Source organism: Toxotes jaculatrix, chromosome 21 (genome assembly GCF_017976425.1).
Source record: "Toxotes jaculatrix isolate fToxJac2 chromosome 21, fToxJac2.pri, whole genome shotgun sequence".
Lineage (NCBI taxonomy): Eukaryota > Metazoa > Chordata > Actinopteri > Toxotidae > Toxotes > Toxotes jaculatrix.
Window position 1 is genome coordinate 1,658,255 of NC_054414.1, and position 139,829 is coordinate 1,798,083.

Below are 139,829 nucleotides of genomic sequence, written 5' to 3' on the forward strand. Positions count from 1 at the left end.
TGCATAAACAGGTGAATCTCCTTAAAGAAAAAAAAAACAAGATAATTAATCAAAATTAATCATCCACAAAAACAGGTCCCTGTTGTTGTTGTTGAGATGATGGTATCTGACAAAGATGTTCATTTTTTAATGAATTTCGGAATTTCAGCATTAAAGTTATTATTCATCCAAAACATAAAATAAAATTAAAATTACTAAAATTAATAATAATAATAATAATAATAATAATAATAATAATAATAATAATAATAATAATAATAATAATAATAAATAATCTGACACGTGTCAACAGAAGGAACTGTGATTATCTTTTACGCTGAAGGGCTGTTGTCAAGGCAACGACAAGAGCGTCAACATGTCCGGGGGAGCGACACGTCGCGAAAACAAAGAGCAACGTAAAGTAAAAGACAGTAAAGTCCAGGTAATAACTGACTGAATAACACGTATCAGAAGAGTTTGCTGTGTTTGAGGTTGGTTTATTTGACAGTAGTGGACTGTGTATGTGTGTTTATATGTTTTTTTCTCTCGTCAGGATACGGACATTGTGTTTCTCCAGTGGGAAGCGCTGCCTCAACAGCTAACCTCAGAGCTGCTGCAGCGCAGCGGAGACGAGCTTCAGTTGTGAGTCTCACTAATAACCCGATTAGTTCAATGTTACACTGCGGCCGAGCTGTAGGCAAGGCTAGCAACAGGCACCCTGTGCTGGTTGGTAGAAGTCAAGCTAACAAAGGTTTAAACCTTGCTGCTTTAGTTGAGGCTATGGTTACACTTCAGCTGCCTTGCAGTGATGGAGTGGGATGTGAAGCCAGTCCTGGGGCGTGTGCCAAGAAGCGGGTTTAGTGAAAACTCATTTTGTGTCTGAGTGAGTTAACTGTGGTAGTTTAGCCTGGCTCCTGTACCACAACCCAAGCTCAACTCAGTCCGGCTCTGTTGGGGGTATCTGGCTTCACTGGTCCTAATATCATACTCCTTGTGGACTGTTTGGACTTTTGATTGAACTCTTTATGGACCTTGTGGGGGACTCTTGTGTTGTTCGGTACTGTTGGGTATTTTGTTGAGATTTGTCCTGCAGTATTTCCTGTTTTATTTTGAAGTCCTGTGGCTTGTGTACCGGTCTCTGTTTCCCGCCTTGTTGATTGTCTGCCCCGCCCTAATGTGTATCACCTGTTGTTGAATAGCCCCAGTGTAGCTGCTCCCCTGTCTCTTTGTCAGTTCCTCTGTTTGTCCTACAGTTTGGTTCGTATGGTCTTGTGTCTGTTTTCACCTGTGGTCCTGCTTGTATTTGTCTCATGGTTTTGTCTCCTGTGTTTGATCCTTGTGTTCCTGTGGACTAACCTCCGTTGTCTTGCTCACCCCAAGTAAGTTTGCTGTTGAGTTTTATTCCCAGTGTTTTACTCCTTTGTGGGTAATTTTTTTTTTTTGTTTCCTCGACATGGACTTTCATGCCAGTAATTCTGAGTCAAATAAAGGACATCGTCAATCACCAGTCCGTCTAGTGCTGTCTGCATTTGGGTCCTTCCCTCGTGTTCCTGAGGCTGTCATTATGACAGAAACAGTGATACCGGCAGCAGAATGTGATGATCACATCACTAGAACAAAATAAGAAGCTGCAGAAACACTAAAGATAATAAAATTCAAGTGATAAGTAAGACTAAGGCTGTACTGTAAGTAAGTACAACACCTATTATAAAGGACTTTAGAATAGAGTGTGGATTTTGGGTTTTTTTTAATGTGTTAATGAGCAAGCTTTTATGTGATACACATAAAAAAAAGTAATGTCAGACTGTTTCTGCTGCTAAAGCAGAGATCGAGAGGATAGAAGAGGAGAAAGTCTTTATTCATCTGACAAGGTCAGTCTGACTGAAATGTTGCCTTCATAATCCTGAGGAATATTTAACTTTGTGAGGATTATTTTTCTAAAAAAATAAAAGACCTATCAGAGGGCCTTTGGTTTTTTTAGTTCCAGATATGATCACAGAGTCTCCTCATGTTGTTCTGAGCTGCAGTGTTGGAATAAGAGTGTTAAAAAGCACTGACACTGTCAGGAATCCTGCTGTGAACGCTATGATTGTGTTGTGATTTGGTGACGAGCTCTCCCTTTGTTTGTTAGCTTGCTTGTTTATTAGCTTGTTAAGCTGTGGTTTAAAATCAGAGTGGACACATTTAACGCCTGCAACAACAAAGTGATTCGACTGATCTATGAAACATCCGTTGCTCTTTAGTAGTTTTCACAGCATGAAGCTGTTGGACAGGTGAAGGTAGAGATGCTTGGTATTACTCACACAGACATAGACACTTATTAGTATTAATGCCAGCAGCTGCTGACATGAAGCCTGGGCCCAGGTTGACTGGTTTAATTCATTTAAGTACTGCTTGCTGGAAGTTTTATTTCCCAACATGAACGTCTGAATTGTGTTTCAAGTGCTTTTCCATGCTGCCAGGAAGAAAACTCTAAGAGAGAATGGCTGAATTCTTTCATTATTTATCATTGTGTGGGCCCAGACGTAGTCACATTTAAACATAGTGAGTCTAAAAGTACTGGAATTAGTTTTTAAAATACTCACTGTGTAAGTTTTTATTGTAGAGTCTTAACCCACCCTAACAGCTCACCCTCAGTTCTAAAAGCCACATATTCACCAAAAAGCAAAAAAAGAAATGATGGCGTGACCTCAGTGTCCTCTTTCTTTCTTTCTCTTCTCTGTAGGGAACTGAAGGAGATCCTGGGCTTTAGCAACCATCAGACCTGTATGAAGGAAGCTGCGCTGCTGGATTACTATGTCTGTGGTTTCTGGTGGGCTAAAGAGGCCAGCTTCAGCCCCACACAGACCTCCTTCACCATGGCTGTACTACACCTGCTGCTGAACAACATAGGAGGTGAGTAGGATAAACAGAGTGAGGTGGAAGAATTGGAAGTAGCTGTCTGTGTAACGATGATTATCTTAAACCTGCTCAAATACATCTAAATATCAGGCTGTCCATTATAAAACTACAACTAACTACATGGTCAACAGAACATTGTAGTTTTCACACAGAGAGAACTCACTCAGAACTCATGATTGTGTTGAATTGCAGCAGATTGAGCAGGTTTCCTTTTTCTGATATATCAGTAAATGTAAAATGAGAGAATATACAAAATACGAATTTACTGTCATCATAAATGAGCACTTGATCTGTAAAATGTGTTGCCGTGATGTAGAAAATAGGACAAGTAAACTGCTGTATTTACCCTATGAGATATATTTGTGTTTCCTTATCATATTCCAGAGAAACAGATGAGTTTAGTGGAGAACATGATGGAGTTTGCTAAGGCCTTAGCTGCTGCCTGTCAGTGCTCGACTTCAGAGGAAGACACCACTTCACTTCTGGACAGAGAACAAGCCACAGAGCTCATAAGTTACATCACAAACAGGTAACAAGAAAATCACTTAAAATGATTCTATTAGTATTAGACAGAAATATCTATACACAGAGTTTTCCGGGCTTTGATTTAAAGATGGCTGAAAGGTTACAAATGCACACCTGGTATAAATCCCTGCCAACATGTCCATGTGGGACCCAGAATGGGTTAGTTATATACTGGCATAAAAATTTGCCCCGCCAGCACCCCTGAGGTCAGTTTCCATCGAATGGTGTTCTTGCAGTGGTGTAGTTGAATTTCGTTGTTTCGCCACAAAGCAGGAAGTTGTTGTAATTCAAAGATATGTTGTGATATCTGCATCAAATGAATGCACATGCATCAAAGGGGGCATAACTTGATATCTGTAACCATGGGTTACAGAACTGCGAGTCTGAAATGCTCAAGTTATTAAGGGACAACTTCCTGTGGGGTTGAATCCTGTTAATATCTCCCTGCAGGTCTAGTGTTCATTTTGTTTCTGAGTAACACTTACCACCGATTCAGCGTAGCACCATCACATTAATGTGCTGAGCAGAAAAATACTTCAAATTACAGTGACTGTGATTTTACTGTATCATGTGTGTTGTGTTGGATTCAGTTTGTTTCAGAAGTACAGACTCTATGAGACTCTCCTCACCGCCCCCAGAGAAGAGTTACTGACAGGCACGGAGGTGAGGCAGCTCGCGACTCTTTGGTCGGTGTGTTACTGTGTTTATGTTCCTTTCAGTAATACTTTCAACATGCTGTGTTTCAGAGGAACATTGAGGTGTTCAGCAGTCAGGAAGCTCTCGCTCCGTTGGAGGAAGGAATTTCCATCCATCTCTACTCCCACTGAACGTGAAGACGAGACGGATGGACGGACAGTGTGTGTGAGCTATGAGACAGAAACTTGGTTTTACATGGGAATTTTTATATTTTATGTAGAAACACTTATAACACAATGAAATCATTACAAAACATAGCCAGACAATTTAAGAACCTTATAATTAATAAAACATTTTAAATGTGATTAAGACGAGACATCATTTTCCAGCTTTGGGCATTTCCAATAATACAACAGGTGAGCGGATCAACACAGATTTCATAGTTTCTACAGTGAAATCATTGGGAACAATGCAGACGTATTCCCAGGTGAAGTCCAAACGTCGTACCTCCTGAAGTATGAAGAATGTTCTGGCTTCTTTACAGACACATTTTAACTGGTACCACTACAGTACCGAGGTTTGATACCCAGCCCCACTGTCCCAAACTGGTGACACACTTCCTGAACTATCTATGGCTCAGCATGTGACAGTCTAAAGACGACTTCTGGCCAAATCTACACCCGCACTCTCGGCACTGATACGGTTTCTCTCCCGTGTGTTTCCTCATGTGGACCACCAGGTTGCCTTTCTGTGCGAAGGACTTGTTACATTCGTGGCACTGATAGGGTCTCTCTCCGGTGTGTATCCTCGTGTGATTGACCAGATCTGACTTCTGACAGAAGTTTCGCCCACAAAACTGGCACTGATACAGTTTGTCCTTTGTGTGGATCCTTACATGTCGGATTAAAGTCTTAGTCAAGGAGAAGCATTTGTTGCAACATGGACACTTGTAGGGTTTCCGTGCTGTTCCGTCTTCAACGTGCACCATGAGCTCGGCGGGTTTTCCTGAAGGTCTCCTTACGCTGAGATGGTTGGGTTCTGTCTCACCTGGGTTCACTGAGCGGAGCAGCGGATCATCAGCGCTGGTGTCTGATGCTCCACCATCAGCTCCGTTCGGCTCAGTTTTAACGTGATCCACTGTAAGCGTAATTGAGGAGTCTTGATCTATGTCAGCGACAGTCTGGATTTGGTACAGACACAGGGGCTGCAGGGATTCCTGATCAAACTCACTTCTGTCATAGGGAGTGAAAGTCAGTGGAAATGTCTTAACGCCAGAGTCGTCCTGTCTTGGGTCCAGCTCTTCTGACATCTTACTGGCAGGTGTCATTGGTCTGAGATGAGTTTCTGAATCCACCTTTTCATTAAAACACTGATATGGTTTCTCCTCAGTATGTTTCAGCCTGTGAATAAACAGACTGTCCCTCTGGTCGAAGCTGTTGTCACAGTCTTGGCACTTGTATGGTTTGGAGCCTTTGTGTATCCTGGTGTGAATGATGAATTCAGACTTGTAGCAGAAGTCGCGGTCACAGAACTGGCATTGGTAAGAAGAGGGTTTATCCTCTGGATGCTTCTTGATGTGTCGCACCATCATCTTTTTGGAAGAAAACCCCCTGAAACAAACGGGACATTTAAAGACTTGCTTCACTTTGAGGATTTTCAAAGGCAGGTTCAGGTCACGCTCCTGCTTCACACCCTCATCCTCAGCAGTATCAGTCTGTATTTCCAGATCACCTGGATCATTTTCACGAGCAGGAGAGGGGTGTGGGTGAGTGTTGGTGTTGCAGCAGTCCTCTGCGGGCTCTGACGTGGCGTCGTCTGGTTCCTCCCGGCTCACACTGATACGGGCAGGAGGCTGCTGCTGGCCACACTGCAGCTTCATATCAGTGGCAGAGAACTGGCGACAGTCTGAAGCAAAGAAGACGACGAAATTAATTTTACAGAAGTTAATGTGAGGAACATTAGGAGATATTTTAAAGGCAAGAAATGTCAAACTGGTGTTAAAGGTAGTGTGCCAACAACCTTTTCTATGAAGATTATACTATACAGTATATATAATGTGTGCCTGAATATCTGACGCAATGATCTGTGAACCTGTGATAAACCGACCTTCACTATGGGCCTTGGCGACATCCAGCAGTCTGCGGTGGCTGTCCACTACCCACTTTGAACAGGACATTTCCTCTTCATACTCTATCATGGTTCTCTCTGCTATCCTGAAGATCTCCTCTGCGGCTGCAGACAGACACTCACTGATGAGCGCTCTCAGAAGTTCCATCTTCGCCATCTTCACCATGCTGAGGCGTTATCTCCAGTGAGAATATGTGGATGAAAGCGTCTGCGAAGCAGACATGGGGCCCTGATGCTCAGTTGTTAGTCCTGACCGCTCCACAGCTCCACCCGTGCTTTGTGTGCCCTGAGATCCTCCCTCACTGTGGACACGTGAGGAGACGGCATCTGATGCAGCAGGCAGGACAATGATCTCCAGAGCTGGAAGACATTTAAGGGAAATATTATAGTAAACTGAGGACAGGTGAAAACTCAAGATGGCTTCTTACACATCCAAAGCAGATGATTGTCATAGTGTGGTGTAAAGCGGACATGTGGACTAATCAATAAAACTGTAAAGAGTACAGTCTAGGCCTGCTCAGTACCCTGAGATCACCTCTGTGATGATTTGATACTATATAAATATAACTAACTAATGTTAATTAATGTTTGAATGATTAATTGAGTGAGTGGATGGTAGGCTAAAGGCCTTTAATTTGAAAAGCCTAACATACAGGATCTACAATCCTGTATGCTGGTGGAGTCTAAGTTAGTTTTCAAAGCTAAAAGCCAACAGTGAATGAAGTTATATGTATGGCTGCAACCTGCTGTCACTCCCTAACACATCCAAGGTGCTTTAGTACACTGAGGACTGGACTGAGTGCTGTGTTGAGCCTTTTTTTATTTCTTGAACTCGCTGTCTGATAAATTCAGAGATGACCGCTTTTCTCGGTGTCAAGTCTCAGGACGAAGTAACTGCTGCTTACCTTAACGTGTGTGTGTGTGTGTGTACATTTACTTTGACCTTCCTCCAAACATCCACCGAACAGACACGGAGCAGTTTCCGTCCTCTACCAGCCTTACAGGTACATTTAAACGCTTACCGTGCTGGTACAGTCCCTCCTCTCTGCTGTCCTCTCTGTCCTTCTAGTCCAGCCACTGCTCAGCTAAGACAGGCTAGCTTGCTGAGCTCCTGAGGTGAGACACGCGCAGACCACGACCAACAAGCTCACACCCTGTGGGGACCTGTGCGTGGGACACGGCGCAGCTAAGTGGACAGGTTAGCATGACCTGTCCTCATGCTAAAAACATAGCTGTTCAGTCATTAGCAGCGGCGCTACCGCCACCTACCGTTCAAACTCCGGTACTGTTCGCTGTGCGCTGACTCCAAGGGTTGCCAGGTCTGTGAGAAAAACAGCCCAAAACCACAGCTCAAACTGGGCCCCTGCCAAACCACAGTGTTTTGAAAGTCCCACAGCACTGCCATCACCACCAAATGCACTGTGATATATCTACAAAGTAACACCATAAATGTTCAGCGTGCCAATACTCTTCTTTCACAGAGGTCCTAATATGGCCTTGTGTCATTTATTCAAAGGTATATTATCATAAATAAAATACATGCTCCTAGGTCAGCATTACAGCGCGTTGTGTGCGTGTGTGTGTGTGTGTATACATGGGTGGCATGTTGGCATGTGTGTACATGCTGATTCTGAGTCAGTTTCATAGATTTTAGTGTGTGTGTAAACACACTTTCTAAACTGTATTTTGAAGTGAATTTGGAAGCATTTATCCCATATCAGAAAAACAAATTAATTGGTTTGTGCCAGTAATTCTCACAAAGTAGGAAAAAAAAAGTTGATTTCTAAAGTCTGTTCTCTGATCAGTTTGTTGTCTGTTCAGTAGGTTCAAGGAATCTTTGCATGTTCAGGTCCATGCACATAAATTGTGCACCAGATGGCACCATTCACCTTCCACAGTTTCTGACCTGTGGATCTATTTCACACCTTATCTCAAGCATCTTAGATTTTACTGTGTTCCACCTCACAAATGCACTGATAAACTCACAGGTGATTTAAATGGACCCCAGATACACGGAGTAATGTAAGTGTTCCCTGTTAAAGGTAAGGATGTGTTAAGAGCTACAGTGCCCAGCAGCAATAATTCAGCAGAAAAATAATCAGTATAAAAGTCATTCATCAGTAAGTAATGTGTCGTGGATGCCGATTTTCCAGACCATGTGGCTGTGACGCTGCTGTTCAGACTGTAAGTGACTGCTGTGGTCGGCCATCCTGCGCGTTCCTGTTGTTGTGAGTTGTGAGTTTCCAGCTATACAGGCCAGGGGAAGCACCACAGGATGTCCTTTTCCTCATTCCTCAAGGTAGAATGACTTTGTGTTTGTGTATGTGTGTGTGTGTTACTGTGTTTCTACCCTGTCTATTAACTATTAAAAAAATACAATTCAAAGTCAGGTCCAGTCCATTCAGTATGGGCTACTGCTTCTATAATACTGTCAGTTATTGTGCAGCTGTTCACTGCTGCAATTGCACTTTATTACAAATATATGCAATGCAAGAAAAAAAAGCAAGTAAATTTGTATGCAGGAATTTCAGTGCACATCAAGTCTGAGCTGAGATTGTACAGTTCTTTGTCTGAATCTAGCCTCCAAGTGTGACTGTGACCTCATTTTCTTTTCATTCTTTTTAACCCCCCCAAAAAAAGCATGAGTTCACCAAGTCTTGGCGAGACAAAAAGATGATGATGTGTTTACTGACTGTTCACTGTCTGAAAAGACTCTTTCCTGTTCTCACTCTGATCACCCGTCTTTGTCTGACAGCTTTTGTTGTTACAGCTGACCTCAGTCTGTGGAGGATGGCACCTAAAATTCACATAATAAGATGTGGAAGAACGTAAAACTCAGTGTCAGTTTCATTGATGGCACTTAATAAATGCAGATTTAATTGTTCAGATACCAGTTTCTCCATTAAATTAAAAGAACCATGCAACCTTCCAAAGATTTTTTTTTTCCAAAATGAAGTATAAAGTTCATTAACTTAACTCTCTGCTTGGGTTTATTTATTTTGATAGTTTCAGCCATACAATTAAAGAAGCTGTAATAGTTTTTGGCCACTAGGGGGTGACAAAACAATTCAACAGCATTTTAACTGCCTTATCAATGTGTTGTGGCAAACTTTAAAACCAAACTTCTCTTTCGTATTAGCTCTTCACTGACTCCTGCTGCACAGAACTGGCTCCTCAGCTGCTAAATGCTCCTCTGTGTTTGGCAGCTGCTGCCTGACTGCGTCTGTGTGTTTGCTGTTCAGGGGCTTTTACTTTGGAAAACCACCTGCAGAGCTGGTAATTATTCCCCTTACATGTTCATCATGGGCCATCACTGTAACTTACACAGTTTACAGTGGCAGTGTGTGTAAATCTCTAACACAATGGATGGATGTAACTGTTAAACCCACAGTGAGTTATAATAAATGCTGCTCAGAGCTTCTCTTTGCAGAAGCTGCTCCGCTGACAGTTCACCAACACTGCTCCTCACAGCGAAGCTCTACGAAGGAATGAGTGTGACAGCTGCTGGGGGGAATCCTACTACACTATCAGGTCACATGGTGCACACACACACACACACACGCTCTATCCCTCTGATCCCTCCACCCCTCCTCTTCTCTCTGTTTCCTACTAATGCTGTGTACAGTGAGGGAGGGAAAAAAGCGGGAGGGTTTTAGAGGAGGGGAGGAAGGAAGGGGAGGAGGGGGGAGGGACAGCAGCTGAGAGAGAGAGAGAGAGAGAACAGAGCAAGCGAGGAGAGGAGGAAAAGGAGAGGCAGGAGTAGAATGAGCCCAGATTACAGCCAACCAGATAATGAAGCGGTGAAGAGAGGAGCAGGAATAAAGGGATCCAGGTTCCTATGATATGTTCTCTCCTTCTGTGTTAGTTGAAAAGAAAGAGGATTACACACAGGCTGAGAAGAAGGCGAAGAAAGAGAGTGTTTTTCTAAGAGCAAGCGTTTGAGGGGACGGTGCTGTCACACAGGAGGAGGAGGAAGAGGAAGAGGAAGAGGAGGTGATGTGTGTGTGAAGTGTGTGAAGTGAACCCTCACCATCAGAGTCCCACCATCAGCTACACACAGAGCCAGTCTGAGGTTTAACAAGCCATGCTGAGGACCAGGAGCCAGTCGAAGTCCTGCTGAACACCATGGCACAGGTGAGAAGAGGCTCACACACACACACACACACACACACACACACACACACACACACACACACAGACACACAAACCTCACATGAGGTTGCATATGTGTTCACGCTGCTGCTGAAGTTTTCCTCAACCAAAACACTCCTCCGTCTCTCACTTTATCAGCACGCATTTCTTTTGCAAATGTCTTCCCAGCCTTCTCAGTTTTCCTGCTTCAACACTTGTGCAGAACAAAGTGAGTGCGACAGGAGCAGAACGCTGAATCGTTGGACATATTAACAGTAGTGAGGCAGTTTCATTTGATCCTACCGTGATGATGTAAGAACGGCCGGCTTGAAAATGTAATTGCAACTTTGATCTTTAGTAACGTGGTGTGGAGGACAAGTCTGTGAGTTTCTGAGAGTGTGACATACATCATTACTCAGAAATGATGTAATATTACTTGTGCGGACCTAAGGTTTGGATCATCAGCTGGACAAAGGGGCCAACAGCCCCTGGGTGCCAGACTTCCAGGGGGCCCCAGGTTGTTTGTGTGGCTGAACCCCTGAAGCTGAACTTTTTGTGTTCCAATAAATTCTGATTGTACAGCAATTTTTTTTTTTTCCATTTTTTTCAGTAGAGTTTTTGGACACTTTTGTGGAAACGGTGTCTAAAACTCTGAGTGGGTGTGTCCCATGGCAACAGTTGATTGACATGATTAACTTTACTCAGAACGTGGATGCTAGTTAGCTTAGGTTGCAAACATTAGCACAGGTTTCCTCTACATGTTAACTTTTCTATCATGGTACTCCGACGCATGCTGAGTCAGCTCCTGTACAGTCAGTGCTGGGTTGGTCTTGCATTCTAGATGGAGTGGCTGTGAGTCCTGTGACCACAGCCAGTACAGGATTTCAGTGGGACACTTTGGTGTCTCAGCCCAGAGAACTGAAGTGGAGGGGGGGGGCTTGTCTGTCTGAGGGAGGGGGGGGACATCTCTTTGAGAGAAAGGAAGGTTGTGTATTTTTAGCCAATCGGCTCAAGTGATACAGTTTTTTTCTGTCTTATGCATGTGTGTATGTGAAGACTGTGACAGACAGTGTGTGGTCTGTTTATAGTGTGCGACAGAGACAGAAAGAGAGAACATAGGGGGTCTTTATGGTTTGTGAATATAGAGGACAGTGTATCCTTTAAGATAGAGTGGACATTGAGTGCGTTAGGGTGGAACAGCTCATTCTCCCTGGCAGCATAATGGAGAAAAACTTTACTCCGCCTGAGTGTTAGAGAGAGAGAGAGAGAGAGCATTGTGTTTTTGGGGCTTGTGTGTTTGTATGTGTGTGTGTGTGTGTGTGTGTGTGTGTGTGTGGAAACGTCAGGATATCCTGCTCTTGCTCCTGTGGACAGACAAACACATTTACAGCAAGTAAAACGGGGACCGAGGAGAACTGATGAACTTTCCAGCAAGATCAGAAACACTCCAGCACCGTCACCATGGGCTGGACTAATATACAGTTTTTATAGATCACATGAGATCAAGTCGCTGGTTTAATGCCTGATTTGTCTGCAGAGAGACTTTAGCTTCAACTCAACCTTTATTGACATATATTGATCTGTGACATGTGATCATTATTACCCAGACGCTTCAGATGGACATCAGTCTGATGTCTGTGTGTTACGTACAGAGCTGGAGTCAGGATGTTGTTAGCCAAGCTGAGCATATAACTTGCCTCAGAGTGAGCATAGTGCTGAAGAATAAGAATAAGATAAAACTAAAACCAGGAAAATTCTAATAAAAAATAAGAATACAAGCTTCAGGGGACCCGGCCCTGTACTTAACTCAGACATCAGACTGATATCCATCTTATCACCTCACGCTGGGAAAGAAAGCAAATAATCATTTCTATTAATCTAATCTAACAATCTATTCCTAACTAATCTCGCCTATCTGATAAGTAACTATTCCTACAATGTCAAGGCTTTTTCACAGGTAATGCATTTTATTTAATATGAGGACGAGTACATGGCAAAGACAGTATTATCAGCAGATGCCAAAGACGTGTTTAAGGCCATTTAGAAATGTATTAAAAATTCATGTTCACAATACAGGCTTACCCATCTAAATGTATCTGTGTATTTAATGTATCTTGTGTTCAGTGTAGTTTAGTTCAGATTATTTTTAACCCTTCCAAATTTTGCAACAAAAAAAAATTGCATATCTCATGCTCATCCATACATAAAACAGGAAGACGAGCAACCTCATTAGCAGAAGCTAATGAGCATCCTCATAATAATAAACAATAAACAAAACTTATTGGAGTAAATACGACTTACTCTATAAAAAGATGTGGATTAAAAATTGTGTAATTTTACACAGTATATTGAGTCTTATCTTTCATTATGTCAACTTCACAGTGTTGTATAGTTGTTTGCAATTTTAAATTTTAATGAGCTTATGATGGGCTGGGAAATATTGAACGCTGACCCTTTTATTGAAGTCTTTAAAACAAATTGAATCCTCCTCAAAAATATGTTATCAGTTCTCAAGATGGCAAGTCCCATTCACTGTTCCACTTCACTCTGTATAAAGTAAACAGTGTTGGACTGTTCTACATGTTTTCAGTATGGACATGCAATAGCTGTAACTAAAATACAGGCAGGCGTCTTCAGTGTCTTCTGAAAGTGCTATGTGTCAAACTGTGAACATGCACACTTACACAAAAACTCTCTCTAGATTAGGGTTTAAAAATATATATCCTGTATTCACTGTGAAACAGCGGAAAGGACTTTGTGAGCTGTGGTCAACATACATGAGCTTTACTGTGTGACTCACTGAAGTGACTCACACTGAGCTGACATGTCCTCTGCAGTGAGTCCACTTCAGCAGCTCTGCTGTCTGAAGCCGCCGGGGCCTCTCCTAGGACGTCTCTCAGTTGCACTGCACTGGCCGCTTGTGCTCTGATGGGCTGTATGTGTGTGTGTGTTTCCGTGTAGATTTCATTGAGTGCACTGCCCTTACAGAGGCTTTGCACTTAGCCAGCTGACGGATGGGCAGAACCACAAAGGAAAGAAAGATGATAAGAAAGAAGTTGACCAGAGGGGCAGTAAATGTGTTTGGATGGAGGCTTTTCCTTAGTTGCAACCAGTAAGAATTCATTATTAATAAGTGCAGAGAGTTAATTATGTTAGGATTTAAATATTCTGTGTGTGTAAAAGGTGTATGAATCTAAAGGCAGAACACTCAGAAAAGCATTTAGCCATTACGTAACTGAAAGAAACTGCTTCGGTCTCTCTCTCTTTGGGAAGCACTGCTGTGTGGTCACCTGTGTTTAGGCACAGTCTGATGCACAGCTTGTTATGAGCGTAACGTCTTCGGCTGATGCCACAAGTCTTTGTCCCGTTTGAGTCCCGGTAGAGTTTGGAAATCATTTCAAAACATTTTCCTCCATTTTGTTTCCAACTTCTTTACATGATGGAGCCAAGTAGAACCTAAACATGAGCAGTTTTGAGAACTGTACGTATGAACTGTTGTATTGTTAGTTTGTGTTTTCTGAGAATAGAAGCACAACTGTGCAGGTCTTTGCTGAATGGTTGTCAGTATAACACACTCTTTCAATATACAATAATCATACAATAATATCCTGTACTGTGGTCGCTTGTTTTCAAATGTGGCAAAGTTTGTTACTGAGTCTAAACCATAGAGGCACCAACATACTCCAGACACGCTCCAGACATTATGAATAGATTCACAAAAGCATTGTGGGTTGTTTTTCATAGCCAGGCCTGTGATGGACATCCTAGCGGCACTCAGCGGAGGAGAGAGGAGGGGGACAAAAGGATAGGGAGACGCAAGGGGGAGAAGAGAGGACAAAAGAGAGACAAACGCGGGATGGGAGTGACAAATTCGAAAGACAGTTCTCTGTTACTACTTACTACTGCTTCAGTGTCTCACACAGATGTGTTTGATCACATTTCAGCTGCTGTAGTTTTAGTCTTCGTGCAGCTGTCTGTCCGCCTGTCCGTCTGTCTGTCTGTCAGGACATACCATGTATGAGTACAGCACTCATTCTTACACGTGCTCTGATTTGGTAAAATTCCACTGCAGTGAATTGAAATTATTTCTATTTTTCCCAAATACCACAGACTGTTTGACTGTTACCAGCAAATGTTAGCATGCTAAGCTAAACTAAAACGGCGATTATGGTGAACAACACCTGCTTAAACACCAGCATTGTTGTTATTATTAGCAGGTGTGCACAGACACTATTGCTCCTCTGTGTCCATACTTTAACTGTAATGCACAATGTGACATTGGAGTCCTATTGTTATAACCTTATGACAGAAGGAGACTGTTTTCTAATATTCCCCATGACTCCACCTCTTACCTCTAGTCTTTTTCACTGGACTGTCCTACACATCTGTCCTCATTCAGCCAGAAAAAAAAAAAAAAAAACTCTTGAGGGGATCCACCCATCAAAGTTTCCTCAATACAGAGGACTGTGTGAAACAGCTTTTAAATGTTTTCAGTGGGTCTTTCATTAGATCCTTTAGTGTAACTTCAGTTACAAAGGGAGAACAGCAGTATTAGTGGTGGTTAGTATTTCAGTGTTCTTTCAGGAACCTCAGGTAACATAAAGAAACAAAAGACCCATGGCGGTGCGACATATGTTGGCTACATGCCTGCAACTGTTGTCAGGAACTTTTACCTTGGTAGAACACAGTGGCTTATTAGCAACTTAATAGCTTTGGGAACACACACACACACACATCTTTGTCTTTTTGTGGAGATTGGGCGTGTGTGTGAGGACATGTGGCTGGTCCTCACTTTCTGACACACTGTCAAAGGGCTGTTTGAAGGTCCAGACTTGGTTTTAGGGTTCAGTTTGGAATCAGATTTAGATTAAGGTTTGAATAAAGAGCTCTGTAATGTATATTGTCAGTGAGGGTCCTCACAGAGATAGAAGTATAGAGTCACTAACAGAATGAGAATTACGTAATGAAACCAACCACAATCCCCTTCAACGCTCACTGACAGAAGACTGTGGTATACACACACACACACACACACAGCAGCTGCTCTTCATTGTTTGCCTATGAATTCACACGTTTAGACACTTCACCAAACAATGTAGTGAAATCTGTGCTGCTGATTTAATGAGCGAGGAATGTGGTGGGGAAATGAAAACAGCCCCTGAGCCTTGTGACTATTGTTTCTAACGCACTCAGATTGTGTCTGTGAAGACTCTCAGTCATCCAGGCGAAAGGCTTTTCAGTTCTGAAAGTAAAAAAAAACAAAACAAAAAACCTGCTCACATACACTCGCAGGTGTTTCTGCTAACATCAGGAGGTCTGACATCATCTTTATGCTACGGCCCCTGCTGGGCACATGTGTGACATCATCAGTGTGCTGCTGCAGCAGCGCGGCTCACACCTCCAGCAGCTGATGGTGCCATCTGTGCGGTTACACGCACGCACACAACTCCACTGGGATGGGCTGTGTGTGATGTTGTGTAATGATTCATGTGTATTTGAGAGTTTGTAAGTGTGTGTGTGTGTGTTTGCCTGTTTTCTGCTCTACTTCATTCAGCTACATCAGAGCTTTAAATAGAACGATGAAAGCCTTATTTCTGTGGTGTGTATGTGTTTGCTTCTGACCTGATAATAGGTTTCCTCCAGAGTGCACCTGCCCGAGGGTCCTCCAAAGAGAACATGCGACGGCTGTGTGTGTGTGTGTGTGTGTGTGCCTGGAGATATGTACACAGATTTATAATGACTGTACAAACTGTTAATGGGTTATGGCTGTTTCCCCTTGTGAAATTCATTTGTCAGTATCTTGAAGACTAAGTAAGATATCAACAAGTTCCATGCAGCTTTTGATAAGCGATGTGATGAACTACAGGAAATTTGGTTTCAATCAGACCTGTTGGTTTTGGAGGAGACATCAAAAATGTGTTATTCAATCAGCTGTTTGTTTTTTGTGTCTGTGTGTGTTTTTCAGAAAGTTCAAAATGGTGGAAAATCCATCATAACAGACTTTTATGTGAAATGTGTAGAGCACACTGAGCTGGACTTCTGTGTGAAGTCCGTGGGATTCATGGTGTGAGGGGCGTGGCCTTTCCAAAATGCCATTTTTGGGCTTTAATTACGGATCCACCATGTCGCCGACTGGTCTCATGTTTCCTGGGAAGTATTTTCACATCATTTCCAGTTACTGGGCCAAGTTTCATGATTCCAGCTTATGACAATTTGAGCTGTGACGACAAATGATAACTATAATAATTATAATTATAATAATAATTATAACAATAATAGTAATAGGGTGACACAGAAACAATAGGGTTCTGCCCCTTCAGGGCTTGTACCCTATTTGTATATATTTATATATACACATATGCACAGCAAGGACATATGTCTTGTCTCTTAGGTAATACAAGACATCCATCCATTATCTATACTACTTAACCTCTCAAGGGTCACAGGGTGGGGTGGGGGTGTGGGATAGAGCCAATCCCAGCTGACACTGAGCGAGAGATGGGGTACACCCAAAACAGGTCTCCAGTCTATCACAGGGCTGACATATAGAAACATACAACCGTTACTGCTCACATTCATTTTACATGTTGACCATATGCGATCTTGTTTTATTCCATTCAAAGTTTTGGTTTTCTGTGCAGTAAAGTTAGGGAATGTTCTGTAAACCCTCTCAGAGATTGTAAGTTTGACAGGATGCAGTGTGTGTGTGTGTGTGTGTGTGTGTGTGTGTGTGTGTGTGTGTGTGTGTGTGTGTGTGTGTGTGTGTGTGTGTGTGTGTGTGTGTGTGTGTGTGCGTGCGTGAAGCGAGGGGCGTGTGCATGTGAGTGTGAGCTGGCGAGCACGCTGAGTGGTGGTGGGGGTTTAAATCCAGCAAAGGCTGTTGTGTAATGGTATGTGGAGCGGTGCTCTGTGAGACTGACATGTGTTCTCTGTGGGGATTAAATATATTCCTCCCATGGATGAACTGGACAGAGGGGACTTCACTGCTCATCTTACGTTCAGGATGAGACTTAAACCATCGTCGTTCTTAACCACGTTTTCTTTTGAAACACACTGGAAATGACCAAAAGAGACAATTTGCCAAGAGCATTTCGTTTTTTGCGTGTGTGTGTGTGTGTGTGTGTGTGTGTGTGTGTGTGTGTGTTTGCATAATGAGTATGCAGAACACAAAGGTCACTCCTGTTTCAGGATATTTTTAGTGCACTTTTCTTACTAACATGCTTTCATTGCTGTATTTATGGTGCTTTCCACTCGCAAACCAAGTTGTTTGAGAGCTAGATTTCAGGGTAGATTTAGGGGGACACAGTTACGTCATGGTAGGTGTATTACTCAGTAGCTAAGAAACTGTTTTGGATGATGCTGCAAGGTGGAGTAACACAGGCCAAGCAGTCAGCCCCGACTGACTGCAGAGTTGACAGTGTTTCTCTGTGGGTTTGTCTCTATAAGTGCCTCCTTTCACATTACACATTCATCGTGATCCGTTGTTATTATACAAATATTGAGTAATACAGACATCTTTCCATTATAAACAACCCAGCTGTCCGTGGGATGTTTTGTGTACTGAAGAGACAAGACGTGCAAAAGTTTGAATATGATGAGTCCATGGCTGAGAGAGCAGAAAGCTCCCTTACTGCTGTTTAGAGGAGAGATTGGATTTCTCTCCTAATGTGTAATGTGTTACCTCCCGTGGCTGAAGACGTGACAGGAGTGTCCTATGAAGGAGATGGGAGGCTTCTTTGAGTCCCCCCCCCCCCCCCCCCCCCCACACTTTGTAATTTAGAGTATTATGACAAATACTGTCACCTCGTGTAACTTCAGTGAACTTTGGCGAAAACTTGTCATTTGCTTCCAACTCGTCTGAGTACATGAAGTCCAGAGATGGAAGTGAGCGGTCGTGCTGTGACGCTGATGTGAGGCGATCATGGAGTCTCTCTCTGAAGCCACAGAGCTCTAATTCAATCAGCAATTTCCGTGTGATAGGGCCAGGACAGCCCATCCGTGGAGAAGAGCTCAGACACGACTGGACCACTGATGCTGCAGGGGTCACATACCATCACACACACTCACACACACACAGCGTCATATTCTGTGTGTTTGTTTAAAGTGTGTGTGTGTATATGTATATCTATGATATCTGAGCACTGTCTGTTCTTCCACCACTTGTATACAAACTCTTCCTTATATCTTTACCCCAGTTTATCCCTCTTAGTGAGTCAAAACAAATCCCGTTCATCATCAGCTAAAGGTCAGCTCACCCCCTGCTGGCCATCATGCATCACTGCACGGTCTATCGATAGCTTCACTGAGGATTATATGGATTAGATATTTAGCGAAATCTCCCAGTGCTGCTGTAAATAGACAGATGGGTGTGTCCCCCACCCTCCCCCAACAAACACACACACACACACAAACTCAGTCACACCACATTCACCAGCCTCTCTGTTGCCATGCCAGGCCACAGCATAGCACAACACAACAGAATGCAGACAGATGTTCTGATTATTGAAGGTTTTAATTCTAAAATAAAAAAAATATCCACAATGTGAAAGATTCCTCAGTATTTTAATATAGACTCCATTGACAAAACATTTCCAATAAGCAACACATTTACATTTACACTTACATTTTGTCCAAAGAGACTTACAAGTGAGGGACAACACTAAAGCTTCAGTGGTAGGAGACATGGGAGTAAATACTAAGTACTAAATCTGTTCAATAAGACAAAGTGCAAGGAGATCAGGTAAAGAAGTGCACTGAAAGTGCACAGTAAGCACTAGTTAGACATGTTAGGGCGTTAGAGGTGTTAGGGGAGGAGGTGCTCTCATTCCACCATCAGGGAACCACAAATGAGAACAGTCTGGAGTGTGACTGTGTGCAGGAACGGCACAGCCAGACAACGTTCCTTGGAGGAATGCAGTGCAGGAGCACAAGCCTGTGCGGCTCAGTTCACGTAGACGGGCACAAAGTTACAAAGTTCAAATAAAATCGAAATAGATAGTTTATTTATCCTACAAGTGTTTTCTATAAAATATAAGCTATATTTCCATATATAGTTGGGGTAACCATCTTGAAGTAATGTATGCACATCCAACAAGAGTTGAATCGGGGGCAACTGGACTTGGTTACAGATACTTGAAGATGTTTCACCTCTCATCCAGGTTTCTTCAGGTCTGAACTGAGTCCAGCTGCCCTCGATTCAACTCTCTTTGTATAACCATGACCTGGGTGACTGAGAATCTACACAAAGTACAAGAACCACTGAAACCTACCTTAACAAATCTATATAACATGGTTGTGGAGAGATTTATGACCTCAAAGTCTGTGCAGCATGAGGTGCATGGAATATGGGGAGTAAGGACAGAGGGTTAACTGAGGGGGGAGGGGTATGGGGGGAGGTCACAATAAACATGTGGACAGCGGGTGGGGGGTTGATGGGAGGACATGGAGGTTGCGTCCCCACAGGCCCCCTGCAGTGAGGATGAAACTCTTTTTCAGAACAAGGCCAGATTAGTGGCTCCACATATTGCGCACACACACACAGGTCACCCTCCTCCTCCTACATTTCAACAATCATCACTTTCTAACACAGAGTCTGGATTAAATCCTTGCCCCCTTGTTTTTACTGGAGCACAGGGGTGTTAGGCTAAAGACCAGAGGACCTCTGTGTCCTCAGCTGTGATTTTTGGTGTAAGAAAATGTAGGAAACCCTTTGTTTAGGGATGTTTGGGGATCCACCAAGCCGCTAATCTCTTCTGATGGAAGATCAGATAAAGTAATTCCAATAAATCCCCAATCCTTGTATCCACATTCGAATGTAAACAAAGACAAACATGGCACCAACAAAGCAGGAATTCCCAAACAAATGCGGTATATATTTTATGCCACAAGCTTCACAGTAAGCCTGTTGGTGGGATGATAGACACAAGTTCAAATTCCCTGAAAAGACTTTGTATGTGATTTATTATTACTATTATTATTGTTGTTGTTATTATTACAGGAAACTCAGGTGAACTCTGGTGGAACAGGTGGATGATCAGTGTTTGAGAATGTGTGTGTCTGTGAGAGCAGTGGAAGGCCAGTAGAGGGTGTATGAGTGTGTGTATCTACAGTTTCAGCTTCTCTTCTTTCTCCCCCATGATTTCATGCCCTGCACTTACACAGTGACACAGTGGAGATACTGTGTGTGTGTGTGTGTGTGTGTGTGTGTGTGTGTGTGTGTGTGTGTGTGTGTGTGTGTGTGTGTGTGTGTGTGTGTGTGTGTGTGCATTTATGTATATGTTTATGCATACTTTTTCTTCTGGCCCCAGGGCATTGCTGGCCAATCCGCATTGGACTTTGTCTTGCTCCATTGACCATCAACACACACACACACACGCAACCCAACATTCAGTCAGAAAGAGAGACAAACTGACAAAATGTGATAACATGCATGAACATGAACACCCAACAAAATAAGAGTCAAACTCAGCTTTTAGCTTTTAACTGCTTTGTCACCAAAGTTACTAAAGTCATCTGATGGACAGGTTTTTGCTCATGTGTCTCAAAAGCTGGACTCTGCTCACCACCTAGATTCTACTAATTTATAACAAATGGGTTTAAGCATAATAAGGAATTAATTAAAATACTAATTCCCTGAATAATCATATTGAAAATATCTGCATATGTTCTGGATAAAACCATTTCATTTGTTTGTCATCCCAAGTTTGATCAGCATATTTCTAAATGATGTTTAGGCAACTGTAACCTGCAATCAATGATGTTTTGACCACCTGGGAGCAGCAGAAACAAGTGGTGTTCTGTAGGTTCATCACTACGTGTTTCCATCAATATATTCTAATGCTGCTCCCATGATCCAGGGTGGTAGGATGATATTTTCTGGCTCACCAGAAGCTTTGTCAGACTGGAATTGATGGGACACGGCATCAGACCTGGTGCTCTTTGACCCTGGATGATAGGAGAGGACAAAGTTAAACCAGGGGGACGAACAGGGCCCGTCTAGCCTGTCAGGAGTTGAAGCATTTAGTAATGAATTGTGTCAAAAATCCCAATTCCTAGTGGCATAATTTCTCTCAGAGAAGGAGGGGTTGTGAGAAAAGAAAGCACAGGGATGGAGTTTCTGGTGTGGGGTGTTGTGGGAGAACTCCCCCCACCCCCTGGATGGTCCTGGATGGCCCTGGATAGTTAGAATGGGAGCTGAGGTCAATTGATATTTGAACTCTTAAAAAACTGATGTTGGAGGGTGAGAGAGAGTTGTATGGGGGTTGGGGGGGCACAGTTTTGTACAGTAGCTCCAGGTAAACCACCTGTAAAAGTTAACAAAGCAGAGGACGTGCTGAGGCTGTTTGCAGGATCCTGGAACAAGCCAGTCAACCGCTGCTATATCCTTGGGAAGATCCCTTTGAATGTTGCCTTCAGAGACCAGGTTGCATGATGTCTGTCTGAAGTGCATGACCAAATCTTTATAGTGAACACTGTGGCCCCTGTCACATGTCCCCATGTCATTCAGATCATGGAGGTCGATGCAGGGTTGTGGAGTCTTATTGTTCTTCACCATGAAGACGAATCCAGCCCCAGCTGAGGAAGAGGACAGGCAGGTGAAGCCAGCTGCCAAGGATTCAAACTGGTCCACCAGTCCCTTGTTGATGAAATTGGCATCTGTGAACAGTCAGTGAACAGTGGTACCCCATGCACGTAGTCTGTAAAGATGAGACATAAGTCTATATCAAGAAAGGGATAGAGGTATAGATGGATAGAGGCTTTTTAAATGTGAGTGGTCAGGAGGGTGAGTGTGAGCTGCCATTCTCAGTGTGACAACCATTTCATTTCACTTTTGTAACTGGTGGCTTCCTCCTTTTTATTAAAAAAAAAAAATAATAATAATTACAACTTTGGTTGTGAGGGAATATTTTTCATTCATGTGTCCCACATTTCTAAAGCCTGCATGAAACAACACGATGGGGATTCGTGGGTACAGGTGCTATATAAGTTGTGCTTTTTGTGGTCCGGCCGACGTCAATAACATCCGCTGTGTTATATAATTTCATTGCCCCGTATTAAGAGCAGTCTGAGTTTCTTGGTACCGCCATTGTCTTTTCCTGAGTCCTTCTGAAATCTCCTTCGCATCTTTCCTTGACCTTATGACGTTTTCCATCAGAGTCAAGGAGAAGTATTTAGGGAAGGAAACAGGAAGTACTTTTTTTTTTCAACTATTCGATCGCAGCCTTGGCGTCTCCTTTTGCTTTGTTTTGTTTGTGCGCGAGCTCACCCGTCGCTCGCGCCCAGCTGGTGATGTTGCACTATCAAGACCTTTGTCAAGCCCCGCGAGGACAAAAATGTGCCCGCCGCCCGCAACTTTCGAAATTAAAGTTTTATTAACAAAAAAAAAAAAAAAACTACACTTCATAAGTCAGACATATCTGGAATTACAAGGAATAAATTGTATGGATATAGTAACGTATGATAAATGAATATACGGTCTCAGCTTTTGTTCATTCCTTTTGTTATCTTATTATTCCGCTGTAGAGGAGACATGCAGGCTACGTTACAATAAAGCACGCCTATATACATATATATACAGCAGTGTAGTGATTCAATAATGCTTTGTTGGTTTTGTTTTTTATTTTAAGAAAATGCCAATTTAGAAATGTGCTTCAATTCTTTTAATCAAACGCCAAGCCTTTTATTTTGAAGTCCGACCTGCCACGTTTCCGTATGGCATCGTGTGTGTGTGAATGTGGGCGCAGCTCGTAGCAGGACAGACAGACAGAGAGAGGGAGAGTAGGACCGTCCGGTCTCCGGTCTGCACTGGAGCCGCATCCAACGACAGGACTTGGGAGACAATGGTGACAGGAGAGCGGCTTTAAACCCTTTCTTTAGCCGGCGGACACACACACACACGCTGGGAAACCAATGAATGGCGTTGCTTTTTGTCTTGTTGGGATCCCACCTCACTCAGACGGTGAAGTAAGTTCAAAGTGAACAGAAGCTGTGAAGTGTTTCTCTGTCATGTCTCATCAAACTGTGTCTTTATTCTGCTGCAGCAAAAACGTTTCCTCTTATAAACCGCTTCTTTTCTGTGTAGCCAACAGTCCTGCAGTAGAGCTGAACTTGGAGATGGTACTCTGTGATTTAGCCCTCCTGCACTGTTTCAGTCTGTAAGAAAGGAGCATACACTTTCTTATGACAGTTTCCATAACGCAACTAACCTAAACGGCTTTTACAAATCACTTTAGCGAACTATTTTAGTGGGACAGTCTTTTGTTTTGTATTTTCCAGAGTCAGGTAACATAAGTTTTCACTCAAAGGTCCAGTAAATCAGTAATAGATCAGTAGTAGTATGTTTTGGGTCTGTGTGTATGTTTTTGGAGATGTTCTCGTGCATTTATCAGTGTTTCAGTAGAGCTGGCGCAAATTCACATAGGATACTTCCAGGGTGCATGAAGGAGGGAAAAGTCTTAAAAGGCAGAAACTCCAGCAACACTCATGAGCATAAAGATTTGCCCGTGTCTTATGCAACTGGCTGTTAAACCACATAATCCATGAAGAAGTGATGACAGAAAACAAAGCCATCCAGTAACCTGCATTTAGTTAAACAAATTCACAGTTATGTCTTTATCACATCCCCTTTTTTTTTTCCTTCAGCAGCAGATCTGCGAATAACTGAATCATTCCTCCGCGGTCTTTCTCCGTGAATCACAGAGATGCGATATGGGTGGGTGAGCAGAGAGACAACAAGAAATTGGGCTGGAATGCATGTATTTCCATATGGCAGCCCACATATGCACAGTCAGTGACAGAAGGCACATTGTAGTCGTTAGTCTTCTCTCACTGCAGAACTATTCCTTCATTAATCACAGTACTGTATCACCACCAGCGTGGAAGTAGTTAGTTTAATCACCCCCCATCACACATCACATTTTTTTTTTTGCTCCGACCTTATGAGTTATATTCTCAGATCACTGTGTGACTTTCATATTATCACAGCTTATTACTGTGGGCTTGTGTCATGGCCCAGTTAGCATCAGGATCATGGGTCATACACCACTAATGGCAGCCATCAGTGGTGGAATTTTTAAATTCAAGTTATGATCTTTGATATTTTCATATAGGCCTGAATAAAGTAAATGTCACAGACAGGGAGAAAGTGAGTCAGCCAGATCAAACATGCTAATCAGTGAGCTTTAAAGGAGTTGGTGGGTGTGTTTTTTTTTTTTTTTTTTTAATTTGGAAGGAGCCAGGCTATCTGTTTCCCCCCTGTTCCCAGTCTGTATGCAAAGCTAGGCTAACCACGTCCTGACTCCAGCTCTGTACCTGACTCACAGACATGAGACTGAAACTTTTAGAAACATGTTAAAGCACGAGCAGCAGTAACAAGTGTGACTGCAGCATGGACAATGAATGAATCGTTCTTAAGTTGTAGAAGAGGCGTCGCTCCTTTCATTCTCTGTGTCTCTGGCAGCCTGGCTTCAGCATCGAGCTAATAGGTGACATCAGATTTGTTGTTGTTGTAATGTTATTATGAAGCAGTATCTTTTCACAAAGCTGGCAAACTTTGTTTTATACGCATGGTTATCATCTCTCACATGGGTTTGTAGCATGGTCTACTAGTTTCCTTCATTTTACAACAGTCTAGTGCACTGGCAGGGTAAAAAGGCATGCAGTAGTTGAAGTTGAGTGTAGTACAGAAATAACACTATAACTGAGCGCTGAATTTCTACATTGCTGTCATTTATTCAAAAGACATATACTGTAAGAATGACTGTTTTCATAATATTATGTATGAACTTTTAATATGCCACTTCCAGCTTGCCACTATTTTCAAATGTGTGGGTTATCTATGTCCCCCCCACCCCCACCCCCCATCAGATTCTGTGTGCTCAGTCGAGCAGGCTCCTCTTGCCTTATATGTCTTGTATCAGGCCTCTAAATTTTGCCCTCAGATCAGCCGCTTGCGGGGTAATGAGTTTCACTTCATCACATTAGCAGAACAGTTTCTCTCTCATAGCAGATAGTAGGCTGAGGAAAAGCCTGTTTTTGTCTGTAAAGACTTGTTTAAATAAGGCAGAGCACGCTGAGAGGCTCAGACCAGACATTAATTTACAGATCACACGAGGACAGCTCTGAGTTGAGGTGTGAACACACCCAAAATGCATTGAGGACACATTCGCCACATCCAGAGGTGGTCTGGGCTGTGTACGGCCACATTTGTTTTTAGGGGTGTGAGCGCAAATGTGACCTGGGTCACACCGAAGGACCACCTACTCAACTAACAATCCTCTATGTGAGCAAATACAACCGTTACATTAGAACTGTGTGCACTGATGCAGTTGGCTAATGCTAACGATCGCTAAGTTAGCTCACATATTGGGATATGAAAGTTTAATGAACATGCAGTACAAACTAGAATCAATATAGTTTCCGTTGTGCTTACTGATATCCTGTATATGTACTCGTTCATTTTATATTGATATATCAACATCGCTTGTTTGTGTTGTTACTGTATCACCAGCATTTTCCTAATAACAGTCAGTGGCATGAAAGCATAGCTTATTGTGGTTTGTGTATCTCCAGGTTTACCTTTGACTCACGGCGCTGAACAGTGACACAGCTTGACGGGTGCTGTGCAGCCTGTGCCCGTCATGCACCGGAATAAGCAGATACAGAGATTGGATGGTGGGAGTGCATTGGTTCTAATGGGAGAAGCTGAGTACTATCAGCAGTAAAGAAATGTGCTCTATCTGCAAAAGCAATTTCACTAAGTGACTTCACTAATTACAATGATGAAGTGTCCCAGTACTAACAAGCACAGTGTGTGTGTGTGTGTTTTTCAGACTTGGGAATGAGAGGCTTGGTTCTGTACTGTATGGCAGAGGGGGGATGGTCGGAGGGCGGGTATGTGTGGTGGTGGTGGTGGTGGTGGGGAGGTTACACAGGCTGAAACTTGCTGTGAAATTAGTGACAATGGAGCTCTGTTAAGCTGTGTGTACTTCATGTGTGTGTGTGTGTGTGAAAGAGGAATGATGTGGGTAGATGCTGTGTGGGTCAAGGTTGAAAGGTCAGCCATGAGGCCAGTACAGCCCTGTTTAATGACTGGGATAGTTGATGGTTCCACACCTAAACACATGGATGTGTGTGTACATATTTTTGTTAGTTCTTTGGGACCTTTTTTTTTCGGTTTAGAACACCGACCTTGTTGGGACCAGGGGGGGCAAAGCCTGATCCTGATCCTGATAAGGCTAAACATCATTTCTGAGGTCCTGGTTCAGGTTAGGGTTAAGGTGTGAATTAAGGTTAGCTAAAGGTAAAAGTTAGGCTGTCTATAATGAATGCACGTCGATGCAATGTCCTAACAAGGACAGCTGCGTAAACTAGTGTGAGTGTCTGAGAGGCAGTGGGTGGAGTTACTTTGAACACACTGGACCATTCTTTAACAGGTGGGCTGCTCAGGAATGTGTCAATGAATGAGTGTTGGTAATTACACCACAACAATGGAGTGTGTGTGTGTGTGTGTGTGTGTGTGTGACAGAGAAAGTAGAAAGAGTTGGAGAAGAGTAGAAGGAAGAGAAGAAAAAGCAGAGGAAAGTCTGTGGGATCAGTGAAAGAGACTTTTCACTACTTTTTCAGAATAAAAGCAGAAAAAAAGCGAACAGACGACTCGCTGTGCTCGGTAGGCATCAGGTGCAGTCAGTTGCAGTCTGTTCTTGGACTTGTGTGTTCATGTGTGCATGTGCTTGGCTGTACCCCCCACCCCTTTCACCTTCTCAATCCAGAAAGCTCCAGCTGGATCTCTTTGGTGAAGGATCTGGCCTCATGTGGTCACCCAGCTGCTGTCCTGTGCTGCTGGGACCCGGTACACACTGAGCCCTGCTACACCCTCCCAGAGACGCTTCCTGTCTTCTGATTGTATAGAGAAAAAAGTGTGTTTATGTAGAGCACATGATGTGCATCCTTAGCTCTGATTGGGCAGTTAATTTCTCACCTTCCCACAATATGGGAGCCTGACAAAGACTCTCATTCCCTGAGCAGTGTGTGTCCATGCACAGGTGATGTTGTGGTTTTATTTCTGTGTTTGCCACCTCAGGCTTGGAGTCATCAAATAACACAGTGAGGGAAATGATTCATTTCAAATGCAGAGCAACAAGTTTAAAATGAAATGAATTCCGTTGCAGAGACGCTAAAAATTGTAACTTGGAGTGATTGAAGGCCAAATAACTTCCTCAGGGTGGTAATCTACACCTCTAACCGGTGTGAAAACAGGAGAGGATACTGTTAACAAACCTACTAACAAATGGAAAACACTAAGATGAAAGCACGTAGAGGCATGAAATGCCTGTGTTGAATCCAAACGGTGTTGAAGGGATGGACGACATCAAAGTACAAGAGCTCCGTCTGCCTCTCACTGATTTCATCATTTCCACATGTTTCTGAGCAGAGCACAGATCCTAAAATAGACTGAGTGCTTGTCAGACTTAACAGGTCAGGGGAAGGCGGAGCAGCTAATTCATCTAACCACGTTCATTCCATTTCTTAGCCGTACAAGCTTTCAGACCTTTCAGCTGGAAAGTGTGTGGAGGGAGGTGGTAACCCTTGTCTGCTCAGAGACGGTCTCTGGTGTCAGATGTGAATGTCCTCCTTGATGTTTCTCCAGTCGTCCACTGACTCCTGCTCGATGACCTTTGACCTCTTCTCAGCGGATGGTAGTGTGGAGACAGTTTCTGTTCATTTAGCCTCATGTCCTGGGTCCTTGCTGATTCACAGATGTCGTGTGAGGTCTGATAAATATATAGTATATATATAACTAGTGTATGGTGTCAAACAGTAATCCTACTGAGCCCTTGTTATCAGTGTGTCTGTCAGTGTGGCATCCTCTGCTGTTATTTCCTTCCTTTCTTTTTTTTTTATAGTGCTGCGTTCTTTGAAACACAAACACCCAAACTGTTTTGAGTCCCATTGCCTTTTCAGACGCACAAAGCAACTGTCTAACGGGGAACAATGGTCTTATACATCTACCCAGGCTGGTCTGGGGTCAGTGCTGGCGAACAGTAAAGATACAGTGTCTGCTGAGGACCAAGTTGACCGGGCTGATCTCAGTGCAGGTCAGTCCTTTAGAGCACAACAATGAAGAGACCTCTTTGGAGGTCTGTGGTTATAGAACGTCCCAGACCAGGGAACTGACTGGGTTCTTTGATCCCGGAGTCCAACAGCCTGTGATGTAAAAAAATCAAAGTTTGACATTTTGAGTTCAAATGTGTTTTCATTAAACACGTTTTTTTTTCTGTTTTTTTTAAGATAGCAGTGATAGATGGAAATTCTGGCTTCATCTGTTGTGGCACTCTGTTTATCTCAGTCATCTCCACGGTGGACAGACAACCTTTTTCTGAGTTGTCTTAAGCAACAGACCATGACCACTACAGTGCGCTGTGGGATACAGTGGGTTATAGTATTGAACTTATTGAATTTAGGGCCGACACAGTTAGTTGATTAATCCATTAGTCGACTGACAGAGAAGTAATGGTCAATAGCAGCTCTAAGTGAATCCTTTCATCGAATGTAATGAGATCTCAGGAAGCCACTGGATCACCTGCAGTGTTGGAAATCACACGCTGTGTCTGTGTGTGTGTATGTGGCTGAATGGCAGTTACTCAGACCAGCCTACTGACAGCAATTGTGTCTGAAAATGAAAACAAAAGACAAAGACATGCATGAAAATGAATTTGCAGTTATTTATAGCTCACCACGATTTTCACAGCTGAGTAAAAATAGGTCAGTTAATGAGCGTTGCTGCGTTCGCATGCGTCCTCCTTTTCTACTCATTGGTGCGTCTGATCTGTTGAACTCTGATCCTCCTCCTGTTCACAGACTTGCAGTCCGGGGCCTGTGTGTGTAGATCTCACTCTCGCTCACCGCTCTTATCAAACGTGACCGAGATGGGCATCATGCTCAAGGGCACATCAGCAGAACAAAAGTGTGAGAGACTGAGGGAGATCTTTACAAATAACTGACATAAGCTTGTATGTTGTACTGTTTATCTGTATAAAGGGTTTAAATTTAGCTTTAGTTTGTGAGAGGAGGCATTGCAGCCAAAACAGTGACAGTTAAAAACAGTGTGAAGCCTGATTATTTGAAATGTGCTTGTACTGCTGTGACTGCAGCTGTTCTGAATGCAGTTCATCACTGGACACTGCGTTACATGAATGGCTCTTTGTAATGCAGTGCTGCCCACGTGTGGCTGAAAGGTGAAATCAGTCCAACTCATTCACGTGAAGCTGATTTTTAGACATTAACTCGTCTCATCATTCAGCACTTTTTACTCTCGGCATCCTACCTGAACATATCACAACAACTTGAGCTGAAAGCTGTGTCTAATGGTGGGAACATGCACCACAAGGTCAGGCTGTGGCAGATAAGATTTACATTCATCAGGTGGACATAAATAGGGCATCAGAGGCATCAGAGGACCTGTTTGTTCCGATGATGTAATTGTACGAAGCCTCTCTCATATATTGCAGTATAGATTAAAAGCAGGATCTGTGCACAGGTGGTTAATTAAAAATTAAAAAAAAAGGTAGAAATGAGCGTGAATTAGCTGGGAAAATGGAAGTGCTGAAATTTGAAGTTGTGATTCTTCTGTCAGTTCAGTCTCTTCCTGCTTTTCTCTGTTGACTTTCACCTTTAATGGTATTTAAATCACGTTTAGCTGTTTTCACTTCACTGTGCTTCAGTGACATGGTTTAGTCTTGACTTTTTTGTCCTGCAGGGATTATTTCTTCCTCTGTGTTCCTCTCTCTCATCTCACTTGGTGTCTCGTTGAGTCCCCCAATCCCCCGCCCTTTGTGCCTTTTCCTTTCAGACTGAGATTCTGGCTGACAGCTCTTTATTTACCTTACTCTCTGCTTTGTTCTTCTTCCCATTTATTCGTTTGTTCACTCCCTCTCTCCTCTCATATACTTGTGTACTGACTTGATCCCATATAAGTTTACAACTTCTATAATTGAAAGGAGGGAGGTGAACCTACCTTAGTAGGTTTAAGGCTTGATATATTCTCTTTGCCACAAGCCCAAGACTTCCTCAGGCCAAACTGCACAGATATTAATTAGATCCCTCAGCTTAAATTGTTTATTCAAAAAGCTTTATTGTGAATTCAGTTGAATTAAATGACTCTATGTGTGAGCACAGAGAGGAGGAGAGAGGCAAACGGATAAAAGGCTGAAATGAATTATGTAATCTAGTGACATTTATACAGCAAGCTTTCGCTACTTTCCATTGAAAGTAGTTCTCAACTAAGTCCTCAGTTTCACCCATTGACCATACGCAGTCCGGATGTACACAAGGTTTTGACCTGGTCTTGTCTGAGGGGAGAGGCCAGTAGAACAGTGGATTAGCATGGAGAGCTGATGTCAGGATTTTCGGCTGCTCATATTGCTAATGGCACAGGCGACATGCAGTCTCATCATCCACACTCGTCAATTTAGAAACAAAGGCAGTTCCTTTACTGTTAAGCTAGCACTGTTACACAGAGCAGAAGGCATGATGTCACCTCCAGGCTGATAACAGTGGGAAAACCTTCACGTTTTGGTTGACCTGCTATTAGCTAATAATAATCGCAGAGATTATTTAAGGAAGTGTGGAAATTCTTTTGTGCTTTGGTAGTAGGTTCCTTTCATTTCCCATGAAGCATTCCCCCTCACAGCCCTCATGTGGTTGGTCGCCCTCATACTTGAGGCATAAAGAATCAGGGCAGAACAGATGCATACTCTCCTCTGACTCACACATCACATTATGTTATTTTTGTTCTGGCTTGAGTCCTCTCTGTTAAGACAACACTGTTACAAGTGCACGGATTGGTCACAGTGCTTTTCCCAAACCAACGCTCGTCAGATGGAGAGTCACGCACAGTCATGCCAGAGTCATGTTCACAGTAGTTTGTTTGGTTTTAACGTTTTCAGGCAGAGTAACTTTGGGTGTGTAGGTTTTGTTTGACGGCTGTGATATAGGGAAAGGAAAGGTGAACAATGTAAAGGAAATGAGCAAGACAAGAGAAAAGGGGTCAGGAGAGAAGAGGAAAGGAAAGTGAAGGCCAGAGGATGACGGGAGATGAGAGATGCAGAGGCTTGTGGATGATGCTTTCATGGATGTCAGCCTCTTTTAGTGTCTCTACATCTCACTTCTCCCTCTTTATCTTCATTCTCCCTTTCTCTCATTGTCTGTCCTTGTAGCTGCTCTCAGGTGTTAATGAAAAAGAGGAATGAGGGGCTGACAGCACTGCTAGGGCTGTCGTGAGGAACCAGAGGAGGGTGGCCTGGGAGACTTTTCGCACTTTAGCTATTTTCCACTGAAAGTATTAGCCCCTGCTTTCTCTTTATATTAGACCTATAAATCAAACAGGCTGATAAATCATACAACCCTTTTAAGAAAATAAAGGAATGAAGATTGTTTACATTATTACTATCAGGAGATAACTTTGCTTTGCATCAGTGCTTCATACCTAAATACAACAGAAGTAAAATCTCATGAATAACATGTCACCTTGTTGCGTAAATAAGAAATGACCTGACCTCTTGTTTTTGTCAACTGCATATTTAATGGACGACTGCTCCTCAGTACGACACCAGTATGACAAAAAACAGCCTCTGGCTACATTATTCATCTATGGCACCATACGTGAACGCACACTGCTCTTGGTCATACAAGCATGTTGAGTGCACACAGAAAAAAAAAATCAAAAATCATCAAAGCTGGACAAATTAAGGATGATGGAAGATTTCACTTTTCTGTGATATTAAACATTTCAGAAACTGGAACCAGAGCTAGCTTTACCGTTTCTTGTTAATGAATTTTCTGTTGGTCTTAAAATCAGTTCATTTTCCACAAAGTTTATAGTACATTCACATCAGCTACCAGGTTGTGAGTCTAAATGGAGGAGACAGGGAGACCCAGCACAGGCAGAGAGAGAGAGAGAGAGTAACATTGCTGTGTGCTCCACCAATGGGCTGGACTGTGTAGCTAAAGTAGAGGAGGAACGTGAGTGAGAGAGAGGGAGAGAGAGAGAGAGAGAGAGTGAGAGCGAGTGCAGGGATGTCAGCAAATAGACCCGAGGGCGAGAGGGAGGCTGAAAAGAGAGAGATTCATGGCAGGGTTGAGAGGAGCGAAGGCTCTACTTAGACAGCAATAAAGATAGCCAGCCACAGCCAGCGCTGCACCATAGTGCCAGTATGGAGGGGGCACACTCTGGATCTCTTAGCAGCAGCAGTGTGGGATTATTTCCAATTCTAAAATCTGGTCTGACTACAAACTGCTTTCTCAGCTCGACTGGTCCAGGGGAGAGAATTCAGTTGGTCCAGGATGGATTTGTTTCAGAAATCCAGAGACAAGCCCTAAATTGAAGCCGAACTGCACGGAAGCAACAAACCGCTACCTAAGTGAGATGAGCGCGATTTTTCTGGACGTGGGGACGTTTCCGTTTTGAAAGCTGTGAAGAGAAGTAGTTGAAATTAAGTAGAGCTGTCAGCTAATGCTGCCACAGTAGGTACCCTGGGACCAGTGCTGAAGTAGTTTCACATTCAAAACAAAAGGATGCTGTCAACACTGAGGAACTCATCTATAACTGTGAAATGCACTAAATGAAAGGTGAGGAAAGGCATGAAGAGGTCAAGATTGATCACAGAAATTTGCCTTAAAAAAGATGAGGACCAAAGGCAAACCCAGATTGGTAAAAAATGAGGACTAGCTTGAGACTACATGGTAGAAAGCTGGACAAATTAATGACAGGTTAAGTGTAATCATATCAGAAATTGTATACATTGCTTGGCTTCGGACAGGATCGTCATGACTTGGGCATCTATCTTTGAGACTACGAAACACAATCCAGTGAGATATCTATAGGAAAATATCCACCAAGGATGAAGCTCTGACCAAATCCAACTCAAGGACTACAAATTCCTACATTAAAGACCTGGTGTTCTGCATCCATAGTGCTGATTGTGACACTTGACTTACTCTCTGTTGTCGCTTCAGGCTAAGATGCATCAAGCAGAGATTGTGCAAAGGTGACTGGATATCTCACTTGTGGGGTCCGAACCTTGTGAGCCCTAGTGTGTGTTTGTGCGTGTTCGCGGCACAGACAGTACATGTGGTTACAAATGTGGAGGTGCTATGCTTAGGGTGTCGGGTGTCGCACCAGCTCCATCAGGCCACGAGTGGCGATTTCAGTGTTCTGTCGGGGTGGACTGTAGCGACGCCGAACCTCGCTGTATCTGGCTGGCAGTGTTAAGGGGTATTTCGCCTCGCGCCTCACCCCAGCACACACCCATTGTGTCTCCAAGAAGACGGGGCCCCCGGCGGGTCATACAGCGCCATCGATTGTCCTGGGTAAGAAGCAGACAGTAGTTTGGGGCTGAAACTGCCAAAAAAGGACTTCTTTATTACAGATAGATGGTAATGTTCTTGTCCGACTCGAAAAAGAATCAGGAACATGATTTAGATCATCATCAGTCACTAATTCTCAAACTACTGAATGTACTAAATCACCAAACCAGTAGCTTAAAGGGAATTCCTTCCAAATGGCTTTAAATGGATTTTTAGGTTCACCTGCTAGAACCAATGGTTTACAGCTTTTTGTGGATAGCTCACTTGAATCATCAGCAGGTTAGCGTAGCCTGCAGCTAATAGGTTGCTTTTGCAAAATATTCTTTCAAGCATTATTTTGAATGATGAATAACAGTATATACCATGTATGTTTCCACGAACACCACAACAAACAGAATATCACACACATTTGACATATTGTGCCCTTATGAAATTGACATGGCTAACATGTTAGCATCAGTTGCCTATTTAACAATCCAGCATACCCAGAGCAAGGTTAGATTTAGAAGACCAAAACAATGAGCTGAAAGATGGTAAAACGTTCCATAGAACTGAGGGGGAATACAGAGTTTAACTGATTGTTTGACACTATGAGTGACTGTTTTCACATTACACAGTCATTTGACCCACTGTTGATGATGGAAACAAGTGAAACTATGGATCCCATTTGATGCTTATGTTCTGCTGGGTCTGCGGTGCTGTGTACTGGAGTGTCTCTGGATGCTGCCATTGGTCCATCCTTGTACGTAGTAGATTGACTGCAGGTCTAAAAGCAGCCATGACTGTCATCATCATCATACAGCTCCTTGTGTCCTGCCTGATCTGATGAATGTGGACAGGTGTATTTCCTCTGGGATGATTCGTCTGCCATCTTGCTTTAACCTTTCCTGTCTGCTCTGATCAGTGCACGGGAAGGACGCCATTATTGACTGTCCCTGTCCTTTCCCACCATGTGGGTGTCCTGGCGTGACTTTAACACCTGTGTCGGGACAGGGGCTGCAAAGTAGAGCCGAAACAGAACATCTACAATTTGGAGGAAGATTCAGCACATGGTGTTTGATTCATTCGAGTGTGTGTGTGTGTGTGTGTTACGCCATGTCTGTGTGCCTCCTTTAGGTGTTATGTAATGTAGCACTGAGGGGGCCTGTTGACTAGCAGAGGGGACGGGAGATGAGGCTGATGCCCTCGCTAAGCACAGAGACTCATGTAGCTTTATATAAAGTCTTGTGTGTGGACAGTATGCAGACGTGGGTGAGTGTGTGTGTGTGTGTGTGTGTGTGTGTGTGTGTGTGTGTGTGTGTGTGTGTGTGTGGTTGTGCTTTTACGTCATCTGTTCAAAAATGCATTGAGGATCCAAACGCTTCAACACACACAGCTTGTAGCATGTTGTTTGCTGTTAGAGTGAGTGTTTTAGTTATCCAGCTTCTAGTATACACTTGGTGTGTGTGTTATCCGACAAACTATGTGTCAGTTCGTATTATGTGATCTGTTCACGCGGGGCTGGATGTGTGTCTTTTTGCATCGTGTCACTCTTTCTCTCTCAGTTCAGCTCATTCTGCTGTGGTCTGAATGTCAGACAAGCAGAATTACTGTATCGTTTCAGCACACAACAATAAGTGTGTGATGTTCACACACCAAATCCAAGGGAGCAAAATGAAATGATTAGTGCAGCAGACAGAAAAATTATCCCTTGTTGTTCTGAAAACAGCTCCACAATCAGGTCGAGTGTTCAGGATCGTGCCATCTGAGGTAGAATGTACAGACTTCAGTAAGTTTACAGAAGCAAAGGGGTTTGCTATGGGGTTTTGTATAAGGGAGAGAAAGTTCTGGATTAGGATTCAGGAAGGTTTGGATGACCTCTCTTCATTCCCAGCATGAACGTGAAAACACTAAAGTTCAAGTGCAGTTTTTAACCAACCACAGTAACAAATCCAGGAGTCCACTGACCACAGGCCTCTCGCTGAGCAGCTGTTCACACGCCTGTCAGGGTGGTGAATCAGCACTGAGCCAAAATTATTGTAAGGTTGGTGAAAATGTGAGTGTTAATGTGACATACTGAGCGCACTGATAAACTGAGGAAAAAGTAGATTATGCTGCAGTGGAGCGTAAGCCCCTTCTGCTCTGGAAACCATATTAATAAGGACATTTTTCTGATGTTAATTTATCTCACAATACAGCATAGGAAATAAACAAACTGATTTATAGTGTAGAGAAATGTGAGTTTTTCACATGTAAAAGAAAAACCTTCCTCCTGTTTATACTCAACATGAACAGATCCTTTTATAATGACCTTTCGGTGGAAGTGACGGAGGCGGTGCCGTGCTGTCAGAACAAGCACGGCAAGCAGTGCTTGACCAGCTAAAGCTAAAAATAGACATCAGTTAGAGCGATATCGAAGTGGAGGCGATTTCTCTCCTTATGCCTCAGAACAGCGTTCTGTCCCGTAGTTCTGTCCCCTCTGATGTCGCCTTTTTGCATTCATCTTGTAATTTACTGCCCTCTTGTGGCTGCGGGAGACTGTTGTCTCTAGAAGCTAGGTTGACTGGCAGCCGCTACATCATTTCCATTGTGGGTGTGGCCATGTCCTGCTGACAAAAGGCTTCCACTGTTCTGAGATCAGTTATGTTATTGGATAATCAGTTGGGATGATATACACGTACAGATGCTTTTAATAACTTTCACAGACACATTTATTGAGATTACATATTTACAGTGAACCATTGGAACATAAAACCCAAACCTTTTAATTCTGGAGGGATTCTGTATTGTTACTGCAGTGGGTCATTGTCAGTTAATGGTAAATATAATAGAGATTTTTTTTTTCAGGGAGCATTCACAGGAATGCTGGCAGCAGTGCATAGCAATGTAAGGGGGTGGCAGCCAAATTTAAATCAGGTGCGGTTTTGTTACAGGCGCAGTCTCTGAACTTTTTGATCGCACCTCGTTGAGCTGGCAAAAAAAAAAAAAAAACCCACATTCTGACATGTTGGCATTTCACACTCTTTGTGGGTAGACGGGTGAGGTGAGTGAGAGAGTAAGAGATGGGAGGGAGAGGTAAACATGTACAATGTCTCACTACTGTGTTTCCATTCACTCATGTGTGAAACGTCACCTGCAGAGATGTCAGATGATGAGGAATGCAACACAACAGTGTACCCAACTATCTCACACACACACACAGACACACACAGACACTTAGATATGATGACCTCATGCTTTGGGGCTTCGCACAAACACATCTCTCTAACACACCCACAGCCACAACCACACACTCGCATACACAGAAATGTCAGTGGGCAGGAATCCTCTGAGGTTATATCACTGTGTTTGTGAAGGCTGGTGCTGAGGATAATAAACGTTACATAATGCTCTGAGAGTGACTCTTTTAAAAAGTTTGAAAAGAGTCAGTGTGAACTAACTGGACAGCGTTGGGAAAATCAGGTCCATTAACATTGCCTGTCAGTGATAAGAGTGCATAGAAGTTTTTGTTATTTGTTTGAACATATAATAGGAAAAAAAAAAAATCTGATTGGCTTCCCTCTGTGGAAAGTGTGTGTCTCCTCCCTGCTCTCCTTGGAACTATTCTTAGAGGCGAAGATTTCCCCAATTCATGCCTCCCAAGGGCTCGACCATCCACTTCCTGTCTCAAGAAACAGACTTCCTCTTGTTTTTCTAACTGCCTTAGTCGGGTTTGCGCGGTGTTTTTTTTTTTTTTGTATATAATGATGTGATGTGTGTGCCAGTGTATAGATGATGTTTTCACTCTCCCGTATAATAGCTTGTTGGATTATTAAATCATAACACAGCAGTGAGATGTCAGTCAAACATGGTTGACTGTATTTCTGTCCATTCTTCAGTTCTGGTTTGAAGTATTTCCCCATCTTTGAAGCTCCACTCATCAATATATGTTATGATAATGTATAAAACTACTTCCTGTAATGTGAAAAGGAGTGAAGTGATGAATTATCAAGCCTGCAGATGTTTTTAGCTCCTTCTAGCTCGTTGTTTTGAACTGCACATTTACCATCAGCTCGACACGGTATCAAGCTTTTAAGGCACAAACGTGATCTGCACAGTCTTTGTTAAACTAAATACCAGAATGAAAGCAGCTGTTTGATCATGGTTTCATATTGAAGGTGTTGCTATTTTGACCATATTCAACACAGTTCCTTTATAGTGATTCAGTGCTTCTGAAAACTTGGTTTCCCCCATCGCTCCTGTCTGATTCGGTCTCACTGCTCAACAACATTGTTTCCAGCGGCAGCAGTAGACAGCTACTGCTAAGCCTTTTTATGCCTTTAAGACAAGAACTTTTTGGTTTCGTTCAGGCACAACCATGACGTTACGCTGCTGTGTGCTTGTATTCGTTGGACCTCTTGTACCAAATACAGATATTAGTGGATGTTTTAATCCCACTCTGTGAAGTGTGGTTTCTCCCTTTGTCTATTGTTCATCTGATTTTCCAGATCTGTGTTTATGAGCCCTAAAAAGTTCCTGTTGTTCCATGAGCATTATTCATAGATGGTATATATTTTTAACTCTTCCATTGTTGGCTGGAGGTAATAAATGTGATTATAGGTGTGGCTGTTGGTGAAAATAGAGCTTCCTCTTTGGAGAGAGGAAGCCACTGAGAAATTCCTGGCATTGGTGGAATTCTGCTCGGGTCGGATCTGGGCAGAGTCCTCAGTGAATGGACCGTATACTCCCACATCCACCCACTCATACTTCCTTTAAATCTATCCAGCCATACATGGATACACAGTCATATACACCAGTTAAGTGGAGACACCCGAAAATGATGCTTGAGACCAATACTTAAAAACTCACATGGTAAAGTTTTGTCTGTGTTCTAAGAGGGAAAGGAAAGCTAAGTGTTGTTGATAGAAACATTTTCTCCGTCTTCTCTTCTCAATAGGCTAAAGGGCGGAGGGATGGCATGGTGTCATCCAATGAGAACAGGCGCCGGCCGCTGTCATCGGGTGAGGTGGAGGGCGTGTCGTGGCGGGGCCCCCGGACCATTTCCCTCCAGAAGAACTCGCAGGGATTCGGCTTCACCCTGCGACACTTCATCGTCTACCCACCAGAGTCCTCCCTCCACAGCTTCAAGGTAAGCTGGATTCTCTTTGGTTCAGGACTTTGGCCTGTAGCCTCGTTTTTATAGCTGTCAGTCAATTTGGGAAAATCAGCCTGTTGAGTGTAGCTTTGATGGGACCAGACTTAAGCCTGTACTATTGTTACTTACTCCAGACTTGTTACTTGTAACCTGTGTATATCAGCGTGATTTGGCAGCATGTTGTTAGAGGCATTGATTTCCTGAAGATTTATTTCATTCATGCCTCTGGTCATCGAAGAAAACTATGGTTTATTGAAAAAGGTGCAATGAGGCAACAAATGCGAGCGGGCAGATAATCAGACTGGTTGTGTAAATAAACCAAAAGGTTCATCAAACTCATTTGGAATAGAAGAGAAAGGTGAGCTGTAAAATTACAATCCAGAGTTTTAACTTTTAAGATGAACTCACTGACCTTCCATTCTTCCACAGCTGATTGGCTGTAGAATGAGGAATCATTAGGGACATTACATTCAGTTTGAGCTCCATTGGTTTACGGTGGTGTGAACCAGCGTGCTTGTGGGCCCGTTGGACCTATTTTGAGGTCTCCGCAGTTATTTTGGTTTTCCTCTCGGGGGGCAGCAAACGTTGATGGTGTCTCGGAGACGTGTCAGGATAAGCTATCCTGTTTCCCAGAGTCAATGAAGCGTCAGTGACCCTCGTCCCTGTGGACTGAAGGGATCATTGCAGCAGGAAACATTGCATTAGAGTCACACACACACAGAGTACATAACATACACAGTCTACAGGTTCAGTATTGTTTATTGTTTCATGGTGTTATGTAAGAGTAGGCAGTGACATTTAAACATGCAGTGTAAATACAACCTTAATACACAATTTAGAAACTACAGGCAGAGCAGGAGGGATCACACAGACAACACATGGTGATGTAATCGATAGCAGAGCGGCTAACTCTCTACACTAATCTCATGTAATGGGCCTTTAAGAGCTGATCTGCTAAACGAACCTCCTCCTGCTAATGGGTTGAACCCACACCACATGACAGGGGCATGCTGGTTTCAAAGTCTTTCAAAACTCTGTTATAATTAATTCATTATATTCTTTTAAGCCTTAATCAGCAGCATGTTACTGACCGGTTCAACACAACATCCGGTAGCTAGTAGATTTGGAGTTGGCTGGCCCTGTGTCGCAAACAAGAAGAGATGTCCAACCAATGCTGCTAAAGTAATATCAGCACCCCCTGTAGTCTTCTCCTCTAACATCTGCTCTGTGTTTCTCCACAGGATGAGGAGAATGGAAATGCCACTGGAACAGGTGAGTGTTTCATTGTTTCTGGGGAACTAAGTAGGATGTGTTGTATTTATGGTGTTCTGTTTTATAAAGCACAAATGCTGGGAATGTGTGTGTAGGGGATCTTTTTGTTTACTCGTTCATGTGGAGCTGATCCAGCTCTGTGTGTGTTTGGGTGATATTCTCAGCGGTTTTCTGAGTTTTTCCGTGTTTAAGCAGGTTGTCAGCGGTCTCGTTTGGAGCCAATGGACACCATCTTTGTGAAGAGTGTCAAAGAAAATGGCCCTGCCCAACAAGCTGGACTGTGTACAGGTAGAAGACACACACATCACATGGGCCATCATGCTTTCACTGTGTCCTCTGACTGTCCAGCTGCCTAAATTAAAAGGAGAGAAGAGACAAGCTGATCAAAATGTTAATATATAGTCTCTCTGGCTTCATACAGGCAGCCCCAGCAGCCGAACACTAGCCCATTCCTACCTGTTTTCTTAGCTGATTTCTATGAATGAGCAGATACTGCTACTGGCTACTTGGACCTTCTGTTCGTGCCAAAACATGTAGCATTTTCATTTTTGTTTTAATATTTTGCCCCAAATTCTGTACATTTTCAAAATGAAATGTTAAAATAACGTTAAAATTCTGTGTCACCTCCCAAAACACACACCCTCATGTATAAGTCATGGTAATAATGGTTTAAAACAATCTTTTATCCTCAAGGTGAAAGAAGAAGGGGGAAGCTATTGTCAGTGTGGGACTTACAGTGTGTCACTGTGTTGAACCTTTCTCAACTTCCTGTGTGTGTGTGTGTGTGTGTGTGTGTGTGTGTGTGTGTGTGTGTGTGTGTGTGTGTGTGTGTGTGTGTGTGTGTGTGTACTCCAGGAGACAGGCTGGTGAAGGTGAATGGGGAGAGTGTTCTTGGGAAAACCTACTCTCAGGTGATCGCACTTATCCAAAACAGGTGGGAAACTGTTGTTTGTAAATCCTGTTTTATGGTCACATTTGACCTCTTATTTATTTTGTTCATATATATATTTTTTTTTTTCTTACAGTGAAAACATTCTGGAGCTCTCTATTATGCCAAAAGATGAGGATGTGTTGCAGTTGGTAAGTGTGAGTATGATCTTTCTTCTCTTTTCTCTTCTTTCCTTCTTTTCACCTTGATACTACCGATTTAAAGCAGTTAGCTAGGCTTTTTAAATAAAAGCAAATGTCTGTTATAATTCATCTGTTCACTTACTGAAGTTTAATTTTAAGTGTGCATGGGCAAAAAAACTGTACTATCATCAATGGGAAAACAGTACAATTAGTTTGCACACATGAGTTCAAAGGAATGTGGAAAGGGAGGCGATGTAACAACCAACACAGAGCTGTTTTAATAAAGTTATTTAACTTATAAACATGCTTTTCATTTTTAATTTTTTCAGCTGTTTTAGGAAATTACTGAGCCTTTAAAAAGAAATAAAACTATAGATTTTTCAGGTGTCTTGGGTAACTCCAACATTGTTTTGGGATGTTTTGATGACAATGACAAAAATAGAATGTAATGCCAGCCTTATCATTGATACTGTTTGAAGTGAAATTTATGATGCAGCACTTTTTGATTGGCAAGTTTATAGCACTATTTAAAAAAATATATTTTATCAGTGGTAATGAAGTTCCAGTGTTGGTTGTACAATAAAGATAAAGCTTCTATAGGATAAGAAGAAGTATTGATGCATGGTGCTCGCTGTACCTGCCTCACTCTGCCCTTCAGCTGTTCCTGCCATCTTTTTTCTTTCATCCTTTCTGTGATGTTTTATATTATGACCTCAGCCCTCCTATCCTCAGGCATACTCCCAGGATGCCTACCTGAAAGGGAATGAGCCATATTCAGGAGAGGCCCAGAACCTCCCTGAGCCTCCGCCTCTCTGTTACCCACCCACCAAACCTGCCTCCGCAGCTCCCCAGCCCAGCAACAACCTCCAAAACCTCCTGGACAACTGGCAGTGCCGACCTGGCCCCACCTCCTCGCCGCTGGATAACCACCCCCCTGCTGCTTCTACCCCCTCCTCCGGCTGGCCCAAGGGTCCCGAGGATTCCAGTGTCCATGTTTCCCCGTCGGGGCGGCACCATGGCCGCTGCTCTTCAGCCATCAGCGCGCTGGACTTTCACTTTGCTAACCACAATGCTGCCATTGCCTCTGCCACACTGCCAGCGCCAAGGAAGAGCAGCCTGCCAGCCTCTGCCCGTGCCCATACCGATGCCCTTTGCCACCAGGCTCTTTCGGAGTGGTACTACAGCCAGGCTGAGGCTGCAGAGCGCATGTCCCCCCGCCACCGCAGTATTTCTCAGGACCGTTTAGTGGAGCTGGGGCTGGGGTTGGCTCTCGGCCCCGGACCTACGTCTGCCCCCACAGCGTCTTCAGAGCAACGCAGAAGAGAAACCCACCTGTACCACCACCAGGCAGCTGCTGCTTCCCATGATTCCTATTGGCTAGGTGGCTGGGGTGGCGTATCAGGACCAGGAAGCAGGTCGTGCTCAGAGAGCCTGCTGGCAGCCTATGCAGAATACGAGCACAACTATGGGCGTTCAGTGGAAACACTAGCACAAGCCTCTGCGCTGGTCTTACCATGCAATGAACACACTTCACAAAGCTCCCAGACGAAAAAATTCAGTGAGCAGGCAGACCAGAAAGCCTCAGGAGGGTATCAGCACCAAAACACAGTGGCATCCCCCGTCAAAACCTCCTCCACAGTGCCTCCCAGTGGCAGGCAGTCGGGTCAGCAGGTAGCTGAACCCCAGACAAGGCGAGTAAAAGAGGAGGAGGTGGTGGGTTACAAAAGCTACAGTCCTTCTTTCTCCCACAAAGCTGGCCACCTGCTCCAGCAGGCCCATTCCTTCAGAGAGCCCAGCTACAGCGGCCCCCACCTCAACTGGAGCCCCAGCAGCAGAGGCAGCCCTTCGGACAGTGAGGTGGGGGTGGTACCCAGGCCTCAGTCCACACCTGCCGTGTCTGCGTCAGAGGAGGAGAGAGTCCAGCTGGGTGAAGACAGGGAGGTCATCTCTCCCATCTCCCTGAATCAAGAGGTGGTCCTTAGGCAGAAGCCTCCTACAGGCCGCCGGACCCCCGTTCAGACTCTTCGGCATCCCCACTACACAACACATGTGGAGTCACCGGAGCCCCCTGCATTGATGCCTTTACCGGGGACCCCGTCTCCTGTCTCTGTGGGGTCTGGCCCCCACCACAGGGCCAACGGTAGCCCGGCACAGCATGCATACGATTCCCTGTCCTCTATTCCCTTCATAGGTTAGTGAGCTTTCCACTGTAGCAACTGACTTTGTACAGCTAGCCCAAAAATGTTGTGATAATATGCTACTAATTAACACAGTTTGTGGCATTTGCAGTCATTAACAGGCATCTTTCTGGAGAGTTTTATTTTTTATGTATTATTATGTTTGCTGTCTGTTGCTACAGTGCTCTAAAACATTTTAATTCATTTATGTGAGCATTTAGAAACGTACCTCTTCTTTCTGTGTGTTTCTGTCCTTTTAAACATTTGTGTTTATACCTGTCTGTGTATGTCATGTACACGTCAACTTAATACTTCCACCCTCAGCACATTTAGTTTTCCATATGTGTGCTGATTGATCTGGTTGGTCTTTGAACCATCACCGGTCTGATATGAATATACTGTTTTTTAGCAAACTGAGCTGCTCTGGAGGCAGAAATGATCTCATTGGCTCAGTCCACAGGCCAAATGAAGCAGGCTGGGTTTTGCAGGCTAGATCAAACGTGGAATTTTCATTAATTAATGAAATAGAAAAATACATTGGGTCAGAATGGGAGAGCAGGGAGAGCAGACGCTACGTCACTAAACATAGCATATCATATATTTAAAGCTAGACAGTAATGGCCTGAGATTAGATTAGATTTGCTGTCATTTAGGATGGGAGAAATGTGTTCATATTTATACAGGCCGAGCTTTATAGCACGGTGCATGAAAGTTAATGTACAGGGCCCGAAACTAACTTTTTCACCACTTTCCCAAAACTGTCCCAAAACTGTCCCAAAAGCCTAATTCTGTGGGTTTGTTAATGTTTGTTGACAGACTCAGATACAAGCCAAGTATCCAATCTAAACGATCAGTCACATCCACTGCGACCAAGTTAGCTTGGTGTACTGAAGCACAAACACACACACACACACAAATGTGTGTACGCAGAGGGAGAGAGACGCGAGAGACGAGATAGATAAATTACACAGATGGACAGACATGGATTGTTCAGTTGATAGATTGACTGAACATGTACATTGTCTCGCTTCAAAAACATGCTTGTGTTTTCTATGTAGATTCATTAGTTGGCTCATTTTCCCTGTGAAAACCTGTCATTCTCCTTCATCAGAGGTGTATCTGCCTCCAGAGTAACTCTGCTTTTTTTTAAAAACAATCAAATCTCCACATGTGGAAACTCTTGTTTTGTCTTGTCAGTGTTTAATCCCTCATCTCTCACCCCCCCCCTTTTTGCTCACCTGTGATGATGACCTCGCAGATGAACCCACCAGTCCTAGTACTGACCTACAGGCCTGCTATGTACCAGCCTGCTCTGTGGTGTTCAGTTCCCAGGCCTCCACTATGGCCACCCTCACTTCCACCTCTGTCTCCCCCACCCTCTCCTCCATCTCCTCCTTTGTCCGACTTCATTCTCAGGACTGCAGTGAGTCTCACTCACCCACTCTAAATACTGAAAGGGGGCTAGACCGATATACAGTATGCTCTCCAGTGTGTTTGAATCAGTGCTCCCAAACCGCACTGCCACAGTTTTTGAATCAACATGACAAGCAGTTATGTAATGCCTTTATTTTGGCACACTGATATATTTGTCTAGTCTCAGCCTCAGACTCATCTTAAAGAGGTACACTGACATTAACAGTTTACTACAATACCCACAAGCCTTAGCTGCCATTGCTATGTGCATGAAGCTAGTCACTGATGCATGCAGCTTTTGCTGCAGTTACCATATCTTGGCCTTGGGAGACGATGTTTCCCCATTTTTCTACAATTTCATTTAAAACGCTTCACAGCAGAGTGACACTGCATGCTGTTAGCCATCTCAGCTAATCTGTATCCAAAGCTCCACATGAAAATGTCAAGGTATTCTTTGAATGTGCAAAGCACATAGGTTTAATCCTGGCTAATGTCACATGAGTCACTCACAGTCTGAAACAGCAAATGTGTCACTCGTCTTCTTGTCACGTCACATGACATGTTTTTTTAACCCTCTGTGTCGCCCTCTCCTTCCCGCTTTTCTTCTCTGACGTGTCTCTCGTCTCTTCAGGCAGCATTAAAGGCCGTCGCTCCTCTTACCTTCTGGCCATCACCACCGAGAGATCCAAGTCCTGCGACGAGGGGCTCAACACCTTCAGGGAAGAAGGCCGTGTCTTCTCGTAAGTCAGGAACTCAGATGACACAAGCCGCTTTCTTTACTAAGAAGTCTACGTCTATAATATACAGCATCAGAAATGTACAGGTGTACAGTAGATACCCCAACACTGGATTTACCTCACTGTAGATGAAGCTTCATTAAGATTATTTGTTTAAAGTCTCTGTTCTGCTTTTTCAAATTTTCACTTTATGGCTTTTGTTAATTTTTCTAACTTAGGTTTCCTGTGTATAATATAAATATTTCTCCAGTCAATTTGAGTAGTGACGCAGAAATTATTACATTTCTGCAAAACACAGACACTGTCTGAACTTTAGATGTGCTGTTGTTGTAACTTGTGCTTTCTGTCCCAAAGCAAACTACCAAAAAGAGTCAAGAGCTTCTTCACTGACGGGGTGAGTTGTTAGATTTGACCACATGCACAGTGTAGCAGCAAACATGAGTACAGACCTTGTCAGTATAACTGAAATGTTCACTGATTCAAAATCGTACCATTTTAAAATAATTTTATTAGGTTGAATAATTTGAAAAACAGACTCATTAAACTATAAAGAATTCCATATTAAAAATACAACAATATCAGTACATCCTTCATTAGTGAGATTCCACTCTCTTATTTTGTATGTCCACCTTTAGTTTTGCTGACAGTCAGTCCTCCTGGGCAAATCTGTGGAGAGATGTTCTGCTTTTTCACACCTGATTATTTTCAGCTGCTCTTTGCTGGAGGGGTTTGTTGCTCTACGTTCTGCTTTAAAATACTCCAAAGGTGTTCGGTTGGATTCAGGTCAGGCACTTGGTCGTAGCTTTCACTTTGTTCTTTAAATTTTTTATTTTGTTTGTTTGCTATGTCTTGGATCCGTCCTTTCGTTCAGTATTTGGGTACAAACCTGATTTCATAGATTTCATAGTGGTGGTCCTGGCCTGGTCCGCGTTAGACATACTGGACTCCATCTGATCCATGTATTTTGGTTTAATGAGACCGAAGCATGTGCTGCCAACATTCATCGGGATTCTTTTCATGTTCTTTGGCAAAGCGGTTTTGTGATCAGTGCTTTTTCTTCTTGGACTCCGTCCGTAGAGGTTGACTTCATGCAGTGTCCTCCTCACTGTCTGATCAGTCACTCAAACACAGAGTGACACTGATGATCATGTTGCCAAGTCAGAAGCACTTACCCGTCTGTTTTTCCGTGCAAAGTTGTGTAGATGGTAAATTGTGCATGACTCCTGTTATTGTTAGTGTGGTCAGAACTGAGGAAGCTGAGTTCACAGGTTCTTTTATAACCTTGTTCACGCAGTCAGCCTTAATTGGAAATCACAGGGTGTGATCACCTTTGTTGCAGTGATCACAGGTAACCTGACTTTGGGGCTGTATTTTCACTGTCGTCTATCTAACCTGGTTGTTTTTTTTATTATTTACATGGGATCAAATACCCCCGCACTTCAACATAGAAAACAACACAACTATTGTGAGATGGTACAGTTTAGAATCAGCGAACTTTTTAGTGATATTGCACAGAGCTGTGCTCAGTTTTGTTGTGTCCACAGTGAATCACTTCTATATCCCTACTTTGTGTTTCAGTCTCTGGAGACCCTGCGAGCTCAGGAGGAGGCCCGGTCCAAGCGCCACTCCACCTCTGAACTGGGGACCATCACTTTCAGTGATGTTCGCAAGGAGGGCTGGCTACACTACAAACAGATCCTCACAGAGAAGGGAAAGGTACAACACACACACGCACGCACACACAATAAATAGGGGTTTGATACATACATGAAGGAGAATCCAAACTTTGGCAGACCTGACAAGTCAAGGTACATTTGCTACCATTGCTATTACTGGGTGAGGGTAAGAGTTAGAAACAGTAGGAAAGTTCATTTAAACAGTTGTGTTCCTGTTTCCGTGTCCTCTCGGTGTAGAAAGTCGGCGGTGGCATGCGGCCTTGGAAACGCGTCTTCTCCGTGCTCCGTTCCAATTTGCTCTTCCTCTACAAGGACAAGCGAGAGGCGGTGCTTCATGGGGCGGGGGCGGGGCCCAGCCAGGATGAGCATCCCCCCGTCAGCATCCGCGGCTGCCTGATCGACATCGCCTACAGCGAAACCAAGCGCAAGCACACCCTGAGGCTCACCACGCAAGACTTCTGTGAGTACCTGCTGCAGGCCGAGGACAGGGATGACATGCTGGCCTGGATCAGGGTCATCAGGGAGAACAGCAAGACCGACAACGAGGTTAGATATTCGTGCATAGTTAGTCTTGTACGGTTTACACAAACACACACAGCCTGAACTAATTCATACCTTTCATTCATTCCAGGAGATTGGTTTCTCAAGACAGGCTCTCATCAATAAGAAGCTGAATGATTACAGGAAACACAGGTGAGCACGGTGGATTATATTTAGTTACCCTTTGTATAATGAGGTGTGATCAGGAGCTGCTGTAGCTCTGAATAATAAGGCAGCCATCTTTCTTTCTTTTTTTTTTCTTTTTTTTTATACATGAAACTGATCATCATACAGAGACTTTTAAAAACATTTGGACCTTAAATAGAGAAATACACAGTAGTGTCACTACTTTCATTTTCAGCCGTCTTTGTTTTTCTCTCTCTCGGTGCAGTCTGACAGGTAACAAGCCGGATTCCTCTCCCAGAGTCCACCGCATGATGCCTCCCTTCCTCCTGGCTAAGACTGACAACACCTCAGTGAACCGCGCCTCCAGAACCGGTGGGTACAAACACGATTCTGCTCAGTGTTCACCACAATAATGACAAACTGGTGAACAGCAGCAAAGTTGACACACTTAGACTGGTGTTGCTTTTTTTGGCCAGGCTAGCAAAATCTCAACATGCTCATACTAAGTAATTTTTCCAGTTGAATATTAATATTAACTTATATGTCTCCATGTCTGTGTGTGTGTGTGTCTGCACTCAGATGATAACAAGGCACTGTGGGGCATCAACATCATGAAGAAAGCCAAGAAAACAGGCAGTCCGAAGGCTTTTGGCGTGCGACTGGAGGACTGTCAGCCTGCTGTCAACCATAAAGTAAACCCTCAGTGTTTACAACTCTTCTTCAGCATGATAACTCCAGCTGTCCCAGTCTAATCCCACTGCAGTCACCTGTAGATGAAATGATAAGACTATTAACATAGTTGATAGGGTTCAAAGTTTCCTCTTCATCCTTCTCTTATATTGTGTGTGTGTTTTTGCTTATGTAGGCAGACAGTGAACGTAACAAAGGGGCAGAACAGCTTTATTGAAATTATTAAAGACACAGTATAATGACAATATGAGAAAAGTTCTTAAAGCAGCACAGCGTCACTTCTATTAACTATATTGATTTCAACATTTGATAGAATTGTTTCATTTCCAAGTAGAACATTTGCAAAGAAGTTATGTACTTTCTCTTTGCTTGTCTTTCTTTCTGTCTGACCTTCAGCCTCAGCTTCCTGCTATTGTTGCTTACTCCCCCTTACCCCCTTCTTCATCTCTTCCTCTCTACTTCTGTCTGCATCCGTCTGCTTCCTTCTCTTCCGAATTATCGACCTCACCCCTGACCTTGTTTCGCCCTCTCTCCGCAGTTTGTCCCTCTGATCGTGGAGATGTGCTGCGGCGTGGTGGAGGCGACCGGCCTGGAGTACACGGGCATCTACCGTGTGCCTGGGAACAACGCCATGGTGTCCAACCTTCAGGAGCATCTCAACAAGGGCATGGACATCAACACTGCAGAGGAGGTGCAGAGGACACGTTGTTTAGATGACGGAAACATGTTCAGCTTAATTAATGAATTCTCTCTTATGTCTTATGCTGAGTTAAACTAACTAAGGGCTGTAGTTTTACTGATAATTCCACACCAGAGATACTAAACCCTCCCGTCTGTGTCCACAGAGGTGGCAGGACCTGAACGTAATCAGCAGCCTGCTGAAGTCATTCTTCCGAAAACTGCCTGAGCCTCTGTTTACCGATGGTGAGGCCGGACCTTTGGTTATTTTAAAGTGTAGCATGATCATGATGAATGTACAATACAGTGTATAATATGTAAAAACAGTGGATTATTTCCTCCGTTTGGATAAAATAAGGAGACTGCATGTTGTTTGCAAGTGGAAAATCATCTTTAAGTTAGTCACAGACACCTTCTCTGCCCACAGACAAATACAATGACTTCATTGATGCCAACCGGATAGAAGACGGAGAGGACAGACTGAAGACCATGAAGAAACTGGTATGTGTGAGACAGCATCACGGTGAATATGTTTGGAATAGACTCTCTCTTCTTCATTATTAAACTCTTCTTCTTCGCTGCACCTATTTCATGCTTTCCCTCCTTCTTCTTCCAGATTCACGACCTCCCAGATCACTATTACCACACCCTCAAGTTCCTGGTGGGCCACCTCAAGAGGGTGGCAGATCACTCTGAAAAGAATAAGGTGAGCGAACCCCCTCTAATTAGCACTCTGGTTTTTGTGTGGGCAGTAATGCCAAAGCCAAACCTGACATGGTTCTGAAACTATTTTCAGATGGAGCCAAGAAACTTAGCTCTGGTGTTTGGTCCCACTCTGGTGAGGACGTCAGAGGACAACATGACCGACATGGTCACTCACATGCCTGACCGCTACAAAATAGTGGAGACGCTTATCCTGCACGTAAGAACCAGAATCCATTTTAAGAAGCTGGTTTCAATGACTATGGGTCTATGGCCCTATGGGTGGGGGGCATTCTGTTTCTCCACTCATTTTTCAGACTTTTCCAGTAAAGACATCTGGTCACGATGGATGGATGGTGGTCACTGAATCCATTTTGTGTGATGGAATGAAAAATGATTCTCAGCTTGGTCCATAGATCCCTGTTTCACTGACAGTGTGACTTTCAGTGAGTGGTGACAGATTGTGGTTTTTTTTGTACTTCAACAGTATGACTGGTTCTTCAGTGATGGAGAGCTGGATAAGGAAGAGAAGGTATGTTGTCAAAGTATGTCATTAATACACTTTTTACAACTGTTGGTACTCAGATAACTTCATCTGTACTTCTATTTTGGATTTTTCTGGATGTGTGTGTGTGTGTGTGTGTGTGTGTGAAGGCCCCGGAGGATAAGCCGGACATGCTGCCTGTGCCCAACATCGACCATCTGCTGTCCAACATCGGCAGGCCTGGCATGCCAGGAGAGGCATCAGGTGAGGAGGAGCCATAATCCAGCTCTGAAGTCATAATCTAATCTGTGTCTAATCAGTCTAATCTGATAGAGATACACTGGGGTTGGGGGGGGGGGGGGGGGGGGTTGTCCAAAAGCCTGAGTTATAACAGCTGAGGGTGATACACTAAAGGTTTGCTTTTAAAGATGCTTTTTGTCCATAACTATGAGCCACTTCTAAAAACTGTTTCCATTAATATGTTAATATGTTTTTATGGTGTCCCTGTGTGTTTGGATTAACCCACTAGAGCCCAGCAAAAATGATCCTTGGGCCTTTATTGACACTGTTTGCCCCTCTGTGTGAGTGTGTGTTAGTAAGTAATTGGGGCTGAAACTAGTGATTACTTTTCTATTTGATTTTCTATTTGATTTGTGCCGATCTCAGAGTGGTCAGTCAGGTATGGCAAGCCATCGGGGACAGTCTTGTGTGGGTTGTGGCATTTCCGTGCCATTTGAAGATGGGTTTTTATAAGCATGTGTTGTGTTTGGGACATCAGCACACAATATTGTTGAGAGAAAACCCACAGTCACATGTGATTCATCATTGTTTCATTGTTTTTTTTTTGAAGAAAGAAAGAAACTGAGGAAATTGCGGAAGCCACAAGTAAAATAGGGAAGTGTTTAGGATATTGGCTCCCTCCCTCCCCCACTAGGGCTGCCCACTCTGACCGCTGTGGGTGTTCTTCACATAGCGTGAGGGTGCAGGATCTGTTGCCCTGTGAGGCATGGTCTGTAGAACAGCTCAGTAAAAACTTGCTTGGCATGAGGATGACTGATGCTAATTAAAACCCCTAATTCTTAATTTCTTATAAAGCTAACCTACCCTCCACAATCCGTATTCCTAATGCTACAACAGTGCTACAGTGGCTTTGATGAGGTAGACTCAGCCCCTGTAGATCTCTGTACTGTTTGTCCAGCTGTTATCTTTCTGCCTGTGGATGCTCACGATGTTTCCCACTGTTTCTCAATTTCTCTTTTTGTCCGGACCTTTCTGCACTCGTTTCCTCTAGCTGAGACAGTGGATCAGCTTCTTCGGTAGGAACAGGTCTTCTCCTTGTGTGTTTGTGTTTGGTGTTTCCATTACCCTGGGATTTACTTAAACCATTCATTTTCTTTCCACCTGTCTTGGTCTCCCTCCTGTGTACCCTAACCTTCTCTGCCTTGCTGATGTTTAAGGCAAATTCTAGCCATTCTTGCTCCTTAAAGTCGAAAAGAGAGAAAACAGTTACAGATCTTTGCCTGATTTTAAAGATGAAGCCTCAGATAATGGCTAGAGTTCTCCTGAAAGGCTAAAGTACTGGTAGTGTGTGCTGTGATTAGCCAGATGTGACACCTTTGTCCCACTCCTAACTCTTCTACTACCACTTGTTCAATGATTCTAATTCACATCTTATTCTTTTCCAATAGATTCCACCACCAGTGATTCATTTAAGCCAAAGGTAAGTGTGAAACACCTCACTTGTACTTGGATCATGGATCATGAAACAGGAAGTATACAGTTACCATTATTTGACTGGGATTTCAATCTTTCAGCATTCTTTGGGCCCCAAGAAAGACCTGAACGCCAGGGACTTCCTGCCCAAGTCCATCATCTCTGCTGTGACCCGCAAACGTAAGAAAAGTCTCAGTACCCACTTGCTGGGCAGCAGCGCCGACGAGGACTCCGAGCACGAGCCAGTCAAAGCCAGCAACTATGGGGAAGGAGGGGGAGGGGAAGAGGAAGAGGCCAGAGGAGAGGAGGAGGAGGAGGCAATCAAGGGAGAACAGGTAATTCTTAAAAAAGACAAATGGGATGAAAAGGGAAAGGATGTGAAGGATGGTGAGAGCACAGAGGTGGGAGAGGAAGAGGCTGAAAAGGACAAAGAGAAGGGAGCAGGCAATGGCACAAAAAATGTTGAAAGGGAGACACTGCAGCTTCGACCAAACAGTTTTCTATACTCACACCATCAAATCCATGCCACATACCCAAGACCCTCACCTGTTATTAAACCTCCTTCCCACTTGAGACCTGACAGTCTGGCAAAACAGCGCCCCACGGTCCCTTTCTGGATCTCGCCCACCAGGCCTCCCAGCCTCTGCCAGGCTTCCAGCTTTCATGGGATCCAGCAGTCAGACTGGAACCAACCAGCTCCAGTCCGCTACAGGAAGACCAGGGGTGGGAGGACGAGGACTATGTCCATGAATCTGGATCTTGAGCTGGGTAGGAATGAGGACAGAGTCAGAGGACGGAGAGCAGAGAGGGTGGAGGTTATCAGAGTCATTGAGGGAGCATCAGGTGTTGGGGTTCCTCAGGGATCAATTGTAGGCCCCAAGCAAGTTCAGAAAATAGATCCCCTCCCTCATCTTTCCCAGAGGGCTCTGCCTCTCTCCTCCTCTTCCTCAGGATGGATAGATCAGTGCTCCCCAGGATCTTCCACTGTGGTCCTGAGGAGATCGGCCCGGGACACACGGGACAAAATGAGAGCATGGCGTCGTCATACAGTGGTAGTTTAACCCGACTGTTTCTGTCTACTAATGCAGTACCGAGTTCTTGCCGTTTACTCGCAAACCCCCGGATCACCTCTGTCACTGTCTAAAGCCAAGTGTCCGTCGTGCTACTGAGGGATCTCTACTGTCTGAAGACTCTTCCCTCTTGGATTTTTATTAGCAGTAAAGTTGCAGATGTGATCCCACGGTAAAGGATTTATTTGATGCTGTGAGCAGCTGTTGAGTTTCATTCCAAAGTGAGATCACCAGCATTCGAAACACACGAATCTTACTCTGAAATCCATACCGATGATATTCACTTTGAATCCTTTACTTATGAAATGACTGAAAAAGTGAAAATCAAATGAAGGCACAGTCACACCAGAAAGCGGAACAGTGAAGTTCATCCACGAGTGTTTGTCAAATACTGTAGTTGGTTCTAGAAACATTCTGATGTAGGGTAGATCTGCAAGACCTAGCTGGTGAGCGGACTGCTAACAGGCTAGCATTAGTCAGTCGCAATAGTTCTCTGGGCAGCATTTTAGTCGATTGTTAGCTGGTTTGCTAACAGGACAATATGTTCACAGTTTATAACCAGAACTATCAAGGTCATTTGCTATTGGTCGGTGATACCAATGAAAATATTTGGGAGTAGTCCTAAAGTAATGTGCAGATTTACTTGACGAGTAAATCTACTTTGATCCAACAGGGATTTGCAGCAACATTCCGTTGAAATAAGTTCAGATAAATTGATTTTGCTGCAGAATTAGTTTTACATTCTGGTGTGTCTGGGCCTTTACGACAATACATGCTCACAGGACAGTTTAAACAAAGCTGCATTCAGATACGCAGAGCTGCAAATCAAAAACAGAGCAGTGTGTTTGATTGCAGATCATTGTTCAAAAGAGGGAACAGAGATCATCCTTGTAAACAGCTGTCCAAGAACAGTGCTCCTGTTCCTCGAACCACCGTTGAAGTAACCCTTCTGAAATGACAAGAAGACCTTCAACCAATTAAAGCCTCCGTGTGATCTTCAAATGGTATTTGTTTGAAGAAAACTGAAGGAATCCCAGTGAGAATTGGTGCAGTCTGTGTCCGACAGTGTCAGAGTGAGGAACTGGAAAGTCCTGAACACAGCTGCTGCTGCTGCTGTTGTTCCAGACAAACCTCCACCAGCAAACGGTTCAGCAGGATCATCGGCCATGTTTTTCACTACTAACTGACTGTGCTGTACAAACGCTGGTGTTGCCCCCTAATGTTTTGTTTTTTTTTCCTTTTTTACTAATGATGCCTTTGATGGTATCCACATGGGCAAATATATGCAGTTTCAGTTTACTCCTCAGCCCTTTACAAGCTCTTCCAACTCCTCCTGTGGATCTACATGGACCTTCAGTAATCCACCGGAGAATTAAAAAAAAAAAAAACAACTCACACTCTCTGGACCATGTGACTGGGGCATTACGCCAAAGCTTCCACGGACTAAAGCAATGCATGCATTGGGTCAAGTGACATATACAGATACTGTATGGAAAGCCTAAGTGTTTAACACAAGCTTGTTGTACTTCCCTTTATGTGTGTGTGTGTGTGTGTGTGTTTTTGGAGAGACAGGCCAGAGTTCGGAGAATACTGTCACCTGTTTTATCAGAGGAACAAAGTGTTTGAGGCAGCTATGCGAAGTCATGCCAAAAGTTGTTTTTTTTTTTTGTTTTTTTTAATTATTTTTTTATTTGGGTAACTGTACAGTTTGCAGCAGTGTGGAGGCGTGGTGAGCCAAGAGAGAACATCAGTGTTTCTCCAGTTGATGCATGATATCAGTATTATACAGCAGATGAAAGTGGGCGAATAACCTCTTTAAATCCAAAACCACTGAGTCTTACCTGAGCGATATGTTGTTGTTTTTTGCATTTTTCATTTTCACATTTTCAGTGTTTTGCTCTCTTCTCAGAATTTTAGAGTGTGAAGACAACAAAAGCAGGAGCAAGAACCAAACTGTAATGCCAACCACTGTCGTCCTACCAGACTCCATGTCCAGGTCTTAATCATATCTAGATGCAGTCTGTCCGTCTCTCTATTTGTACCCTTGTGCATGTACTTTATTTACGTGGGTGACTGTGCGTGGACCAATTTTGTAACAGTTGTACAAAGCCTTGTTAAGTTAACCTGTGTATATAAATATTATACATAATATATTAAATTATTGTTTTGGAAATGGGTTTGTCTGTCTTTATTTTTTATTAAAAGGATATAAATGAATTCAAAAAGTAATTTGTTTCCCACAGCATAACAATACTAATAAAACTGATAGAAGGATACGCTCAGTTGTTCCTCTGCATCCGCACAAACTATTCTACATTCTAATTTCTCTCTTTCTGTATCTGTCTCATAAACCTAAAGGTTTTGTTGTGTTCTCCCACGGATGTATTTGATGTATAAGTAATGATTTGCAGCAGTATAGCTTATGATGCTTGATGTAAATTGAATACAAAAGAAAAATAAAAATGTATTTCTCAAAATTTCATCAGGTGAGTTGTAGCCAGTCCCTGTACCTGAAAAATACCTGGGACAGGGCCTCATCCTGTTCTGGGACATTAACTATAATTGTTGTCTGCATTATTTGCTGGTCACAGCTGTCACAGTTAGATGTTTGGATGATCAGCATTGAAAGCCATGTGATCTGTGAAGGCGTCCAATCATATTTGCTACAGTTTTTGCCACCTACTATGTGTTCAACTTACAACGCCGAGACACTTCCCAGTACCAAGACCTGAAAACACTCTGCACAGAACCATCCCATAGTGAAGCTGCCTTAGGCTGAGACTGCTGGGGGGGGGACTTCCCATGATGCACCGAGCTCCTCTCTGTTCCTCATCCTCTCCATCTCTATGCATTCATATCATAACCCTACTATTGTCTCATTATTATTTTTAGTCTTGCTGTTGTCATGATTATTTGGAACCAGCACTGAGCTATGTTTTCCTTCCTCCTGCCTCCTGACCCACCCACCATGAGCCAGGGTCTGCTCAAGGGTCTGCTCAAGGGTCTGCTCAAGGTCTTTCATTGATGTTATAAGCAGAGTCTTTACAGACTGTCCTGTAGGTACAATAACATTCAACGGCCACCAGGTGCCGCCATTGCGCCATTTTTCAACCGGCTCTTGTAGAAGCTGCTGGTACCCACAGTACCCCCTCCCACCCTCCTGCTCCCTGACTGTAGAGGCTACTGGTCTGCTACGATGGTATGAGATGGAAGAACAGGTCGGAACGTAAAAAGGTGAGTTTACAGTGTATTCAGTCGTTTTAAACCACGTGCTGTGTCAAGTGACTTCTTCCTACCAATCAGAGCCTCACAACAATCTACGTGTCCACGACACCAGGAAGCAAACTATCACGAGACATGTCCAAGTATTCCTGCAGGGTTTCTACATGATTGAACACTTCCACTTTCAGTGAGTTAGTATTTTATTTACAGTTATATAGTTGTATAGTTAGTGTTTTAACCCGCGTGTTGAAGTTAGCTTCTGCTCAATGGCCAGTTCCTTTCCGAGTGCGACCGAGCTGGTTGCGCGGGCTCGCGGTTTGTATGGACAGGTGTTCGGGGGAGAGGATCCTCAGGTGGCGGTGTGTGCTCCTGGAAGAGTCAACCTGATAGGAGAGCACACTGACTACAACCAGGGATTTGTACTTCCAATGGTAAACAAAACAACACAAAACAAAATCATTACCACCAAATGTTCACCCACTGGAAATCTGGGTTCGGTTGTGTTGAACACACCAAACGTCATTCAGAAATCTGACAGTTTAATGTTTCCAGTACTTGTGCAAAAAAAGCATCGTTTATCACTGACTTTCTTGTTCTTGCATGAACAGTGTTGCAGTTTAAAATATCAAGATGTCATGTAATGTTTGGTGGCTCACTCTTGAGCAGAGCCTACGGACTGCCACATGGGCTGAGGTTCCATGTATCAGTAATAAGCAAGAAATGTTATATTACATGATTTTTTCAATGGAGTTTGGCAAAACATAACCACCCAGCTGCATGTGTTTGTTTGTGTTCGGTGATCCAGGCGCTGCCCCTGGTCACTGTGGTGGTTGGCAGTCAAACCTCTGGCCGAGATGTTACCGTGGTAACAGCCACTGAGGATGCTGATAAGCCTTGGAGAGTGGACTTCAGCCTGCCCAGTGATGGATCACCGCTGTGTCCAGGGATACCCAGCTGGGCAAACTATGTGAAGGGTGTGATACAGCACTACAGGGGTAAACAAATGAACTGTGATGCTCATTGGTCTCGGTGTTATACTGCCTTGTTTTCCCATTACAGAATATTTATTTATTGTGTATTATCTCTGTGTCTCGCATGTTTCAGCTCCACCTGTCCCAGGTTTCAGGGCGGTGATAGCCAGCAGTGTCCCTCTGGGAGGAGGTCTGTCCAGCTCTGCGTCTCTGGAGGTGGCTTTCTACACATTCCTGCAGCAACTCAAGCCAGGTCAGACCCTCCTTACAGACTACAACAGTCACACCAGTGTGGTTGACAGACATTTTGGGTATTTTACAGTGTTAATTACTAGTCTTATCACCAGGGCCAATGCTTGTGTGTGTGCTTCTACTATAAGGGAAAAAAACACAAGCTTGGATTTTTGGTATCTGCTCTACATCATTCTTTTTCCTGTTTCCACAGATGATGGAGATAAAGTGTCCAAGGCTCTGGCCTGTCAGCAGGCAGAACACACTCATGCTGGTGTACCCTGTGGCATAATGGATCAGTTTGTGTCTGTCCTCGGCACAGAGGGACATGCTTTGCTCACTGATTGCAGGTATTGTAAAGATCCAGTGTCTCGTCTTGGTTACCATTGGCAAACTTCTGGCAAAACAGCAGAGGAAACTCTCTCTGTTTGCATCCATCATTATTAATCATGCATTTCTTTGTTGTTTGACTTAGGTCCCTGGAAGCCACCTCTGTCCCCCTGGCAGATCCAGACCTGGTCATTCTCATCACCAACTCCAATGTGAAGCACTCTCTGACTGGCAGTGAGTACCCCATGAGACGCAGACAGTGTGAGGAGGCTGCCTCCATCCTGGGAAAGGCCAGTCTCAGAGATGCTACCATGAAGGACCTGGAGGGTATGAAGCATATTTTTTTTCACATATCAACCTGTGCTTATCCATTTTGTTCCACTCTGTCTTTTATTCCTAACTGTCCTCCTCTGTCCTGGGCCAGGTAGCTGTCCTGATTCCTGTCCCGTCCTATCCTCCTATCCTCTTCATTCATTGATGTGATTCTCTCTTGTCTCCTATCTTACTGCCCTGTCTTCTTGTTGTCTCATACTGCACTTTCTGTTCCAGGGACAGTTCGACAATTTTGGAGTGTGTAGTGTATTTGTGTGCTAGTCCGGACGGAGCTGGAGCCAGGATGTGATTAGCCTAGCTTAGCATTAGCATTAGTCTCACAGGCTATGGAGTTATGTTGATTTTTGATTGATAGCTGAGTTGCATGGACATGGAGACAAAATGAAACCAGACTTATTCTTGTAAGTGTAGCCTAGTTCAGTTGAACTCTAGACGAGTTCAGTAGCTTTGTGTAGCATGCAGAATTATGGGAGGGAGGGCACTCGCTATTGAAGGATGTTTGTTTTGTTTCTGCAAGCCAAGGTACAAGATAAGATCCATGTCCATACCTACAGACAGAAATTCCTCAAAACAACCACAAAACCAAGAGGCAGAGCTCCATCCTCCTGGTTTTTTTTTTCTTTTTAAAAAGTTGGAACATAAAAAACCTGAATAAAAAAACTAAAAAACCTGAGCTGAGAGGTTTAAGAGAGAGATTTAAAAAAATAAAAAAGCCAAAATAATGCAAAAACGTTCTCACACTTGGCTGAGGTGGAGCGTTGGCATAAATAAAGTAAGACAAATGATGAACAGATTTTATTTAACAGACCCTGATATCACAATAACTGATAATACATTCATCCTGCACCGATCATGCTGCAACTTGCTGCTACAGGCCTCCTCCACTTAACCAAAGAAAGGCCGAATAAGAAAGAAAAAGAAAACAGTGGTGACGCCTCAGCTTCATTCAGAAAAGACTTTCTGTGGTTTCAGTGAGAGTGTAAACATCCTGTTCAGTTCCACTGAACTAACTCCCTTTTCTCCTTCCCTGTATTTCCAGAGGCGAGGTACAAACTGAGCGACGTCACCTATCGAAGAGCTCGTCACGTGATCGAGGAGATAGAAAGAACTGTCCGAGCTGCTGAATCCCTGAAGAGAGGAGCTTACAAAGAGTTTGGCAAGCTGATGGTGGAGAGCCACAGCTCCCTGAGGTACGGTTAAAGCAGCTGTATCACATCTGAGACACGGTTTAGGACAGACTGTGGGACGTGTACAGTAACCCCCCCCCCCCCCCCCCCCCCCCCTCCTCCCTACCCACCTTTATCAGAGACCTGTATGAGGTGAGCTGCAAGGAGCTGGACGAGCTGGTGTCTGCAGCCATGGAGGTGGAGGGGGTGTACGGCAGCCGGATGACAGGCGGAGGATTCGGTGGATGCACCGTGACTTTGACGGAGGCCCGTGCTGTTGACAGGACTATACTCCACATAAAGGTTAGCGCACACACACACTCACACACACACACACACACACATCTGCACATGAGAAACTGGTAGGTCCATATCCAAACATTTTGGCAAATAGCTTGTTGTAATTGGAGCTGTCATTGGGGAAAATAGGAAATGCAATGTGCTCTGAAAGGGCTTTGGCTTTTTAAGAAGCGGTATGGTGCAGGCAGCCGGTAAACTGTCCATTAAATACACTAAAGTGACGTGGTGGACCTAGGTTATTGACGTAGGTTATCGTAAGTTCCTCTTATCAACCAAACTTGCTTGGGATTAAATCTTACGTGGAATAAAAGAAGTCACAAAATACAAATATACATACAGACACATAGCTGACCCTGATCACCTCGATACCGAGAAGTTCTCCAGTGCTGGCAGCTCTGTGTTCGCAGATGCTCTATCTGTGCTCTTCTGTGTCAGATGTTGGAAAGTTATTCCTTTTCTCTCATGTGACCCCAAATGCTGCAGCTGACGGCAGCAAAATGTTTTAGGTCTCTGATTTAAACGCTAAACATGTCCAGTTTTATGTGGATGTAGCATCAGGTGATATCATCCCGAGCCTTTCTGTTTCTTTCTCTCTTTCTACTGAAATTACAAATATATATATATGCTTTAGAAGATGTTTTAGTAATAGTAGTTGTAGTATTGGACTGAAATATTGAGCTTAATTATTCTCATCTTGCAATGTAAATCTGTTCTATAACAGATGCAAGTCAGTTTTCCTGTTGTTGAGTTGGGAGATTTATTTTTTTTTTCCCAGTTCTTAGGAAAGAAAAACGTTCCATTCCAAAGCTTATTTGAAATGAAAAGTGTCTGAGGACATTGTTCATTTGTTCACACGGGATAAAAAGCACTTCTCAGTGCTCTGGCTGTCACTTTAAGGGGGGGGCATTTCAGACAAATTGCCCAGTCCCCCCTGTGTCTTGCTCAGACAGCTCCACTGTGTGTGTGTGTGTGTGTGTGTGTGTGTGTGTGTGTGTGTGTGTGTGTGTGTGTGTGTGTGTGTGTGAGTGAGAGAGATCAGGGGGTAAGAGCTGAGAATAAAAGCAAGCTTCGCAGAGACGGAGCCAGTGTCCCGTTATTAGCATGCTGGTCTGGTCACTGTGGTGCTGCTGCCTTTCTGCTCTAATACAGTCAGACTTCAGGCCTGCTGCTGTTGGCTGAATCCTTCAGGAGATACATCAACAAAGATGTCAATTCAACCACAGGAGATGACGGGAAACACCTGCATCTAAACCTGAAAGGACGACACGTTTGCTTTGAAGCAGCAGCGAGCAGGGACAGGTCAGCAACCTTTTTCTCGGTTTGAAACTCTGGTTTTATAAATCTCAAGCTTTGGAAACTAACTTGGCAGATGTCCCTGCGGTTCTCCTCACTTGGCCGTATCCTGGTTACTACTGTGGCTTGTTGACTGTTAAAAGAAACAAGTCTTTCTTGGATTTAAAAGAAACACTCCAACACTTCCACATCCCCCAGTGTGCAGCGTTCCTGAGCAGAGCAGAGGGATCCTTATCCTCCCAACAACTACAACAACAACAACACTGCTTCACCTCCGAGATGCTGAACCTCAACTCGCCTGACAACAACAGCAACAGGAACTCTCTCCAGGACCCGGTGTCGCTGAACGTCGGTGGAGAAATTTACACGACAACCCTGGACACTCTGACGCGCTGCCGTGACTCCATGCTGGGCGCCATGTTCACGGGGCAAATGCCTGTGCTCAGGGATAACAGAGGAAACATTTTCATAGACCGCGACGGCAAGGTCTTCAGGTACATTCTGAATTACCTGCGCTCCAGCTCCCTGGACCTGCCGGACAGCTTTTCAGAGCTGGCGCTGCTGCAGAGAGAGGCTGATTTCTTCCAGATACACCCCCTGCTGGAGGAGATCCGCCGATACGAGGCATCAGTTCCTCGCAGCCTCAGAGGAGGGCCGCTCGGAGCTATGATTATGGTCAACGTTGAGTCCAAGGTGCGTGGAGTCAAGTCGACAAGTCAAGTCAGTCTTTGATGATTTTTGGAGCAGGAGATAAAAGCGATGAGAGATTAATCTGATTGTTTTATATGTGACGTTTCTCTATTAAATTTTGTTTAGAATTGTTGTGATATAAAGTCAGTCTAATACAGGCATGTTAAACTAAGGAAGGCCAGCTAACAGCCAATCAAACGAATGATCATCAACAATGCTGCACCTGTCCATTAGAGGGCGACACCTGGTACATATTTCTTAAATGGGGTTTCATCAAATTACCACAATAGTGGCCCAGCAGCAGGTGTAAGCCCAGGGACAGGTTCACCCAGTTGTTCTTATGACACAGTGAGCCTCAGTGGAGAGATTTTCTTCTTGGTAGGTTCAGAATTGTGAAAGCCTAAAACGCCTGTCCTTCACAAACCCTCTGAGCTGATGTCTACTGTGTACACAGTGTGCGAGCGGAGGTTGTGTTTGTGCACCTGGTCGTGGAAAGACCGGTTCTTTGTTTGTGTTCACTTTAGAGAATGTCTAGTCAGCATATCCTGCCCTCTCCTTCCAGGTCCGCGTTCTCCACTTTAACTTACGCCACGGGCCAGAAAACTATGAGCTTCGTACGTGCTCCGTTCGAGCCTTTACAGCCGACCTCTTTTGTACCTGGAGAGCTTTCCTGGGTCTGCTTTGCGAGCGCTTCTCCTACAGAACATCCCAGGGTCTCACAAGCCCCCATCCGTGCAACTCCAGGCAGAACAGGCTGAAGCTGGAGTGGGTGCCGAGGCCCGACGAACTCCCGCAGGACCAATATGACAAACAGCGCTACCAGGGACTAACCGTCTGTAACCCTGAGGCCGCGCAGTCAGACGACATCATCAACATGCACCCGAGCCCCTGTGAAATCGCTGACATGCAGAGCTTTGTGGAGGAGCTGCTGAAAGTGTCTCTGGCTGAAGGCTTCAGGGTTGATCTGGTGACCCCTGACCCAGCGGAGATTCTCAACTGCACCTCGCTTCGGCTTGTCAAGGGCTGAGCTCTGGGTGGAGCATTAAGCTAGCTAAAAAAACACAAGGACACGCCAAGCTGGTGATCTATGGATGGTTCTGTTTAGTCACATCTGAACCAGTTACACTTAGTTTAATCAATAGGATTAACTTAGTAATGTGGAAGTTAAAAGGATACACATTATAACTGGGAGCTAACTTTTTTTCTATGTGGCCTCTATGCCTGTGCTCCTGTCATAGAATTAACCAAATGAATAAATAACAGGGTATGTTAATTTGAATATTGTTTTACATGTCACACTGTCAGCATTTAATGTAACATTTAGATATAACAGCCTTTTTCAGACACTGTGTCCGAAGCATTGCTAGCTTCATCTGTCTGTTACGGTGAGGGCACCGGGGCGGCTTTCACATACATACAGTATAACATGACTGTGAGCTGTAATGCAGTGGCAGCACTGCTGGAGAACAGAAGAAGAATATTCCTAAGTGAGAGCACAGGATGCACGACTGACTTCATGTTGATCTCCACAGCAGAGATGCAGCCTCCAGCAGCTCTGGGCTGGGCTGTGATTCCACACTCACCAAGATGCATTGTGGGTATCTAACAAATGTATTGAGTGCATTACCAAATGCAGAAACCTATACACTGTGCACATCTACAGTTGGCTGTTTCCTGCTCTGCCTCTATTTGTGCATCGCAACATATCAAGCTATGTTACCATGTTAGCTCTGCCAGCTGTTGGTCACCGTGTGTGTGTGCACAGAAAACTAAGGCCACATTCAGACAGACATTTGCCCTGTGTTAAAACAACATTAAGTCCAGTTAGAGGAATTGCCTTGTTGCATTGATGTTGCCATGTTGTGTCGCACCAAAGCAGAAACACTGAATCAGGTTCATCTTTTCTGCCACACGATGCAGTGTTGTTTCGAACAACAGCCATCACAGCCTCCCTACTGCGTCAGCGCACTTCCCACATTCAGATGAATGAGAAGGAGAGTGTTTTTACACATGGCATAACAAAGTAGAGACCCACTCTCGGAGCATAGCTCCATAGCAAGAGTAAAGGTCAGATCCACAGGGTTCCTCTGACCGTGGAGCTAGAACCCTGAGTCGATTAGCTGACTTTAGCATAGACTGGAATCAGACAGTAGGTCAGATGCTGAAATAGTAAGGCTTTCTCAGTGTGAGGAGCCCACTGCTATTTAACTCAGAAGTCCAAACTCCAGAGGAAGGGAGGATGGAGTACAATCAGTTTGCAGTTGGAACAGCAGAATTCCTGCCACTGGCTCAGCTTGGCTCTGGTGATTCATCTTCAACACAGCTGTACCTCACTGTGACAAACTCAACTCTAATTTCTTCCAACAGACTTTTTAATAGAAAAGTCTCATTGATAGTGTGATGGAGTCAAAGGATATCTCTGTTATTCAATCTGTGACAAAAAAATAAAATATAATATAACATGGACTGCAGCACCTCTGTTCATTTTCTTCATGTACATTTATAAATTCCACAGAGGCAGCACTGTTAGTGTCCAATAAAAACATGAGCATAACTTTACCTTCAGTGTGACGGCAACAGATATTATATTTAATATCTGAGACTAGAGTTTATCTGTCACAAGAAATTGCATCAAATATATGAACACTACGGAGACATCAGAGCCAGCAGGAAATGACCAAAGACAAGACTATTCTCCTCTTAGGAGCTGGACCGCTAAACTGCCCACCCAGCTGACGGGTCCTCACTGCCTCAGAAAACACTGGAGATACACTGATCCATACTCAAATTGAGAAAGTGGTTACTTTAATTGCCTGAGAAAATTCAAAATTTAATAAAGTGACATAATAGCAGGCCTAGCCATCACAGCGGGCCAGCACAAAGTGCATTCTGGGATACATGACTCCCCCAGGCCCACACAAGTCAGAAGTGTCCTACCAGGTGGAGCATCAACACTTGCTTGCATTGAGTTGGAACGGAGCTGTGACGTTTCACAAGAACACGAGTATAGACACGAACGCTGACCGAGAAAGGCCTTGTTTACTTCCTGGATTCCCACAATCCTCTTGAGGTGGATGAGTTCCAGTTAATGCGCAGAGAGTACCGATCTCATCTCCCTCTGAAGCATGAAAGTGAGTAAGCATGTTTCCAAAAATTCAAACTGGGTATATAGTTGCCTCAAGGGAACAGCACTGTTGAGAAAACACGAGCAACAAGTATAAACACAGGAACTCTGCGGGCTGAAGTCCCATTCTCTGCACGCTCTACACCCGGGACTGTGTGACCTCCCAGTACGACACCAATATTATAAAATTTGCTGATGATACCACAGTCATTGGACTGATACCTGCGGTTGATGGTTCAGCATACAGGAGGGAGGTGGCTGCCTCGTGACATGGTGTCAGGACAACAATCTACCTGAATGCCAATAAAACAAAGGAGACGATTGTTGACCCACGGAGGAAGAGTGAACGGCACCCACCACTGCACACTGGGGAGACTGAGGAAGTCCTGACTGCCTCTGTATTTCTTGAGAAGGGTTAGAAAATCTGGAATCAAACAAAGTCCTCCGCAGATTCTATAGTTCTATGCACAATCAAGATCATCCTCAGCACCTCCATCACAGTCTGGTTTGGAGATTTCACAGCACAGGAGAGCATCTCCCAGTGTCACAGACCAGGGTCATCATTAAGGACAGGAGCCACCCACCACACAACACTCCCAACGCTCCAGAGGTGCAGGGATTCACCCCATCCTGCAAACACTTTTGATCTGCATACACTATTCATTTTTACATGTCCTCATATATATATTTTGACTCTTTTGTTGCATGTTTGTTATTTAGATCTTGTGTTTTTGTTGATGTCTGATGTTACTGGAAGCTGACAGACTGTTTCCTGTACATATCACAATAAAGTCAGTTTACTGTCAGTTTTAATTATGAAGGTAAAGGGTTTTTTTTTTCTACATGATTTGCATAAATGGAACAATGAAAATAGAATGAGGTATCAAAACGAGCTCATTCACAGTATTTAATCACTAATGAAACTGACTGTATTTCCTTGTGGGAGGGCTGTATTCATATGACCTTTAAATGACTTACAGGGGGAGTCAGATGAGTCACAGTGTGTGTAATTTTAGTCTGGCAGAAGAGGTAGTAGAGGAAATTCAGAGGAGGTGAAGATGTGTCTTGCCTGAAGAGGAAAGGTGTCTAGTTGTGAAAACAAACCCAGCGGTTGCTTTCCTCTCGCTCCCTCTCTGAACTTCCTTCCGTGGACTGTGAGAGATGTGATGAGCACGAACTGAAAGCTTTATGGTTAGACACAGACACATGCACATCACATAAACCTTTATAGCTTGACTCTTAGATTTAGTGATTTGCTTCAGATTCATTATTGGCTGACGTTTGAGGATCTCATTGTGTGTGTGTGTTTGTGTGTGTGCATGTTTTCCCCTCTCCAACAGGAGCGATACAGTGGAACCCCGACTTTCTATGTCACAACTCCTTCAGAGGGAGCTCGGGTCCTCAGCCTGTCCTGACCTTTGTCAACACCTCTCTGCCATATGAGCACTACACATTCATTTCTTTCTACAGGCTTTGCCACTTGATTTTTTTTTTTTTTTTCAGTTCTGGCCATTGAAATGATGTGCTGTTATACGCACTGGAGATGACTGAAATGAGGGAAAAGTGCCTTCACAGTGAAACAATGCTTCCTGAGACCATTTTTATTTGCAGTGCTTTATCTTCTTGGTAACAGTTTGTAATATGATGATTGATGTAATTATGGAAATGTTGGCTAAATTGGCTAAATGTGAAATGACATTTTTCTTAAATGAGGTAGCTACAGCTACGCCTCTACCTGCTCAGCACCAACCAGCTGACAGACAGAGTTAGAGACTAACTGCAGATTATCGTGGAGCCATGAGTGGAGAGTGTAGCTTGCTGTCTGTTGTTGTCTTCAGATAAAGTTAGTAATTGCTTTGCCTTTGCACTTTTCTTTCAAAGATTATACTGGAAGTCTTATTTTTTCACTCTCTCTGGTTATCTTAACCTGACCTGTTCAAAATCAAATAATCGAGGAACACTGTATTTTAGATTTGTGAGAATAAAGGAGATTTCAAATCGTATATTTCTTTTGGTGTCATTATTTTAATTAAAGAATCTATAAATAATACCCTTATTTAAAATTTATGATATAGATACAGAAAACAATTGATAGGAAATTGTACAAACTTTGCTTTAAACAAATGTGTCCCTCTTGTCAAGACATTTAATGCATGCAATAATACAGGGCCTTCATTGGCATTTTCTATTCGTATTCTGTGTCAAATTCAGTGTCTACTTTGTAATGGATGCCACAATGCAACTCATAATACTAACAAACATAATACATTTGTTAGTACCTCCATTCACATATACCAGCAGACAGGATGTCTGATTAGATTTTATAAGTCAGAACAGTGGTAAATAATAATTTGGCTAAAAATGCCATGTTTTCAGAGAGAATGATAAAGCCCTTAAAGGACAATTACACAGGACTGTGAAGGCTTTCAGAGCATATCCGGGGCTGGACGTGTCGGTTTAGATGTCTACGAGGTGCACATGAACGCATCATAAGGGCGGAGTTAGCAAGTTTAGCCTTAGCAGGAAGCGGCGACGCTACAACCACCGCCGCGGTGGAAAAAGGAAGAGCGGCAGAGGCAGTCTTAGTTGTTCATCGTTTCCAGACGTGATATTTCTTCGGCAAATACGCAGTCGCCTGGATCCTGGGATTACTCGTGTTCGATCTGGTAACATTTTCCCTGACTTTGTAAGGAGGCGAGAGCTCCTAGCCAACAAGACGCTGGCCGGAGGTGGAATCTTACCCAGCGGCTCTAAACGGTGGACATCGACTGTGCATCGGCCGTTTTGAATCAGGTGGGTTAGGAGGTGGGCCCGCACGGTTACACAGAGCTGATGCCTACAGGTGTTTGCTTGCCAGCCGGTTAAACAACAGGTTAACTTGTCTGCTCAGCACACCCAACCGTTTTCTGTTCCACACCTTGAACTGATCTAACTCAGGCTAGTTGAAGTTGCTTGTTTAGCCCGACACGAGTCTACCAGTTGCCCCTTGGCTAGCTGGCTAATCTTTACTCTTAATATTCCACTCAGAAATCGGGCAGCTTAGCACCGTTGCCTTGTTCAGAGCTAACTTGAACGTTTCGTGGAAGTAGAGCGACATTGTTCTCCACAAACTCTTTTATTCCTCATACAAACATAAGTTTAGCTTTACGTTCAACTTTCAGCAATTATTTTGAGTTACCTTTATTACAGACGTATTCTTTCACTTAAACACATTAGTGGAGGGTCACTTACACTGCTAATTTATGTTTTGCTGTTTGTATTGTGCTGGTTGCTATCGCTTTGGTAGATATTACCAGTTGAAATAGGTGGGTTTGTCTATAACGACGTCAAACGGACACATTAAACCGACTTTATTTTGTACAGAGAGTGGTGGGGATGTGTTTTAGTCAGATCCGGTTGACTGTGCCTGTGTGGCTAGGTTGTTGTTAACTGGAAACCTACAGTAAACAATACGTCCAGGCAAAAATAACTAGCTTAAGTGGGCGTTAGCGCGCACCTGGGCACAGTGATTGCAGCCTGAAGTCGTTCATTCAGCAAAGCATGGAGTCCCGAACAGAAAATTAGCAAGAAATTGATTAGTGGTTCAGCATATGATGTCAGTGGTACCGAAGAAAACCCTGTCGGGGTTCTTGCTAACTTCATTGTGTTGCCAAGTGAGTAGTAGCTGCAGCTAGTATTGCATAATTACGGAAACGTGTAACGTTAGCCACCCTCAGCAAGGTGTGTCTCCTCAGCAGGTATGTGTGTAAGCCCTTGGAGTCAACGGTCTGGTTTCGAGCATGAGTAACTGGTGTGTTTGGGCAGGGGGTGTGTGTGGGTGTGTGTGTGTGTGTGTTTTAGAGGACGAAGTGTTTCACCGGTTTGGCTAGTTTCAGGAAAATTCAGTGCAAAATATACGGAGAATAGAACAAGATTCAAGTTGTAGCCATTCAGTCAAGGCTAGCTCAGTTTGTGTTACCTGTATGCTCTTCAGCTAACCTCTGCAAATACAGCTTGGTGTCTCTGTCTCTTTGAATCTTAGTATGATTAACTTTGTGAGACAAAAGTTGTACAGCGCTCAGACCGACAGGACACAGAAGGACACAAGGGCAGTGTCCTTTAGCTCCACCTGCACCAGCTAAAGACTAGTCAAACAAAGCGCCTTTGTACTATCCCACCTGCAGGTAAAGTCCACCTGAAACTATTATGGAGGCAAAATAAATGGCCCCTCCCAGATGTAGGGCAAGCCAGAGAAGAGCTTTCACCTGCTGAGTTTACCGTATATTTTAGAGAAGTGGCTGTGAACAAAAGCAGGAATTTCGGAGCTGTCTTAGCTGTACAAACAATGTGAATATACAGGCACAGTGTCACAGTGTTGTCTTCAAAGGCTTCCTTTTTTAAAAACTTTGAACAGGAAAGTCGATTTATCTAAACCTGCGCGGGCGAGGAGATGTCCAAGAGGCTTGCCTTACTTGTAAACAGAGCACTTGGCTCATTCCTTTGGTAAACTGTACAGCAGATGCCCCAGGACATCAGATTGTGAGAATGCTTCTAAAATGACAGGAGCATGTATTGAAGTGAGGTACTGTTAGAAAACATGCACATGACGTCTTAATGAAGAGGATGATAGAGATCGTCGTGGTGAAGGTCCAGGGGTTACCCTCCTCAAAATGAGCTGGTACCTTAATGGTCTTTAGATCTCTATCAGAGCAAATATTTGATGAAAGGGAATATCACCTGCTGCTCTATGCTTTTTGATACACTGACATATGGAAAGTACAGTTCACAGTTGTAGTTGTAGTGTCCCATGTCTGGGTTTTGAACTGCTGGTGGAATGAAACACAATTTGAATACATCAGCTTTAGCTTAGGAAAATGATAAAGGGACCTTTTTTTCATATAAATGTTTTCCTACATATTTATAGACCAAACAATTAATTGATTATTTGAGAAAATAATCTGCAGCTAAATCAATAATGAAATGAATTGTTAGTTACAGCTACAGGCTCATATTTCAGGTGCCAATCATACAAACTTACTTTTTTATTTTTAATATTAATTCCATATCTGACACTATTCAGTATTCACATGTAATCATAACATTTAAAAAAAAATGTAGCATATTTATTCATACCAGCTGCAAAGTTGACTCATGGTAAAACTGGCAAGCTGTTAGTCATGTCTGGAAATGTTTTAGTGTCTGATGAAACTGTAAACAGTTTTTATTCTAGAACTGCTTCAGCTAAAGTTAAATGACAGTGATTTCAAACTAGCCAGAAATTTTTTTTAGGATTATATTTTTTTTTTACCAACCTCCTTATCTGTTAAAATATTTATTTCAATATTTTTGCTTAACATCTAATTAATGGAATCTATGTGATTAATGCTACTGTCTGTTTCAACCACGCTTTAGTAAATTCTTTCTGTATTTGTGTAATTGCTGCAAACAGTCACACCACTGTTCTTCTAGCTCTTTATTACTGTGTGTGCTGTGAGAGCAGTGTTATCGCGTTGGGCCATTTGTAGTTCGTTTGTCTTGGCTCATTGTTGTCTTTGCTGTTCATTATTATTGTGTGATTTCTGCACACTGCAGCAGTCGTGCAATCCAATCACACAGTTACTCTTTGTGTGATTAGTTCTCGCTTTTTATTTGTATACACACACTCCTATAAATTCAGTTTATAGGAACTGAAGACAACTTTGAACATTAGAAACCTTGTGATTGTTTTAAAGTTCCAGTAGGGTTTGTAGGTGCACGTAAGTTCGAGCAGGTGAGATTCAAAGTAACAAACATTTCTGCTGAGTTCGATCTTGTAGGAAGCCTTTATAAAATCTGATTTGTCCTACCTTGTGTACTTGTGGAGAAATTGAAGTCTGACGTCAGTGTTTTCATACCTCATTGTGTCATGTGATCAGGACGAGATCACGTGACACAACAGGAAAAGAATTCAAAATATCTCTGTCACATTCTTTTAGTTGTTCAAGCATACCTATCATACCCCCCCTCCCTCCCTCCCCCACCCACTCACCTCAGTAGTACAGTTTGTAGAGTCTCTCTCCCTTCAAACACTGTGTGGATATGATAGATATCCTCACGCTAAGCTACTCCTGCTGCTAATAATGTTCAAATCTTGGAGATAGAAGCTGTATTTCACACAACTGTTATTATTATTATTATTATTAGCATCAGTTACATGGAATGAAAACTGGAGAGTTTTCTGGTTGAACACTTTATTACAGTTGGAGCTTGAACCGTTTTTTAATGGAAGTATGTGTAGAAAGTTTCCAGTTAAAAAATAAATTGAAAAAAAAAAAATAAGACTGACAGTCAGACTGATCCTGTCAGTGCCTTTAACTCACACACAACAACTCACTTATGTCAACCTCCGCGGGCCAGGCCAAGTTTGTGTGTGTTTCTTTATGGGGTCAGGTCTGTGTCAGTGTGTGTCTGTCTGTAAGCCAGAGGCTACTGAACGGACCAACAACACAGATGTAGGCAGGAGCCAGGATGTGAAAATTTATTTTGATCGATAAATGTTCACACGTTTTTTTTTAAATAGGGCCAGGATGAGATGCACGTACATACGCTTATATGATTATTCACTACAACTCCTACATGTGTGTATTTTTGTGTCAGTGTGTGATTAGTACGACTCAGCCACGCAGACCTACGTGCATGCACACTCTCCAACCAACAAGAACCAAGATAAACAGCTGTTTACTGATGGTGAGCCACATTAATGGCCTAGTAGGAACCATCATTGTTGTTTTCATCTGTTTTCATCATTTATGTGACTTTACATTTTTATGAATGTAGGTCATGTATGATTTTTGCATCAGGTGGTTACTGTAACACTGATTTGGTGAAACAGGGGATGTGATTATTTTAGCAATAATTCTACTGTGTTTCACCTTCATTAAAAAAAAAAAAGCCTATGGAGTTATAAATGACTAGTCTTATGTGTGCGGAGGTCCGTGCGGTTAGACCACGGCTGACACTGCTCCTGCAGCAGTTTTCCTGTAATCTCTCAGAGTGTACAAACATACCACATTTGTGCGTTTTTTTTCTGCTGTTCTATCTATAGTTTGCTTTGATGCGTTTAACACAGCGCTCTGGAAATAGGCTCATCTTTAAATTGAGGATCATGCGACTGAAGTGCAGTTAGGCTCGGGACAGGCACAACCTCATTACCCTGCTGTCGGTGAGAATTTGAGCTTGCCTAGTGTAAACGTTTGGGTGGTTCTGATTACAGGAAGGAGAGGGTGAGCTGATATCCTGAGAACCACACCCAAAACTGACAAGATCTCATTTCTGTTGTGTTAGGACAGTGGTAGGGTTGTCCCCAAATGAGGATTACATTGGTTGGTACGTGTCGTGTTTTGTCATGTTTTACCAAAAAAGCTCCCATTTTTATGTCTTTGTTCATCACGTAGGTTGTGGAAATGTGATTTACACACAGAGAATGTTAAATATTTGCATCGTGGTCACAGCTCAGTTACGAAATCCTACCGCGCCGTCAGCCAGAGCTGTGAGCGTCAGAGCGGCCAACAGAAACGAGGCGCGCTGTCCGGCTTCACGTCTGTTTCAATCACACATCAAGGTTCCTGTGGTTCAGTCATTTTAAGAGAAGACTCGGTTTGCAAAGTTTACAGGCTGCCACACTATTGCTCCTGTGCTGAAGAAGTGTGTACTGTGTGGCAGCTTTAAGAGAAAGAAAAAAGAGCCGTCAGCTCACAATTTCCAGTCTTGTCCACTGATGCGTCGACTCATGGACTTTAGGGGACGGCCATAGACAGTGGGAAGGAAGCACCTCTGTATTGTTTGCTGTAGAGGGTATAACAGACCCCTGCTACTTCTCTGTCTCATCAGAAGGTTGTTGAACTAACTTGAACTAATGGTTGTTTGAACTAAATTCACAGGGCATCACCTTCTGTTTAATATGTATTCACGAGTGTCAGCACAACACACCTGATGGTTTCTCTCCCTGCCCTCTCCCTGTGCCGACGTGACACCAGTCACACCCTAACCCGCAGAACATCGTTCAGCGCTGACTTGAGAGAACTTCTTTCCATCGCCACAACCAGGAATAGCTCAGTGATGCCCAGCTGCAGGTCGCAGGGAGCTGCCGGGCCGTGCACGCACAGTTTGATTTGCTGCCTTATCAGCAGCCCCCACCCCCTCTGTGAATAGAGCAGAAGGTGTAGTCACAAGTAGGTGGACCACGTGTGCAAGCCCGTTCTCTCAGACCGTGGAGTCTTTAAAAGCAGCTGTCTAACAGGTTCTGCTCTACCCGTGTGAATGTTTTTTTTTTTTTTTCTACCTTCATTTTTTGGCACAATGAATGTGTGTCTGGACTTAAAAGCTTATGACTTGATCAGACGTTACTCAGGGAGGAGCTGATTTAGCTTTCCACCTTTTTTTTTCCCCCTTGTCTAGCAGCAAGTGCTGGCATAGCTGCAGATTGCATAAGTCCATAAGTACGAGTGTTTGGGATTCCAGGCATTTCCTGGCCACGCATTCTTTTTCTCATATCTCATTGTTGAGCGCTACCCCCTTTGAGAGACGCGGGCCGCGCAGCAGCTCTGCCGGTCGAGCCGCTTTCCCTTTGCGTTGTGGTGGTGGTGGTGGTGGTTGTTGTTGTTGTCATGTCCAGGCAAGTTTAAACACATTATTTTTCCTCCATTGACTCCCCTCTTTCCCAGCATATCTCGGTGGATATGCTGGGAATTTGATGACATCACTGAACCGTGGCATGAAAGATAGCGAACAGCCTCTTGACAAATCACTCTTAGGATGGCCGTGTTGGACAGAGTCTTGCTCAGAGGTGAGCTCGCTGTAGATCAAACAGTGTGACTCAAGAGCCAGCGTTTATTGTCATTTACTGCAGCTTGTTTCACAAGTTCATCACCCTGCTGCTGCTGGTCCTGTGAAATTCTTGGGAAAAATCTATATCTGTGCGTAGAACAGGGGCACATCAGAGCACGGCGCTGGGCTGAAACTGGCCTGATCTGGTCTGCTTCTGTGTCGCCATTGTTCTTCTGATTAACCTGAAACTAGCAGGTACTTCCCTGTCACAATAACAGCTTTATCCACACCACTCAATGGACCTTTGTGTATGTAGATACTGATTCTCATTGTTTTATGCCAAACGAGTTATTTAGCAGGAAACATCGTGTTAAAAGAGGTGTTAAATAAACAGTTTTTTCCCCCTCACAGTGTGGCAGTCACCAAAAATTCCACCATTCCTCGTAGTAATAATATCACTGAGTGATAATACCCATGAATCACTGCCATATTTTGGGGAATTTTTTTTTTTTTCTTTGTCCCAGATGAGCTTAGGTGGAACGTATCAGAACCACAGAGCACGGGGTTGTTTATTTTCATTTCCAATTAATCTGCTGATCATTATCTTGATTCATAGCTTTGAGCCAAGGTGATGTATTTCAGAAGCAACGCTCCACAACCCAGAGCTGTTCAGGTAGTATCATATATGACAAAGAAAATCCTCCTCATTTCACAACCTGAAACCAGACATGATGATGAAACTATACATACTAAGAGATACGCTATTTTTGATGCCCTGGTGTGAGAAAATGACGGGTTGTGGTTTTTACGGGGGTGTTATGTACAGGACTGTTTCTTGGCTGGTCTTGGCATCACAGGGTGACAGCCAGTGGAGAGGCAACAAGGCGACCTGCTGACAGAATATCATTTGATTCTGGGATAGTTAAATCGATGTTTAGTTGTTGCTTTTTGGTCTTTTTTTTTGTGGGATTTGTTTCCAATAAGGAGAAACAACAGCGTTATCAATTAAGTGCGTGTCCTGCTGCAGAAGCACCACTCCAGGCTACTGATTTCCTGTGACCTGTCCTCTCAAGAAGTCATACGTGTCTTGTAGTGGTTTACAGAGACAGCTACTCCATACTAGCTGCTCTAAGGTGATCAACCACTCCAGGTTCCATCATTTAAAAGTGCTAAATTCTTGCACCGTTAGCTCAGCTAACCGTTAAATATGCAGTTGTTGCTTCTTCTTGGCTGCAAGCAGACTGTATTGATCTAACAGCCTGAATAGATGGCCTTAAACAGCACTGCAGTCCACATAATTGTAATGTTTATTCCCAGACTTGGCCTCTGATAAGCAGCTGGTGTAGAATAACACTAGGGTGTGTTTAGTGACTGGGGTAATTTGTGCTCCGATGTCCGTCAAGTTACTTGAAAAGCTCTGTTTTCTTTTACAAAGGAAGGACAATAAGATGCATAACACCAACACTTAACAATGACAGTGGAGAGTGCTGCTATTTACACACACATACAAAGTAAGAAAGAAACAAGGAAATTATAAAAAAAAAAAAAAAAAAAGCTTCCATATTTTCCAAAACATATGAAGTGTTTTTTTAGTGAAATAACTTATCTTTTCAATAGCAAAGTGAAAAGTCATTTCCTTCAGCCACTGAGAAATTCCACGGGTTGTTTGTTTCCTCCATGAGTAGGCTGTGTACCGTTTAGCTTCTGAAAAACAAGTTCAAACCATGTAAGTTCAAACTTACATGGTTTGAACTTAGAAATAAAAATATTTCTGTCTAAATGTTCAGAAAACATCTTTTAGGACTGTGATGCACCTTTTACCAATAATCTGACTGATCAGATCCACACAATGGAACAGAGACACCTTCTACATGTGTCGGGTTATTAGGATTAAAGGGATTAAAGTGATGGAACCTAGTTATTAGCCATTAGCCTTTTATATTGTAGTAATTTGGAGTGTGTGTTTACTGTTTGGGTTGAACTAAGCCTCTGACCATCCCTCCTCTATTATATTCTCTTTCAAAACTGTTTTCCATGGCTGCTGGAGAATAATTCACGATTCTATGCACCTGTTTACAGACTGATTGTATAGTAAAGTCACAAACAGGACCTGTCTGGCTTCTAAACCCTGTAGAATGATAGACAGAGGGGGAAGCTGTATGTCAAATGACATTAATTCATTTCCATTGTAAAGGAGCTGAGCTGATCTTTATTGTTAAAGGTTTTCTTAAAAACTACTGTGGCCGATTTTTAAGAGAAACAAGAATTTAGGTCAAATTGATGCATCCAGTCAAGGATATGGGGAATTTTGTCCATCTGTTTATAAGCTGTGTGACTGCGTCTGCGAGGGGGCTTGTCGCTGGCAAGCTGAAAAGCCACAATTAGTCAGGTTGGAGAGAAACGTGGGTTTAAGATGTCTGATGACTGCAGAGAGAAAGTCACACACAACCCTCATGCCTTCCACACACTGGTTGCTGGCTTCACTGTTTACATCTGTGCATATGTATGGGGTTGTAATCCTACTCTGGTTTTCCATCAGCAGATTCCTCCTGTAGTCCTCAGAAGCCGGCGCGTTAGCACAGCTTATGGCTTTGAGCGCCGGCTTGTTGCTCCGCTGATTCTGCTGCTCTCTCTCTCATACACACACAACAGTGACCACATAACACGTTGATCAACCTTTGTGTTTATTTTACCAGTGACTGTGGTCATTGTCAGTTTACATTATTGACTGACTCTTTCGTTCACTCGGAGCTAGTGTTGTGTGCACATGTTGAATCTTGGTTCAGTTTTCTCGGGGGCTTGCAGTTTGATGTTCCTCCGTCAGTGGAAGTTGACCACAGACGTTGACAGCGGGTTTCCTGTGGCATCTCGGCTGACACTCGTCTAATGACATGGCAAGCACCCACTCACAGGATGGGGAAAAATATGGGCAACAGCTGTGATATCTCTATCTGTCCTTACATAAAATGAGAATAGAATAATACGTTTTTTACTCGCTTTGTAGGTAAGTATGTTAAAGCATTGGGTATTATTGCAGTTGAGCGTGATGCCAAAAATATAATAATGTACCCACAGAATCCAGTCGGCCTGCTGTACCCGTTCTCGGTGTGCAGAGCGGTGTTGGCTCTTTGCTGGAGGAAGCTGGAGCTGGAAGTTTGTGACGCAGCCCAGCCAGTGAGTCAAGGCAGCACCAGCCCCGCTGATATGAGTGTATAATTTGGACTGAGGCAAATGAGCTGGTTCAGACGGAAAACTGTGACTCACGGTCCAGGCCTTTGTCACAGACTTGTGACTCCGTGGATCATATGTCTGACTGCAGTTATGAGTTTTCCTGCCCGCCCCCCCCCCCCCCTGCTCTGAGCTACTTTTCTGTTTTAGCGTCACCTGACTCTCCACTCTGAGCGGAGAAAGCCAGGGAGCTGAGGGCCTGTCCTCTCAGAGCAGACACACAGCACAGACAGTAAGGCTTAGAAGCCTGTGTGCTGCTCTGTGACTGAGCCTTTCCTTCACGTGATGGAGATTAGTATGATGTGGAGCCTTTAGCCTCCAGTTTCCCACTGATGACATGTCGTCTTTTCAGTGCTCCTTCATTCTTGTTAGTAATTTCCTGTTTAGACTTCCTTTGTGTTACTAAAAGAAAGAATCCAAGGATGATATTTCCTATCATTGTCTCCCTCTTCCCCCCCTTTGCTGTTCCTTCTCTCTCTCTCTCTCTCTCTCTCTCTCTCTCTCTCTCTCTCTCTCTCTCTCTCTCTCTGAAGTGGCCTCTATGGAAACCGTGTGGTGTTTAATTGCTCTCTAAACCCTTCGCACATAAAAACAATGCACGTGACACAAGCTCACAGAACAGCATCCACGAGCAGTGGCCTTTATACTTGTGCTCTGGTGTGTCTGTGTTGTTCTGCTCTTACATCACTAAAACGTCAGCTGGTGGTGGTGTTTCTTTGTGTAAATCGTGGTGACTGAAACTGGGCGGATCCTGTTGGATTTGAAGCCAATAAATATTGATGATTTCGAGATGCTGAAACTTTGTGTTGAGATCTTGGTGTATGGAGCGTGACTGTGCTCAAGATGTTAACCTCGTGCTGCTGCAGCCCTCAAATGAATCTGACAGCATTTAGACCAGACTTGTGGAAATATGAACTGGAGGATTTATCTTTTAACCCAGTGCCCCTCTTTTTTTTGCCCGTGTCCTCTCCCTCTGTCTCCCTCTCTTTCCTTCGTGCAGCGTGCGTCGGTGAGCCTGCAGGCTCCACGCTGGTGCTGAGGCAGGATGAAGAGGTTTAGGCGACACGGCCAGGAGTCCCAGCGAGATCGACTCAAACAGGAACTCTTCCAGTTCAACAAGGCAAGTGAACCGCGGCACGACACACAGTTCTGAGCTGAGGCAAAAATCACATCGACAGATTTACCCGATGTAGTGTGTTTACATGCAATTAAGTCGTTTACTTAGTTTACTCAGGAAACCAGGTTACGATGGTAATAGGAGAAGGCACGGTAGTAACGCACATACAGCAGGAGCCTGGTTTGCTTAATTGAAGTGTATTGGAGGGTGCTGGGCCCAGACTGAGGTCCAGACTGTAGTGGGAGGCAGAGAATAACACCAGAAGCTTGTTCATGCATTGACTGACAGCTCTGAGCTCCTGCCCTTAACTTTGGCCTTCTCTGATTGGTTAGAAGGGCGAGGCTTTCTCAAAAACTTTAGAAGGGTGTGTCTTCTGCAGGGCTGTTTAATAAGTCTGGGTCACTGAAGCCACTGACGGCACCTCTCCACATTATGGTAAACAACAATAACAGCTTGAGCTGTTTCAGTGTCGAAACAGGATTTGCCAAATGTTCCACAAGCTTGTTTAGCCACCCTTTATTGTTTTGTGTTTACACCTACACACCCAGGTGTGAATAAACAGATAGGAGACTGTGGTCACATGAGCTAAGTTCCTCCTGTCTGAAATATGTTCATATGAATGATTCACAGAAAATGTGTGCTCTATGGTCACATGTTAAAAAGAGAGAAGAGAGAACGTGTACATACAAAAAAAAAAAAAAAACATGCAGACATATGGCACACATACATGTGGGGATGTGATGTGGTGCAGATGCAGACATCATTATTTTAGGTTGTTAACAGATTTCACTGGTTGTTCATGGATTAGTTTCAGCTTCCACAGAGGCCTGAGCTTTATAAACCAAACTCTAGATTCATGACTCACCTGTGCACTCGTGTGGGAAACAGGAAACTGCGCTGCTTGTTTGCTGTTCCCCTCACTGAAAGGCCTGGTGGCACAGACAGGTACTGATACATAAACAGGTGATTAAGGACATGTCTACACAAATATTAACAGCACTATAGGAATAAGTATATTGGTATTACTGATAGAGGAGGTCAGCAGTCAGAGATTAGGATTCACGTTTCTGTGTGTTCTGTGCTCCTGTCCACTCTCTCACCCTCCTCAGACCGTGGAGCATGGTTTCCCCCACCAGCCCAGCGCTTTGGGTTACAGTCCCTCCCTGCAGCTGCTAGCCATCGGCAACCGCTCCGGGGCCATCAAACTGTATCCTTTCCCTCTACCCGTGTGTGTGTGTGTGTGCGTTTAGTCGCCGGGGAGGAATCTGAGCGTCGTGTTTGAACTTGAGGCAGGCACCCGCTAATGAGCGGCTGTGACGCAGCTAATTCCTCATCTGCGGTTCTCACTGGCACCTGCTCCAGGTATTTCATTTTCCCACGCGTCGCTCAACGCCACCTGGCATTCTCAGACAGTGGAGCATGTGTTGCCCGTAGCCTTTTTGCACAATTATGCTCATTGACTGTGCAGCGGAGCCAGTCGGTACACTCTCCCCATTGACACAGAGACACACACTGGTTTGGATAATCACGGTACCTTCTCTCATTGGGGTAATCCATTCATCCAGTACAATAGATTGTTCATGGATAAAAGAACATCTGTGAATGAATATGAGTCAACAGAGCAGCTTCTGTCCTTTTCATCCAGCACTCAGATCATTTGATAATGTGACGCTCAATCGATCTCCACAGGGGCGTCGTTGTTCCTCTGCGGTGAGGTCAGGATCAGCCCCCCCCCCCCCCCCCCCCGGAGAGATTGACTCTCATACCTCATGTTGATAGACAGACTCCCCGTCCACAAGGTTTTTCTGTTTTATGACGGTGGATCACTTTTAACGGAGGTTACCTGCCACGTTAACCCAAAGAGAGCCGTACTGAACCAAACTTCCTTCGTTATACAGACGCCTGGCGTCTTTATCGCTTTGTTGTGAGTGTGACTGAGTCTAATCACAAATAACAGTCTCTCCTTGACCAGTAGTCAGGTATGGATCTCCAGGTGTGGAGTTCATGGGCCTGCATGATGAGAACGCGGCCGTCACACAGGTGCATTTCCTCCCCCACCAGGTACAGCAAAAGAATCAACACAACAACACACTGCCAACACACTTCTAACTACTTTATATATGTGACTACTTTGGACTGTGTTGATAAAATCTTCGGCTCATGTTTAGGTTGAACTGGTGACGTTGCTGGATGACAACAGTTTGCACATGTGGACTTTAAGAGCCCACAAGGGACTGTCAGAGCTTCTGGAGATAGGACGCTTCATGCTCACGGGACCTCCTGGGTAAAATACAGACTCTCTTAGACATTTCCTTCTTTTTTTTTTTTTCTTTTTTAACCTTTTTCCAGTGCAGAAACTATTTTTTTTTTTAAGAATTGGGGAATTTGACCTATATTCCACCAAAGGATACTAGTTCCGGTTTTGATTTCTGTGCGTGGTCTCACCTCCATCCTCATCTCCTCGTCCTCCTCAGTGCTCCTCCAAGTGTGACCCGAGTGACAGCGGTGCTGGCCCACTCCTCAGGGGAGCTGCTGCTGCTGGGTACGGAGGGAGGACACGTCTTCATAGTCGAAGTCCCTGGGTTCAGAGAGCTGGAAGAGAGGAACATCAGTCTCGACCAAGTCGCCAGCAGGTTGGCAACCACAGCGCATCAACACACTGCACATCATTTAAAGTCTTTATTCATTCCTAATTTATCACAGCTAATTATTTTGAAATTACGCTAGAGTTAGGGACACACGGGAGCAAGGCCATAATCGCTGCTAAGGACACATCAATAGCCAATAAATAACCATTACACCCTCTTACATGCTGCCAGTATAACAGCTGTAGTTCCTGGACAGTGTCAGAGACTGCTGTGTGGAGCAGATCAGTGCATCAGGCTGCAGCTTGTCTCTCTGTGCTGGACCAGGATGTTGTGATGTTTAGGCTTATTCCCAACGTAAATGTGTATTGATCCTTGAGACTAAACACACACACACACCCTAATAAAACACATCACTGTGTCATGAACACACTAGCTCTGCTTCTCAGTTCCTACAGATCAATGATGATGCTGATGTTCTCTCTATAGCCTGTCACTCATTCTTCCCCCTCTCTCCTGTGTTATCTCCCGTCTCCTCCAGCGTACCAGACGACTACATCGGCCGGAGGAATCTGGAACACGTAGAGGCCTTACAGGAGAACCCAGTCAACCCAAACCAGGTCGTTATCGGCTACGGACGAGGTCTCATGGTCATATGGGATCTGGAGAAACACTGTGCCACCCAGCACATCCCTGCCACACAGGTGAGCGTTATATAGAATAGAATAGAACAGAATGCCTGTGAGCTGAATGCAGTCCCAGGCAGCCATGTATAAACTCTGCTTATAACCAGCAACCAGCACGCTTATACTCGATATTATTTCCCATGTCACCCACTGTAACCGTAGCAACTCGAGAGCGTGTGGTGGACAGAGGATGGGAAATACATTCTCAGTTCACACAGCGACGGAAGCTACTGTCGATGGATGGTGGGCGGAGAGGACGTGAACGAGGAGGAGGAGAAATCAGACATTCCGTACGGTGAGGAGAAAAGCTGTCCACCGCACAGTCGTCTTCACTGTCCGGCGTGAAATCTTTTCTAGAGGCTGATGATGATGATGATTTGTCTTGTTGCAGGACATTTCCCCTGCAAGGCCATTTCCAAAATAGTTCAGCTCCCCACAGAAGAAGGGTAAGTTGACTCTGTTTATCGCGGAGGTTAATTTGTGACACGTTCCCTTCCTCTGAAAGTGGCTCTATTGTCCTCACTTTATAACACTGAACTTTATTTCCCACGTGTTACACGACCCACTGTTACACATTAATCTCAGAGCAAACTGAACTCAACTTGAACCTTGAATGTATGTGTTTGCTTGTTTGTGTTCGTGTGTGTGTGTGTGTGTGTGTGTGTGTGTGTGTAGACCTCCATTCCTGCTGTTCAGCGGTGGCATGCCAAGGGCCAGCTATGGGGACAGACACTGTATCACAGTGATCCACGGTAAAACACACGTGGCTCTGGACTTTACCTCCAGGATCATAGACTTCTTCGCCATCAGAGACGGACCACAGCACACAGGCAGGCAACACACACACACACACCAACAGCTGACATGTGGCAAAACACACTCGTTTATAAACACAGATCGTTTATAAATCGGAAACAATGTGTAAAGTATATGTAACTACCGTTGTCATTCTGTTGTGCTCATTTGCAGGAGACCCCAGTGCGCTGGTGGTCCTGGTGGAGGAGGAGCTGGTCGTGATTGACCTGCAGACAGAAGGCTGGCCGGTCATTCAGACGCCGTACCTGGTTCCCCTCCACAGCTCAGCCATCACCTGCTCCCACCACATCTCTGCCATCCCCCTCAAACTGTGGGAAAGGATCATCGCTGCTGGAGACCTGCAGAACACACACTACTCTAAAAAGGTAACGCCTCAGGCAAGAGTTTCAAACAAATCCACTGACGATTAACAATGGATGAATTGTTATTCATCACTTCTATCATATTATAAAGTGTTTCAAAATAAATGCTGCTGTTTATCATATATATGGTATGCAGTATTCTGAATGAACCGATGGCTTTAAGTTGGTATTATGGTTAAACTTTCATTTCCCCTCTCTCCATGCAGCCATGGCCAATAACTGGAGGCCAGAACCTGGCCCCAGACCCTCCACAGAGAGACCTGCTGCTCACAGGGTCAGTACAGCTGAACGTCACCCCTCTTTGTCTCCCCCTGCCTGTCCTGTCTGTTTCCCCACTGTCACTGACAATAAAGGCAAAATGGAGAGAAAAAAAAAAAAGAAGAATCTTTGAAACTGTGTTCTGTTTATTTTTTTATGTGTAGGCACGAGGATGGAACGGTGTGTTTCTGGGATGCATCAGGAGTCTGTCTGTATCCCATGTACAAGTTAAGCACAGCTGGAGTGTTCCACACAGACGCCGACCCCAATGACAACATGAACCAAGGCACTGAAGGAGAGTGGCCACCATTCAGAAAGGTGTGTATCTAATACAGTCTACAGAAAAGTGTGGTTTAATATTGGAAAGTCACTGAGAATCCGCGTCACACAAAGCTACCATGTAGCCTGTGAATGAAAGGTCAAACCAAGAGCCACGATCAAATTGCATTATGGGAAGTTTAGAATAGAATAGAATAGAATAGAATAGAATAGAAATACTTTATTCATCCCAAGTTGGGAAATTTCACTATCACAGCAGCAATACACAGGCACTCAGCCTCCAAATATAAACCTCTAGTGGTAAAAATAAACAATATAGACATTATTTACAGAAATAGGAATTTAAAATAAGAGTAGAAAAGGAAGTGTGCCATTTGAATAGAAATATAAAATATAAAAAAATATAAATATAAAATCTAAGTAGAATCCAAAAGTCAGGATATAACAGTCTCTGATGACTTCCATCTGTCTTTGCCAGCTTACCAACTTTTAACAGATGTAAATGAGTTTTTTTTTTTTTCCCCGCCGTGTTGGTCCAGGTTGGCTGTTTTGACCCCTACAGTGACGACCCGAGGCTCGGCATTCAGAAGATCCATCTGTGTAAATACAGTGGCTATCTGACTGTGGCGGGCACTGCTGGACAGGTGAGATGACTGTACAAGACTTTTCAACATGAAATAACAACAATAATTAAATAACTAAGTAACAAAAAAAAATGCTTCTGCACTATCAGTATCAGAGTGTCACCCTGCATACATGGGGCCGCAGCCGTGAATGACTCTCCACTTAAAGGGCGAGTGTACAAATAGTATGATAATTAAATTATGTTCTGTTAGCTTATAAAGATATAACATCCCTTTTTATACCACACATAGGTGCTTGTATGTTCTTCGCAGACAATTCAACCTCAGTTTCATCAGTCCACGAGACATTTTCCCAGAAGCTTACACATTAATTTAATTTAATTTTAATTTTAATTACTTTATTGATCCCTCCTAGGGAAATTATATTAGTTAGAAGAGGATTCACTAACTTTTCATGCCACTGTATGAGACTGTTTGAAGTAAAGGCCATGTTCTTTCTGAAGTTAAGGAGTTGAGGTTTTATTGTCCATATAAACCCATACTATCAAAGTTCCCCACATAGTAACACAAACACAGGCAGAGCTGAATGGGAGAGGGCGTATTGGCCAGACTGTGCTCTTCTCCATTTTAGCCACCTTTTCTTATCAAGCACTCGTTTGTGATATTATAGTTTATGACTGTGATAGTCATAGTTACTGTTCAGTATTCAAAAGTGTATTCAACAGTGAGGTGAATTTTAGGTCCAACCTCGCACGCCTTGTTTCACAGAGGCGTCGTTCTGCTTATTCACTCGTGTTCCGCTGTGTGTTGCGTTTTGCTTTTTGCAGATCCTGGTGCTGGAACTGAACGACGAGGAAGCAGAGCAGACTGTGGAGGCAAAAGTCGTGGACTTGCTGCAAGGCCAAGAGGGATTCCGCTGGAAGGTAACCAGCTTCAGAACACTTCCTCATCACTCCCTGAAAGCTGTAATATCTTACACTACTGTCACTTCCTGTTACACGCCTTGTGTCATTATTTGTGGCGTACTCTACCATCCAGCACCGTGACAGTCTCATGACGGTTTTATCTGTGGTTTTCTTGTCGATAAGGGCCACACTCGGCTGGACGTGCGAGAAGAGCCGGTGGTGTTTCCTCCGGGCTTCCAGCCCTTCGCTGTGGTCCAGTGCCAGCCCCCCGCTGTGGTCACCGCCCTCACCCTGCACTCAGAGTGGAAGCTGGTAGCTTTTGGCACCAGCCACGGTTTTGGCCTATACGATTACCAACAGAAGAACAACGTCCTCATCAAGTAAGGAGAGACACACACACAAAAAAAAAACAAAAAAAACAGGAGATGAAAGCTTTGGTTTTTGTTTTCTTGCTGGGGATGCAGTGAACGGTGTTTTCCCTCGGTTCCGCGTAACTGAGCTCAACAAAACCTAATTTCTAACTGTTAAATTATGATTCCCCATCTTTCCCTGTGCTCTGTAGGTGCACCTTAAACCCCAGTGACCAGCTTGCCATGGAAGGCCCTCTGTCCAGGGTGAAGAGCATAAAGAAATCCCTCCGCCAGTCATTCAGGAGAATCCGACGCAGCCGAGTGTCACTAAGGAAACATCACGTCAACAATGCTGCAAAGGTAGGTCTGCCGCTGGGCTGCTGCACCGCTCTTCCTCTGGATTCACAGAATCAGAGACAACAGAGCGAAGCCTTCATCCCTCTCCTCCCTCTGAGCAGCTTCAGGATGCCAACGCTCGCCTGGAGGCCGAGCTGGCAGAAATGGAGCTGGCTCCCGTCCAGAGGAAGATCGAGGCTCGCTCCTCGGACGACTCGTTCACCGGTCTCGTACGGACGCTCTACTTTGCTGACACCTTCCTCACAGACAGTGAGTTCCACCTTCAAGCACTGAATGGAGCCCATTAAAAAAAAAAACATACTTAACTTATACCTCAGGTTTTTGACACATCTCCTCATTTTCTTATAGGTTCACATAACACACCCTCCCTATGGGCAGGAACCAATGGCGGTTGTGTGTTTGCGTACATGCTGCGTCTTCCTCCTGCAGAGCGCCGAGCAGATGAACCTGTCACAGCACAGCCGGGTAAGACGCAGCTTTTAGATATTAGTATCTTTTGGCGTTAGGCTGTTTTCTCGTCTCTGTCCTATCGTTGTAATGTCCTCTCCTCTCTGTCGTCGCCTGCTTGAATCCAGCTAAGGAGATCCAGCTGATGCACCGGGCTCCTGTTGTGGGTATAGTGGTGCTGGACGGTCATGGCGCTCCTCTCCCCGAGCCCCTGGAGGTGGCCCACGACCTGGCTCGCTCACCTGACATGCAGGGATCACACCACCTCCTGGTCATATCTGAGGAGCAGTTTAAGGTCAGGAGCGCACACAGACACACACAGACACACACACATTGATAAGTTCTTCAGCTGACTGTGTTCTGGTGTGTTCAGGTTTTCACTCTGCCTAAGGTGAGTGCTAAGATGAAGCTGAAGCTGACGGCCGTGGATGGCTCCAGAGTACGGAGGGTAGGCGTCGCCTGGTTCGGCAGCAATCGGTCGGAGGACTACGGCGAGAGCGGCCTCATAGTTCTGACCAATCAGGGCGACGTCCACGTGGTGTCGCTGCCGACAGTCAAGCTGCAGGTTCAGTACCCCTGCATCCGCCGAGAGGACGTCAGCGGCATCGCCTCCTGTGTCTTCACCAAGCAGGGCCAGGGTAAAGACAAGCCCACTCACACGTTTGTACTGTTAGCACATAATTGATTGTCTCTGTGGTTTAGGAAGGGACAAAGACCTGATTGACTTTCATAATGTTTTGCCTCCTGTGTTCTGTCGTCTCCCCTCAGGCTTCTACCTGATCTCTCCATCTGAGTTTGAACGCTTCTCTTTGTCCACCCGCTACGTGGTGGAGCCTCGGTGCCTGGTCGAGGTCCCTCTTCGTTCAGACGCCCTCACCCAACCCAGGCCGTCGTCGGACGAAGCCTCATCCGCTCACGGGTACGCGCCCTCCAAGTTTGCCTGTCTTACCGTGGAAAGCCCCCCTCACATTTCTCACAGCGCTCACCACTTTCTGTCTTCTCTGTCCTTCCAGAAATGCCAAACAGTGCGGCGAGGACGCAGGTACAGTGTCTTCTACAGGCCTCTGAGAGCATCGTACTTTAAACATGCATGTGCCATTGGCTGAGAGAACACTACATGTCCAGATGTAGCGTTCTGTTTGACGTTGTCAAAATGTGTGCTTGTGCTAATGTGCTGTCTGTCTGTCTTATCTGTTTTTACACGCACACACCTTGTTTGTGACTGACGTGTCCTTTGCCTGCTGCCTGCGTGTTCCAGAAAGTGCAGCTAGACGTGTTATGGAGCATGCTTTGCTGAATGATGAGAGTGAGTACTCGAGAGGAGGAGACATGTTATTAGAACCATGAAGCAGAGACATCATCACACAGCAGGGGCCCCTCTCTTACTGTATTTGACCTGTTCAGTCTGTGCTGCCTCTGCTAACCGGTATGTCAGCTTTGTCAGCTCCCATCGTCATCAGACGCACCCACGTCAGCCGCCGTCACACGGCGGCGTATACCAAACATCATCATCCCCGTTGCATGAGTTGTACGACTCCCCCTTTAATCGCAGCAGGCTGAGTCCTAATGTGACTCACCTGTGGCCACAGGTCTCAGGTGTAGTGTAGAGTGTTGAGACCACTGGTTTAGTTACAGCGATGATGTGTTTTCTTACAGAAGTACTACAGGAGATCCAGAAGTCACTAGAAGGAGACCAGATGTAAGTATGAGGCCGCTCATCGTCCACTCGCTTTGACTCACTGTGGCTTATCTTCAGTTGTCGAGCCTGAGCTGATCAATATTTAACCATGAATCCAGTGATATGAGTTTATGAGTCATGTTATTGACCCGAACAATATTTGCTCTTTAGAAAAGTGTTATTACAATAACTGGAACATGATGTGTGTGTGTGTGTGTGTGTGTGTGGATCATTAAAAAAAAAAAAAAAAAAAAAAAAAAACAGACACAGTCCAGGTGTCTCAGAGCAGGAAGTAGTCATGGTGTCTGTGTGCCTTAGGTCGTTCCTGGAGAACAATGTGAAGAGCGCTGTAGCCTGAGGGACGCTGCTCCACAGTGGAGGTGAGAGGTGGCACACGTCGCTGACCATCCACTGGAATCATCAGGCGGTGACGTCACTCACGGTGTCTTCCTGTTGTGTCTCCTCAGAGACAACTGACTTGCCGATGTGTATGCAGTCCTGTAGCCACGACCACTACTGTCCCCTGACCCCTCTTCCCCCGCCTAGCGACTGACCTCCCCACCTGACCCTCAGCTCACCTCGCCCTCCCCCCCCCTCCCTCGCAGAGACACCAAAGGGCTCGGAGCACCACGAAAGCTGTTCAAAGACTAAACAGTGCAGACAGAGGTTGAAGGAAGAGACACCACCTGTGCCTAAAGACCAACACACTGTTACACAGCGCATCACAGCATGGTCACAGCCATCCAACCCAAAGCTACATGAAGTACATTCCTGACATGTGACCGGTGCCATAAATCATCAATGCCAGCATCAACCCGGCGTCTCACGTCTGCCGTAGATGCCACTCGTCCAGTCTGTTTGACAAACAGCGACCACACCTCCGTCACTCTGAAAGGCTTCATCGCCACCAGTCTGTTCACTCTGCCGTGCACCCTCTCTGGCCTTCATCTCCCCACATAGATGAACAGCCGGAAGGAAAGGGTGGGATGATTTGAATAATGAAGATGAACATGTTTCGAAGCTGAATTTTATGTCATTTGTGCCTCCTTTTTGTTTAGGTGACTTTCCGATTTATACTGCGGAGGCCAGTTTGTGCCAGGAAAAGGAAAAATCAGATGAAAAGTCGGGCGTGATTAAAAGTTAATGTAAAAATTACGAGATGTTAGATCAGAAAAACAAAATGCTTAGTCTAACTGCTGAGATACTGAAACTAAACTATGATATACCAAGCAAAAAAGTCAAACTAGTGAGATACTGAGTCATGATTATGAGACACCTTAAAGTTAAAATGGACTTTTTTAAGTCTAAGGAATCGGTTTTTATGCCAAAATCATGAGCAACTAGGTTAAAACAGACTTTGTTCAAGGTAACATTTCTTGTGAAAATAATATTTATTTTCTCATAATTTTTAAAGAGAATCTCAGTCTTTTTTTTTTTTTTTTTTATAACTTGATCTCAATTTTGACATAGATGTAATTTTTACTTGTTATTAACTTTAACTCAATCATATTTTTTACTCTGAGTTTGACTTTGTACCTATTTCTTTGTGGTAACTGTGAATTGAAATTATAAGTCATTTTTACTTTTTACATTTTTGGCCTTTAAAAAGTAAAACAGGTCTCATAATCTTGGCTTAGTAAATCCAAACAGTGACTAAGCGAGCTGTTTTAATTTTCACATTCCTTTCATTTCATTTTTTTTTTTTTTTTTTTGACATAGATTAGCTAACCGTCAAGGGAAAATGTTTTTCACGATGCCCCCAGAAGAGGAGAAAAAAAAAAAAGTTTGTTGTTTTATATGTGTAGAACCACACTGTCACCTGCTTTTTTTTATTTTTCAGTCATAATTTGACTAAATTAGTGATGATAGCATTACTGTATCACTGTACCACTGTATACTGTTCACACAGCCCTCACCCCTCTGATCCCCTGATAAAACACCAGGCCATACTGTAGGTACTTCACTACTGCGGCACTCACAATGCTGTACTTTTTTTTGGGGGAGGGGGTGGGGGGCAGGTTTCTATGGGGTTTGGTTTTTTAATTATTTTTAATGTAAACCTTTTTTTTATGCCAGCAAACACAATAATGTAATTTAGGAATGTAAGTGTAAGCTATTGTAGTTAAATGTTTTTAATATATACAGTATATATGTGCCCACTGTACCTGTGGGCCTGTTGTAAACTGGGGTTGGCTGCTATTTAGATCACACAAGGAAATATTTTGGTACTGTGTCTCAGAATGCTGGGTAATTTAGCATCAGCCTAGAATATATTTTTGTAGTGAACTGATTGAGAATCCAGTTTTGTTTTTTTTGATTTGTAAAACACTACACTTTCTTGTGGATAATTATTACATGTTTTTGTTGTTTTATTTTTGTGTCTGTCTGTTTTTATTTTCTCAGCACGCTCACACGTTCTCCTGCTGTGCTGTGCCGTGTTTGAATGCTCCTCCACTGAAACCTGAAAAACCTGTCTGCTTATATTCTAGCACTCACTCCTCACCTTCAGTGCCTTCCCCCTAAAAAAGCCCAAATATAATCTTTGTCTTTGTGAGCCTCTGCAGCACAGGCCACCTCTCGTGGAAGTGGATAAAAGAGGGATCAGTTGTCATACATGCACAGCCAAGAGTTTTGATCATCCATAATAGAATGAGGTGCTTTGTCCACTAATTGCCTTGAGCCACGGCGGTGGCTTCACTGCAACCGGAGCTCTCTTAAGGACGTGGCTGAGGCTGGACCTGCTAACAGTAGCAGGTTGACCCTGCAAGATGAGCCATTGTCATTTGCAACCTGAAGATCTTAAATGAGCTATAAAATGGTGGCTTATTAGGCTTCAGTTAGTTTTCCTGGAAGTAGTTTTTCTTGTGTACCATTTTTATTCCAGGTTACATCTCAGTAATTTGAAAATAACCACAGGATACATTCAGTCTGTATTTGTATGGGAAGGGAAATACATGTAGATCTCATTTCTCCAAAGACCAGAGGTAAAAGAAGCCTGTGAACTGTGTTGTGAATGTAAAATCATAATCAATATTTGCTTTCCAGTGCTGTAAAGTAAGTAGATTTACCCAAAGCACAGTTGTAAGATACTGTGCTTTACTGTCACTGTTTATATTCTATGATTATGCCTCTACCTGAAGTAGAACAATCAACTTTTTACTCCACTGCATTTATGTGATCCCTTTACTTTGCAGACTTTCCTAAAAACATAACTTAGGCTACCTCAATAAATATGTGATAAGACGTGAAAGACATTGAGGTTAAATATAACTGTAGTGTCATCTGAATTTCACTTACTATATTTTACTGTGCAAACTGAGCTATATTCATTGAAATTCAGTTTTAATTACCTTAACAGCACTTGTGTAATCTAGAGACAGCAGCCCTACCACTCAAATGACTGCTCATGTTTTTATGTTACACATTTATGTTGTTAAAACATTATCACATCGTATTATTGCAACTCTCACATAATCATATAAGACCTGCTCTGAGAGACTGAGGGTTTCGAAATGAGGCCAGCTCAGCATTCCTTCACACACCGACAGAACCCCTCTGTCATGTAATGAATCCTTGGTTTCTCTCTTTTCTCTCCCCTCTCTCCCCCCCCCCCCCCTTCTCTTCCATCAGCACCCATTGTTGATGACTCCAAGCAGCACCTCTCACCTTTCCTTCCAAGCATTCACCAGCTGGCCATATGAACAGCAGCAGAGCTGTATGACCTCCCAGATAAAGCTGAATTATTCAAATGGTATTTTGTGTGTGTGTGTGTGTGTGTGTGTGTGTGTGTGTGTGTGTGTGTGTGTGTGTGTGTGTGTGTGTGTGTGTGTGTGTATTGGTGCACGTCAAGCTCACCTTTGTCAATGGGGGCACTGTGTGTATGCATAAACCACACACACACACACTTTTGTTGAGTGGCTGTGTACCCTCCTGTATGATGTTAGTGGGTGGGATGTTGGCGTGTAACTGCCCCTCAGTTCTTCTCCTGAGCATGTGCACATGTTTGTATCAGTGACACCAACTCTTGAGGACAAGCCGGAGCACTCTGCAGCCCCCCCAGCCATGCCTGGGTTCACCTGAGAAGCCTGGTAAGGTATATTACACTGAAATGAGCTCTCACTGCTTTTCCCCCCAGGGCGCACCGGCTACTCATCTACGTTTAGGCGGATCTAAAGATAGCCTTTCACTACCGTTTAGATTTAACCTGAAGATAAAAGCTATTGTTTTGTTGTTGCGAAGGGAAAAGGAGAGTCATTTTCATCCAGCCTGGAAGAGGCTGATAGCTACTGTGCATGAACTTTGCTTCTTTCTGCTTTTTCCTTCTTTCAATATATTGGTTTACTGCTAAGTTTGTCTTGATGTAGACTAAGTGCATCTGTCAAACTTAACCTTAGACAGAAAATCAGCTCAGTTATGGCTAAGCTTGGTCTGACATGGGTGCATTGATCCTCAGAACAAGGATCAGGGACTTAAAGTGTGAATCTGGTCTTAATGCTGATGGACTGAGTTAAGGACCTGGTTTCACTGAGTTGATGTTAGCCAACCTATAGTCCTTAATTGTTAATTTTATTGAGTAGCTAAGGCATCTATCAGTATCAAGTGTGCTGTTGATGGATTTAAATTTTCTAATGTTTTATGACTTATAATCTGAACAATGTTTCCATTTTCTGATCTCAAATGACAAACAGTTTATATGGTTTTGTTATTCTGTAGGTGATTTAAAGTAACCGCCATGTCACCAGTCAAGTCTCAAGGCAGAACAAATGCTACAAAGCAAAAAAGGTCTGACAGAAAAGGAAAGCAACAGAAAAATGTAAGTCAGAAGGGTTTCAAAGCATCGCAACCTCCCTCTGAGCTGCCTAATGTGAAACAGAAAGGAAGAGGCAATTCAACACCTCTGGGAGACGGAACCACAGGTGGAGTGAAGGGTAATAAAAGGAATGAAGGAAATGGTATATCACAACCTCAACATGAGAAAGATGCTAAGATCACAGGGGGCAGAAAGAAGACCACCCAACTCAGATGTCCGCCAAAAGCACTCACTACAAAACCAGGGAGCATCAACAACAAGCTCCCCACCAAGCCTGAAAACAAGAGAAGAGACAGAGTGACAGAAAGTGAGGAGGAGGAATCAGAGAGCTCTGCAGGAAGCTCAGTGGATGCTACTGAAGACGGGACTAGTAACGATGAGAAGGAGGTGGACCAGGGCAGTAACGAAGAGCCAGATGAAACAGAGGGGAGTAAGCAGAGCAGTGAGGAGGAGGCTGAGGCATCAGATACTCAGAGAGATACAGAACAGACAGAAAATGAGGAATCAGACAAAGAGTTTTCAGAGGAAGCCAAATCTGTAAGTGAGTCCGAGGTCGAACCAGTCGCACCCGTTGCCGAAGAGGAGGAAAACGAAAAGGAAGTTGAAGCATCTGAGGCCGTCGTCAGTGATGGGGGTGAAGACAAGGAGATAACCCAGGAGGACATGTCTGAAAAGCCAACAGCTGATAAAGCCTGCAGAAGACGCAGACAGACACCTCGTCTATCAAAGCCTGCGCAAGGGTCGAAAAACAAGATGTTTAAAAAAACCAAGGCAGATAAGCAGGCTGAGAAGGAAGAAAAACAGAGGGCCAAAGCAGAAAAGAAAAGGTTGGAAAAGGAAGCCAAACAAAAAGCCAAGGAAGAAAAAAAGAACAAAAAGAAGCCACAGAAAGAGGACAAACCTGGCTCTGAAACAGAGGAGACTCAGTCAATAAAAGGTTCCCTCAGCAAGGCTGACACAGCAAAAGGCAAGTTAGCCAGCAAAATAAAAAATGGCAATAAGAAGGATCCTCTTGTAGAAGCTGATCCAGAAGAGGAAGAGGAGGAGGCTGAACTAACACTGTCCAAAGCCATCAAAGGCCAAAACCAAATAATGCTTCTCAAAGCCAAAGGTAAAGACCTCAAAGCCGTTCTGGAGCCTGAAGAGCAGCAGGATGCTGAAAGTGTCATAAAAGGGCGGCCACAGAATTTGCTTTTGGGGAAGGTCAAGATGGCATCTCTCCGAGACAAAGCAAATAAGATGTTGGCAAAGCCCGATGAGGACACATCAGCCAGTGGGACTATCAATGGAGGGTCCAGCAAACCCAAAGAAGGTTTGATAGCGCGAAGAAAAGGTATGGCAACTCTTCACAGAGTGTCTGGTTGGATTCAGAAGAAAATGCCGAGGGGGATAAACTTCAGAAAGAAACTTTCTGCTTGGACTAAAGCCATCGGAGTCTCTCGCTGGCTCTCTCTTCGGGCCATAAAACAGAAGCAAGGCACTAGAAAATCCAAAGGCCATATTCTCAAACACAGGATGGCCATGAGAGTTGCCAGTAAAACCAGCCTGGCCAGCAGGAAAAATAAGAGTGTCTCAGAGAATAAAATGGCCAAAGAGAAAGGCGACCCCCAGGGAAAGGCAGGGGAGGGAGGGGAAGAAGCAGCCACAACTGAGGAGAAAGAAGTAGAGGCCAAATATGCTGTGGTACTCCCCAGGATGAACAAACTGGGCAAGGCAAAGACAGCTGTGACTCCCCTGGTGGCTCCTGGACCTTCAACTCCAACAAGTACCTCTGAATCACCAGGAGAGCCCACTACCTCAGAGCCCAAACCCCCAAAACCAGGTGCCAGGCTTGTACTCCCTGTCAAACCAGATCTCAGCCTGCTGAAGTCCATCAAGAAGCCCCTGTCAGGAGTGTTAATATCAGGTGGGGATGTGGCAGAGAGGGTCCCTGGGTCCAGTGGTACACCAGAAGGGTCAGGCAAACCTGAGGACAGAGACAGGAGAGCTGCCCTTGACAATCAAAATGGAGTCAGTGTGCTTCAGCCTGCAAGAGGGAAACTGGACGCCTCCCAGATCAACCGGACCACGATGTCCTTGTCAAGGGGAACAATAGGTGGCGGACTGAATCAGGCCAAAGGACCAGAGCCAGAGAGGGAGGATGTAGCTGGGATACCAAGGTCAACCACTCAGCCCTTTCCAAATGGGGAGGCAAATGCAGTGATGTCAGGTGTTTGCTCCTTGTATGAAGAAGAGGCAGACAGGGAAGTGGCCCAGCTTATGGGTGTGGGCGGTATGCGTACTATCACCCAACCAGAAGTGCACTGGGCTGGGAGCCCACGAATGAGTGGAGACCCTCAGGTATGTGTTACATTTTTGGTGTTTGGTCTCTTCAATAAAAATACCAGTAAGACAAGAATATGAAATTTCTAGGTGTGACAAAAAATGTGTTAAACTGGAGGGTCCTGTGATCCTTTTAAGGCCAGTCATCTGTCTTTGTTGTGTGTGGTTCAGGACTGGTTGCGTGCTGAGAACCTGTTACCCCACCAGACAGTGGAGAAGCTAAACAAATGGACAGTCTATGACAATGGGGGCCAGGCCAGGACTGTGCCTGCCCACAATGGCAGAGGCCCCTGGGAATCAGAGGACCCCACCCAGGAGATGTTGGAGAGTCGACTAGTCAGCACACAGGTACTGCATCATGAAAAAGCGACTATAAGTCTAAAGTCCTATTAGCTCCCCTGACCTTGAGGGGCACTTTTACATTGAAGTTCTGCAACTAAACAAAGACAGGACTGAGATGCTTGTGGAAGGCGTCATAGAGAGTCATAGAGAGAAGATCTGTTCCAAACTGACCTCACTGTCTCTGAAACCCAGTGAGCAGGTTGAATTTAAGTGTTATAGCCACATTACAAGTATAACAAGGACATCATTTTACCACTGACAAATTTTTCCAAAGTTAAATCTATGTTGTCTCAGGCAGATGCTAAAAAACTGGTTCATGCCTACTCCAGTTCATCCAAAGTGTAGCAAGCCAGAGACTAGAAGACCTGAACATATTACTCCTATACTTAGATCACTTCACTGACTCCAGTAAATCTAATGAACCACAGCTCATGCTGTGTGTTCATGCTCAGACAGTCTAATGAGATCAAAAAAGTAAAAATGCCTGTGTGGATGGACAGTGGGTGGGGAGGCCCTTTAAAGTATCAGTCGTCCTCATTGATACAGATACTGTGGTCAAACAGTACTTCTGTCAGTCACCACTGCTGGTAACACCTGCAAGTACCTGGAATTTACATGTAGTCACCACCAAACAACCTGGTCTACTTTGGGATTGACCCACTGACTGACACACATCTGACTGGCATTTTACTCATTTCTCACTCTTTTATGTCTGCTAGCATTTTTCTATAAACCTCATTAACCTCAAAGAGATAAAAACATTAGGTCCAATTCAGAGAATTGGATCTGTGGTTGTCTAATGTCTGAGGGTCGGCGTGTCAGCGCATCAGTTCTGCTTCATCTCTTACAGCTGGTGTGGACAGAAAACAATAGGCCATAAAAGACTTCCTGCTGGTTTATTCATCTCCCGGCCTGTGCAGATACAATAGAACCTACAACACAGTGCAGCACGCTGCTACCAGAATGCAGTATATCAGCTATCACACTGCTCCATCACTGCAAGTGGATTAGTTACCTGCTGTGGAAAGTTTAGCAGCAGAGTGGAGCGTTGGCAAAATCTAGATAAATTCAATGTTAGCCAGACTAGAAGAAGAAGATGGCTGTGGAGAGAAGGTAAGGACAGGGTCGTGTGAAGTGTTTGGTCTGGGAGGGGGGGCTTTCTTTTTTTTGACCTGTGCCCCCCCCCCCCCCCCCCCCTCATCCGCTCACATTGGCTGCCTCTTTTCAGGTGGTGATGCCAGGCAGCAAAATAGCCATAGAGGTGGATGAGGTGGAAGATCTGTCCCAGCTGGAGTGAGTTCACACTCATGCAGATTAACACACACTCACACACGTATGCACACACACACACACATACTAGCTACAGTATAATAATGCACACTTTTAACCTGTCTGCCTGTGTTTTTAGAGAGGTGTGTGAGAGCTCCGTGCTTCTGAATCTGAAGAAGAGATTCCACCGGGACTGTATTTATGTAAGTTTTATCACTAACCTCACACAATGATTAAAATCAGGTAAAATGTTCATTGTAAAATATTGGTCCTTGTCTGAAACATGTTTCTTTGAACTACAAATAAGTGAAAGTATTTAATTTTTGCCCTGCACTGAAATTGTTATAATTTCTCTTCACTCACTTAGGAAATAAGAAGTAATAAAGTACCTATAAAAATAAAATAAAGTAGATTGATGTGCAATGCTAAACTGAATGAAAAGTCTAATGTGGCTCAACAGTAAATTCACAGTAGTTTAACAGCAGAGTACTGATGGGGGGTGGTCAGACTGGGGAGGAAGACGTTTATCTAGATGGACACAGGAAGGAAAGACATCCTGTAGCATCCGCTTTTTTTCTTTTTTTCTCAAGAACTAACTGATTTGTTGTGGTGTGCATATATTCACTGAATGCCTGTGACAGGCGTGTGTGCCTTTTTTTTTTTCCTCCAGACTTACATTGGAAACATGCTACTGTCCATGAACCCCTTCAAGCCCCTTAACATCTACACAGACGAGCTGAGGCAGAAATACCAGGGCAGAGAGCAGCAGAGAAACCCACCGTGAGCAAACACTTCTCGGACAGATAATGTCCTTCTCTGTCTCTCTCTCTTTGGAAGCATGTGTCTGAAATGTTTCAGACCCATCAGAACATCTGTCCTCCCCCCTAAAGTTTCCACAGTATGTTTGACTTTCTGTTGTTCTCTGCTTCAGCCATGTTTATGCCATAGCTGACGCCGCCTTCAACCAGTCTCAGGCCTCCACACAGGAGCAGTGCATCATCATAAGGTACTGACAGGAACACGGCTTTTATCAGTTTTTATAATTTATTTGTGTGGCATTCAAAGCCTGATATGTTCAACAAAGACTCAAAGAATGCAGTGCCTTGATCATATCAGCACATGGAGAGGTTTGGCAGTTTTATAACTCATTACTGTTTAAAATGGTTCATTCAAATGAATAAACACTGTCCAGACTGAAATATCTTGGCATAGACTAAATGGATTGAATTTTTTTTTTTGTGGTTTCTGGTGGAGAAATTTTAATAACTTACCGTGACTGGAGTATGGACTAACTCCTGGAACCACCATCAGGTCAAAAGTTTAGTTTGTGCGGTACTTTAGTTTACAACCAAATACCTGCAAAGCTAATGACTGCTAATGACAGCCTCAGCTGTACTGTGTGTAGTACTAATTAGCAAATGTTAGCATGCTAGCATGAGACAAGGACCTTTGTTACATATCATCTCTCTCTCTCTCCTGTCAGTGACCTGTCATCTGTCCAGTCCTGAGCTATCCAGTAAAAAAAAAAGCTTGTTAGGTAATTCTTATTTCTTGTGCAGTGGCCAGAGTGGTTCAGGGAAGACTGAAGCCACCAAGCTGATAGTTCACTACCTCAGCTCCATGTATCAGGGCAGAAACAACAATCTGCGACAGGTAATTCTCTGTTGGGGGGGTAAAAGCAAAGAAACACCTTCAATGTACAGTTTCAATGAGTTGGAAAAGCATTTTCTCTTCCTTGACCAGCCCATGGAGGTCTTCCCCATCCTGGAGAGTTTTGGGAATGCCAAGACCATCCTCAACAACAACTCCAGCCGCTTTGGCAAGTACCTCCACATCCACATTCTCCAGTGAGTCCACCTAATGTTACCCTCTGTAGAAATATTGTTTGATGTGTCACCTCCCGTTGCTTCCCCTGACCAGACTGGTTGCAGCTTTTTCACCTCGCTGACTGTGTCTTATCTTGGTTGACAGTGGGGTTGTTGTAGGGACCTCATTGTCCAGATATCTCCTTGAGAAGTCCAGGGTTGTATTTCAGGTGAGAACACTGAGTGAGGTGTGCTGTGTGTTCAAACAGATGAGAAGAACACATCCCATTGACTCTGGTGACGACACTGTGAATAGAGCTGCTGGACAGTTTGTCAGTGTAAATTACTGTGTTCAGCTATTTGTATAATATATCACAGTCCTGCTTGTGTTGGCTTGTGCGAAAATGTCTCAAGTTCCATTTCTGGTTGGTTGCTTTTGCTTCTTGGTAAATGAATGGTTGGGAGGCTCAGCTTTCTCAGCTTGATAAAGGATACCTCCTCCTATAAACGTGATCAAATGGCTTTTCAGTCCTCAGTTTTTAGCCATGCTAACAGCAGAGTTCATAAACGCCATTGATGCCACTGAATAGTTCTTGTCTCATTTCCCCTGCAGGCCAACGAGGAGAGGAACTACCATGTGTTTTATGAGCTGCTGGCAGGTATGAACGACTGGGACAAACAGGAGCTCTACCTGCAGGGAGCTGAGACCTATTACTACCTGAACCAAGTACATCACACATCAGCGAACACATTTTCATCTCTGGTTTTCATGTTTTTTTTTTCTGTCCCTTTCACTCATTCTTCATGCTACACACTTGTGTTTTCTCTCCTCTCCTGTAGGGTGGCGCCTGTGAGCTGAGTGGGAAACAGGACAAACAGGACTTCCAGCTTTTGGTTCAGTGCTTTGAGACCATCGGCCTCCATGCTGACCAGGTCTCCACTGTCTGGGCCATCCTGTCCTCCATTCTGCAGCTCGGCAACATCTGCTTCAGCTCATACGAGGTGAGTGTGTGTGTGTGTGTGTGAGAGAGAGAGAGTTAGTTGAATCAAACCCTGGTATCATACATCAGCTGGTGTTATTTCAGAGTGAGTCCTTTGAGGTGTCCCGTATCTTCAGCGAGGCTGAGGCCAGGAGGGTTGGCTCCTTGTTGCAGATTTCCTCCGAGGCCCTGCAGACCGTCATCACTCACAGAGTCACAGTCAGTAGCCTCTCATGCCTGATCAGCCACGCAGTATTGTTCATATTGTTAAACACGTGCACACTGATCAGCTCTCTCATGCACAGGAGACGACTTACGACAGGATCTACTGCCCTCTGTCTGTGGAAAGTGCCATAGAATCTAGGTAAGAACATTTTCTCTAACGCTGAAGGTTTTGGTCCATGTAAAAGGCCAAAAGTAAAAGTATGTAGAAATATTGCATCTGGCATCCGTTAGAAAATAAACCCCTACAATTAATTTGTAATTGTAATGAAGGTGATAACAGCTGGAATGATGAAGATCAAACTTTACTGGATCAGATTCCCATTATCCTGTTGCATACTCAAACAGGTCTGCTACTGAGAAAGAAACGAAAAACAAACTGGCAGATAAAGTCATTTTAACCTCATCTACTGTGAGAAGATATAAGATCAGAATTTATATGAATGAAAAAACAAAATGTCTTAACACCTGCCGCCTCCTTTCCTGTCCTCTCCTCTCCTCCCCTCTGCCCTCCTCTCCTCTCCTCTGCCCTCCTCTCCTCTCCTCTCCTCTCCTTTCCTCTCCTTTCCTCTCTCCTCCTCTCCTGTCCTCTCTCCTGTCCTCCTCTCCTCTCCTCTCTCCTCCTCTCCTCCCCTCTCCTCCCCCTCTCTTGTAGAGATGCCATTGCCAAAGCCTTGTATTCAGTGTTGTTTGACTGGTTGTTGGAGCAGATCAATGATTGGCTGAGTCCCACAGAGATGGACAGCACAGTGGGGATCGTGGACATCTATGGGTTTGAGGTTGGTATCCTGGACTGAGATCTGGACTCTTTAAGGTAAACAGATGTTATCTCGTGGTTTTGGATGTAACGTCACAGTGTTCACCGTGTTCCTCCTACAGGATCTGGGAGTGAACAGCTTTGAGCAGCTGTGTATCAACTTTGCCAATGAGCAGCTGCAGCATTTTATCAACATGGCAGTGATCTCTCAGGAGCAGGTGATCACCTGACCCCCTGGTACCGTTTTCTAACAAGTCACCCCCCCCCCCCCCCCCCCCTTAAATGGTTTATAACTCATAACTAATGAGTTTATCAGCAGCTGGTCAATCATTTACTGATGCTCCATGGATCCATTAAGCCATTAATAAGACAACAGCTTTAAGGTTGACTCAACACTATGAATAAAATCTTTATCAACATTTACAACAAATGAGTTGATGAATTAGTGTATTAACCACATCCTGAGTCATAGTAACACACAGGATGTAACATTTATTCATTAGAAAAGTGAAAGTGAAACAGAAATTATGGGATATTAAAGAGTTAATGACTGTATTAGTGACTTCTCAACATTTATTACTGATTAGAAAGTGAGGGACTTATGTTCCCTTAAAGTGTAAATAACAAGCAATGACTTGATTTATGATTTATGATTTACCTTTATTAATGTTTATTTATGACTCAGCAGCCAAAGAGATTATTCACAAACATGGCAACCCAAAAGTTGCACTTAAACTGAGAATAGTCTGCAGTTTCACTGTGTGTGTGTGTGTGTGTGTGTGTCTGTGTGTCCGTGTGTCCGTGTGTCCTACAGGAGGAGTACAATGCAGAACAGATCCAGTGGTACTCGATGCCGCTCAAGAACTTTCACTCCTGTCTGGAGCTGATCTCCGCTAGGCCACACGGCATCCTCCGCATACTGGACGACCAGACTTGCCTCCCCCAGGTTCACACACACACACACACACACACACACACACACACACACACACACACACACACACACACACACAGGGTTAATCCCTGGACCTTACATCTGTACATGTCTTTGTGTGTTTTTCAGGCCACTGACCACACCTTCCTCCAGAAGTGCCACTATCACCATGGGAACAGCCCCTACTATGCCAAGCCCAAGAACCCGCTTCCAGTCTTCACTATTTATCACTATGCTGGAGCTGTCACCTACCAGGTATCAGGCCCAGCACAACAAATCCATCAAACAGCAGCTGATGCAGAAAGGACATTTGTATTTAAATTATACTCCATATTTTTCCAGGTCCATAATTTCCTGAACAAGAACCACGACCAGTTCAGGACAGAAGTGGTGGAGCTTTTTGCCAGGAGTCGGTTAAAGGTGAGACTGGGCCCACACAGAGTGCTGATGTGGGTCTATGGCATAGAATCATATACACAGTGAACAGCTGAATTTACTCCATGTTGTAAAATGCCCCTAGTTTTAAGTAAATCTTAATAAATGGTGACTAATCAGTTACTAATAATAATAATAATAATAGACATAATAAAGTGCAAGACAGAAACACACAAACTACAGCTGCTGACAATCCTCTTCAGAGCTCTGAGGTAAACAGAGGCTCTGCATCACCGAACCTTTCACCAGTGTCTCAGTGTAAAACTGTTAAAAACTCACTGCTGTGAAATCTTCCCACAACCAACCCAATAATCACAGTCAACATGTGACTACAGATGTAGCAGTGGCCTACAGACAGAAAGTATTCAGACCCCCTTCACCCTGTGCACTCTTTATTGTGCTGTAGATTTCATTTTCAATGGATAAAATTACAATTTTACCCATCAATCTATAATCAGTGATCTGTAATGTAAGTATTTTTTCCTCTGATGAAGTCTAAGATCTTTATAATGCAATTATGAGTTCTTTAGCTGTAGTTATGAGAACCTAAATCACGATTCTGATTATGCTAATTATGCTTTTTAAAATAAATATTTGCTTGTAATTATAAGATGTACATATCATATGATCTTTCCTTGCAATTATGAGATACAGACTGTGACTGTGCAGCTCATAATTATTAGACACAAAGTCAAAATTACTAGAAAGTGTCTCAGTTTACTTTCTTATTTTTGAAAATAAAGAAAACGTATTCTTAATTTTATTCTCCTCCTTCTATACTTTGCCTTTTACAGTAAAAACAATTAACAGGAAGCATAAAGTGAAAAGTGGTCGTCTGATGATGAGAGTAAAAACGGAATACTTTGTACATCAACATGAAAAATGAGACATCAGTTGTTCCCAAAACCACAGAGAACAACAAATCATATTTCCCTCACATGGTGGTCAGATGGTGTCCGAGCTGTTCCGGAAAGTTCAGGACGGTTACATCCAGCAGAGAGAGCTGGGCTGGAGAGGGAAGGGCCTCCGCCAGCAGCCCTCCACCGCCGCCTCACACTTCCTCCAGTCCCTGACTGAACTCACCACCCGCCTGGAGAGGTAAGCGACCACCCACACGCTGAATTTAGCTCTGTGTCGAAGCCAGATGAGAGACATTTTGGGGGGGTCTGACAGCTGGTCTTCAAAACATCATCATTAGGCGTGAATCATCACAGAAACCAGTCCTACAAGAGACTTCACTAGATGAGACACATGATATCTGACTGAGCAGCTCAGATGGGGATGTTTCATGGATATGTGTCAGTCATGTGTCCCTGTTGATTTATACTGGATCCCTGAATTTTATCTTTTCCCTTTAAAACCAGATGCAAAACCATGTTTATCCATTGTCTGAAGCCAAATTATGTCAAGGTAACCTCACTTATTTTAATTTAAATGCCATCTGGTATTATAGGTGTTCACTTCCAGGACAATGTATGACCGTGTCTCACATGTCTTCTGTCAGCTTCCCGGGATCTTTGATGTGGACTACGTGTCAGCCCAGCTGAGGCATGCAGGGATGCTGGAGACCATCCACATCAGGAAGGAGGGTTTTCCCATACGGATTCAGTACTCCTACTTCATCGAAAGGTGTTGCAAATATACGAAGCATCCCTGCCTGCACCATCGTTATCTGATTGTGGATTAATGAGTTCCTGTTCCTGTTCCACAGGTACGGGGTTCTGCTGACCCAGAGGGTGAGTGAGGTGTCAGACAGAGAGCAGACAGTGGCTCTGCTGGACATGATCGGTGCAGAGAAGGAACACTACCAGCTGGGCCTCACCAAGGTGCCTAACCACCCGTTCATGACACTGATTGGATGTTTTTACTGTACATGTCAACATGTTAAGACATGTGTGTGTGTGTGCTAGGTCTTCCTCAAGGAGCTCCTGTACCAGCAGCTGGAGGAGAAGTGGAGCACCACTCAGACCTGGGCTGCCATCACCATCCAGAGGAACATCAGGGGCTTCCTCTGCAGGAGGAACTTCAGGTTCTTCAAACAGAAAGCCATCATCATCCAGAGCCACATCCGAGGACACCAGGCCAGGTACAGATTGTGCGTTGAGATTTAATTCAGATGTAAATGTCCCATGATCAAACATTTACTTAAGAAAACAAAGAGTATATCAAGTATCCAAAGTTAAAAAAAAAATAAATGTACTTGCTATTAAGAAGAATAGAGTTTAGTTTTAGTTGAAGAAGGAGGCAAAGAAAGAAGGAGGGACAGAGACAAAGAATATGAAAAAGAACAAAGAGTGAAGAAATAAAATAAGGAAAGAAAGAAAGACAAGAGAGGAAGAGAGGATGGAAGAGAAAGACAGAATGAAAAAAATAAAGACAAAGCAATGAAAGGAAGGACAGAAGGACAAGAAGAGAAAAAAAGTTAAAATGATAGAAGAAAAGATGAGATTTGATTTTTAACCAAGCTGTTTTATCAGCTTAAAATTAAAAAGTAAGATCAATATAGGGCCTTGTTCAACGTTCGGAAAGTGTCACGGTTGCTGCTCCTGCCCTGTCTCCTGTGGCCACGCCATTCCCCTGCCAACCACCAGATGCCCTCAGACTTCTTGACCAGACACCTGACATCCAAACCCAGTACTTACTGTAGATCAGCCATTTCCACCAGTTCCCTGCCAGACTGTCAGTGCTGCTTCATGCACTTGATCCCTTTCCCTTCTGCTGCCTGTCACCTGAATCTGTTCCTGTGTTTTTGACCTTCGGCGTGTTTAACAACCTGCCTACCAGCCTTTACCATGTGGACAACTTTGTCTGGACTGTCTGCGAACCTGTTCACCATGTGAGCCTGTTCACCCCGGGCTCATTAAATCTCTGCTGAGAGTCTTTATTTCAGTCTTCTTTAAAAGAATAAAATAAAGTGGAACCTAAAATCAAGCTAGATAGAATGAAACTGAATAAACAAACTACAGTTCAGTGCAAGATACAAATGAAAGGCCCCAAACTTAATATAGTTAAACCACAACTGCGGTGGTTTAACTTCTCACCTCTCTGCAGTGATGTAGACGTGTACTCCACAGTGTGTAGGCACACTGTGACATCATTGTAAGCTGTGGTTAGAGGTGCAACACAACACACTGGTGAACACACTCAGCCACAGCCCTGAGGTCAGAGATGAAACCGATCTGAAGCTCCGGTGGGTGGGTGGGTGGGGGGAATTGTCTGAGTGACTGTACTTAGTTACTTGCCACCCCTGGGTGCTTTGACATTCTCATACTTTGACAGATGAAGAGTCCCCACACACATTATCACACTCGTTTAAGAAAACAAGCGAGCGACCGAATTACAGAAGAACGGAGGAAAACCTAAAAACGGAGCAGAAATTTGAGCAGACGGGGAGTTAGGTTTCACCTGAAGCCTGAAATGAGGTCACAGAGAGACGTACTAACACAGAACACTGAACGTCTGTGTGTTGCTGCCCCCTTTCTTCTTCTTCTAGGAAGTACTACAAGCGTCTGAAGCAGTCCTTTACCCAGTTCTGGGCCGTGATGCTGGTAACCAGAGACACTATCAAGAGACGCCATTGGAGGAAGGTAGATAGTAGAAAGTCCTTTACTGGGTTTCGCGGCAACCTCATGTTTGCTGTGTTTATTGTGCTGTAAATCTTTTCCTCCACCTGACTCATGTGCAACGCCAGCTGCTTAACACAACAGCCTGGGATTTATAATGGGAAAAAAAAATGTCCATGCCCTCTCAGTGATAACACTCTGACATCCATGTTCCGGGTCAAAGAGTACTTCTTGTCTTTTTCTTTTTTCTTTTTTTTTTTTTATTTCCTTTAGAATGACTTTGGCTATTGTGCTGTCTGTATTGTTAAGGCAACACGCGGCAAATACAGATTGACATTTTTAATTTTTATAGAAGTTACAAAAGGTAAATGGTAACTACATATGTATGTATTGTCTGTGCACACCACTGAATCACAACATCAAATCTGATAACTGGTGTGACTGATCAGTTTATATACATGGACGATGAACACGCATATACACATATATATATAACTAGTTGTCTTATCTTGCATTAATCATACCACTTGGGCACACACACACACACACACACATACACACACACACGCCCTGCTTCCACCTTAGCCACATTTGGACTTCAACCCTTCTCGGTGAAATTCGAAGCAGCGCTGCATCTCTCGTTCCACCCTGTGTAACCTGTCCCTTCGACTTGTAGCTCCACAGCTGTAACAGGTAGGCTGCCTTTCTCTCTCTTTACCTTCTGCATCAGATCAGATGCCAAAAAAATAATAAAATGTCTTCAGCCTCAGCTGATTTGACCTGAGACATAGTTTACCACTGTGAACATAGTGCAAGCATGGGGGATCATAACAGAGGAAACTGTCTTTTAAACAACCCACAGACTCTTCTTTCAGCTGCTGCTTTGTTTCATCTGTTTTTCTTCTCTGGTCTAAACTAAACTGACAGTTTTCTTCTTCTTGTTAGTTCCTTTGCTTCAGTTGCGTTACTGAGGATTTATTTGGTGGTATTGTTTTACGAGGCTTGGACTATGAACAGTGCAGCTGTGAGGTGTCTGCTCCCAGGCTGCCTGTGTCATCTGTTCGAGTCTGGGTTCACTCATCATGAGCTTTACCTTGGAATAGGAAGTGTTTACTAAAAAAACTAAAAATGCTAATATACATTTTTAGTTTTTTGACAGTTTGACAGATAGATTCAAGGCTGAACATCAGTGTTGTCACTTCTGATACAATGTCATGATGTGTTTTTCTGGGAGGTTGTATATTACAGACAAGCACACAATTCAAATATGAAAAGCAGTAAAACATAAAGATTTACTTGTGTTTAAGTGGATTTCCATCAGTTTTGCCAGACATTAAAGGGATAAGCCACCAAATTGTCCAGATCGAGTTCAGGGTGCTAGTCCTGTGACAACAGTTGTATAATTTTTTTATCAGAGAGCCTCCATTCCAAGCTGTGGAGTTGCATTATGGGAAATGTAGTCCAGGGTTTTGGAGGCTTAGGGATTAAGAGTCAGAATATCTGAGAATCTGCTGCATTTTGACATTTTTAAAAAAAATCTAGTTTATTAGAACATTTCATGTCAGATGAAAAGTCAGGTGATAATAAAAGTCAATAGGATTCATCCTCTGGGATGGGAATGGCTGTACAAAAATGTCATTGTCAAATATGTCCTGTAGTTGTTGAGATATTTGAGTCTGGAGTGGACCAGTGTTTAGCACCGGCACCTCATAGGAAGAGGGTTCTGGGTTCAGATCAACTGGCCTGTGTGTGGGGATAAGTTGAAATACAGATTCATTAGATGTGGATGCTTGTGTTTGTTTTTCTGTAATCGTCCTGGTTCATTCTGTTCTGAAACTCCTGTCCTGATGGTGGCGTTAGATAAACAGTCAGGGGATCAAAATCATTTTACAAGTACATTTTCAGGGAATTGTGAATGTTTGTGCAAAATTTTGTGCTAATTCATCTTACAGATCTGAAGCTATTTCTCTGGATAAGTGAAAACTTTGATGGGATTACCGGTGTCATGAGTATACGTCCTCTGGGGATCATGAATATGTTCTTTGACAATCCAGAGAATAGCTGTTGAGATATTTCATTCTGGACCAACACTACCATCCCCAGAGTCGTGCTGCTACTTTTAATTATGTTTTGTCATATTTTTTTTAAATGTATTATTATTATTATTTACTATGTTCATTTTCACAGAATATTTCTACATTGTCTCTGTGGTTAGCACCAAATTACATAGTTCTTTCAAAAGAATTATGAATTGACGACATGTTACTTGTAAAGTAAGATGTAATTTAGTGGGGTTGTGGTGATTCAGGAGGGTGTTTGGTTTGGTAATGTCAATCACTGTAAATCCTCTCACACACAGGCAGAGCAGGGTTGGGCTGTATTTGTCAGAGACCCGCTCTCTAAGTTATCTGATAACTTTTGTGGTTATTGAAGTGAGGCCATGACAAAAGCGGGAGTGTTTTGCTGCATGAATACGTGTGTATACTCAAGTTTAATCTTTAATACGTACCATTCATCTGACACCTGCATCCAGTAACACTAACATAATAAACAACTGACCGTGGAATAAAAAATATACAAATATATACAGGGATACATGGGGTGGTTTTCATCATAACCTTTATCATATCTGAGTGACGCTGCCGTGCTGTGTTGAGGTAACTCCTCTCTGTGAGCTGTAAACCTCCTGATAAAAATCCAACTTTCTGGACTTTTGGAACTGTGTGGCCTTTTATATAAGGCGGGGCGACAAGACTGTGGGCGTTTCAGTAATAGAGTATATAACAGGACGTGTATCTAAGAATAGGTCTGATTGAACACACTCCTCAGGGAGAGATGAGGAAGTGTTGGCAGTGAGATAACAAGAGGATAGCTCACCTGAGGAGGTGGATCTGTGAGCAACTGAGGCGAAAGATGTTAAATAAAGGACAAATGTGACTCTTAGATAATGAGATGAAACAATGCTGAACACAGTGTGACGAGAATTATGAACGACTGGCCTTACACGTCTGTGATTTCAGGAATTTCACGAGAAGAACAAAGTTAAAACAGTGACGAAGACCAAGTCTGTCTCTCCAGGAATGGTAAGACTGAACTGGTGGATCTGATACTGTATCACAGAGAGCCTGCTGTGAGATTTCATCTAAAATCCATGTAACATTTGCTTTTTTGTGTGTGTTAGGATGTGGGTATGTTGGAGATCCCTGCTGAGCTGTCAGCCAGACTCCGCAGCGCAGCAGGTCAGCTTCATTGAGCTTCATAAACAGCTCAACCAGAGGACTAGATTTGATAAGTCTTCAGTTTGAACCTTTTTGGTTGTAATTCCATCTCTCTCCACCAGGGCGGCAGCATTCATCAGGGGTCACGGAGGCTGCACCTCCGCAGGTGAAGGCCGAGCACAGACTCACCCTCCCTCTGGATATAGACAGATACCCGTTCTCTCGCTATGCCAAGTCCATGTTAAAGGTGAGTAAATAAGAAGTGTTAGTAAGCGTGACAAATTGTGTGTTTAATAAAATTTGTTTCTACATATCTTCGTGTTGTGTCCCTCTCAGGACACATGGTGCCAGCCTCAGGGATACCCCCTCCAGAATCCCCTCACCTCTCTGGAGCCTGAAGATGCCAGAACTGCCTTGGAAATTTACAAACTGGTAAACGGGAGCGATTCGAATGTTTTATGTAACGTTAAATTTAGAGTTCGTTTACGATTTTTCATCCTTTGTCTCCTCAGATCTTGCGGTTTACAGGGGAGTCAGACCTCAGCAGCTGGCAGGAGCAGATGTTGGGTAACTACATAGTGGAGAAGGGCCAGAGCCGGCCAGCCTTGAGGGACGAGATCCTGGCCCAGCTGGTCTACCACATATGGGGCCTGCAGGAGGAGCAGAGCCTGAGGGGCTGGCTGCTGCTGGCTTGCTGCCTCAGTGCCTTCACCCCCTCACCAACACTGGACAAACCCCTGCTCAAGTAGGTGCTTCACTCTGCTTAGCCCTTTATTACCAACAGGAGTTAGTGGAGAGTACAGTGTAACTGATTTCTTTGATGTATTATTTTGTTGCAGTCCTTTTGAAGTAATGTGTTATTCTTAAAAATTAAAAGTTTAATTCATTAGCAAAAAGACACACCCTGGTCTAATTTTGCCTCAAAGCCTTACTTGCTCTGGAATGAGTAACTATTCTTTAGTCTTTAATAGCAAGGACAGGGTGTACACTTTACTAAGTCAGGTAACAAACCTGCAGATACTGACTGATCCACAGCTACTTGTTGGTGGAGACCAAACCAGAGCTTAAAGGAGAGTGAACATTTGACTTTGTCAGGTAGCCAGGTTGCCAGAAAACGATGATGAAAGATTATGTTGCTCTCCTTTCAAACAATAAACAGTATGCAAACATTTTAAGAAGGCTACCAACTTTACAAGGCCATCATTTATCAAATGTATTTGCTTTTAATCCAGTCCCTCTCACAGATACTTACCTATTACTCTGGGTTTTTGAGAAAACCATTACATGTAGTGTGGTTTACTATACCCTGCCTATAACAACAACTTCCAAAACCGCTTTATGTGTTGGAACATGACTCAGCATTTCTCTTCCAGGTATGTGTCTGACCACGGTCCAGGGGAGTACCGCTCACTGTGCCAACACAAACTGCTGACATCTCTGCAGCTCCCAGCCCCCGCCGCCCGCATCTACCCTCCCACCCAGCTGGAGTGGACGTCCAGCCAGAGGAAGGGCACCATGCTGCTGGACGTACACACCTACAATGGTGAGACTGACAACATCTACAAAAAAAAAAGAAAAAAAAGAAGAAGCTATGCCATGAAATAGTTCTAATTTGGCTCTAATTTGGTATCTAGTCTCATAAATACATAACCCACAAAGAATATCCTCTGATATTTTTGTCAGATGAGAGGCTAACGACTGAAGTGGAGTCATGGACCACTGGAGAGCAGCTGGCCTCGTGGCTTCTCCATTCCAGGTAGTCGACTAGACATACAGTGTATTTACTAGACATACAGTGTATTTACTGTACCTCCATTTACTTAAGCTTCTAAACGTACATCCTCCATGTGTTGATGGCGTGTCATAGAGGTGTGTCAGAGGCGGTGCAGGGCTGGTCGGTGTCTCTGCTGACTGACGAAGGCTGGTCAGATCTTGCTGGCTCGGACTTTGTCATGGACCTGCTGGCCGGAGCAGAGGCTGAAGTGCTGCCTCCACCAGGAACGCCCACCTCTACAAACTCTGACTACCTGTTCAGCAGCCATGGAGACAGGTAGAGCAGTGAACAAATGGCTGGTTTATTTAGGGGACAATCCAGACTTGCCTCTGTGAGCATCTCTGTGTCTCTATCTTTCCCTCCAGGATGCCAGCTGCAGATATGGACGACCTCATCCCACCAGCACCTCCAGTCCAAGCTCCTGGGCTGCCTCCCTTTGAGGCAGGCCCCTGGGGAATAGATTATCCACAGGAAGGTGGGTGTTATGGCTGATTCCTGGTTTCCATGTCTGCAATGTCACAGGGGTCCTCATACCAAGACCTTGGGTCCATGCAATAAGCTGTAAACACATGCTGACATGCTGTCCCCTTTTAAGTTGATGTGACAGACATGTTAGCCATAGCTTATTTACACACCCACAGACACAGAGCAATGATAGCTTTCATTTTAGGTCATCACTTAATAAAGCTACAGGTCAGCTACAGTACATCAATACACACTCGTGTTGTTCTAACCTCCCCTCTCCACCTGTTGGCAGGGCGCGGTCGACAGATGGATGCCTACGTCGATGTCCTGTTTGAGCCTGTGCTCGACCAAGGACCTCCGGTCAGTCATGTCATCAGATTTATTTTATTTTATTACCTAAACTTTAACCTGTGATTAATCTAAAAGTTATGTTTCCCTGTTCCTCAGGAACACTGAAGTTTTATAGTGTAGGGTGTATAGAGTGAGTTCACTGGTCCCTGTCGGATTGTGTATCTCTGATTGTATCTTATTACTTATTACAGAGTGTGAAGTCACTGGGTTGTGTTTCCTGCTGTTCTTTGCAGTAACCACACTCCCTCTGTGGCCGCTCTGTCACTCACAATGTAGTGTATCACTCATTCATGTTCGTGTTTTGAAATGTCTGTGTGTGTGTGTGTGTGTGTGTGTGTGTGTGTGTTTGTGTGTGTGTGTGTGTGTGTGTGTGTGTGTGTGTGTGTGTGTGTGTGTGTGTGTGTGTGTGTGTGTGTGTGTGTGTGTGTGTGTGTGTGTGTGTGTGTGTGTGTGTGTGTGTATGTGTAGGACATGGAAAGAGTAGCCATGCTAAACCGCAGGATGAGAGGAGGAGGAGGGATTGGACCCATGCAGCCTGGCATGTATGGAGCTGGTAGGTGAACTGGATCTCTTGCTGCAATAACATTACAGTTATTAAACTGTATAGTTGTATTGTATGTTCTTAAATTGCCCCTTTTCAACCTGAAACCATCTTGCACTGTATTTAAAAAATAAAATATATTTTTTGCACATTTTACTTTGTTCTAACATGTGTAACTGTTTTGTGAGTGTGAGGACTAAGGAGTTTACGTCTTTTTATTTAGATTTGTGTTTCATTTATCAGCCCATGATGGACACAAAGATTCTTTTCATGTATGTAAATCATAATTTGTAAAGATATTATCATCACATGAATAATAGTTAGAGAAGTCAAGACTGTTCTCAAAATGTTCTGCTCAGAAATGAGACACAAACATAACTGCATAAAGGTCAAGTAAAGTCAAGTTTATTCATATTGTACAAATGTACAATCTGGACAATCTAAGCCGCCCTCTATCTGCCCTTAGACCCTCAGTTCAGACAAGAAAAAACTTTATACTAACATAAACTGAAAACTGTGGACGCTCATTATCTCAGGATTGACTCATCTGAACACAAACTACTTAAAGATTGTGATATAAGTATGGATCTTCTAGGCCATGCCACCTGGTTTTCAGTTGTGCTTTGTGTTTCTCAGGTATGCCTGTGACAATGCCAACCTATCCTATGGGTGAGTGGTGCCATCGAGAATCAGGCCTTGAATCTTTTTCACATCAATTGGCAGGAAAAAAAAAAAAAATGTTACTGTGCTGTTTCTCTCCAGGGATGCCAGTTAACCCTTCGATGCCCAGCTATGGTGCAGCTCCCATGATGCCAACCATGCCAGCCATGCCAACCATGCCAGGTAAACATTTTTTAAACTATATATAGATAATTAAAGTAAATGTAAGTGTCCATTTATTATGTAGCAGATTTCTACCTGACAAACAGTTCATAATCGTCCCTTCACAGCCATGATGATGACTCAGGCTCCCATGCCTGCTGCTCCTGTCGCCGACCCCATGCAGACCCTCATCAACCAGCAGGCGATTCTCATGGTGAGGAGAAGCACTGTTAGCATCCTGTATTTGCCCCTCCAGCCACGTCTACCTCTCCTACCACCCCGTCCAGCTCTGTATTTCCTTGTCCTCTCTCTCTTCCCTCGCTTCAGGCCCAGCAGATGACCATGCAGGCCATGACTCTGTCCCAGCAGCAGACGCAGGAGCAGCAGCGGAAGAAGGAAGAGCAGAAACAGAAGGAGCAGGAGAGGAAACGGGAGGAGGAGAAGCAGCAGCGGAGGCGTCAGTCCGATCGGAGGTCCAGGCCGCGCTCTCGCTCGTCCTCCCCTCGATCTGCCTCACCCCAACCTGCCCGGTCCAAAGCACCCGCAACTAAATCCACCTACAGGCAGCCTGCACCAGAGGTATTTCAACTTCATGTTTTAACTCCCTAACTGTGAAGCAGCTATGTAACTGGATGTGTTTGCATGTGCGTCCATTTCTCCTACAGCCAGAGAGAGAAGTGGATTCATCAGATCCAGATGACCTGCAGTCTTTCAGAGACAAGAGGGACTACTTCCAAAAGATCGGTGAGTTCAACTGACAAAGCAACCATTAGTACCACGTGTGGATTTTCCTTGAAACCACATGTGTTTTATAGTAATACAGGATTTCCAGTATATCTAACTTACCATCACATATACAGTAAAATACAGAAGCACCTGGAACTATTAGCTTTCTCAGTTGACTGTATTAATATCTTAAAGTCATGCTTACAGTAATTTTACTACTAGTAGGTTTTCCTCATTCCTCAGCATCTCTCTCCTCCACTGTCCTTAAGGATATCAGCCCCATGTTAAATCCAAAACCCGTAAGGCTCGGCCAGCCCCCTCCAGCCCATCCAGAGAGCAGCAACGCTCCCCGCCATCAAGTCGTCCACCACCCCCGCCCGTAGCACCTAAGCCTGATGGTAAGAAGATGAAACAAGTGCAAGGGACTAAGTAGTATTTCTGTCCACCTTTACCTTCAAATAGCTCTTTATTCTATAAATGAATTGAATAAAGAGCTTGGGACATGCTTTCTGTTTCTCTTCTCCGACAGTGAAGCGTCGCCCCGTTAAAGGGAGGGTTGCAGACCCTCTGCAAGAAACATCTACCTCAGCTCCGCTCGATAAGCCACGGCCCGAACCCACCTCCAACATCCGAGAAATCATCAAACAGTACAACAGCCGACCCCCAGCAGAGCCCCAGGTCTTTGAACCCGTCCGGTCAGTTTCATTACTCCACCTCATATTTTTCACATCACAGATGTTGAACCCTTTTCAGTCCACTTCACTTTACTTTTAAATTCTCTAGTTTTCAGAGTGTTCTACATGGATTGTGAATGTGTTTTGCCCTCATGCTGTCCACCCAGAGGCTGCCGGGAATAGACTGATCCCCACTGTTAACGCCTCGTTAACTAGAAATAATCCTTTCTGGAATGATTGTGATATACTGTTTTTTTTTTTATTCTCTTCTCAGAGCTCCTGCAAGGCACTTTGTGAAGAAGGGTGACCCCAAAGAGGAAGCTCTGGCCAAGCTCAAGAACAAAGCACCAGTGCAGCAGAAGGTCAGGGTGGTCTGGAAAGTCCAAATACACATAAAGTTTAAATGTTTGCACATTTTATTGTGTTTTAATTTAATTGTAAATAGATGAAATTACCTTTGTCGGTATTATAGTTTGAAGGCCTAAAAGTCAAAATACTTTCTGAATTCACTGTACACTGTGTGATACGTCCTCACATTTTCCTACTCCTTCCTGCATGCAAAAAAAAAAAAAAGTGGGTGCCTCCTCCACCTCCAAACAAGAGGGAGCAGCCTCCGCCTTCGCCTCCTTCCACCAGGGGATCACGTGTCATCTCCAACAACATGAGGCAGAAGCAGCGCTCCCTGGAGGACCTGTTCGGCTCCCAGCGCTCCCAGAACCCTCCACCTGTTCCCCCGGACTCCCCGCCACCTCCTCAACACCCAGAATCCATCCCGCAGGACATCCCCGACCCACCACCCATGGCTGCCCCGTCTCTCAGTGGGTGCTGCTTGCATCACGTTTCCCACACGTTCTGTTTTTCAAGAATTAGACGACCTCTTACGTGATGTTATGTTTGATTTTATGTAGCTAACTAATGTGAAGAATTCCATGTGCCTTTCATTCACTGTTTATGAACTGAAGACATGATGCCAGAGGAGGACGGCGTTCGGTCCCAGCTCCATCGCTTTTCTGCTGGTGTCTACTTCTCTTACTCCAACATACCGGGAAAACTGTTCATTCGAAAAGAAGTAAGAAGTAAACACACACACACACACGTCATTCATTAGGAGACCATTGATTGGACTGGAATTCAACTTCAAGTGACCTGTACAGAAAAACACTTAAGTCCCTGAGTTGATTTGCTTAAAAGGTGACAGTAAGGCTGTGTTTTTAAGCTTGTTCCACTGCCCCCAAGTGGCCAAAAATATCTATTACTGCAGGTTTAAATGTCCCGCCGGTGAGATATCAGGGTTCAAACCTGGAGTACTGCGACAAGGACTCAACCTTGATACATGGTATGGGCTTAACCGTGTGAGCTACTGGTGAGCCCCCGACAGATGAGCCTTTCTCTAAAAGTGGTAAAGGTGGCCAATCAGCTTGCTTGAAGCACAGGCCCCGTACAACATGTAGCTGAGACTTGTGAGGTGTGCCTCCACTCCACTGCGACCTACGGTTAAATAAGTAATAAAATGTAAATAAATAATGAATGAATATCTACTGGCAACTTTTCATCCACCTGTAACAGCAGGAACAACATCAACAAGGCAGCACAGCTGTATTCACTCTGATAGAAGTGCATTGCATTAATCAGTAATGCACTACACCATGGGATTTGAACTGGACATGTTACTGTTATAACAGCCCACTTCTTCTAACCATTAGTATGATCTACTTGTCTTCAGGTGTTTTACCCCAGAGAGATGTTCAACCAGCCTTACATCCTCAATCTGTTATGTGAACAGGTTGGTGTATTCACAGTATATTTATCTACAGTACCCTTCAATTCAATGCCAGTGATCTCCCTTGCTCTTCAGAGGTAGTGAACTCCAACTCCCACACTGTCATTGTGTAATGTTTTTAAGATCATGAGGGACACATACTCCGACAGCTGTGTGAGGATCAGCAGGGAGGAGAGGAGGAAGATGAAGGATCTGCTGGGTGAGAGTTTTATTAGCTCAACATTAGGCTGGATGTTGCAGTTGTTACGGTGTTGATTAAAATGTTTTTGTTAGTCTGTGACAAAATCGCTGTTTGTTTGGTTGGAGGGAATACTTTACATCAGCGTTCTGCTGTTTGCCCTCTGTAGCAAATTTCAGAGTAGGAACGACTATAAGCACCATCCAGGATGACAACATGAAGAAGAGGATCGTCATCGCTGCCCGAGACAACTGGGAAAACTACTTCAGTCGACTGTTCCCCGTGAAGGTGAGGAAGACCAAAGGGGTTATGGCAAAGCTGTGGATAATATGGGATCTTTTTTTTTTAATAGAGCACATTTCAAACACAGCAACAACAATCAACAAACAAAAAAACTTTCCCTGCAGCCACACAGTTCACAGATTGAAAAAAAACTCCTCCGCTGTGTCGTTTGTATGTGTTGCAGTCGGACAGTGGGGACGCTCAGGTTCTGGGTGTGTCCCATCGTGCGATTCATCTCTTGAAGATGGTCAGAGCATCAGGCATCAACCCCAAACATCTCCGTCTGCTCAGAAGCTACAGGTAAACGTGCAGACTGACATAACGCAGCAGGAAGGAAGCAAGCCTCTCAAAGCCAAGTCATGGCCTTTTTAAAGAGGAACTAAGTAACAGCTGAGCTTAGCTGATACTGATTTTCTGTAATCTGTCCAAACACGTGTCTTCTTTGAAATTAGCTGGAGAAATATTTACTGTTTGATGCCTCCCTCCCTCTTTCCATGGGTGGATCAGGAGCAGTGATGTCAGGCATCGTTTTATTCTGAAAATCCCGTCAGAGCAACACTGATAGGTGAGCTCTGAAGTCACAGACTCACAGACAGGGGAGCTGCAGGCTCTCGGGTGAGGTCTGGTGTCCTAGTGGACGATCATGAGATGAGACCGAGCAATGTTGTGCCTCTGTACTCTTGAGTTGTGTTGCCTAAATCAACACAATGTTGCCTAAATCAACACAATTTTAACTCAGGCCTGCGTCAATGTAGTTTTGCAGAGCTGATGTCAGTCGACCTCCGGGCTGCAGACACAGTGGAGCTGGAGCTGAAGAGTGAAAACCTGGTGCTGCAGTCCACCAGAGCTCCTCAGATCACTGCCATGATCCGGTTATTCCTTCAGGAGCTCATCAGGGTACTTCCTCAGTCTTTGTTATCATTCTTCATTTTATCGTCTGTCCTTATGATGCTTTGTAGCATATATCTTTTGATCATGTGACCCATTGCTGGTGTTAGATCCCCATCGCTTTTAGTCCATGTGTTACCCCCCTGGACGTCTTTCTCCCCTGCTCTGTAGGACTCAGGTCATGTCATCGCCCTGAAGAGTTTTGTGACCGATGACAAGAGTCTGCTCAGTTTCAGCAAGGGTGACATCATCAAGCTGCTGCCAATGGAAGGACTCCAGGCAGGTGAGCTCATGATCTGGATGCTGACATGTGTTTGTCATCGTTTCCAGGGTTAGATTTGCGTGTTTTGTTCACCTCTTTGTGTGTGTGTGTGTGTGTGTGTGTGTGTGTGTGTGTGTGTGTGTGTGTGTGTTCCTCTAGGCTGGTGTTTTGGCAGCGTGGGAGGACGCTCTGGGCTTTTCCCCGAGGACATCACTCAGCCCTCTGCGGCCCCGGACTACCACTGTATCCACCTTGACCGAAGAGATGAGAGGAGGAAAAGCACGAGGGGCCCCAGACCTGTCGGCCCTCACAAGGGTCTGCCTTCAGATCCCATCAGCAGACGCATGGGCAGTGCTGATTCAGAGTGGCCCAGCAGAGAGGCATTGCTCGAGGGCTCAACCCAGAGATCAGCCCAGAGCTCAGTTCAGGGCTCAGTCCTCGACTTGGAGGTCCTCTCAGCCATGGCTAAGTTCGCCATGAAGTACTTTAGGTATGACAGGAAAATGCTAATTGTGCAGTTGATTCTGATGAATTAGTTTAGGTTCAGACAAACACTGCATGGTTAATTCTGTGCTGCTGTTTGTTTTTTTTTTTTTTGTTTTTTCAAGAACGGGGACTGCAAGTCTGCCAGCCAGTGGGAGGAATTTTTCAGCGGTGGTTCAGCACACACAGGTAAGACAGTACAATCACTCTCTGGCTGCAGTCAGGCTTCAGACCTGATAACAGTAAAATAACTGCTGCCACTGCTGCTGTGGATCACCGGGTTGTGTTTTCATCCAGACACCCATACAGGAGTCCCTCATTCTCTACAATGATCCTGAAATCAACGATCTATCAGTCCAGTGCTTCGCGAGTGAGTGCGTCCACACTATCCATGCTAATATACACTGTTTGTTGTACCTCCATCATCATCCTGTCATTTATCTGTTCCTCCAGACTTGATGCAGTTCATGGGCGACATGTCAATGAAGAAGAATAACACCCAGTCACACTGCATGAGCCAAATCTTACTGGTCAGTGCTCATTCAAAACAGTGTATCTGTGAGATGGCTGCATATCAGATAGACTTTGAGAGTTTCTCTGTTCTGTTCAGCTGGGGAAGGAAAAAGAGCTGCTGAGAGATGAGATCTACTGCCAGGTCATCAAGCAAAGCACCAACAACCCAAGCAAGTGAGTCTGGGGCATCTGTGAATTGAGTTGAATGTTTATTGAATATTTTCATGTACAGGAAAAAACAGGAAGTTTTCAGGAAGTTTAGAATTTTATCTCCAGATTTCTTTGTTGTTGCAAAGAGGAATAAAAGGGGGACTGCACTGTGGCTGCAGAAAGGTCGCCTCACAATTTTTTTTTTTTTTTTAAACAATGAATTTCTGATTGTTGTGCGTCGTCCCCGCAGAACCAGCTGTACCCTCGGCTGGCGACTGCTCAGCATGATGACCGGGTTCTTCACCTGCTCTACTACTCTGCAGCCGTACATCACACAGCATCTACACAGCATCTCTCAGGACGACGATCACCCATACCAAGGTAGGAGACGCATAAGACAATACAAACACAAAGCCACAAAGATGCTAATCTAAAAGAAGCCATTGTAATGTAAAAAGTGTCGGTTATGTGTTTGTATAGCTTTCTTTCATGCGCACCATCTTGTCCTCAGAGCTGGCAGGTGTGTGTCAGGATAACCTTCAGCGGTCGCTCAGTTTTGGCAGTCGCCGTACCATCCCCTCACAGGTCGAGATGGAAGCCATTCTGGTGAGTTAGCCGACACACCGATGCACATGAAACCAAATCTTTTCCTCATGTACTTCAACTCCCTCATTATCTGCATGATGTGTGTGCTGTTTGGTTTTCTGCAGGCCGGCAAAACGTCTCGACGTGTTCCCATCCAGCTGCCTGGAGGGGTCGATTTCCCCATCAAGATACACAGCTTCAGTGTAAGATGCGTTTATACCTACCTACCTTTATCTCTGAACAAACCAGCAGTTGCTTTGGGTTTTAATTGGGTTTCAATTAATATCCCTGCTGTTGTGTGTTTTTCTTTTCCTCTAGATGGCAGCAAATGTGATAACAGACTTCTGTAAAGAAATGAGGATCTCAGATCTCACAGAAATGAAAGAGTTCACCATCTTCGCCCACAGAATTAAAGGTAATTGAGACTGATCCTCTGTCTAAGTGATTTGTCTTCCTGTACAGTTTGCTTCACAGACAGATTCAATGCCTTTTCCTCTCTGACCAAAGTGAAATTCTGGCTAACACTAACACAAAAACAGATGTTTCTGTCTGTCAAATGGTCACATTTAAAAGGGTCAGGTCACCCAAATGAATGCATGAATGTATTTTCCCAAGTATCTGTAGCAGTATGTAGTCAGAGCTGTCTCAGGAGGAGTACGAAACCCTGTGCGTACTTGGTAGGGGAGGCCCTGATCACTGACATGCACACGCACACAAACTACAACACAATGCACATACTGTACATGCTCTAGTTTGCTTGAAAATTCTGCTCTGCTCCTCCTCTGTCAGACGGGATGGTGCGTCCCCTCCATTCTAAGGAGTATCTGTTTGACTTCCTGTTGGATGACAACTCCATCTTCTTTTCTCTGAGGAGAGTGATGTGGAGAAGCCCTCTGTCCTTCAACAGCAACCTCTACGTGGAGTTCCACTACCAGCAGGTGACAAGACGAGTTCAAAGCAGCCAGAAATAACAGTGCTTTTCCAATCACTGGTCCAGTTTCCATCTCACTGTTATCTATATTATCTGTGTCTGTAGCTTCTGGGTAACTACCTGAGCGGGCAGCTGATCCTACCTCCTGCTGCAGGTGGTTCTTCATCAGTCCAGCACATAGCACAGCTGTCAGCTCTGCAGCATCTGGCTCAGGGACTACAGCACCAGCCCTCACTGTGAGTCACACAATCCAATACTGATCAATTCAAAAAATTAAAATTGAAATAAAAATAATTAATTTTGAAGGGTCACGCAAGGGTTACCACTGAGACATAAAGCAAAGGTTTCACAGCTTGTCTGGGAACAGTAAGAAACAGGTAGCCTGGCTCTGTCTTAGTTCAAGAGCAGACCTACCAACACTGAAACAGATGTACCAGTTTGTGGTTTGGAGGGGGCGTTACAAGTGCACAATCACAATGGGACCAAACCTGGCAACCTGACTGTGATAAAGAGACTCCAGCGCTATGTTTTAACATTAACATGAGATTGATATTGATCTTCTCATCTCACTTTCGGGAAGAAAACAAACAAGTGGATTTCCCAAAATTAGGAACTACGCCTTTAACGTTGTATACAGTGCAGTCCAGTAATAAAATTCCTGGAGTACCCTTTTCTCACTGCCAGATGCTGAAATCCAGTTGCTGCTGGGGGAAAAGTAGAATCCCCTTAATCCCCTGAATTAAGGGGATTACAGATATGTATTGTGTCAAAGCTGCTGTGCTGAGTCATGTCTGACCTGCCAAAAGCCTTATATGAACATCTGAATAATCTACATTACATTATGCTAAAGACCTAAACAGCTGTGTGAAGACAACCTGTGAATTCTCACATAAAGAAAGCTGAATTCTCTTGCTTTCCATTACAACATTGCATGAATGAGCTCCATCATATAGTGGAGTCCAAAGGTATATTTGACATACATGTATTTTGGTTATCATTTAACTAAAGGCCGAACTCTTATACGTATGTATATTGTATATTGTATATTGTCGTATTGTCGTATTGTTTATTGACACTTGGTGCTCGTATTTCTTTTAAAGGACTGAGATGAAGGAGTACCTGCCCTCACAGGAGAAGCTGAGCAGTAAAGCTGAGGAGATCCATACATTCTGTCTGGGTCAGATAGCTTCCATGCAGTCCCTCAGCCCCCAAGAGGCCAAAATACGATTCATTGGTGGGTACCTACCTCTTCTTCTCTTCTCTTCTGTCTCCTCTCTGCTTTATATTATAACTGGTGGTAACTGTATTTATTTAAATCCTCTGTCTTTCAGAGTTTGTGAGCACCCTGCCTCTGTTTGGTTCCAATACTTTCTTGGTCAAGAAGGTCAGCCAGCGCGGCTGTCCGTCCCCCTGCATGGTCAGCATCAGCCCTGATGGGGTGCAGTTTCTCGACCCTAAAACACAGGTACACAGGTTTGATCAAGTTTGACTTTCTGACACTCAGCACTGGTTTCTGACATTTTTTTTTGTCCTTACTAAATGTGACAAAGTCTTAAATATTCTAAATGTCAGGTCTCAATTACCATGTCTCAGATGAACCCAGGACACGTTTAGGGACGCAGTTTTCTTCCAACCTCCTTTGCTGAACAGAGGTGGACTTCATGCCCCTTAACAACATTTTTGTCTTTTCTTTTCGTCATTTCCATTTCACACCTTCATAGACTTTAGTCCTTTTTTAGTGAGAAGCAAGACTGGCAAAAACTCCATCATGTTCAGTTGGCACAGCTTCAATCTGAAGCAGCATTTAGCTTCCAAATTCCAACAACTGGTCAACATCAGAACTTCTTAATGATGTTTAATGAAAATCCAGTATGAACCATCCGATCATTTATGGGTTTTTTTTTTCTTTTTTTTTTCCTCTGCAGGAGAAAGCGTTTGTGATTCCTCTGGCAGATGTGCAGTCCATGCGCACCATCCGTGCCAAGAAACAAGGCAAAATGCCGGCAGTCAGCATCGATTATGGCAATCCAGCTCGTCCACAAAAAGTCATCATTCATCTCAAACAGGTAATGGCTCACGGCTGTGCTTACACATTCATTCTGTGTAAAACTTTGTCCAATGGTTCAATCAATTCTGTTTCTGTCGATTCCAAATTTGATCCCACACCATGTGATGAAGCACGTAACATAATGTGACATTACATAGCGTTACAAGAAATTGGTTTTATGGACCATAGTGACATATAAAGACATGGGACACTGGCTCAGTACCAGGATCAGTGCTATGAAAATGTTAAATGATCTGAAAGTAAAATTATTAATTGAAAATATCTTGTCAAATCCCAAATTAAGGACGTAGTGTGTGTGTATAAGCTCTGGCCTGGTGTTGTAACAATGCGCCATGGTCATTTTATCACTGTTCCCAAATGTGTAAACACAGTGTGTAGCAAAGGGGACGTTGACCTCTTCATTACTTTCCAATTTTACTAGGTTTGACTGAGGTTAGGTAAAAAAAAGTTTAAAAAAAAAGTTTATTGTTTTCACACTAAGAGCATTGGGGTCTGTGGGACACCAAACACTGAGGAAGCAAAGGCAATGCCAAGAAAACAGAAAGGTTAGGTAATTACTGGACAGCTGAGTTGAATTGCACTGGTCAAATGTCAGCCAGGATAATCCTGGAGATGTGTACATACATGTCAAATTGAATCTGTTAATCTCTCTTTCAGGTCAAGGAGCTGTGCCACATCCTTGCTCTGATAATTGAAGAGTTGATCCGGCCACCAGTTAAAAGCTCCATTTCAAATAATCAGTAGACACACACATGCATATTCCCTTGTCCCATACCCTCACCCTCACCCTAACCCTAGCCTAAACCTGATTCTAACCCTCAAACAGCTGTTTAAACTTGTGGGCTCCAGCATTTTGGTCCCCGCAAAACTGTCAGACCTCAGTAGTATAGTGGGCTCCTGGTTTTCAGATCCCACAGATATAGTAAAACAAGCCCACATCACATTCACACAGTGTGAGAGTTTTTGTGAAGCCCTGTCTTCTGCACCTGACTTTTTTTCTGTAAATTTCTCTTTTTTTGTTTCAGTGTAACTCCATGAACACTGTGTCATTGATGAAATGGACCGAATAGAAACACGATCATGCGCACATGATGCTGATATTTTCTTCAGTGTTATGTTATCTGAGAGGAAATGATGCAGAGCTTTAAATACTCTGATTGAGCATGAGTGAATTCAGCAGGGATTGTGGTAATTCAGTGCCTTAAATTTGTTTTGTGCTTCAGAATCCCATAATACCACTGTAGAAATGTAAAGTCTGTTAGTTAATCATTATTGGAAGTTATTGTAATAATTTCTTGTGATATAAATGAAGAATTTATAAGCATTAAAGAAATATGTTGATTCAATGAATCCTTTGTGTTTATTTATTTTGAATACTTTCTAGATGTGGAATGAAAATCTGTTTGAGACAGAAAGGTTTCTGTATAAAGAAGATTCTAAACTTTATTGTAACAAGGAACCTCTGTCACAACATTAAAAGAAGAACTGAAACTTGTCTTTGAGACACTAACCCCTGAACTGAAGTGGTTCAGGCCTCAGCTGGAGTCCATAAATGGCCGGCAGCAGCAGCCAGTCAACATTCCTCCAGAGACTCTGAAACAGTTTAATCTCTTAAGACTTTCTGCGGAATGGGAAGAAGCCCAGAATAAACTTTCAGGAATTCAGGATGGCTGGCATTGTACGCCGATGATGAAGTTGCCCTGGCAGAGAATGAGTGGCAGAGTGGTGTGAGAAACGGGGGATGTCTAGAAATGAAAAGGAAACAGGACTAGTTCATTTCAGACCCTCTTTTTTTTTATCTCATACTGGTACATCTGAGTTTTATTTTGGTGATCGGGTTTTTATGTTGTTGAGCACTGGGATGTTGTGAATGGCACATTATCACTCTCAGAGTCTGCAGGCAGGACACAAGGGGGAGTTCTCTGCATTATGAAATCCGTTAAATCAGTTAGAGACATTGGTTTCTCTACATGTGCCAGACTGTTTCAAGCTGGTGTTTGACCAGTCCTTGATTATGGGACTCGAGTTTGGCATCATGGGAGTTACCCACAGAGAATGGAGCTGTTCATAACTTATATGAACAACTATATCCCTACAAGAAATAGGGGGTGGGGGTTGTAATATGTGTTGGAAATAAGGGCTTGAAAAAGACATCTTTAAGTTCCAGAAAACTGATATCAAATCTTACATTGTATATTGCAAAAGAGATTTGGAGTCAACCAAAGTTGCACACTCATTGTACTGTACATTATGTACTTTATTACATAACATACATTTATAAGAGAAAAGATATGTTTGGGCTTAAATAAAAGCTGCTATTCTGCCTCTTCACATTGAAATGTTTAGGTATAGGGCTATGGAAAAATACATTTTTCCACTGTGTGAATCAGAGGACACTGACAGTGATTATCTTTTGTGCTTTGTACTGGAAACCTCGTCATCTTTTGAATAATGTGGTTAAAATTAAATGGCCTTTCAGTTGGTATCTTATTTAAGGAATGCACAGGAGCTCAGGAAGAGAACTTTGTATCAGTATTATGTGGGTGGTGATGATGATTTATTCATACTTCTATTCTCCAGGTACTTATTTTTTTGCAATGACTATTTAACATAATAACGTGTGTGCTTGTAGTTTTTACTTGTTTATTGTTAATGTTTGATTTAAAGCAGTCTTATGATCCCATGAGGGCTGGGGCCACAAAAAGGCATCATGCTTTCATAAAACTGGGCTCTGTTGTCCTTAGGGGACAGACAGGCCCCCTTAGGACAACAGAGGCATTGTCACAGTTGGGGGCCACTCACACCTGGAAACAGACATTGCCTCATTAATTATTATAATTATTATAATGAATTGTTTTAGTCCTATTAGTAGTCTTATTATAATTAGTTTTACTTTTGTTATTGTTAGCCATACTATTAGTCCTATTACAAGTCCTATTATTGTTCACATTATCGTTCACTTGGTGTGTGTAAAATGCAGAGAATAATTAATGTCCCCAGTTTGAGGGATAATAAAAAGTAAAAAGCTATGACTTTAACTTTGATAACTTGAGGTAAAGTCACTATGGCACACACCTAGTATTTTATTTTCAAGAACACAGCTGATGTTTAATTACATAGAAGTAATAATTTGTTTCATGCCAGTCATGTCTCATTCAGTCTTGTGCGTGCCAGGCCCATTCTTTCAAAGGCTCCCACACAAACACACTATGAGGAAAAGTCATCCTTGGAAAGCAGGTTCAGCCAGACCTGACAGGTATTGATTTATAAACCATGTGAAATTACACTGTCGAGGCAACCTGACCTCAGTTTCTACTGACTCAGTACTGACTGCGGGAACACAGCGGACGGTAAGGGGAAAGCAATGTCTGGTGTGTGTGTGTATGTGTGTGGTGTGTGTGTGAGACTATCTCAAGCTGAGTGTACAGTATAGTCCACAGTCACTGAAGCAGCTTTGTGCAAGTCACTGAACCCCTGGAAGTATTTCAAGTACTATGTAGGAGTTAGATGCGTGTAGGTAGTCAAATGTTGTCGAGTTGTGAGTCTCAGGGGCATTCTCCACCTAGAGATTTCTGCCTTTCTCTCTAATTTACTAGCCTGTGGTGAACTCTCTTTAGAGTTGTGCAACATAAAAGCTGGTATTAGCATCTCTCAGAAGTCCCAGTCACACACACACGGACTTAACAGTTATAGTTTTCTTTACTTGCCTACTTTTTAACTTGCTGTCAGAATAATGGAGCTGGGTAATGAATTGTGTCAGTCTAGAAAGCTATGCATTAACTTGCGGTCTTTGTCTTTCCTGCCTGTAGATTTTGGCCATGTCATCATAAATAAGCAGTGGTGAGAGAAGGATTTAGACCCTGTATTCAAGTAAACTTAGCAATATAATAACATACAAGTACTCCATTACACATACAGGCCATGGAGTCAAGATTTGGCATGAATGAAGTACATAGATATTATCAGAAACAGTAAAAATCATTAAAGTACAAACTTAAAAGTACTTACAGTTATTATTATGCAGAACAAAAAGCAAAGCATGTGGTATTTTAGCATTAAATTTAATTACTTTTTAGTTGGTTGTGGGCTATAGTCTAGTTGCTGAAAGCTTAAGTTGTCAGTTTAATGTTAGTTCCATTTAGAAGAGCATCATATTTCAAAGGCTCATTATATGTTTTGTATGTATAATCTAACTGTACCTATGAAATAAACATACTGAAATAAAAAGAACAATATTTCCCTGTGAAACACAGTTAAGTAGAAGTTTAAAGCATAAAATGGAATACTCAAATGAAGTATTTTGAAATGTACTTCAGTACAGTACTTAACACATTTAGTGAGTTTCCACCACTGCAAATACACTGTTGTCATGAAAAGACACAAAAAAAATTGCTGCCCTCCAGTCTTTGCAAATTAAGTTAAAGTCTTCATTGCTTCCAAAGAGATTTTATGTTTTATGTTCATAGCTCCATTTGTGCAGTTTTTCCTTGTAGTGCTGCATTTAAGTGAAATGGGACAATATTGATGTCGTTCAGGTCGGGCCGGAATTACAGGTGCCGTTCACTAACATCCAGTTGCTTAATTTGGATTTAATCGCACATAAATCATGTCATCAACCAATTTCTAGAGTTTTGTTTTGTTTGTGTTTAACAGTGCAATATCCATTATTACCATAATGATAAACAGAATTATTATCACAGCTATTGCCTCTGGATAGTCCACTGACTTTAAGCGTCATGAATTGGTAGCAACTCATCAGCAAACTTTTGAGGTTTCCTATTTCAAAATAGAACCACAAACAATCACACAGCGGTGCAACACTGTTCCGCCCACCCCCCCTCTCAGCCAATCAGAGGACAGAGTACTTAGGAGCCGTCCAATTGCAACCCACTCTTCGAGGAAGAACGCTCCCAACATGGCTGCTGCTGTGTAGTAAAGGCTCCGAAGCAGGTACATTTGTATTCGTGAAAAAGGCATACTTTTTTAAAAGGAGATCAGCAAGGACCTGAAAATAATAAAAGGTGAGTTCGCAGACTAATACTGTGCATCGACGGGCCGTGTTTTTATAGCCTGCATTGCAACAGTGCAAGTGTTTTTAGGTCGAAGCTTCTGTTCTGTTAGCATCTGCCTTTGACATGAAGGGCAGGGGACGTTTAGCCGCGATGTCAGTCACTGTATGAACAGGGCGATATAAACTACAGTTGAAACTCTTTACGCTCATTTGTGACAATCCTCGTACACTGACCTTACAACTGTTGTTTTCGACCGAGGGGTTCCGTTTTGGAAAATGCACCAAAATAATAACATCATTCGGCGTGCAGTAGTCTGAGCAGTTGAAATGTTGTAATTAGTGAAAAAAAAAAAAAGGATTGAAATACAGTATTTTTAGCGGTGCTATCGTGCCGTGGTTAAGTCTGACTCCTAAACATTGTTAATAAGTTCAAACCCAGGGGATTTGTAAGTGACAAGTCGGTTGTTATTTCCTGGAAATACAGTGAGCATGTTATTAAAGCCGAGTTTTCTTTTTTTAAACCTTTAACACGCCTTTTTCTCAGAAGACATTTTGACACTTCACAGCAGGAAAAGCAGGGATGTGACTGATAAAATGAGTGAATTTTTTTTTAGCTGTCTCAGTTTCAGTCTAAATATCTGCTGTGGAACAGGCTTATTGTTAGAGTGCTTGGCACAGTTTCAAACTGTGTTTCTGACATGCGCACCCCATGCAGCCATTCTCTAAACAGTGTTTGTGGCCATAGGACTAACTTCTGTCCTGTTTGACTTTTCTTGCATCACCTACTCTGCGTCTTGTCCTGCCGTTGGACTTGTTTTTGGGTGTGATCCTTCTTGGTCAGTCTTGTAGTCAGTGCACCCGCTCACCCTTCGGTCTGCCTGGCTCTTTTCTCCTCTGTTTGGCTGAGCACTGTCAACTCTTTGCCAATGGAGACTGCTGACTCTGGAGTTCAGTGGGTTTTTATTGTGCCAGAGGAACCTGCTTATGTGGTCAGAGTGAGTTGGGCCTGGTGTCAGTAGATTCATGGCCTTGGTCTGCTTTTCAGTTCAGCTGTTTGAGTTACAACATGACAGTGGTGAAGCTAACTTTAACTAAGCAGCTTGAACTGGTTTGGTGCTAACAAGGCCTGCCAAGACACAAGTGTATTTAACAACCAATGTCTTAATTAAACTTGCCTCTGTTGCAATAAAGTACTGTAATGTAGGTCGATGTAGATGTCATTCCAGTTAGACTTGCTTGATAATTGATTTGTGTAATTTGTCATTTATCCACAGACCTCTACATGACTGTTGCGAAGAGGATCCATGTGCTGCACCTGAGCAACAGTTAACCCTCCAAATAAAAATCCTACATCCCAGAGTTCCCTGCTTCTCTCTGCGGGTCCTGCCGGCGTGGGCGTACCTCCTGTCACACTGGCAGAGGAGGCGGGGCAGGAGGTGTTGCCAGGTGGGGGACCAGGGCTGCACCAACCTGCCTTCTCCATCTTCCTCCGTTCATATCTGAACCGCTTGATCTGCAGCTTCCGCTGGCGGTGGGCTGAGAGGGATCCGGCCAAGGTCCTCGGACGTGTGGTATCTGACTGGGCTCTGCCAGGTGGCGTTGGCTGGTTGAGGAGCAGAGCATGTTGAGTGGTTGTGGTTGCCATGGAGCCACAGGATAAGAAGCAGGTGAGTTTAGTTGCTGAGCTCAGCATGTGCCTATGCTACCTAAATGTCCCTGAGGGGGAGAATTGTTTACTGAGAAGATAGGGCCCCAGGGACTACTAGTGTTAAGTTTGTCAGCTATTTTTAGATTTAGTTGTGAGATTAAAAGTCCATGTTAGTTTTTGTCATATTTAGTCATTGTCATCCTTTTAACTGAATTTCTGTGCAGTTTAGTCTCATCAGAGAAAGCCACAAAGTCAGTCTAGTCAGTCAGATTAGTTGTCAAAAATGTTGTGTACATTTTATTCTAGTTTTGTCAAACTTCCCTTTTAAATGAGATTTCATCCAACTGATTTTAGGCTAAAGGAGAAAATGAAAATAAGCCACAATATCCAGAAAAAAGAAAATCCTTTACAATAAAAAATAACCCTGGACAACATCCCCTCAGTAAATCCTATCCTTATATTGTTCAGTTTTGTATGGAAGCCTTGAGAGGCAAATGCAAAACCTGTTTGTTTTTGTAATGCTCATTTCAGCCACATGAGGCTGTGAATTATTTAATTTTTTTTTTTCAACAAGCTCCAGGTTGTAAATTTTACACCATTTTCATTTACCTGATCAGGTTGGCTAACATAAGGTTTGTCTAAAAAACATAATTATCCTTTAATAAAACCTACAGTAAAATCTACAGTATCAGCAGTAGCAAAGGAAAATTTTAACAGCTACTCTATCTTATGATTGATGTTTGCGTTTTTTTGGTCTGCAGTGTTAAATACAACATCACTTTGCATGAACTCTCATTGTCCTTGATCATTTTTGGTCATTTCAGTTTAGTCATCTGAAGGGTCAAAAGGTCAAACCTCTTCAGGTTAAATGTAGACGTGTCAGAGAGGCGTTTCACAACTGTAGGGAAGGAAATGTGGATGCCTCTGACCTGTTGCTCAACAGGCTCAAAGAAGCGCTATGTTCTCTATCTCAGTGTTCCCACCTATGTGCTGTTGTGTTATGTAATCATTAATTTTCAACAGTACACTCAGAAGCATGAAGCTGCCCTCCTTCTCAGGGAGATATGAATGCCCTAGAAGTCTTAGAGGTAGACTAGACCTTCATTTTATGTATTTGAATTACATGATTTAAGTCTGACTGATACAGTGAACATTTCAGTAGTATGAATTCTTATTTGTTGTTATGGTATGATGGTTATATGAAGAACCACTGTTGAATGTGTCACAAACTCTGCAGAGGACTATTGATGCCTTCAAAATGGTTCTTGTTTACTGCTCAACTCATTGCATTGTGGTTGTGAATGCCCCTATAGAAGCTTTTGTACTCAGGCAAGTTCAGCAAATTCATCTGTTCGAGTTCAGTTCTTTTTGCATGTAAGGCAACATAAACTAATAGAAACGTTTTGAGGACAAAAACAAATATTTGATTGTTCCAGCTTCTGAAATGTTAGAATTTTATTGTGCATCATAGTAAGGATTCTATCCGGGTACTCCGGCTTCCTCCCACAATACCAAAAACATGCATGGGATAGGTCAATTGGCTACTCTAAATTGCCCCTAGGTGTGAGTGTGTGCGTGTGTGGTTGTCTGTCTTTGCGTGTCAGCCCTGCGATTGACTGGCGACCAGTCCAGGGTGTACCTCTCACCCATAAGCAGTTGGGATAGGCTCCAGTTCCCCCGCGACCCTGATAGAGGATTGAGCGGTAGAAAATGAAATGAAATGAATAATACTTTGGCTTTTAGTCTGTCGGTTAGTCCAAAAAAAAAAAAAAAAACAATTTGATGTGTCCCATCACCTGGGACACATCATCCTGTTTCTCTGTGATGTGTCACTAAGTAATATGCAGGGTGCTGAAATCACAGATGGTTAAGTGGCTGGTTAAGAAGTTAGAACTAAACTGATGCAATGACCTATAATAAACTATTTATCATCAGATATTGCCTAATTCAAATTGCGATGCCAGTATCAGTCTGCACCAAACAGTTATAAATGCTGGAGGCTTTCACAACCGTTTGGCACCTGACAACATCAGTACACTGATTCAAACGTCAGTATGTTTAGCTCAGTTAGGACATGAGTTACTTTCAGTGTTCAAACCCTTCATACATTCCAAAATCTACTCATTCATGCTTTCAGGTAGAAACTCCATTCAAACTTCTAAACGTCCAGCATCACTCAGAGTTCCAACCTCAGTCATACAATATTCAACTTTGTCTGAAGCTTAGTTATAAGGAAAGTGAATGAGAGAAACCTTCAGACCCAGTGGTCTTCAACCTCTTCCTTCTCTTTCATACATTCACCTGGAAAGTTCATTCAAACATTAAGCCAGTTTGGAAAGTTGGAGCTTTAACACATTAACTCTGCTCTTTCATACCCTTCATACATGTTCTGTAATGTCTGTTCAAGTTTCATTCACCTTTCCCCATTGTTACATTGTTGTGTGTGGGATGGGATGGTCACACACAAAGTGGGGTGAAGCTCTTTTTAAAATGTCATGGTTTTTTTCTTCAAAACATAGTGCCCTCTTCCAACTATAGAAGCAAACAGACCTGCACACTTTGCACTGTGAGTCACAGAAGTGAGAGGAGAGCCAAGCAACTACCACTTTGAGTCTGGTGTTAACTGAGTTTAACCACAAAGTCAAGGAGGAAAACACAAAAATGGACATTTTACATACATGTGTTTCCCACATTTTGACAGTACAAACTTCTCTGAGACAAAAAAAAATCTCTCTTTGAGCACAGTTTACCACGCGGTCCACTGAGTAGCAGTTCTGGAATTTTCTAAGGCTTGATTGTTATTGTTAACAAGTTATCCTGTTTGTGATATTGTGGGTTGTGTTTGTGATGTCAGCCATATGAGCCACTCCTCTTAAGTGTTTTATCTGTACTATCTTCTCTGTCATTCCTCTGCGTGCATTAGTACATTCCTGCAAAACATGCTTATCTGGCAAGAAGGGATATACAGGCCTGGTTGGCATGGTTCCTCACTTCAAAAGAGGCTCTGTTACCTCCCCTATTATGTAGCAGGCCACCCCCCAACACATACACACATATACACACCCTGTGGATGAGAATGAGCTGAATGAGACCTGGTCCATGCCAGAGAGACAGCCAGACCCTGTGTTTTTGAATCAAAGTCCAGCTGGCAGCGTGCACTGACGCCGGCCTCTGTTGTCTGCATCACCGTGACGAGGGAAGTTTGGGTGAGGTTTTGCAGCATCACCATCATCTCTGTCCTGGGTGTAGACATGAGCAGGCAGCATCTCCAGTTTGTTCATTCACATCTTGTGAAATCGTCCCTGCGATGGAGCGATCCTCATCGTGTAGCACAGCTGTCGTCACACTCTGCCTTTGAAGCCCCGGCTGGAGCGTTGCAGATTTTAGAGAAGCAGAGCGAAGCAGGGTTGTCATGGTGTTGAAGATGAGAGAGGGGATCTGTCTCGGCAAGAAGAGCAGCGTAAGTTGTCTCTTGCTCTTTTCTGTCAGTCTGCTGCTGATCACATTTTCCTCAGTGAAGGCTCAAACACATGTAGTGAGACTGTTTGTTGCCTGTTTGGGTGAGTGACGTTGTCAGTCAGGTTTACTGTCATTAACGCAAGTCTGTGTGTAATGCTCTTGATTGGTTGGTGAGCTTCCAAGCTTAATCTAGATCCTTCTCAGGTTGTAGACACGCTCCTCTTTACTGAGGCTGTTCAGGCTCCTTGTGTCTCAGCGTGTTTACGACTGTCTGGAGGATTTTTGTTGAGGCATTGTGACTCTGGGGGAATGGGAGGATATTTATAGCTTGGCTGTGTAGGATGTACAGCTTGAGAACAGAACTCTGTGTATGTGTGTGTGTGTGTGTGTTTTTATATTTGTGTGTACACAGGGCTCAGCAGACACACACACCCACATTGACATGGAGTGTGGGAAAAGGTTCCTCTCCCATTAACCTCAGATATGTCTCTGTTTCCCTTCCCCCTTTATTATTATATTATAAACAGTTCATTTCCTCTTTACACAGCTGCTCAGCTTGAGTGTGGACATTTAATTTGCATCTATTTTCACTACTGAGCTCTTTATCAAAGAAAGATACCAGGCATTATCTGGGCACAGGGTTTGTTGCTTTTCTGTGTTTTTGTATCATTGTTAGATGAATATTTTTGGAATCTGGGCTTTTGGAGACTTCAGTGGGGACACTGACAAACTGTGGAGGACATTTTGACGGTTTTCTGATATTTGTACCTGCTGCAACTATAAAGCCAGAAAATTAGTCAGTGGTTTCTTCTTTGTTTTTATGTTTCATGCCTTTGTAAATTTAACATGGGTCATCTGTGTTGGTGTTTATGTGTGTGGGGTGCGGTTGGGTATTTCTGATTCACACAGTCAGTGTTAGCAGTATGTGTTTAGACTTCCCTGCCTGTAAAGTGCTGCTTAATCCTAATGCTGAGCAAGTTAAAATATCATAGTTTAGATTTAGGACAGCACAGTGGTTAGCACTGGTGCCGGAGTTGCTGGCCAGCTTGGTCCCCAACCCCCGGGGACCCTCAAAGGTTAAGTGGTAAAGCTAAAGGAAGGACAGAGTCAACCAGAGTATGAAGGAGTTGTTGTGTGTGTTGTTGCAGGAGGAGGATGCTGTGACCCTGGGCCTGTCGACTGGCCAGGCTCTGCTGAAGCTCCGGGACCAGCTCAGCAGCCTGCTGGAGCAGCACCAGAGGGCTGCACACAGAAAAACTTCTGCACAGGTAACGCACACAACAGCAACATCGTTTCTTGAACATTCTCCTGCAGCCATGTTTACCATAGCCTTCTGTCAAATAGGATCCCTTGTGTGTTGATCTGTGCTCAGCCAATCAGAGAGTTTGCTGATGAATAGCGGGTGGACCGCTAAATAAATCTGTCACATGTCAAATGTCTCACATGACATATTATGCATATTATTTTGGTTGTGACTTGTTGTTTGTGTTTCATAGGAACAGTGGGTTAATAGCTTCCTTTACCATGGCAACCGTCACTCCTGCCTTCATTGGCCAGGAGCTGCCCTCACTCTGCTGGTAGTGCTGGGATTCTTATTTTGCCATGGCAGCCAGCCACAGGGCAGGTAGGAAGCCTCTCTCTGACTGAACTGTTCTGACCTGGAATGAGTAGGATACTATATGAGCAGCATCAGTTAAAAAAAAAAAAAAAAGTTTCAGATTTTTCTCTGGTTTTTATTTGATTGATTTGATCAGGGTTTTTGATATGAGAAGTGTTTTTCTTAAAGCTGCTGTAAGATTTATTTACCTATTACCAAACAATTATCAGCAGGTTGAGAAAGTGATGCCCTGTCCACAGTTTCATTGTTACATTATTCAGCTGTTACACTGCCTTTGTTGTAAAAGTATATTCATTTTGGGGCAAACTGCAGTGGCCAGAAAACATTGGTGAACCCTTTCACACATTTGTCTAATAACACACTAATCATCATATTGTTCATGAAGTAATCCTTCACAGCTGTGCTCCACACAAAACAACATCATGATGTCAGCACCAGTAACCAGTCACTCAGATGGAAGATCCTCGTCTGGAAAATAACAGCAGGCTCAGGAGATGCCTACTTCGTTGCTAGGCAAAAAAAAAAAGCTAGTCTTGCTAGTGTATCATAGTATACTGGTAATAAAGGGCATCATGGACTGCACACCGTCATCAAGATCACTCTCACCAGAAGTAGTGGATTCAGTCACCAAGTGCAAAGATATTTTAATCGCAGTACGTGTAGTTCAATCAAAACTTGGCTCCGCTCGGCCCAGTCTGCTGGGGAATCTGCTCCAGAGCTGAGGAAAACATCAGCAGCAGCCGTCACTGGTTTCAGGAAGCTCTGTGATGCAGTGATGGCAGGAAGAAAACACAGTGCGAAGAGAAAACCAACCGAACCAAAGATGAAGATCTGATTATATTTGATGTATTTGGTGTAAACTCCAGAGGGTTCACAAATGTTTTCTTGCCACTGTTTAGAAGGCCTAAAGTGAAACAATTAAAATATATGAAATTTCACATATTAAATATTAAGACATACTTTGATATTCTCAGCCTCATCCATGCTTGTTTCTCCACTCAAATTTATGATTCTCTTGGACAATAATCAACATGTTGAACATGAACAGAAGTGAGAAATACTGTAGTAGTTAATCACCAGCCACACAAACAACAGCTGGCGTTGCTCTCACTGTGTGCCAAGGCAATCTTACACTTGTCTCGACTGTTCTCCTCTCGCTCCAACAAATTTTATTAAATACGTGTGCTAACTGACAAGTACAGGCAGACCAATGAAAACACTGTCTGAGGTCTGTGGAAGGGAGAGTTTCTCAGAGGACGTTTTATTGTGCTGCACTTGGTGAAGACTGAATTCCTGTTCTTCTGTTGAATTTGTCACATGTGCTTTTCATGTCCACAGTTCTGGTATAGAGCTGGTGAATGCTGCAGCCCTCCTTCTCCTCTTCCTGCTGAACCTGCTGCTGGTCGGACGTCAGGAGAGGCTTAAGAGGAGTGAGATGGTCCGGCGCCTCAAAGGCATTATAACACAGCTCAGCGGTGAGTCAGGCTTGTTGAGTCACTGCTGGAAATACAGAAGAATTATGGCAAATTATTGAACTTCCTGTACCAACAAATATCCATTTATCCATTTATCTTCTAAGCCTTACTCAGCTGCTTGCAACTCATCATCTGAGTTTGCCATCACTCCTTCTAACTGCATCCTCACTTTCTTTCCCTGTACTTCAGACTACCTGTCAGGGTGCGTGGATGAAGTGCGGTGGTCTCAGTCACTGTACCCTGACCTGTATACCCCCTCGTCCCCATCGTGGTCCCTTCACTGGACCTACCGTGACTCCCAGCTGGTTAACCTTCCTGTTAGTCTGCTGGTGGAAGGAGACATCATTGCTCTGAGACCTGGCCAAGAGGCGTTTGCATCACTCAGAGGCGTTAAGGTGACTTTGTGTGTCGATACACATACACATACAAGACATGTATGTGCACACTTGTTTTCTTTGATGTACCTGTAATTTAAAGATACAGTGACAGCAAAGTGGTACATGAACATGGATTAATTTAACTGTACTTCACCACAACAGCTCCCTCCTCTGGCACAATGTTACAGACCTCTAGTCATAATGGGTATACTGGGATTTGCTTGTAGTACCATATTCAGTCTCAGTACTACCTTTGTATTACCTTTTGTAAATACATCAGATTCAGTTTTGAAGTTCATCAGAAATACACTGGAATATTTTCTATTCTTATGTATATATGTTAGAATATACAATATATTCTACTCTTGAATATAAACTTTTATCAGACTGAGTTGTAGCTTGATTTATAAAATTTCAATTCTTTAGAACCGATGTAATTTATGTTTGTTTTTGTCGTAACTGTGACTTTTTGGAGTCTTGTTGTCACCATGAGGTTGACAGGAAGCTAATGAAGAAAGCCAAGAAATATTCCAGCCCAGAAGCCCCATAAAACTACAAATGATGAAGTTTTTACACTTCAATTTTTATAAATTAAGCTAACGATATATATATCATATTATGTTATATATTTTGATTAACAAACTTTAGAGGTGCTGGACTATAGATTTTGTTGCCTTTGGACAGAGCTAAGCTAGCTGCCAGTTTCCACTCTTTGTGCTAAGCTAACCATCCGCTGTCTGTAGCATCATATTTAACAGACAGATTTGAGCGTAGCATCAGTCTTCTCACCTTACTCTTGGTAAGGAAGTGGATAAAAGTATTTCCTCAATTCCAAACTGTTCTTTTAAAACTAAATTGTGTGACAAGCTAACTCTTTTCTCCCTCGTCAGGATGATGAGCACATTGTGTTGGAGCCAGGAGATTTATTCCCCCCGTTCTCCCCTCCACCTTCCCCACGGGCCAATGAGAAGCGAGGACCGCAGAACCCCCAGCAACACCGCCTCTTCAGAGTGTTCCGGACTCCAGTACTGGACACAGTCAGGTAGGGACCGTGTTGGGTCTGGGTGGTCTTTTTTTAAAAATTTGTTTTCTTTTCTTCACCTAACTTATACTTCATTGGCACCACAGGTGAACTAGGAGTGCCGCACATCATGAATGTTTGTTGGACGGCTTGTTTGCACACAGGGTGTACAATGATAGCACAGTGAAAACAGTTACATATAATTTCACCTGAATGTTTTGAGCTCTTTGTGAGAGAATGTGTTTATCTTTTAATCTTTTTATCCCTTGTCCTTTTATTTATTTATTTTTTTCAACAGGAACAGTTTGGAGCTGGCGCTGTCTCGGCCAATCACAGTGCTGGATAATGAGAGGTTCACAGTGCAGTCAGTCATCACCAAGCTGGTTTGTCCCGTGGTGCTGGTGAGCAAATAACATGGAGTTTCTAAACTGCTTTTTGCAGTGTATTTGTAGTCTCTTGTTCTCTATGTAAAACAACCCAGATGTCGTGTGTTCCACCTTTGCCTCAATGGGTATGTTTATGGTCTCTGCCTTTAGGCGGCGTTCCTGCTGGTGAACACCATCCGCTATTTCTGTGATGCACCCAGCCTCACCCCTACCTGCTACAATTTCTTTCAACTTCAGGTACAATCATCTGAGTCTGTGCAGAGTTTTGCTATTTATATATCGAACATTGAAAAATGATGTACTGTAAAGAAGACCTAAATGAAAACAGAGGAGATGATGGAGGTGTTAAGTGTGTGAAATTGTATGTGCAGGTGATGGGTGCTCTGCCCATCTTGCCCTTGCTCTTCCCGGTCATGTGGGTGCTGGTGAATGCGTTCGGAGAGGCCCGGGTCCTCGCAGAGTTCAACCGGGTGTCACCAGCTGGTCTGGTGAGTGGTAAACACACTAACACTAAGCAAAGTTCTAACTTTGTCATGTGCACTGGCAGAAGAGACAGCTTCAGTTACTAACACAGAGGTTTGTGTTCCGTGTTTGAGCTAATATCTACAGACACACACACACACACTGAAGGGTTAGACTGATATATTGTGGTTTGGTTCCAAATTAAAAAAGGTCCGTACCAGCAGTCAGTAATCCCACCTGTGATATGCTGTTAAACAGTGTGATTAATTACATGTTAAACACCTAAAATGTACTTTAATTTATATAGTGATAATTTTGATTAAAAAAAAAAAGTTTTACTACTACTACTAGTTAACTTCTAATGACATATAGTATTTGAATATGGTCAAAATCAGCATTAAATGCTCAGACTCGCTGCTTCTTTTATAATAAAAAATACCAGTTTGATAGAAGTGCCAGCCTTGAACCAGACTCATTAGTGACGGCTGTCCTCTGAATAAAAATGGCTTTAAAATGTTCTCTACCTCTGCTACGTATATGTTTTAATTACTTACTTTTACTTTTAAATACTCACATACTGTATTTGCTCATGCTCCACTGACATAAGTCAGTCTGACAACTTAAGAATCGGAAGCATAGTAAAAACGCTGCACAGGTCATATGACCATTAGACACTGAAACACACATGTTTTGACCACATGCAGGTTGAATCTGAATGGTGGATGATGGACAGTAGGGATTTACACTTACAGTGTGATCTGAAAGTATTTGGACAGTGCAACAACTGGCTCTCTTTCTCCTTTCACATTAGTTCTTGCATGGTTATATGTGTGTTTGAAGGTTTTTTGTGATTAGTGTAGTATTTACAATCTTTGTTATTGATAGTTGTAATTTTAAGAATGCGGCAAGACAGTGATCTTAAACATATGGATGAAGCAGCAAGCAATCTTTAGGGTCAAGTGTTACTAGATAACATGCATCATTGTACTGCTTAGCTTCCAGCTAATAGTAAGCTAGTTGTGTAGTAGTTGATGTCAAACGTAGCTTTGCCCCAAGCATCGTCTTTTTAATCCGATCTGCAGCGGATGTGGATGCTTGAACTGGTCAGGACCTTTGACTTATATTTACTGAAGTCAGCACCAGTGACTGGAAGTTGGGAGACAAAACAGGAAATGGAACAAAAGAAAAAAAAACTGGTGGTATGCATGAGGTCAATAAAATGGGCTACAGTTCCCAGACTGTTACACTGGCAGTGTGGATGTGAACACCCCCATGTAAAGTCAAGAAAAAGTCAGCATTTTAGAGCCCTGACGCACCGAGGCGCCACCAACAGGTCGTGTCTGTGACCAGCTGTCGGTCCTGCTTTCTGCTGTGTGTTTGCACCACTCTGCCTTTAGTGACAGCCTTCTTTTCAAATGCTTCGAGCTTGAGTACAGAGCCAAACAACAAAAAACATGTCACTGTCTGAATACTTATAAACTGCACTGCAAGTACTCGTGAACGTGTGATTTTTTTCTTTTACCCTCAGATTCAGTTAAACGTGCATCAGCTGCTTTTCTATGCTGGCTGTTGGTGCCTTCAGAAATCATATCAGTCTAACCCTAACGCACTCAAACACACACATGAACACACGCAGAGAGAGGAGACACAGTGAGGGCCTCCCTCTGTGTTTTAACTAGACTCTTCTCTTACCCCAGCTTGCTAAGTTCTCTGAGGACACTCTAAGCAGCTACACCGAAGTGGTTTCCTCCCAGGTATAACCTCTCACTATCTCACTCCCCCCTCCCTCCCCTCCTCCACTTGCTTGGCTCCCAACTCCACCTGAACCCACCTGTCTTCACTCGCTCGCTGTCCTCGCCCTGTGTAACCCCCTACACAGCTCTCACTACCCCCCACCTTCAATATCCAACTACACCTTTGATTTCTTCTTCTTCTTCATCTTCTGATTCAGGCCACCTCTCTGATTTTCCATGTGTTCACCACCTTTTTTTTGGGTTTGCTTTAATATGAGCACTCCTCTTTCTGTCTGCAACATGTTATTTTCTCACCTCCTGTGATTTTTGACATGTTGTCTCAGCAGTACCGGTCCTGCTTCTTTGTGATTATTTTCTCATCTCACGGCTCCGACTTTTGTTTCCACCACAGTTCCCGACCAAACCCGATCATTGTCCTCCGTTGTTTCTGGGCTTTAGTTCTCAAAGAAATCCAAATCATCAGTGTTTTGTCTCTGGCTTTGGCATTGCTCCAGATGCATACACAGCTATTGTTAAATGTAGGGAAGAGATTATCGTGAGAGGGACTTTCACATGGATCTGGTCCTGACCTTCCACCTCTGCTTGTCTGCCTGCACTGCATGACTGGAAATCAGCCACAGTCTGACCCTGTGGCGGGAATTCCCTTGGATTTCCTCTCCGTGTGTCCTTTCTTTGATATGTACTGGCTGAGAGGCTAGTATTTTGGGTGCTTTGGGTTTCGACAGATTTCGGTCTTTAACTGTTTAAAACGTTGTTCCTGCTGGCCACTCTGTCTGTGAGCCAGTCACATCCACCGTACCCCTGATTGGTGTCTGCTGCACTGCTGAACACATGGTGGTAGTCAGAGCTGTAGCAGTGTGGGTGTCAGACCTTGCATGAACTTAATGCATGAAGCCTCATTCACAGACATGTGTGTGCATTACCCCCAGTACAGCACACATAAAGCTAGTTAATGTCGCAGAGCAAATTTTCATACTTGACTAATAGCGGTAGTTTGAAGTGCTATATGTGAATAAAACATTTAACATTTGTGCAAAACCCTAGATTATGTTAAATTAGAGAACATGGTGTGCATTGTTTCGACTGTATAGTGAGTGTAAGTTTATGGTGAGGCAGCTAAAACACTTGGATAAAGTTAGGGAAAGGTTGGGATTATGGTTTAAACCAAAGAAAGGACCCAGTTTAATGTCTGGATTGTGCAGACCAAATCTGCAGCCAGAAGCACATAATGTGTGCATTTGTGCAGTGATGATATAAATAAATAATT

General features: G+C 43.6%; 9 protein-coding genes across 18 annotated transcripts in view; 8 read left to right on the forward strand and 1 right to left on the reverse strand.

Moving 5' to 3' along the window:
* Positions 1-334: 334 nt before the first annotated feature.
* Positions 335-4,305, forward strand: cabcoco1 (ciliary associated calcium binding coiled-coil 1). 3 transcript variants are annotated; one of them, XM_041067375.1, is made up of 6 exons: positions 335-421; positions 533-621; positions 2,705-2,874; positions 3,265-3,409; positions 3,996-4,068; positions 4,152-4,305. In XM_041067375.1, exons 1-6 carry the CDS (start codon positions 356-358, stop codon positions 4,230-4,232), a joined length of 624 nt encoding a protein of 207 aa, XP_040923309.1. In that variant the 5' UTR covers positions 335-355; the 3' UTR covers positions 4,233-4,305. The 3 variants fall into 3 exon arrangements, with proteins under 3 accessions (XP_040923309.1, XP_040923311.1, XP_040923310.1); XM_041067377.1 differs by lacking the exons at positions 335-421; positions 533-621 and adding an exon at positions 902-1,036; XM_041067376.1 differs by lacking the exons at positions 335-421; positions 533-621 and adding an exon at positions 1,232-1,358.
* A 361-nt stretch (positions 4,306-4,666) lies between these two features.
* Positions 4,667-7,340, reverse strand: LOC121201503 (zinc finger protein 883-like). The gene is made up of 3 exons (XM_041067374.1): positions 7,191-7,340; positions 6,148-6,528; positions 4,667-5,946 (listed from the first exon to the last, which is right to left on the reverse strand). The coding sequence occupies exons 2-3, from the start codon at positions 6,332-6,334 to the stop codon at positions 4,667-4,669; spliced, it is 1,467 nt and encodes a 488-aa protein (XP_040923308.1). The 5' UTR covers positions 6,335-6,528; positions 7,191-7,340.
* Positions 7,341-10,002: 2,662 nt separating this feature from the next.
* LOC121175422 (rho GTPase-activating protein 23-like) lies at positions 10,003-54,557 on the forward strand. Of its 6 annotated transcripts, XM_041029190.1 has the most exons (25): positions 23,115-23,262; positions 38,579-38,770; positions 40,018-40,048; positions 40,241-40,336; positions 40,904-40,982; positions 41,074-41,134; positions 41,852-43,310; positions 44,555-44,719; positions 45,341-45,449; positions 45,801-45,840; positions 47,025-47,162; positions 47,360-47,668; positions 47,754-47,815; positions 48,054-48,160; positions 48,368-48,480; positions 49,017-49,169; positions 49,324-49,402; positions 49,584-49,657; positions 49,773-49,862; positions 49,953-50,078; positions 50,346-50,390; positions 50,513-50,606; positions 51,634-51,658; positions 52,031-52,062; positions 52,157-52,297. In XM_041029190.1, exons 1-24 carry the CDS (start codon positions 23,209-23,211, stop codon positions 52,044-52,046), a joined length of 3,717 nt encoding a protein of 1,238 aa, XP_040885124.1. In that variant the 5' UTR covers positions 23,115-23,208; the 3' UTR covers positions 52,047-52,062; positions 52,157-52,297. The 6 variants fall into 6 exon arrangements, with proteins under 6 accessions (XP_040885122.1, XP_040885124.1, XP_040885119.1 ...); XM_041029188.1 differs by lacking the exons at positions 23,115-23,262; positions 51,634-51,658 and adding an exon at positions 10,003-10,302 and having other exon boundaries at positions 52,157-54,557; XM_041029185.1 differs by lacking the exon at positions 51,634-51,658 and having other exon boundaries at positions 52,157-54,557.
* A 1,908-nt stretch (positions 54,558-56,465) lies between these two features.
* galk1 (galactokinase 1) lies at positions 56,466-66,786 on the forward strand. Its single transcript, XM_041029193.1, has 8 exons — positions 56,466-56,778; positions 57,153-57,342; positions 57,452-57,571; positions 57,764-57,899; positions 58,025-58,206; positions 59,252-59,402; positions 59,519-59,681; positions 66,126-66,786. The coding sequence occupies exons 1-8, from the start codon at positions 56,614-56,616 to the stop codon at positions 66,198-66,200; spliced, it is 1,182 nt and encodes a 393-aa protein (XP_040885127.1). The 5' UTR covers positions 56,466-56,613; the 3' UTR covers positions 66,201-66,786.
* On the forward strand, positions 60,706-66,105 carry LOC121175426 (BTB/POZ domain-containing protein KCTD21-like). The gene is made up of 2 exons (XM_041029194.1): positions 60,706-61,664; positions 62,224-66,105. Exons 1-2 carry the CDS (start codon positions 61,251-61,253, stop codon positions 62,686-62,688), a joined length of 879 nt encoding a protein of 292 aa, XP_040885128.1. The 5' UTR covers positions 60,706-61,250; the 3' UTR covers positions 62,689-66,105.
* A 533-nt stretch (positions 66,787-67,319) lies between the features above and the next one.
* On the forward strand, positions 67,320-89,593 carry llgl2 (LLGL scribble cell polarity complex component 2). 2 transcript variants are annotated; one of them, XM_041029191.1, is made up of 27 exons: positions 67,320-67,578; positions 77,798-77,917; positions 79,024-79,121; positions 79,894-79,975; positions 80,083-80,198; positions 80,389-80,547; positions 81,041-81,203; positions 81,348-81,480; positions 81,577-81,631; positions 81,861-82,015; positions 82,155-82,366; positions 82,570-82,637; positions 82,786-82,939; positions 83,440-83,544; positions 84,312-84,407; positions 84,573-84,769; positions 84,952-85,099; positions 85,198-85,345; positions 85,445-85,561; positions 85,672-85,838; positions 85,917-86,181; positions 86,312-86,462; positions 86,557-86,585; positions 86,802-86,849; positions 87,200-87,242; positions 87,540-87,601; positions 87,689-89,593. In XM_041029191.1, exons 2-26 carry the CDS (start codon positions 77,843-77,845, stop codon positions 87,577-87,579), a joined length of 3,024 nt encoding a protein of 1,007 aa, XP_040885125.1. In that variant the 5' UTR covers positions 67,320-67,578; positions 77,798-77,842; the 3' UTR covers positions 87,580-87,601; positions 87,689-89,593. The 2 variants fall into 2 exon arrangements, with proteins under 2 accessions (XP_040885125.1, XP_040885126.1); XM_041029192.1 differs by lacking the exon at positions 86,802-86,849.
* A 2,360-nt stretch (positions 89,594-91,953) lies between these two features.
* Positions 91,954-93,898, forward strand: LOC121175573 (DNA ligase 1). Its single transcript, XM_041029387.1, has 2 exons — positions 91,954-93,714; positions 93,815-93,898. The coding sequence occupies exons 1-2, from the start codon at positions 91,954-91,956 to the stop codon at positions 93,896-93,898; spliced, it is 1,845 nt and encodes a 614-aa protein (XP_040885321.1).
* A 188-nt stretch (positions 93,899-94,086) lies between these two features.
* On the forward strand, positions 94,087-122,598 carry myo15b (myosin XVB). Its single transcript, XM_041029184.1, has 66 exons — positions 94,087-94,371; positions 94,525-94,701; positions 95,924-95,988; positions 96,104-96,167; positions 96,635-96,744; positions 96,896-96,970; positions 97,524-97,617; positions 97,708-97,811; positions 97,936-97,999; positions 98,383-98,496; positions 98,610-98,771; positions 98,855-98,968; positions 99,055-99,113; positions 99,627-99,750; positions 99,851-99,946; positions 100,543-100,674; positions 100,792-100,917; positions 101,005-101,082; positions 102,047-102,195; positions 102,462-102,507; positions 102,602-102,726; positions 102,809-102,923; positions 103,008-103,183; positions 104,591-104,684; positions 107,681-107,743; positions 107,842-107,899; positions 108,001-108,125; positions 108,215-108,310; positions 108,391-108,623; positions 109,252-109,421; positions 109,562-109,634; positions 109,746-109,928; positions 110,018-110,127; positions 110,410-110,477; positions 110,937-111,021; positions 111,646-111,678; positions 111,772-111,852; positions 111,960-112,045; positions 112,159-112,410; positions 112,497-112,575; positions 112,827-112,955; positions 113,108-113,252; positions 113,506-113,593; positions 113,842-114,049; positions 114,194-114,300; positions 114,955-115,014; positions 115,135-115,210; positions 115,359-115,477; positions 115,656-115,771; positions 116,227-116,368; positions 116,531-116,642; positions 116,781-117,111; positions 117,230-117,293; positions 117,402-117,474; positions 117,558-117,634; positions 117,715-117,791; positions 118,018-118,148; positions 118,279-118,373; positions 118,478-118,555; positions 118,671-118,767; positions 119,142-119,290; positions 119,389-119,519; positions 120,384-120,517; positions 120,615-120,748; positions 121,209-121,349; positions 122,009-122,598. The coding sequence occupies exons 1-66, from the start codon at positions 94,102-94,104 to the stop codon at positions 122,093-122,095; spliced, it is 7,629 nt and encodes a 2,542-aa protein (XP_040885118.1). The 5' UTR covers positions 94,087-94,101; the 3' UTR covers positions 122,096-122,598.
* A 3,655-nt stretch (positions 122,599-126,253) lies between these two features.
* The window catches only part of tmem94 (transmembrane protein 94), a 28,848-nt gene continuing 15,272 nt past the window's right edge, over positions 126,254-139,829 (forward strand). The window contains exons 1-11 of one of the 2 annotated variants that reach the window (XM_041066771.1): positions 126,254-126,372; positions 127,637-128,029; positions 132,618-132,737; positions 132,966-133,093; positions 134,426-134,562; positions 134,752-134,957; positions 135,830-135,981; positions 136,259-136,361; positions 136,497-136,583; positions 136,718-136,834; positions 138,506-138,562. In XM_041066771.1, coding sequence (XP_040922705.1) covers positions 128,006-128,029; positions 132,618-132,737; positions 132,966-133,093; positions 134,426-134,562; positions 134,752-134,957; positions 135,830-135,981; positions 136,259-136,361; positions 136,497-136,583; positions 136,718-136,834; positions 138,506-138,562 — 1,131 coding nt within the window. In that variant the 5' untranslated portion in view covers positions 126,254-126,372; positions 127,637-128,005. The remainder of the gene's footprint in view (positions 126,373-127,636; positions 128,030-132,617; positions 132,738-132,965; positions 133,094-134,425; positions 134,563-134,751; positions 134,958-135,829; positions 135,982-136,258; positions 136,362-136,496; positions 136,584-136,717; positions 136,835-138,505; positions 138,563-139,829) is intronic. The other variant, XM_041066772.1, reaches the window with a different exon arrangement.

Bases quoted from the DNA above. Each gene is read 5' to 3' on its own strand.
- cabcoco1 (XM_041067375.1), top strand. From the start codon at position 356: ATGTCCGGGGGAGCGACACGTCGCGAAAACAAAGAGCAACGTAAAGTA. The intron at 622-2,704 runs GTGAGTCTCACT...TCTTCTCTGTAG, and splicing joins AGCGGAGACGAGCTTCAGTT to GGAACTGAAGGAGATCCTGG. The intron at 2,875-3,264 runs GTGAGTAGGATA...ATCATATTCCAG, and splicing joins GCTGCTGAACAACATAGGAG to AGAAACAGATGAGTTTAGTG.
- myo15b (XM_041029184.1), top strand. From the start codon at position 94,102: ATGTCCTTGTCAAGGGGAACAATAGGTGGCGGACTGAATCAGGCCAAA. The intron at 101,083-102,046 runs GTGAGACTGGGC...CATGGTGGTCAG, and splicing joins TTGCCAGGAGTCGGTTAAAG to ATGGTGTCCGAGCTGTTCCG. The intron at 102,924-103,007 runs GTGCCTAACCAC...TGTGTGTGCTAG, and splicing joins ACCAGCTGGGCCTCACCAAG to GTCTTCCTCAAGGAGCTCCT.
- LOC121201503 (XM_041067374.1), bottom strand. From the start codon at position 6,334: ATGGTGAAGATGGCGAAGATGGAACTTCTGAGAGCGCTCATCAGTGAG. The intron at 5,947-6,147 runs GTCGGTTTATCA...TCTTTGCTTCAG, and splicing joins CGCCAAGGCCCATAGTGAAG to ACTGTCGCCAGTTCTCTGCC.
- llgl2 (XM_041029191.1), top strand. From the start codon at position 77,843: ATGAAGAGGTTTAGGCGACACGGCCAGGAGTCCCAGCGAGATCGACTC. The intron at 81,481-81,576 runs GTGAGGAGAAAA...GTCTTGTTGCAG, and splicing joins GAAATCAGACATTCCGTACG to GACATTTCCCCTGCAAGGCC. The intron at 85,839-85,916 runs GTCAGGAGCGCA...TGGTGTGTTCAG, and splicing joins TATCTGAGGAGCAGTTTAAG to GTTTTCACTCTGCCTAAGGT.
- LOC121175426 (XM_041029194.1), top strand. From the start codon at position 61,251: ATGCTGAACCTCAACTCGCCTGACAACAACAGCAACAGGAACTCTCTC. The intron at 61,665-62,223 runs GTGCGTGGAGTC...CTCTCCTTCCAG, and splicing joins TGGTCAACGTTGAGTCCAAG to GTCCGCGTTCTCCACTTTAA.
- galk1 (XM_041029193.1), top strand. From the start codon at position 56,614: ATGGCCAGTTCCTTTCCGAGTGCGACCGAGCTGGTTGCGCGGGCTCGC. The intron at 56,779-57,152 runs GTAAACAAAACA...TCGGTGATCCAG, and splicing joins AGGGATTTGTACTTCCAATG to GCGCTGCCCCTGGTCACTGT. The intron at 59,682-66,125 runs GTTAGCGCACAC...CCTCTCCAACAG, and splicing joins GGACTATACTCCACATAAAG to GAGCGATACAGTGGAACCCC.
- LOC121175422 (XM_041029185.1), top strand. From the start codon at position 23,209: ATGAATGGCGTTGCTTTTTGTCTTGTTGGGATCCCACCTCACTCAGAC. The intron at 41,135-41,851 runs GTGAGTATGATC...TCCTATCCTCAG, and splicing joins ATGTGTTGCAGTTGGTAAGT to GCATACTCCCAGGATGCCTA. The intron at 52,063-52,156 runs GTAAGTGTGAAA...TCAATCTTTCAG, and splicing joins GTGATTCATTTAAGCCAAAG to CATTCTTTGGGCCCCAAGAA.
- LOC121175573 (XM_041029387.1), top strand. From the start codon at position 91,954: ATGTCACCAGTCAAGTCTCAAGGCAGAACAAATGCTACAAAGCAAAAA. The intron at 93,715-93,814 runs GTACTCCCCAGG...CTGAATCACCAG, and splicing joins TAGAGGCCAAATATGCTGTG to GAGAGCCCACTACCTCAGAG.